General features: G+C 51.6%; 4 protein-coding genes and 1 pseudogene across 6 annotated transcripts; all 5 read right to left on the bottom strand.

Annotated features, from left to right (window-relative positions):
* Positions 1-867: 867 nt before the first annotated feature.
* Smim17 (small integral membrane protein 17) lies at positions 868-51,841 on the bottom strand. 2 transcript variants are annotated; one of them, XM_077792880.1, is made up of 9 exons: positions 51,755-51,841; positions 31,389-31,583; positions 30,836-31,001; positions 29,799-29,863; positions 28,978-29,129; positions 23,167-23,307; positions 5,657-5,879; positions 4,357-4,433; positions 868-1,895 (listed from the first exon to the last, which is right to left on the bottom strand). In XM_077792880.1, the coding sequence occupies exons 7-9, from the start codon at positions 5,805-5,807 to the stop codon at positions 1,785-1,787; spliced, it is 339 nt and encodes a 112-aa protein (XP_077649006.1). In that variant the 5' UTR covers positions 5,808-5,879; positions 23,167-23,307; positions 28,978-29,129; positions 29,799-29,863; positions 30,836-31,001; positions 31,389-31,583; positions 51,755-51,841; the 3' UTR covers positions 868-1,784. The 2 variants fall into 2 exon arrangements, with proteins under 2 accessions (XP_077649006.1, XP_077649005.1); XM_077792879.1 differs by lacking the exons at positions 23,167-23,307; positions 28,978-29,129; positions 29,799-29,863; positions 30,836-31,001; positions 31,389-31,583 and having other exon boundaries at positions 51,755-51,823.
* On the bottom strand, positions 36,530-51,842 carry Znf71 (zinc finger protein 71). 2 transcript variants are annotated; one of them, XM_026381311.2, is made up of 4 exons: positions 51,755-51,842; positions 44,387-44,643; positions 42,409-42,530; positions 36,530-39,275 (listed from the first exon to the last, which is right to left on the bottom strand). In XM_026381311.2, exon 4 carries the CDS (start codon positions 39,135-39,137, stop codon positions 37,842-37,844), a length of 1,296 nt encoding a protein of 431 aa, XP_026237096.1. In that variant the 5' UTR covers positions 39,138-39,275; positions 42,409-42,530; positions 44,387-44,643; positions 51,755-51,842; the 3' UTR covers positions 36,530-37,841. The 2 variants fall into 2 exon arrangements, with proteins under 2 accessions (XP_026237096.1, XP_026237099.1); XM_026381314.2 differs by lacking the exons at positions 42,409-42,530; positions 44,387-44,643 and having other exon boundaries at positions 51,755-51,828.
* An 8,859-nt stretch (positions 51,843-60,701) lies between these two features.
* On the bottom strand, positions 60,702-74,901 carry Znf470 (zinc finger protein 470). Its single transcript, XM_077792859.1, is given in 6 exon segments — positions 60,702-60,988; positions 60,990-62,361; positions 64,495-64,590; positions 64,744-64,870; positions 72,755-72,844; positions 74,642-74,901. Coding segments are annotated over 5 exon segments (1,857 nt in total). The 5' UTR covers positions 72,764-72,844; positions 74,642-74,901; the 3' UTR covers positions 60,702-60,735.
* A 6,442-nt stretch (positions 74,902-81,343) lies between these two features.
* On the bottom strand, positions 81,344-103,215 carry Zfp28 (ZFP28 zinc finger protein). Its single transcript, XM_026381303.2, has 7 exons — positions 103,134-103,215; positions 96,512-96,638; positions 96,179-96,259; positions 94,189-94,358; positions 93,728-93,842; positions 93,367-93,462; positions 81,344-84,632 (listed from the first exon to the last, which is right to left on the bottom strand). Exons 1-7 carry the CDS (start codon positions 103,140-103,142, stop codon positions 82,945-82,947), a joined length of 2,286 nt encoding a protein of 761 aa, XP_026237088.2. The 5' UTR covers positions 103,143-103,215; the 3' UTR covers positions 81,344-82,944.
* Positions 103,216-110,353: 7,138 nt separating this feature from the next.
* LOC144250440 (uncharacterized) lies at positions 110,354-120,957 on the bottom strand (annotated as a pseudogene).
* Positions 120,958-142,480: the final 21,523 nt, after the last annotated feature.

The following is a 142,480-nucleotide window of genomic DNA, read 5'->3' on the forward strand; positions in this document are numbered from 1 at the left end:
ACACACACACACACTTTTAAAAAGAGCAGAATGAAAATATCAACCAGCATTAGACAAGGAAAATTTTAAGGCAAAGGCTGAGTTGAAGGCAATCATTTCATATTTGATAGAAGATTCGGGGTCAGGTTTTAACTGACATTTATTGAGTGCCTACTGTATGCCTGGAACTGTGCTTGGTGTATTACATATATTGCCTATTGGACTAAGACAGCAGTGCTGGACTTATCGGCATTGATTTACACAGCTATTGAATACATAAAGCCAATATTATAAAAATATATTGGTAAACCAGTTGTGCTAACAGATTTTCACACAGTCTGATTAGTTTCTGATAGATGCAGTGGGCCACATTAAATCACATGAAATATGAGCAGTATAACTGACCGTGCCTGGCCAGTGAGCAGACGCAAAAGCAGTTAACGACTACAGACGATGAGCACACGCTCATCTTAAATGTCCATGAGACTAGGAAACCAGGGATGTCCTAGGCTGTAGTAAGAGCTTCTCACAATGTCTTGAAAGAACATCTACCCTAGGCCACACTCTCTGTTCACAGTGCAGTGAAACCAGAAACCAGAAATGAATTGTAAGCAAAACTTAGCCAAATCACTGAGATTCAAAGCACTCTCTAGGAACACCACAAAAACAAAACAAAACAAAAAAACTATATAAACAAGAACATGTGGCCAAGGCTGTATCCAGAAGTACATTTATATTTTTAAATAGGCTATTATTGCAAATATAAAGAGAGTATAGATTAAGTATTCAACTTAAAAGTTGAGATAAGGAATAAAAACAAGTAAAAATATAACACAATATATATTAAAGAAAAATGAATCACAAATGAAAAATAATGGATATAAGTCAATCCTAATGCTGACTCTTTGAAAAAACAGTAATAAGCCAGTTAAAAACTTTCAAATCAAATTATGAAACAAACCGCAGGCAGAAGTTAAAAGGAGACTATGGCTAGAACACAACAAAGAGAGAGTCTGTGTTTAATTGTAAAATAGGACGCGTAATTAAAGTAGCTATCTGGAAAAGTCTACGGAATGAAGAGTCCTTTAGGGGATGAAAGGCCACTGTAAACCATCAAAAGGAACAAGATGTAGAAGGTATGGATAGACTGCCGTCGTGGGGGCATGGAGAAGGTGCCCAAGGGCTCCCCTGACCCTCCCCTCCGAGGCTCTGGGACCTGGCTGCCTTTCTGGTGGACTCTTCTCAACTGGCAAGGCCGTGGGCCCTCTCACATTACAGAAAGTATCCCAAAGCAGAGAAAGGGCGAAGGTACTCAGGTCTTCCTGGGATGCCAGCTAGCCATGATGCCGAACTTCACAAAGATAGCACCAGTCTCACTTGTGAAGAGAGGCAAGAGTCCCCCGTAAACATGGAATAAAAGAACTCAGCGTAGGAAGACTGGCACACCCCAGCCCCAAGAATGGGAAGACCGGGGTGCCAGGAAGCCGCCAGATTCCACAGCCACTAAGCTGTCTTCCCCACCTCTCAAGTTAAGAGGAGTCTTCTGACTTTGACATCTTGCAATTGATTCCCATTTTTTCTCAGTGATATATAAAATAAAATGTGTTTTACAATCAATGAGGCTTAATTTTAATGAAATACAGTAATGCAAAACCTCACACTAAAAAGTTTTTTTTTTTTAAATCATCTCAGTGGATGTTTGAAAGGCATTTGATAATATTTCATACTCATTCCTGATTTTTAGGCCAAACATTTCCTTAAGATGACACAGGGTATCTCTCTGAAAACAACAGCCATTCTTATAGCTAAATGTGAAACATCATGGGCATCCCCGTCAACACCAGGAACAGAAACAGCACGCACACCACCAGGACTATAGTCGTATGCTGTGGAGCTTTCGACCACTCCACAAAGCCCTGAAACAGAAGAGAGGTCAGTGTGAACACCACAGGAAGGGGCCACCACCTTCACTTGTAGGAAAATAGGATTATCTGGCCAGAAAAGAAACAGCATATCAACAGAAAAGCTTTTTGAAATGAAAACAGTACAACAAAGTGACTAGATATAAGATAAATACACAAAAAACAGCATGCCTATGCTCCATTGGAGAAAATTTCAGAATAATGGATGAGAATTTCAAAATGTCATTGGTTTAGAAAGTCTTACAGATTTAAAACACCACTTAAACTCTGGTTAGTTATTGCTGTTCATCTCTTCCTCTAATTTATAAACTGTACTGTATCATAGGTATGCACATACAGGGAAAAACAGGACCTACAGGATGTGGTACCCTCGTGGGTTTCAGGCATCCACTGGGGTCTTAAGACATGCCATCGTGGGGAGGTCTCTGAACAATCTTCAGAGGTGAATACTGCCCGAAGTGGCTCCCAGAACAGGGAGCAGATCATCACCAGCACCCCAAGTCCCCAGGTTCCCTCCCACTCTCACGAGCCCACCTTGGTCCTACCTCTGGAGTTGTGGAAGAGCTCACCTGTTACAGCCACCTTCACCAGGGAACTTTTCTGGGCACTGGTATTTCTTTTTTCCTTTAAACTCATACACTCGGAGAGGATTTGCAAGTGTTGCACCTGCTTGTGTTTATAGAATGGTAGTGACAGGACCCTTTTCTCCTCCAGAGTGGGAACTTCTTTACTCTTGGAATACAGCTCCAAGGAAGGAGGACCTGACCATGCAGGAAGTAAGGCTGGGCTGACCAGGTGAGTGGATTGATGGATGAATGGGTGGATGGATGGACCTGAATGGGGGAATGGATCAGCCAAGGATCTCACAGAGGCCTCTTCAAGCAGCCTGTCTAAATTGACCTTGGGTTCCTTCCGGAGCACGTGTGGATGAAGTTACATACATATCACGTGGAGACCCTTCACTTGTGTCCGACCACCATAAGAATGTGTCCTCTTTCCCACATCCTACCCCTTGATCTCTGCAGTGCTTTGACTGTGTCCCCCAAAGGATTGCAGTGGTCTACAAGACCCTGCGTGGTCTACCCCATCATTCCATGGCCTCACCTCCTGCTGCCCTCCACTCCTCTCCATCCTTATGACCCTGTGCTACTGCTCAAGTGTGTAGGGGCAGGTGGGCTGGATAGAAGAATTGCTGGCATGTGGTTAAAAGGGTATATGAGAAGGCATGCAGATAACTAGATAGATGGGCGATGAGATGGGAACGTAAGTGAACAGGGCTAAGGACTGGGCAGATGAACAAGTGGACACATGAATGACTGGTGGGTGTTCCATGGGAGATGGAGGAGTGGATGGGTGGTGGAGAGACTGATGACTAGAGACAGAAGGGTAAGTAGAGGGGAGAGTAAATGGACAGATAAGTGAACAGATAGGTGAGGTGGGTGGATGGACAGATGGATGTCACAGGGATATGGATGAGTGGGTGAATAATAGTTTGGGTGGATATAACAGTGAACATATGGATGAAATGTTGGTGGATGTTTGAAAGGATGGGTAGATGGGTAGATGGATGGGTGGGTGGGTGGGTGGATGGATGGATGGATGGGTGGATGGATGGATGGATGGGTGCAGAGATGGGTAGATGGGTGGGTGGGTGGATGAGTAGATAGATGGGTGGATGGATGGATGGATGGATGGATGGATGGGGTAGATGAGTGGATGGATGGCTGGGTGGGTGGGTGAGTGGATGGATGGGTGGGTAGATGGATGGATGGATGAAGAGATGGATAGATGGATGGGTGGGTGGGTGGATGGATGGGGTAGATGGGTAGATGGATGGATGGATGGGTGGGTGGGTGGGTGGATGAGTAGATAGATGGGTGGATGGATGGATGGATGGATGGATGGGGTAGATGAGTGGATGGATGGCTGGGTGGGTGGGTGAGTGGATGGATGGGTGGGTAGATGGATGGATGGATGAAGAGATGGATAGATGGATGGGTGGGTGGGTGGATGGATGGGGTAGATGGGTAGATGGATGGATGGATGGGTGGGTGGGTGGGTGGATGAGTAGATAGATGGGTGGATGGATGGATGGATGGGGTAGATGAGTGGATGGATGGATGGGTGGGTGGGTGAGTGGATGGATGGGTGGGTAGATGGATGGATGGATGAAGAGATGGATAGATGGATGGGTGGGTGGGTGGGTGGGTGGGTGAAGAGATGGGTGGGTTTATGAGTGCAGGGATGGAGAGCATGTGTGGATTAAGTTACAGACCTATCACATAGTGTCTCTGTGTCTGATCACCATAAGAATGTGTCCTCTTTCCCACAAGACAACTCTTGGAAATTCCATGGGGCATGGAAATCCCAGGCTAAAGAGGAAAGCATGGCAGCCCACTGAGATCCTCAGGGTGAGACACTGATGGAAAAGGAGAGAAGCCCGCCTGCCACATACCTGGGAGTCCTCTGACTCGTCATCTTCCTCCACTGAGCACCACTCCTGGGGAGGTCCAGTCTCCTGAGAAGACAGGTCTGACGGGGGCAGGAGCAGAGAGGAAAGGAGCCATGAGTGAGTGACCAGGCCACTGAGGCCGCCCCTCTCACTCTTCCTACTGGCGTCCTACCCTTCTCTGCCGACTCCTGCCAGCTGTGCTGGCCAGGATAGCTCAGGTGGGCAGGAGAGGACGTGAGCATCCGGACCCTACGGCCTCCTGGCCTCACACTGGCTCACCTGATGTGCCCTTCTCCCTAGGCCTCTGTCCCCTCACCTGTCCACTGGCAGGAGCTCTTCTCCATGGGCCTCCAGCAAAACTGACTGCGGGAGCAGCAGCAGCGCCAGGGGGTGACATCAGGGTGACGGGGTCCGTGATTTCCCACGGTGGCCCCTCAGTGTCCTCAGCCAGAAGCTGAAGACCCTGGGCAGAGACTGGCATTTCCCTCCTCCTCTGTCACAGCCCCCAGGGCCCAAGCCTCCTCCTCCCTCCCCCACCTCAGCTCCATCCCGTCCCTGGAGGACGGTCAGCCCCTCTGCAGTGGGCGGTGGCCAGATGCCCCGTCTCAGCAGACAGCCAGCTGTCCCACTGTCTTGGTCAGAACCCCAAGAGCCAGGTTTCTCTCACTTCCCATGTCCCCAGCAAGAACCAATTCTCCCTCTCAGATGTGGCCCGCGTCTGTCCACTCTCTCACCTCTCTCTCTTGGACAGCTGCCACCCACGACCTGGGACCCCGCAACCTCTCGGGCTCAGAGGTGGGACTTCTCACCCTGGGCACTGCCACATTTGGGCAGCATGATTCCCCGAGGCCAGAGTCCCACAGATTTACAAAACGGCCTAGACTTCCACCCCTAGATGGCAGCAGATGATCCCGTCCCACTGCCCAAAGCTGGAATCCGAGCCCTGCCGGGCCCTCTCACTATATCCCCAGCCCCCACCACGGTGCCTGGCGTACAGCAGTGTCCACGCTTGTCACCGAGTGTCTGTGTCCGCCCCCGGTAGCCCCCTTCTTTGCTGATTCTGGGCTTGATCCTGCGGCTCATCCTGGCCAATGGCCGAGGAATAACTGGGCACTCAGCAGAGACCTGCCGCCTCCCCTGCTGCTCCCGAGAAGGCCGCAGGCCTCCGGAAGAGTCCTGGCCAGCCTGCTGAGACCCACGGCCCACGGCCACCAGCTGGCCGGCCAACACCAGCCAGGAACGAGGGCCCCGTCTCCCGGAGCCCAGATAAGACCCTCCCGCCTCCCCTGGGACCCTCCCTCACCTCTCTCGCTCCCGCAGCCAGAGGCCCCGACGTCCACGGCCTCCCAGTCCCTGGCGAAGCTCGGGTGCGTGGGCTTCTCCCAGGGCAGCAGCGCCGTGGCCCTCTCGGGCTCCAGCAGCCCCCGCGTCTGCTCAGGCCTGAGGCTCTGCATGTCCCCAGGAGGACGTGGGGTTCAGGGACGGCCTCTCCTCTGGTCCCAGGAACAGGATTCAGAATCTGAGGACTGACAGACATCCGGCCACTCAACGCGTCCTTAAAAAGTGCAGGGCGCCAGGCTCCGTCCCAGGTGCCAGAGGCACCCAGCGATCGCAACAAAGCCACACTGTGGGATTCGCGCTCCAGCGGGAAGAGAGAGAGGGGACGGCAAGGACACCGTGTGTCAACGGCGGTGAGTGCCCGGAGGCCAACGAAGCAGGGGAGGGGAAGCTGGGCTGAGTGTGTGCCCACACGCACACACCCCCGATCCACACCCGAAGCACAGTCGCGGGTCTTCAGAAGACAGAGTCACCCTCAGGTCCCTGCCTGGCTCGTGGTTTGTCCCCAAGCGTCCATATGTTGGCGACACCACCAGCATGGTGATGGTCGGAGGTGGCGGGCCCTTTCAGAGGTGGGCCTACAGGGAGGTCATGGGTCACCCAGGTCTGTCCTGGAGAGGCAGCAAGGAGGTGTCCAGGGACCCTGGTTTGTCTCTGACACCAGCCCCGCCTTGGAATCTCTGGCTACCTGCCTGACGATGTAGAGGCCCTGTGTGTCACCCGGCAAGGCCACCCTCCCCAGGGCAAACCAATCGTGGGCTTTTGATTTTCCTCAACTGTGGGCTAAATAAACCTCTTTTCTTTATAAAGTACTCAGTCTCAGGTGTTTTTCTATGGCAATGGAAAATGGATAAATCCAATCTTCGTCAGCAAGAGAAGGACCTGGCCTTCCCAGAGGGCCTGAGGTCCCAGCCTCTCTTTTTGTCATAAAAATGATCAATTTGCCATGCAGGGGTTTAAAGTCTGTGATCAAATCCACCAGGCCACCAGCACACTGGTTTCATTAAAGAGGTTCCTGGCATAAAAGTTAACTAGTGAGATCCAATGAAGGTCGAGGGGGGCAGCACTCCAAGGTCAGGGGCAGTGATTGGCCTCAGGGTCAGTGGTCAGTCACACCCCCACACGGACAGGCTCTCGCACCTGGAGAGGGTGGGGATGAGCTCCGACACAGTTTGGCCAGAGCACCTCACACCCAATCCGGGAGGTGCCCAATCACGTGCGAGAATGGCTCCCCACCATCAAAGAGACATTTTTCAACATTCTCATTCTGTATCGGACTAACCTGCAACCAGGAAGTTGTTGGCAAGACGCCATCTGAACTGTAATGACGTACAGTGATGCTGACCCCCCACCTGGACCTGCTGCAGGAAGGTGCATGCATCCCTGAAATCACATGGATGACCACGGACTGTCCTAACCACCGACTGCCCTTACAAACAGTCACTGTTTTAAAAATGCACACTGTTAGAGTGGGAATCTTCTTAAAGATTTTTCTTCTTTGCTGGGGTTGTGCGATACAGATGGTTCTGTCGGATTTTTAAACCTGTAGATTCAAAGAGAACTTGGAAACCCCACAGTCTCTAAAGTGGAGGATTCCATGTTGGGATGCAGACTGTAAAAACCGCTAAAAAGACTTAAGAAGAGCATGTAGATTCATGAAGAACTGGGGATTTGATGAGACCAAGGGACTGTCCCTGATTTTGCTGAATGGGGGACAGCATGGCCGAGGCGTGAGAAACGGTCCATCTTCTTTCTTCAGAGGTGCCCTCGCAGGGTGGAGGGGTGGACTGATGTGACGGCCGAGAGAGGAAGACCATCTCCAGGAATCTCACCTGTGCCGGGGGCAGAGGAGGCTTCCAGAGCCGGGGCGGGGCGGGGAGGCGGGGAGGAGAGAGGAGGGCTGGGGCTGGGGCTGCAGCGGGACCGTGGAGGGGCCCCGAGGTTCCCCCTCAGGAAGAAGAAGTGACAAATGTCTGAGGCGACAGACACATGCCCGTCGCCCCCTCTGTCGTCACACATGGCTCACACGTCCTGCCACGCCACACTCTACCCCTTAAATACGCCAACTATCATGTGCCCACTAAAAAGAGCTCTGCAAAGAAATATCAGAAATACAGACAGACAATGAAGGCGGCCGGCCTGGGAGGGCAGGGGGTGGCTTGTCGTGGGCGTGTGCCAGGTGATGCACACTGAATGACGTTCATCAGAGCAGGTCAACGACAAGCTGACAGTCGCGTCTCGAGCACCTAAGGGTGGGCAGAATGTGCCCTTTACTTCTGCGTCACAGATCATCATCCCCAGCTCCCTGGTGGGGACGGTGTCTCCAGGCCCTAGAACCCAGATCCAGACCCGTCCCTGGCCCTGACACCTCTGCCCACTGTCTCCCCAGGCAGGCTCCTCCTGGGTCCTCCGCCATCTCCACAGGCATCAGCCACCACTGTCCCTCCTCATGCCCACATCAGGTCAGTGGCTGAGCCCACTGCGCTGCCTCCTGACGGGGCCTCAGCTCTCCCGCTTGCCTGTGTTTCTGTCCCCAGGACGCGGCAGCGTGACGCTGGTCTCCCTGGTACCAACCCTCTCCCAGACCACTCCTCCACCAGCTCGCCCCTCAGTCCCCTGTGGGCCAGCTGCAGGCAGAAGACAGACCCTGGCCCTGCCCTCTGTGCTCAGGGGCAGTGGGCAGAGATCTCAGGCCTGCCCAAGACCTCAGGAGAGAGGAGCCGGGGGGAAAAGGCTGCCCTCCTTGGCACCGGGATCCCTGGGTCCTCGGGAAGGTTGCAGCTCCCGTTGGAGCACCTGACGTCCCCACCAGCCCGTCTGAAGAGTGTCCGGCTCAGCTTCCACTGTTGGCTTTCACGGTCACCCTCGATCACTGTTAACAAGTAAGACCAGTGGCGCTGGCCCTCTTTATATCTGGGACATACATTGCCCTCAGAAACTCCGGAGGTGGATTTAGGGGGCGGGCTGCTTCATGGGAGCTGATGGGAGCACCTGACGACCCATCCACTCCCGGGCCGCGTAGCACCATCTGCCAGGGCTGAACACACACTCGCCCCAGGACACGGCAGTTCCACTCCTAGGCACTGACCCAAGAGAGGTGGAAGCCTGCATCAAGCACTAGTTCATGGATGTCGATACCCTCTGCTCATGGACACCGAGCTGCTCAAGCTCATAGCAAACCACTCAAGTGCATCATGAAAGGCCAACCACCAGGCAGATGGGGACACGTACGTTGCATCCATTCATACAACAGACCCTGCACGAATATGCCATGTCTGCACTGAAATGTATGCAGATAGGTAGGTAGGTAGATAGCTAGGGATAGAGATGGATGGATGGGTGGACAGACAGATGGGTACACAGAGAGACAGAGATAGATGGATGGATGATAGGTAGGTAGGTAGATAGCTAGGGATAGAGATGGATGGATGGGTGGACAGACAGATGGGTAGACAGAGAGATAGAGATAGATGGATGGATGGAGAATAGGTAGGTAGGTAGGTAGATAGCTAGGGATAGAGATGGATGGATGGGTGGACAGACAGATGGGTAGACAGAGAGATAGAGATAGATGGATGGATGGAGAATAGGTAGGTAGGTAGGTAGATGGCTAGGGATAGAGATGGATGGATGGGTGGACAGACAGATGGGTACACAGAGAGACAGAGATAGATGGATGGATGGATGATAGGTAGGTAGATGGCTAGGGATAGAGATGGATGGATGGGTGGACAGACAGATAGGTAGACAGAGAGATAGAGATAGATGGATGGATGGATGATAGGTAGGTAGGTAGCTAGGGATAGAGATGGATGGATGGGTGGACAGACAGATGGGTACACAGAGAGACAGAGATAGATGGATGGATGAATGATAGGTAGGTAGATGGCTAGGGATAGAGATGGATGGATGGGTGGACAGACAGATGGGTAGACAGAGAGATAGAGATAGATGGATGGATGATAGGTAGGTAGGTAGATAGCTAGGGATAGAGATGGATGGATGGGTGGACAGACAGATGGGTAGACAGAGAGATAGAGATAGATGGATGGATGGAGAATAGGTAGGTAGGTAGGTAGATAGCTAGGGATAGAGATGGATGGATGGGTGGACAGACAGATGGGTACACAGAGAGACAGAGATAGATGGATGGATGGATGATAGGTAGGTAGATGGCTAGGGATAGAGATGGATGGATGGGTGGACAGACAGATGGGTAGACAGAGAGATAGAGATAGATGGATGGATGGATGATAGGTAGGTAGGTAGGTAGCTAGGGATAGAGATGGATGGATGGGTGGACAGACAGATGGGTACACAGAGAGACAGAGATAGATGGATGGATGAATGATAGGTAGGTAGATGGCTAGGGATAGAGATGGATGGATGGGTGGACAGACAGATGGGTAGACAGAGAGAGATAGATGGATGGATGGATGATAGGTAGGTTGGTAGGTAGGTAGGGATAGAGATGGATGGATGGGTGGACAGACAGATGGGTAGACAGAGAGAGATAGATGGATGGATGGATGATAGGTAGGTAGGTAGGTAGGGATAGAGATGGATGGATGGGTGGACAGACAGATGGGTAGTCAGAGAGATAGATGGATGGATGGATGATAGGTAGGTAGGTAGGTAGGTAGGGACAGAGATGAATGGATGGGTGGACAGACAGATGGGTAGACAGAGAGACAGAGATAGATGGATGGATGGATGGATGGATGGATGATAGGTAGGTAGGTAGGTAGATAGCTAGGGATAGAGATGGATGGATGGGTGGACAGACAGATGGGTAGACAGAGAGACAGAGATAGATGGATGGATGGAGGATAGGTAGGTAGGTAGGTAGGTAGGTAGATAGTTAGGGATAGAGATGGATGGATGGGTGGACAGACAGATGGGTAGACAGAGAGAGAGATAGATGGATGGACGGATGATAGGTAGGTAGGTAGGTAGATAGCTAGGGATAGAGATGGATGGATGGGTGGACAGACAGATGAGTAGACAGAGAGAGAGATAGATGGATGGATGGATGATAGGTAGGTAGGTAGGTAGGTAGGTAGACAGACATGGATGGATGGGTGGACAGACAGATGGGTAGACAGAGAGACAGAGATAGATGGATGGATGATAGGTAGGTAGGTAGGTAACTAGGGATAGAGAAGGAGGGATGGGTGGACAGACAGATGGGTAGACAGAGAGACAGAGACAGATGGATATATGGATGATAGGTAGGTAGATAGCTAGGGATAGAGATGGATGGATGGGTGGACAGACAGATGAGAGAGACAGAGATAAATGGATGGATAGATGATAGGTAGGTAGATAGGTAGGCAGGTAGGTAGGTAGGTAGGGATAGAGATGGATGGATGGGTGGACAGACAGATGGGTAGACAGAGAGATAGAGATAGGTGGATGGATGGATGATAGGTAGGTAGGTAGGCAGGGATAGAGATGGATGGGTGGGTGGACAGACAGATGGGTAGACAGAGAAACAGAGATAGATGGATGAATGGATGATAGGTAGGTAAATAGGTAGGTAGGTAGGTAGGTAGGTAGGTAGGTAGCTAGGGATAGAGATGGATGGATGGGTGGACAGACAGATAGGTAGACAGAGAGAGAGATAGATGGATGGACGGATGATAGGTAGGTAGGTAGGTAGGGATAGAGATGGATGGATGGGTGGACAGATAGATAGGTAGTCAGAGAGATAGAGATAGATGGATGGATGGATGATAGGTAGGTAGGTAGGTAGGTAGGTAGGTAGGGACAGAGATGAATGGATGGATGGATGGATGATAGGTAGATAGGTAGGTAGATAGCTAGGGATAGAGATGGATGGATGGGTGGACAGATAGATGGATAGACAGAGAGCCAGAGATAGAAAGATGGATGGATGATAGGTAGGTAGGTAGGTAGGGATAGAGATGGATGGATGGGTGGACAGACAGATGGGAAGACAGAGAGACAGAGACAGATGGATGGATGGAGGATAGGTAGGTAGATAGCTAGGGATAGAGATGGATGGATGGGTGGACAGATAGATGGGTAGACAGAGAGATAGAGATAGGTGGATGGATGGATGATAGGTAGGTAGGTAGGCAGGGATAGAGATGGATGGGTGGGTGGACAGATAGAAGGGTAGATAGAGAGACAGAGATAGATGGATGGATGGATGATGGGTAGGTAGGTAGGTTGATAGCTGGGGATAGAGATGGATGGATGGATGGATGAACAGACAGATGAGAGAGACAGAGATAGATGGATGGATAGATGATAGGTAGGTAGGTAGGTAGGTAGCTAGGGATAGAGATGGATGGATGGGTGGACAGACAGATGGGTAGATAGAGAGATAGAGATAGATGGATAGATGGATGGACAGATAGATGGGTAGACAGAGAGATAGAGATAGACAGATGGATGGATGATAGGTAGGTAGATAGGTAGGTAGATAGATAGCTAGGGATAGAGATGGATGGATGGATGAATGGACAGATAGACGGATAGACAGAGAGGTAGAGATAGATGGATGGATGTTTGATAGGTAGATATGTAGGTAGGTAGGTAGATAGCTAGAGATTGATGGATGGATGGATGGACAGATGGATGGGTAGATAGAAAGGATAGAGATAGATAAATGGATGGATGATAGGTAGGTAGATAGGTAGGTAGGTAGGTAGGTAGGTACCTAGGGATAGAGATGGATGGATGGATGGACAGATAGATGGATAGACAGAGAGACAGAGAGAGATGGATGGATGGATGATAGTTAGGTAAGTAGGTAGGTAGATAGCTAGGGATAGAGATGGATGGATTGGTGGACAGACAGATGGGTAGATAGAGAGATAGTGATAGATGGATAGATGGATGGACAGATGGATGGGTAGATAGATAGAGATAGATAGATGGATGGATGATAGGTAGGTAGATAGGTAGGTAGGTAGGTAGCTTGGGATAGATTTGGTTGGATGGATGGACAGATAGATGGGTAGATAGAGAGATAGAGATAGATGGATGGATGGATGATAGGTAGATAGGTAGGTAGGTAGCTAGAGATAGAGATTGATGGATGGATGGATGGACAGATAGATGGGTAGACAAAGAGAGAGAGATGGATGGATGGATGATAGGTAGGTAGGTAGGTAGGGACAGAGATGAATGGATGGGTGGAAAGACGGATGGGTAGACAGAGAGACAGAGATAGATGGATGGATGGATGGATGGATGATAGGTAGATAGGTAGGTAGATAGCTAGGGATAGAGATGGATGGATGGGTGGACAGATAGATGGATAGACAGAGAGCCAGAGATAGAAAGATGGATAGATGATAGGTAGGTAGGTAGATAGGCATGGATAGATGGATGGACAGACAGATGGGTAGACAGAGAAACAGAGATAGATGGATGGATGGATGATAGGTAGGTAGGTAGCGATGGATGGATGGGTGAACAGATGAGTAGACAGAGACATAGATGGATGGATGGATGATAGGTAGTTAGGTAGGTAGGTAGGTAGACAGACATGGATGGATGGGTGGACAGACAGATGGGTAGACAGAGAGACAGAGATAGATGGATGGATGATAGGTAGGTAGGTAGGTAACTAGGGATAGAGAAGGATGGATGGGTGGACAGACAGATGGGTAGACAGAGAGCCAGAGATAGAAAGATGGATGGATGATAGGTAGGTAGGTAGGTAGGGATAGAGATGGATGGATGGGTGGACAGACAGATGGGTAGACAGAGAAACAGAGATAGATGGATGGATGGATGATAGGTAGGTAGGTAGCGATGGATGGATGGGTGAACAGATGAGTAGACAGAGAGATAGATGGATGGATGGATGATAGGTAGTTAGGTAGGTAGGTAGGTAGACAGACATGGATGGATGGGTGGACAGACAGATGGGTAGACAGAGAGACAGAGATAGATGGATGGATGATAGGTAGGTAGGTAGGTAACTAGGGATAGAGAAGGATGGATGGGTGGACAGACAGATGGGTAGACAGAGAGACAGAGATAGATGGATGAATGGATGATAGGTAGGTAGGTAGGTAGGGATAGAGATGGATGGATGGGTGGACAGATAGATAGGTAGTCAGAGAGATAGAGATAGATGGATGGATGGATGATAGGTAGGTAGGTAGGTAGGGATAGAGATGGATGGATGGGTGGACAGACAGATGGGTAGACAGAGACATAGACATAGGTGGATGGATGGATGATAGGTAGGTAGGCAGGCAGGGATAGAGATGGATGGGTGGGTGGACAGATAGATGGGTAGATAGAGAGACAGAGATAGATGGATGGATGGATGATGGGTAGGTAAGTAGGTTGATAGCTGAGGATAGAGATGGATGGATGGATGGATGGACAGACAGATGAGAGAGACAGAGATAGATGGATGGATAGGTTATAGGTAGGTAGGTAGGTAGGTAGGTAGGTAGATAGCTAGGGATAGAGATGGATGGATGGATGGACAGATAGATGGGTAGATAGAGAGATGGAGATAGATGGATAGATGGATGGACAGATAGATGGGTAGACCGATAGAGAGATAGAGATAGATGGATGGATGGATGATAGGTAGATAGGTTGGTAGGTAGGTAGCTACAGATAGAGATTGATGGATGGATGAATGGACAGATAGATGGGTAGACGGAGAGACAGAGATAGATAGATGGATGGATGATAGGTAGGTAGATAGGTAGGTAGGTAGATAGCTAGGGATAGAGATGGATGGATGGACAGATAGATGGATAAACAGAGAGATAGAGATAGATGGATGGATGGTTGATAGGTAGATATGTAGGTAGGTAGGTAGATAGCTAGAGATAGAGATTGATGGATGGATGGATGGATGGATGGATGGACAGATGGATGGGTAGATAGAGACATCGAGATAGATAGATTGATGGATGATATGTAAGTAGATAGGTAGGTAGGTAGGTAGGTAGGTACATAGCTAGGGATAGAGATGGATGGATGGACAGATAGATGGGTAGACAGAGATAGATATGGATAGATGGATGATGATAGGTAGATAGGTAGGTAGATAGGTAGGTAGGTACGTACGTGGATGGATGGATAGCAAGATAGATGGATGATGAAGAGGTAGAGAGAGAGATAAGCAGGTAGTAGGTAGAAAGTTAGAGATAGAGATGGATGAATGGACAGATGGATGGGTAGACAGATAGACGATAGGTACATAGGTAGGAAGGTAGGCAGGTAGGTTGGTATGTAGATGGATGGATAGCAAGATAGATGGATGGATGAATAGATAGAGATAGGTAGGTAAAGAGCTAGAGATAGAGAGCATGGATGGCTGGATAAATGGACGGACAGATGGATGGATGGATAGATAGATACGTGGATGGATAGAAAGCAAGATAGATGGATGAATAAATAGATAGACACAGAGAGAGGCAGGAGGGTAGGTAGGTAGATATGTATGTAGGTAGCTAGGTAAGCAAGTGGGTAGATAGATGAATGCATGGATAGACAGATACATAGACGGACAGACAAAGCAGAGAATGGGAGGGCCATTCTTGCCATCTCTGCAGATTGGTACCATGCACTTTCCTGCACACACCAAGACCTTTGGCAGCTCCAGTTCCTTGTGTAAACTGGTGCACTGTTTGCACACCCTACAGTGGTCTTTGACTTCTGTCTAGGTGACTGATAACACTCTGCAACCACGGCTCAGTGTGTCAGGCATAGAACAACCACCGAGACCAGTCCCTGTGTGCATGCGGAGGCCACTGATCTCTGACGTATCCATCCCTGGCTGAAAGATGGGGAACTCATGGGCATGGCGAGCCTCCTATGTGTGTGTGCATGTGTGTGTCTGTGAGTGTGTGTGTCTGTGTGAGTGAAGGGCCTATCTATTGTGTGTAGGTGTGTGAAGGATCAGCGCTGTGTGTATGTGAAGGGCCTACTCTGTGTGTGTGTGTGTGAAGGGTCTGCTCTGTGTGTGTGTGTGAAGGGCCTACTCTGTGTGTCTGGGTGAAGGCCTACTCTGTGTGTGTGGGTGAAGGGTCTACTCTGTGTGTGTGGGTGAAGGACCTACTCTGTGTGTGTGTGAAGGGCCTACTCTGTGTGTGTATGTGAATGGCCTACTCTGTAGTGCGTATGAAGGGCCTACTCTGTGTGTATGAAGAGCCTACTCTGTGTGTGTGTGTGAAGGGCCTACTCTGTATGTGTGTGTGAAGGGCCTACTCTGTGTGTGTAAAGGGCCTACTCTGTGTGTGTGGGTGAAGGGCCTACACTGTGTGTGTGTGTGTTAAGGGCCTACTCTGTATGTGTGTGAAGGGCCTACTCTGTGTGTGTGAGTGAAGGGCCTACTCTGCTTGTGTGGGTGAAGAGTCTACTCTGTGTGTGTGTGTGAAGGGCCTACTCTGTGTGTGTGTAAGGGGCCTACTCTGTGTGTGTGTGTGAAGGGCCTATTCTGTGTGTGTGTGTGTGTGTGTGAAGGGTCTACTCTGTGTGTGTGGGTGAAGGGCCTACTCTGTGTGTGTGTGTGAAGGGCCTACTCTGTGTGTGTGTGTGAAGGGCCTACTCTGTGTGTGTGGGTGAAGGGCCTACTCTGTGTATGTGTGTGAAGGGCCTACTCTGTGTGTGTGTGAGTGAAGGGCCTACTCTGCTTGTGTGGGTGAAGAGTCTACTCTGTGTGTGTGTGTGAAGGGCCTACTCTGTGTGTGTGTAAGGGGCCTACTCTGTGTGTGTGTGTGAAGGGCCTATTCTGTGTGTGTGTGTGTGTGTGTGTGAAGGGTCTACTCTGTGTGTGTGGGTGAAGGGCCTACTCTGTGTGTGTGTGTGAAGGGCCTACTCTGTGTGTGTGTGTGAAGGGCCTACTCTGTGTGTGTGGGTGAAGGGCCTACTCTGTGTATGTGTGTGAAGGGTCTACTCTGTGTGTGTGGGAAGGGCCTACTCTGTGTGTGTGTGTGTGTGAAGGGCCTACTCTGTGTGTGTGTGAAGGGTCTACACTGTGTGTGTGGGTGAAGGGCCTAAACTGTGTGTGTGTGTGTGTTAAGGGCCTACTCTGTGTGTGTGTGTGAAGGGCCTACTCTCTGTGTGTGTGAAGGACCAACTCTGTGTGTGTGTGAAGGGCCTACTCTGTGTGTGTGTGTGTGAAGGGCCACTCTGCGTGTGTGGGTGAAGGGTCTACTCTGTGTGTGTGTGAAGGGCCTACTCTGTGTGTGTGTGTGAAGGGCCTACTCTGTGTGTGGGTGAAGGGCCTACTCTGCTTGTGTGGGTGAAGGGTCTACTCTGTGTGTGTGTGTGAAGGGCCTACTCTGTGTGTGTGTGTGAAGGGCCTACTCTGTGTGTGTGTGTGAAGGGCCTACTCTGTGTGTGTGTGTGTGAAGGGCCTACTCTGTGTGTGGGTGAAGGGCCTACTCTGCTTGTGTGGGTGAAGGGCCTACTCTGTGTGTGTGGGTGAAGGGCCTATTCTGTGTGTGTGTGTGAAGGGTCTACTCTGTGTGTGGGTGAAGGGCCTACTCTGTGTGTGTGTGTGAAGGGCCTACTCTGTGTGTGTGGGTGAAGAGCCTACTCTGTGTGTGTTTGTAAAGGGTCTTCTCTGTGTGTGTGTGAAGGGCCTACTCTGTGTGTGTTTGTGAAGGGCCTCCTCTGTGTGTGTGAGTGAAGGGCCTACTCTGTGTGTGTGTGTGAAGGGCCTACTCTGTGTGTATGGGTTAAGAGCCTACTCTATGTGTGTGTGTGTGAAGGGCCTACTCTGTGTGTGTGTGTGTGTGAAGGGCCTACTCTGTGTGTGTGGGTGAAGGGCCTACTCTGTGTGTGGGTGAAGGGCCTACTCTGTGTGTGTGTGTGAAGGGCCTACTCTGTGTGTGTGTGTGTGAAGGGCCTACTCTGTGTGTGTGTGTGTGTGTGTGAAGGGCATACTCTGTGTGTGGGTGAAGGGCCTACTCTGTGTGTGTGTGTGAAGGGCCTACTCTGTGTGTGTGTGTGTGAAGGGCCTACTCTGTGTGTGTGTGTGTGTGTGTGAAGGGCATACTCTGTGTGTTTGAAGGGCCTACTCTGTGTGTGTGTGTGGAGGGCCTACTCTGTGTGTGTGTGTGTGAAGGGCCTACTCTGTGTGTGTGTGTGTGTGTGTGAAGGGCCTACTCTGTGTGTGGGTGAAGGGCCTACTCTGTGTGTGTGGGTGAAGGGTCTACTCTGTGTGTGTGTGTAAGGGGCCTACTCTGTGTGTGTGTGTGTGAAGGGCCTATTCTGCGTGTGTGGGTGAAGGGCCTACTCTGCGTGTGTGGGTGAAGGGTCTACTCTGTGTGTGTGTGAAGGGCCTACTCTGTGTGTGTGTGTGTGAAGGGCCTACTCTGTGTGTGTGTGTGAAGGGCCTACTCTGTGTGTGTGTGTGTGAAGGGCCTACTCTGTGTGTGTGTGTGAAGGGCCTACTCTGTGTGTGTGTGTAAGGGGCCTAGTCTGTGTGTGTGTGTGAAGGGCCTACTCTGTGTGTGTGTGTCTGAAGGGCCTACTCTGTGTGTGTGTGTGAAGGGCCTACTCTGTGTGTGTGGGAGAAGGGCCTACTCTGCTTGTGTGGGTGAAGGGTCTACTCTGTGTGTGTGAAGGGCCTACTCTGTGTGTGTGTGTGTGAAGGGCCTACTCTGTGTGTGTAAAGGGCCTACTCTGTGTGTGTGTGTGAAGGGCCTACTCTGTGTGTGGGGGTGAAGGGCCTACTCTGTGTGTGTGTGTGAAGGGCCTCCTCTGTGTGTGTGTGTGAAGGGCCTCCTCTGTTTGTGTGGGTGAAGGGGCTACTCTGTCTGTTTGGGTGAAGGGCCTACTCTGTGTGTGTGTGTGAAGGGCCTACTCTGTGTGTGTGTGTGAAGGGCCTACTCTGTGTGTGTGGGTGAAGGGCCTACTCTGTGTGTGTGGGTGAAGGGCCTACTGTGTGTGTGTGTGTGTGTGTGTGTGAAGGGTCTACTCTGTGAGAGTGTGTGTGTGTGTGTGTGTGTGAAGGGCCTAGTCTGTGTGTGTGGGTGAAGGGCCTACTGTGTGTGTGGGTGAAGGGCCTACTCTGTGTGTGTGTCTGAGGGGCCTACTCTGTGTGTGTGGGTGAACGGCCTACTCTGTGTGTGTGTGTGTGAAGGGCCTCCTCTGTGTGGATGAAGGGCCTACTCTGTGTGTGTGGGTGAACGGCCTACTCTGTGTGTGGTGGGGAAGGGCCTACTCTGTGTGTGTGTGTGTTTAGGGCCTCCTCTGCGTGTGTGTGTGAAGGGCCTACTCTGTGTGTGTGTGTGTGTGTGTGAAGGGCCTCCTCTGTGTGGGTGAAGGGCCTACTCTGTGTGTGTGGGTGAAGGGCCTACTCTGTGTGTGGTGGGGAAGGGCCTACTCTGTGTGTGTGTGTGTTTAGGGCCTCCTCTGTGTGTGTGTGTGAAGGGCCTCCTCTGTGTGTGTGTGTGAAGGGCCTACTCTGTGTGTGTGTGTGTGAAGGGCCTATTCTGTATGTGTGGGTGAAGGGCCTACTCTGTGTGTGTGTGTGAAGGGCCTACTCTGTGTGTGTGTGTGAAGGGCCTACTCTGTGTGTGTGGGTGAAGGGCCTCCTCTGTGTGTGTGTGTGAAGGGCCTACTCTGTGTGTGTGTGTGTGAAGGGCCTATTCTGTATGTGTGGGTGAAGGGCCTACTCTGTGTGTGTGTGTGAAGGGCCTACTCTGTGTGTGTGGGTGAAGGGCCTACTCTGTGTGTGTGTGTGAAGGGCCTACTCTGTGTGTGTGTGTGAAGGGCCTACTCTGTGTGTGTGTATGTGAAGGGCCTCCTCTGTGTGTGGGGGTGAAGGGCCTACTCTGTGTGTGTGTTAAGGGCCTACTCTGTGTGTGTGTGAAGGGCCTCCTCTGTGTGTGTGTGTGAAGGGCCTACTCTGTGTGTGTGTGTGTGAAGGGCCTATTCTGTGTGTGTGGGTGAAGGACCTACTCTGTGTGTGGGTGAAGGGCCTACTCTGTGTGTGTGTGTGTGAAGGGCCTCCTCTGTGTGGGTGAAGGGCCTACTCTGTGTGTGTGTATGTGAAGGGCCTCCTCTGTGTGTGGGGGTGAAGGGCCTACTCTGTGTGTGTGTTAAGGGCCTACTCTGTGTGTGTGTGTGTGAAGGGCCTCCTCTGTGTGGGTGAAGGGCCTACTCTGTGTGTGTGTATGTGAAGGGCCTCCTCTGTGTGTGGGGGTGAAGGGCCTACTCTGTGTGTGTGTATGTGAAGGGCCTCCTCTGTGTGTGGGGGTGAATTGCCTACTCTGTGTGTGTGTTAAGGGCCTACTCTGTGTGTGTGTGTGTGAAGGGCCTCCTCTGTTTGGGTGAAGGGCCTACTCTGTGTGTGTGGGTGAAGTGCCTACTCTGTGTGTGTGTGTGAAGGGCCTACTCTGTGTGTGTGGGTGAAGGGCCTACTCTGTGTGTGTGGGTGAAGGGCCTACTCTGTGTGTGTGTATGTGAAGGGCCTCCTCTGTGTGTGGGGGTGAAGGGCCTACTCTGTGTGTGTGTATGTGAAGGGCCTCCTCTGTGTGTGGGGGTGAATTGCCTACTCTGTGTGTGTGTTAAGGGCCTACTCTGTGTGTGTGTGTGTGTGAAGGGCCTCCTCTGTGTGGGTGAAGGGCCTACTCTGTGTGTGTGTATGTGAAGGGCCTCCTCTGTGTGTGGGGGTGAAGGGCCTACTCTGTGTGTGTGTGTGAAGGGCCTCCTCTGTGTGTGTGTGTGAAGGGCCTCCTCTGTGTGTGTATGTGAAGGGCCTCCTCTGTGTGTGGGGGTGAAGGGCCTACTCTGTGTGTGTGTTAAGGGCCTACTCTGTGTGTGTGTGTGTGAAGGGCCTCCTCTGTGTGGGTGAAGGGCCTACTCTGTGTGTGTGTATGTGAAGGGCCTCCTCTGTGTGTGGGGGTGAAGGGCCTACTCTGTGTGTGTGTTAAGGGCCTACTCTGTGTGTGTTTGTGTGAAGGGCCTCCTCTGTGTGGGTGAAGGGCCTACTCTGTGTGTGTGTATGTGAAGGGCCTCCTCTGTGTGTGTGTTAAGGGCCTCCTCTGTGTGTGGGGGTGAAGGGCCTACTCTGTGTGTGTGGGTGAAGGGCCTACTCTGCGTGTGTGGGTGAAGGGCCTACTCTGTGTTTGTGTGTGTGTGTGAAGGGCCTCCTCTGTGTGGGTGAAGGTCCTACTCTGTGTGTGTGTGTGTGTGAAGGGCCTACTCTGTGTGTGGGGGTGAAGGGCCCACTCTGTGTTTTTGTGTGTGTGTGAAGGGCCTACTCTGTGTGTGTGGGTGAAGTGCCTACTCTGTGTGTGTGGGTGAAGGGCCTACTCTGTGTGTGTGGGTGAAGGGCCTACTCTGTGTGTGTGGGTGAAGGGCCTACTCTGTGTGTGTGTGTGTTAAGGGCCTACTCTGTGTGTGTGTGTGAAGGACCTACTCTGTGTGGGTGAAGGGTCTACTCTGTGTGTGTGAAGGGCCTACTCTGTTTGTGTGGGTGAAGGGCCTACTCTGTCTGTTTGGGTGAAGGGCCTACTCTGTGTGTGTGTGTGAAGGGCCTACTCTGTGTGTGTGGGTGAAGGGCCTACTCTGTGTGTGTGTGTGAAGGGCCTACTCTGTGTGTGTGGGTGAAGGGCCTACTCTGTGTGTGTGGGTGAAGGGCCTAGTCTGTGTGTGTGTGTGAAGGGCCTACTCTGTGTGTGTGTGTGAAGGGCCTCCTCTGTGTGGGTGAAGGGCCTCCTCTGTGTGGGTGAAGGGCCTACTCTGTCTGTTTGGGTGAAGGGCCTACTCTGTGTGTGTGTGTGAAGGGCCTACTCTGTGTGTGGGTGAAGGGCCTACTCTGTGTATGTGAAGGGCCTACTCTGTGTGTGTGTGTGAAGGGCCTACTCTGTGTGTGTGGGTGAAGGGCCTACTCTGTGTGTGTGTGTGTGTGTGTGTGTGAAGGGCCTACTCTGTGTGTGTGTTTGTGAAGGGCCTACTCTGTGTGTGTGGGTGAAGGTCCTACTGTGTGTGCGTGTGTGTGTGTGTGGGTGAAGGGCCTACTCTGCGTGTGTGTGTGAAGGGTCTACTCTGTGTGTGTGAAGGGTCTGCTCTGTGAGTGTGTGTGTGTGTGTGTGAAGGGTCTACTCTGTGAGTGTGTGTGTGTGTGTGTGTGTGTGTGTGAAGGGCCTACTCTGTGTGTGTGTTTTTGTGTGTTAAGGGCTACCTCTATGTCTATGTGTCTGTGTGTGTGTGTTTGAGTATGAAGGGCCAGCTCTGTGTGTGTGTCAAGGGCCTTCTGTGGGGGGCTGGGGATGTGGCTCAAGTGGTAGTGCGCTCTCCTGGCATGCGTGCGACCCGGGTTCGATCCTCAGCACCACATACCGACAAAGATGTTGTGTCCACCGAGAACTAAAAATAAATATTAAAAATTCTCTCTCTCTCTCTCTCTCTAAAAAAAAAAAAAAAAAAAAAAAAAGGGCCTTCTGTGTGTGTGGGTGAAGGGCCTACTGTGTGTGTGTGTGTGAAGGGTCTACTCTGTGTGTGTGAAGGGTCTACTCTGTGAGTGTTGTGTGTGTGTGTGTGTGTGAAGGGTCTACTCTGCGTGTGTGTGTGAAGGGTCTACTCTGTGTGTGTGAAGGGTCTGCTCTGTGAGTGTGTGTGTGTGTGTGTGTGTGTGTGAAGGGCCTACTCTGTGTGTGTGTTTTTGTGTGTTAAGGGCTACCTCTATGTCTATGTGTCTGTGTGTGTGTGTTTGAGTATGAAGGGCCAGCTCTGTGTGTGTGTCAAGGGCCTTCTGTGTATGTGTGTGAAGGGCCTACTCTGTTTGTGTGTGAAGAGCCTACTCTGTGAGTGAGTGTGTGTGTGTGTGTGTGTGTGTGTGTGTGTGTGTGTGAGGAGGGCCAGCTCTGTATGTGGAGCAGGTAGGATGCACTGGCGTTGAGGGCAGTTGGAGCCCGACTCATGCTGGGCTGGCCAGTGGGCTGGCCAGTGGACCGGCCAGCGGCTCCGTCTCGTCTGAGTGACCGGGTGTCTGAACACTGTGTTCATGGAGCTGTGTTTTCACTGGAATTCGCACCACGTTTGATTTACATTTTGTGATTTTTATACTTCACTAAAGAAGGACACCAGGTACCGTTGTTCAAGTGCCTGTGGGCGCCTCCGTGTCTGCCACGTACCTGCTGCAGTATGTGAGAGGCTCTGGCTTGGGAGTGACCTCTTGGTGTGCTCTGCTGTCCAGAATGGCCCTGCTGCACCACCTGCACTGTGACATCGGGAAGTCTGACTTAGGGACCCCGTTAGGGGCGGCATGAGTTGGATGCTGTAACACGTTACCACAGATTTGGTGTCTCACTATTCTACATGTCAGAAGTCTGAGAGGGGTGTCACTGGGATCACACGTGCTCCCTCCGGAGGCTTCGGGGGACCATCAGACCCCCTTTTCCAGCCCCTCCTCCACCTCCAGAGCCAGCAGTGACCACTCGACTCTCACACTGACCCTCCCGTCTCCCTCTCCCATGCTTGAGGACACTTCCAATCCCACGGGCTGACCTGGTCACCCAGCTCCTCTGCTCCTTTCCAGCTGATGAGTCCCCACATCTCATCTGCAACCTCAGTGCTCCTCAGCAGGCCACCAGAAGTCGTCACGTGTGCTGAGGACTTGGACCCGCGCATCTTCTGGAGGTCAGCATTCTGCCCATCACAGGTGTTAAAACACAACCATTGAAAGAGAAACAGAGGATCGGTTCACAGGGGACATGGAGAGCACGTGAGCACGGGCATGGCCGGAGTGAGAGCTGGTCATGCTGCTGCTGAGGCAGAGGGCTCAGGCAAGGCGTGGGGTGCCCACTCACCATGCACTCGTGGCTGCCTGGCCCGGGGCACCCCCACCCCCCAGGCCTGATGTTCACTGCTGGCTCAGAGGCACTGAGCCTCCTGCCCAGACAGGAGGTGATCTAGGTATGGTCTCTGCAGAAGGCAGCAAACCCTGCCCGTCTTCAAGGCTGGGTGTGAACACCACCTCCGTGGGACCCTGCAAATATCTGCCACCCCTGGATGGTCCAGCGTCACCTCCTTCTCCAGAGCCCTGCTGAGTGTTGGGCACGGAGTCTGAATCTGAGACCTCAACAGCCCACGTCCTCCCGGAGGACAGGCAGCAGACAGGGCCAACAGCAGCAGCTGCCGAGCGCCTGCAGTCAGAACCTGCCAGTCAGAGTCCGACCCAAACGCACCCCGAGGTTCGGCAGTAACACAAATGGAACAGGGTAGAGCAACGACAAAGAGCCCCTCTGGCTTTACTTCACTCTCTGACAGTGAAATGGCACGCAGACCCAGGGGGACACTGACCACGGCCGGGGTGCGGAAGGGGAGGGGAAGGGTGGCACCAGGAGAGCACCGAGGCCCTGGTAACCAGCAGCTTTCGGGTGGGCTCTCCCCAGACTTCCAGCTTGTCCAGAGGAGAGGGAAGTCTCCTTTTCTCAGAAGATGTCTTGTGCATTTCATTTTATTTTTGTGGCACAGGGGACGGAACCCAGAGGCACTCTACCACGAAGCCGCATCCTGTCCCTTCTTATTTTTTATTTTGAGAAAATCTCTCTAAGTTGCTGAGGCTGGCCTTGGACCTGCCATCCCCCTGCCTCAGCTGCGCTAGCTGTTGGGATTACAGGTGGGCACCACCGTGTCCGCCTCCTCTGCATCTCGGAGTGTCCACGACTGTGTCCGATGTTTAAGAGGAAGACACTGGATGAGCCCAGCAGCACAGGTCATGAAGCTGAGCTGCCCGGAGGTTGCCATTCGCAGCCTCAGTGACGGCTGAGGGCAAGCGCCCGGCCAGGAGAGGTGAGGGTTCAGCATGGACTGTTCTCAAGAAAAGAAACGGGTTAACAGGGGCTGGGGAGGGGGGCAGACGAGGAAGGAGGGACGCATCTCACAGCCCGGCGGGGGGTGAAATAGCGCCCGGGCCTCAGCCGAGGAGAGAGGGCGGAGAGGCCAGAGAAGGAGCACCCCGACTACAAGGCAATGCCAACACCTGCGGGGACCAGCACCCCGGGGCGGCCCTCCAGGTGCGGGTGTGGCCCTCCGTGGAGCCCGGCGCCCTGCACGGTGCGGCTTCACAGCCTGCGCTCCCGGCCCCCGCGCTCCGGGCCCACGCGGGGCACACACACGCGCAGGTGCGCACGCGGCCCCGGAGGCAGAGGGCTGCACACGGACCGGGACCCCAGACCCGTGCGCACGTGCGCGCACCGAGCGGTGCCAGGGCCGGAATGCGCGCTCCTCGGTGCGGGGTCCCAGCTCCCGCCTCCCGCGGAGCTGAAATCCACGCAATCCTCAGCGGTGGGCAGACCCGGTCGGCGCAGAAAGGGACCCACCTGGACCGAACCCCCAGCCCCTCCCACTGAAGGCCCGAGAAGCCCTCCCTCTCCAGACCCCTCCCCGGGAGCCTCGGCGCCTCGCCCGTACACAAACACCCTCTCGAGTCACACCCGCGCACGCCTCCGGTCCCTGCCCACGCCCCCAGCCCCTCTCCCCTCCCCTTCCCGCCGCGGGGTCCCTCTGAGGACTCACCCTCCCCAACCAGACCCTGTCGGGGCACTGCGGAGCCGGCGCTGCGGACTGCGGCTGCGCAGACGCGGAGGCTGCGGTGGGAGGTGAGAGGTGGGAGGTGGGAGGTGGGGAGAGGGGAGCGGAGGCAGCCTCCTCCCTCAGCCTCCTCCTCCCCAGCCCTGGGAGCCTGCACCTGGAAGGAGCGGAGGAGGAAGGACAACAGAACTCTGTGCCCGCTGCGTGGCTGTGGGACAGGGAGGTTCTGGGCAGGCCCTGAGGGTCCAGCCAGAGTGGGATGACCGTCCATCCCCCGCTGAGGGGCACGTAGGTCACCTCGCGCTCCGGCTGCAGTCGCACTCAGGACAAAAGCTTTGCACACGCCCCTGCAGGCTTTTCTGTTTTACGCACGGCCCCCGGGAACCTGAGACCCGCCTGCTGGAGGTCAGGAGCGGACTTTGCCACCTGGCCTGGAATGTCGTGGGGATAAGGACACTTCCGTGCCTCGGTTTCCCGTTCTGTAGAGAGGAGCTGCTCACGGTCACCCTCCCCCAGGACTCCCGCGGAGGGTGAAAATGAGGAGCGCACAGTTCCTAGAGCAGCGCATTTCTCAACTTTCTGCCCTGGGTGTGGTGCGGGACGGTTTTGCTTGGAAATCTTATTTTCATTTCCTGGATTACTAACGAAGTGAGCCAGATTAGCTTGTGAGTTACCTGTCGGTCTCCCTATATTAGTGGCTCTTATATCGTGGTTTATAGTGGATCTTTCTATATTCCAGATATGAATCCTGTGCCCGTCAGTCTGTCTGTGGTGAATATTTACTCACCCTGTTCCTTTTCATTTTATTTACACATTGCTGGAAGTTTTGAATTTTGAAAAGAATCCAATTTGTTTTTTGCTTTTATGTATTATTTAAAATGTCCTTCTTCCCCCTGACCTCACAGACACACCTTCCTACATTACTGCCTTGTATATAGTTACTTGAATCTTCTGGATATCTGTTAAATGCTGTGAAGTAAGGATTTGCTTTTCTTTTCCAAATGGGTAGACAGTTGAATTGCACTGGTATTCTAGAAAGGCATCCAAACCACATCATTCTTCCGGCAGATACTGTCAGCAAAGGCCCCTTTCCTACATTATGTCGACAATAATGCTTATTGTCCCCATTTTACAGAGAAGGGACAGGGCACAGAGGAGTTGAGTCATTTGTTCAGAGTGTGAAGAGGAGAGATGAGTTAAAGAGTAAGGCACTTCATGAACCCTGGGTGCTTCCTCTGCTGACAAGTCATGGCGGGCCAGGACCAGGGCACTGCCCAGCTTGGGAGCCACAAGGGTCCAGCTGGACCTCCAGACAGCTCCAAGTGCACACTGTCATGTTAACTGGGTCTTGGCTTCCTCACCTGCAAAGTGCAGACAGTGGTGGCTCCTGCCTGCGGGGGGTCTGAGCATCCTGAGTTAGTGCTCAACAAAAGCCCCTGGCATTATCACTGCAATCACTGAACACCGGCTTCTCAGCATGGGGGATCCTGGCTGGATCCTTACATTACTTACAATAAAGTCCCAGAGGAAAGAATGTGACTGAAGGGCTCCTTGGGAGATCATTGCTTTCCATAGGAAAGAAGAAAGGGAAGGTGCACTGGGGAATCCCACTGCTTGACTACCGAGCGCTCAGACTGGCTTCACGCACCCTCCTTGGCTTCTGCTTCCTGCATCAGTGGACACCTCCTTCAAGACTGCCCCCTCCCACATCTGTAGTACTACTGACCTTGCACTTCTATTTCACTTGAACTCATTTCCCGAGACCTTTTTAGACGGCCTTTAAAAGGAAACTGTGCCGCTGCCCTCTGCATGGAAAGGCCATGGAAGTGAAATCCAGACTGATCGGCTGTGGCTGGAAGCTCTGCTGGTCATGGGGCCTGGTTCTCCTGCCCCTGCACAGCCTCGGGCAGTGGAGGGGTGGAGGGGAACCAGCATGCCCGAGGGCCTGGCCGTTCTGGTTGTGTTCCTGACTTGTGAAGCCTGCCAGGGAGCCACCCAGCCCCGGTGGTCTCGGGGAGCTGGATGCGACCCTCAGGCCCTGGATGTGGCTCTACAGAATGTGAGGGCTGCTGGCACCTCCACGATTAGTGGAGACAGGTGACTGTGGGCGGGGACTTGGGCACTCACCCACCCACCTGTTCACTCTACAGCTATTAAACCATGGGCAGCTGCAGCTCTGGGTGACCTGGGCCCGCATTCCAGCCACGGAAGCAGACACCAGGGAGGGCAGGCCAGGAATGTAAAATGGAATGCAGTCTGTGCTAACCTCCACCAGTGCCTGACGGCTGGGTGTGCAGTAAGTGCCAGGCCCTTTTAGAAGAGAGGACATTTTGCCCACAGACCTGAGGGCAGGCAGGAGCCAGTTAGGAGAGAATCCATGACAGAGAACACGAGGTTCAAAGGGACAAGGAGGAAGGCAAGGGAGCCATGGGATGTGGGTTCGGAGGGGCGGAGGGGCGTCCAGGTCCTGGGAGCCCAGGGAGGCCCTTGGTCTGGCTGCGGGTGCGCTGGGACTTGGGCTCTGAGAAGCCTACTGGACCTGCTGGGGGGTGGCTGGGAAGGGGCAGAGGGAGGTCATGAGGAGACTCTTGCCATGGAAGAGGTGACCCAGGAGTTGGCTTGGAGGCAGGAGGCAGGGGGGGACAAGAGCTGCTCGGTCCTGGGTGGAGCTGCAGGTGGAGCCGAGGGGACACCATGGCTCCTGTGCTCGCTGACTAGGATCAAGGGTCCTTTGAGGGAAAATTGAGTTTCCTTCTGGGCGTGTTGAGTGTTGGGACACCCGAGCCTCTAGGCTGGCCCAGGAAGGACTGCATGACGCGAGCTCGCCTCCCTGAGACTCTAGGGGTGGCTTTGGGGAGTGGGTCCAAGCAGCTCCCTGCTGGAGGACGGCCTCAGAGCTGTCCGCAGTGCCGATCCTGCACACTCCCGCCAAGGGGACGCCCGCCCCCGCACCCATCCACGGGGTGGGTGGGGGGAGCCCAGCTGTGGCCGGGAAACTAAGCTCCCTGGGGACCTTGCCAGGAGTGGGATGGAGGCAAACGAGGAAAAAGGCTGCAGAGTGCTTTCCTAGAGTCGGCTCTGGCACTAGACAGCAGGGCCTGCCGCAAGTTCACTGCCATCATTTACACCGAGTTTCCACAACAGCCGTGGGCGCGGGCGAGCCGGGAGAAGACGTGGCCAGGAGTCAGCAGAAGCAGGAAGTGGGGCGCAGGGGGCTGTGCACACACGGGACTGGCAAGGCACACGCAGGTGGGGTCACAGAGGAGTAGGATTGCCACTTTGCAGAAATGCAGCATGACTAGATTTTATGAGAAAATTCTTAAACCATTAGCTTGGGTGGCAGCTTTTGAAATGATGAGAAGATGTGCGATTTTTAAATTCCTCAAAAGTCCACATTTTTAAATAGAGCCAAACATGCACATTGTAAGCTGTGCTTGTTATTTTGGTATCACTTTAGCTGGTGAACAGACATTCCCACCACCACCCCTTGCTATGATTAGTCTTGAATTCTGTGGGTTCCAAATTGTGCCTGCTCTTCAGAATGAGTTCCTGGCATAACACCCACCCACACTCAAAACGGTGGCATGAATGAATGAACAAGTCTGTTCTTTACAAAAATATCATCACTCGGAAGGCCACAACTTCCCACATCACTCAAAAGACAGGAATTCACAAACGCCACTATGTGCTGGTGAATTAAGGGAGAACCCAGATCTGGCTCCAAGCCCACTTTAATGCCTTCTCATGCCGAGTCCCCGGCTCTCGGAAGATATTGGAGCTCACCACATTCTATACTTTTTCTTGCTGATTGCCTGTCTTGCCCTCTGGAATTTGAGGTCCTGGTGTAGGAGCTGTTTTTAATTCACCCTGAGTGTCCAGCACCTGCAGCCCTTCTTAGCACATCCCTGATGCTCCATGGGTGCTGTTTTGAAGGGCTAAAAAATGAAAGGTGACCTTCGTGAATCTTAATCTTGGCAAATCACTAAATTAAAAAGAAAATGGGTAACCTCGACCGAGCTCAGCAGTTGGCTGGACACAGCTCATGATCTGGCCAGGTGAGACACCCACGATCGTGGAACCCCTGGTGACTGAGCCCCAGCCCTGAGATGGCTTCCCGGGCAAGACCTCTGGTCCCCTCCTCTGTGCATCTGCCGTGGCTCAGAAGGCAGTGTCCTGGAGCCCCTATCAGGAACCCTGTCGTGTGTCATCCCACCCAGAGGAGAGGGGCCGAACTGCCCCTTGTGGATGCACCTCCTTCATGGACTGGCATTCGGGTTATTTCCAAAGAGCAGTCATTTGGGGCCCTTGGCCTCTCTGGAAGGGGGAAAAATTCATATTGCAAATAGTTTGGCCAGGATTTAACCAGGGCAGTCTGTCCCCACAGGCTTTCGTGTTCCACTAATACTGCAGGGGGAGAAGGGTGACCAACAGGGAAACTTGCCCGAGGTGACGCCTCCAGCCACCCAGGAGCCAGGCCCCAAGCCACAGGGCAGTGAGCCGACAACGGCTTGGAGAGACACGCACCCCCCAGTCCATCCCTGACCACAGGACTCCCCTGAAGACCCCCTCAGAAAAGATGAGCTGCCAGGGGTGGTGGTGCTTACCTGTGATCCCAGCAATTCAGGAGGCCGAGGCACGTTCCAGGTCAGCAGGCATTTAGCAAGACTCCCTTTCAAGGTAAAAATATAACCAGGGGCTGGGATGAGGCTGATGGGAGGCTGCCTAGCATGCCACCTGCCAAGTCCTGGGTTCATCCCAGCAGCGGGGTGGTGGGGTTAACGTCCCCAAGAGAACCACTACGACCAAGTCACACAGCACCAAGATCCCATCAACCCAGTGATGTTGTTATCCTACTTCCACGAGTCTTTGCAGACTGTAGATCTGAAAAGGTCTCAAGACACACCTGTGGGGGAAGCAAGTTACAGAACTGCAGGTGTAACCTGACGTCACTGGTAAGGAAACCCCTCAGCACATAAAACCTGGTCAGATATCTTCTATGGGTGCACAGAAATGCATGTGAAGACTCGCCAAATTAAAAACACAAAAACCCATGAGATCTCCACGCTCACCAATGTCATGTGTGTTCTTACACAATTTAAAAATGGTGATTTCATCGAACGTTCAGCGTGTCCAGGGGGCTTGTGACACCTTCAGATCTCAGCCTGAAAGGCTCCAGGGTTCACCCGCCTCACCGAGAGTCCAGCCTTCAGGAAGCGCTCCTGCTCTGTTGTTTGGAGACCAGACTAGACAGGGTGGCTCTGTTATTTCAGGCTAATCTCAGGATGCAACCTGGATTTTCTTCCTGACTACGGCCTGCCTTCAATGAGACAGCTCTGTTTCCACATGTATTGCTTATACAGTAAGGTGTTTAATTTTTTTTTAAATTTTTTATAGTTGTAGATAGACAGCATGCCTTTGTTTTTTATGTGGTGCTAAAGATCAAAACCAGTGCCTCACACATGCTGGGAAAGCATTCTGTGACTGAGCTACATCCCCAGCCCAAGTTGTTTAAATCTTAAAAAAAGAGAATCCAAGTAGATGGATAACTGTCAGACATATTTCAATGTGAGAAATGCTAAAATTAAAAAAAGAAAGCCACAGTAGCATTAAGGAAATGTGGCATTTAATCATCACTACTCACCGACATCAGCTGACACATCTGGCACTGTCACACGAGATGGGCGACGTTCCCCAGGCCCACTAGGGCAGGAAGGCCGAGACGCCTCGTTCCCACACTGTACACACCACACTCTTCCTCGGGCAAGGAACGGCGTCAAGAACAGTCGTCAAACCCAGTCACTCCCCACCTGCAGCCAACCCCAGCAGCACCCTCACCTGGACAGCAGGCGGCTGCTGAAGGGTGGGCGGCAGCAGATCCCACCCGCTGATGCCCTTGACCTTCGACAAGGAAACTGTGTTTACTTAACTCTCGAGAAGTAAAATCGTGATTTTGAAAAGATTGGAAGAAATGAAGCCCCTGAGCCCCCGGAAGCGGGAAGGAAAGGCCTTCTCAGCCTAACTGCCAATGCTCGGCACACACCACGCAGCCCGCTGGTGTCCACGGAGCCACATTACGTGGAAGGCAGGGTGGCAGCCTGACTCAAGCCAGAGACGGGGAGCTCTGGCACCTGCCCTAGTCCTACCCACGGGGCACATGCCTCATGAGGCACACCTCCTCCCCTCCCCAGACTCACCCCAGGACCTGTGAGCTCCCCAGGGAACAGGACTTGGAGATGGCAGTACACGGAGTCCCTGCAGAAGCCCTCTTCTCCCAGGCAGGATCCCGGCTCCATCGTGGGCTGCCCAGCTGCATTTGCTCTGCCTCTTCCAGAGAAGCTTCCAGAGTGGCTGTGGAAATCTGGATCATGCCTTCAGCGCAGCTGGACGACCTGCCAATGATTACTGACCCCCTCATTTGCTGGCCCTGCTAGGATCAGGTGAGATGTGTGTGTGTGTGTGTGTGTTGTGTGTGTATGTGTGTGTGTTGTGTGTGTGTGTTGTGTGTGTGTTGTGTGTATGTGTGTTGTGTGTTGTGTATATGTGTGTGTTGTGTGTTGTGTGCGTGCGCATATCCAACATCTTGTGGAGGTTTCAAAAGCAACTAATCCCCTGACTGGCGCAGTGGCACATGCCTATGATCCCAGAAACTCAGGAGGCTGAGGCAGGATTCCAAGTTCAAAGCCAGCCTCAGCAACTTGGTGAGACTCTTGTCTCAAAATAAAAACAGAACGAGTTTGGGATGCAGCTCAGTTCTACAGCACCCCTGGGTTCAGCCCCCAGGACCACAGGGGGGCAGGGGGGAGGCCAAGGAGGAAAGAGGCTGATCCTCATAGTTCTCAGGGGTATTGAAAGAGAAGATGGGACCAACCTTGCTTTTTTGTCATTTTATTTGATCCTTTTGAGTTTGGTATCAAACAAGCTCTTGAATGAATGATAATTCATATAATTAAGTACATTTTTAAAAGATTGAGACAAAATGAACCAACTCCCTGCTGCCAGGAAACCCGGGCAGAGGGCAGTGGACGTGTTGCAAGCCTCATATGGTGACCTAGAGCTTCCTGTTACAATCAGATATGTACCCACAGGCCCTAAAAATCTAAGTCATTCCGAGTGGTAAACACACGGGAAGTGAGTTATTCTCTATGCTGTCCTGAAGTCTTGAAATCTCTTTTCAACTTTTTATGATGGAAAAACACACAACATAAAATTTACCATATCAATCATGTTTCAATGATTGTACTTCAACAGTACTTCTGTTTCTTACCCTCCAAAACCATTATTTTTCCTGACTTAAAAAAGAATGCTAGACGTTTAAGCCAAACACAGCTTCAGACTTTATTTGGGATCCATGTTTAACAAACTAACCATTAAAATGCATCACTTAGAAAACCAGGGGAAACTGACCTGGCCCATTAGGGGGTATTTTGAATGACTGCTCATTTTGTTGGGTGTGATACTCATATAGCGGTTAAGTTTTTTTTTTTTTTTTTTTTTTAAGTTCTCTTCTGCTGGAGACTCACACTGAAATATTGATGAAGAAAATGATGAGGTAGCTGGGATGGGTTTAAATAAACCAGCAGAGAAGGGACATGTTTAAATGCAACCAGACGGCTACAGTGGTAACTGGGAGATGGACACGGGGGTTCTCAGTGCTAGAGTGTGTGCTTGAAGACTTCCGTGCCGAGATATTTTAAAACGCAACGTTTATTGCAAAACACTTGAACAATTCTGAATTTAAAGTGTAAAAGGTGAAAGTCCCTGTAACGTCATGTCTTCTGTTTATCAGATATTTCATACTCTTCCTGACTTTTTATGCTTAACCTGATGGAGCAGACTGCCAAGGTGACCCTCACTGGATGCATGCCTCCTTGCAATGTGGATTTTCCAACTCTTCCAGGTGCTCGTGGGACTTGTCAGTGAAATGCGATGTGAATGCTGGGGTGTCTGAAGCCTCCTCCTGCAGCCCCCTTCCACTCTGTCTCCTCTGTGAGTGGTCAGGGGACCCCAACTCCCTCCCTGCTCAGCCTGCACTGGCTCCAGCTCGCTGGCTGGAGGACCAGCCATGGGGGAGAGGCAAGTCACTCAGCCCGGGCTAGTCAAGACCAGCCTGCCCACAGCTGACCAGCAGCAACCACAACTGCACGAGTGAGGATGGCGGGGGGTGCCCTGTGCAACATCGTCCGGGAGGCCACAATGAAGGAGCGTCTCACTAACTTTTGGAGCAGTTGCCACACGGCCAAAGCTGAATGCAACACCTCACACCCAGAGTGATGGTGAGCAGAGAAACACTACTAGTCTCACACACATCATTCATTTATCAAAATGCTCCAGGACATTGGTAAGCAGCTGCTGGGTGAAGGCCCCTGAAGCCCCCTCACTTTCAAAACAGGCGAGTGAGCGTGCCCAGGGCTGTGGCTGAGTGTTTCCATCTCACCCTCTACCCCTTTCCCCGCACTCTTCCAGGGAACCCCAAGCTACTAGGCCAGTCTTTTGAGGTGATGCTGGTGTGGCCCCTTTTGCTCTCTTCCAAGCACGGCTTCGGGCACAGGTGGACGAGTGCCGTGCTGTTCTTCCAGCTGTGTGAGTGGTCTTCCCTCTGCCAACAGTCTCTGCTGCAGCGTCACCCTCTCAGGCCCACCCTCCCTGGCTGCAGCCACCCACTTCATCTCTTCTCTCATCCTCCGACGGTGCTCAGAAATCAGGGGCGGGTTGGTCGTGCTCAGAAATCAGGGGAGGGTTGGTCGTGCTCAGAAATCAGGGGCGGGTTGGTCGTGCTCAGAAATCAGGGGAGGGTTGGTCGTGCTCAGAAATCAGGGGTGGGTTGGTCGTGCTCAGAAATCAGGGGTGGGTTGGTCGCCGCTGGATTCCCCACCTCTGCAACAGTGCCCGGGCACAGCTCGGATCTGGTGACCGAAGGACTCACTGCCCACCCAGAGCTTCGTCCACTAGGCACCCACGTTCTAGGCACAGCCTCTGCCCCACCGCCAACAGAGAGGGGAAAAGCAGCTCAGGCCCTTCCTGACCCAGACCTCTCCTCCCGTTTACACACCGTTGACACACCGCCTCCTGTTCCCAGCGGCTTCTCACCTGCCCCACCGGCTCCACCTCTGCACCTCTCCACCCTTCTGCAACACAGGGGATCGCTGCAAACACCCGCCCCCTTTCCCAGCAGAGGCGAAACCCGACCACGCGCCCCATCTTGCTGAGGCCTTCTGAGGCCTTTCCCAGATTTATCAGCCAAAGCCACCTCTGGCTGCAGGTGAATGCCATGCTCTGTGGGCCCCGCATGGCGTAGTGCTCAATAAGTGACACTAGTATTAGGAGTCACGTGCAGTGAGAGGGCCCAGACTATTAGCCCGCTCCCCACCTGAGCGTAAGCGGGCCTCGTGTAATGGGTGGGGCCGGGAGGGCGGGGCTAGAGCAGGGTGGGCAGTCGTGGGTGGGTCTCACGGGAGTGGGCGGGGCTGACGGGGCGGGTGCGGGGCTCGCTGGGCAGGAGCTGCGGGTGCCCCCACGGTCAGCAGCCCCAAGCGCAGTATGGATGACGGCGGTGAGTCGGGCTGGAGAGGCCGCAGCACCCAGGCTGGGTGTCAGTGGCCGCCGGCCGTGCCGTGGTTCCCTCTGGGGACCTCAGCGCCACACTCCCAGCTGGCAGGCCTTGCGGGCCTTAGTTTCTCTCCCGCTGCTGCGTCTGGCCCCGGGCATCTGGGAACCCAAGTCCTCGCCGCGGCTTGGAGCCAGCAGAGCCAGCAGCCAGGCCCCTGGAGGCGCAGTCACCGTGCCTCCGTGCGGGGTCCAGGGCTGGGACTGTCGCCCAGCTGCAGGCGCTGTCACTTACCCCTTTGCAGGTGAGGAAGCTGAAGCACACACAGAAAAGCGCCACGCGGTGGGTGAGAAGCCCAGGCGGCGCCCTTGGGCACCAGCACCCCTGACGGAGGGAGGAGGGCAGAGGGGTGAGGGATGCAGGCGAGCCTCAAACGGGTCCTGCCACCCAGTCGGCCACGGGGTGTGGGCGGGTGTGTGGAGATTGCCAAGACTGTGCCCCGTCCTGGCGCGGGCAGCCAGGCCGTTCACCATCCAACTGAACTCCAGATCTCACGGCTACACACGTGAATGTCTCCAAGATCAGGGTGCACTCAGCACTAAGGACCCGCCTCCTGCAGTCGGTGGATTTTTTCCTTCAATGACATGATCACGCGGCAGCATGATGGCTGGACCCTGGGTATAGCAGCAGCTCAGCTCCCACAGGAACCTAGACCCATGACGTCCCTGGGGGATAGTCACATCAGTAGGACGGGAAGAACCTGTGTCCTGAATGGCCCCTGGAGCAGAGCTGCCACTGCCCTGCGCCTTCAGCCTCCCAGGAGGTGTGTGACAGACACAGGAGAGCCAATCAGGGGAGGCGAGAGCCCCAAGCCGGAGGGTATAGTGAGTGGTGCTCTGTGACCTGGGGAGTGCCACTATGTTCTCATTTTCAAGCTGAGGAATCCAAAGCCCAGGAGTTACACGGGACGTGGTGGAGTTATGAGGCTGGCGAGGAGCCACTTCCTCTGGGCTCTATCCCACCACACTTTGCCTTTTGGCCCCACAATGTCTTGGGCACGTGCCACTGTGGGACAGCAACATGTCAATATTCCCATTCTCTCCCACCTCTGTGAAGGGCTGGGGCGTCCTGTTCTGCAGCAGAAGTGTGGGTGCAATGTCAGCCACCAGGACACGCAGGTGGGACCTCCTGGCCCGTGGCCCCTGCCCCACCTACTGGTTAACACACAGGGAACAGACATGGCGATGGCCTCCAAGAGACATGTGCAGTGAGAACCACGCTCATGACGCAATCAGCGGGAGGAGTCCTCCTTAACTCTTGCTGACCCAGGCAGGTGGCCAGGGCATATTCTCCACTGCCACTCGCCTCCCCTACTGTGGTGTGGAGGGACTGGCCCGGACACCCACATCAAGGGCAGACAGTGGCATTGATTCCATCCTTCACCAGAGCCATTTGGGAGTGTGGAAAGGGCCCAGATCTGCGCTGACCAGCACAGGCCACCTCTGTGCAGAGGTCAGTTCATGGTGAACCCAACAGAAGGAAGCTTAGGATTTCTTCCCCCAAAGACTGGAAGAAGTCTTCTCTCCATCAGGATGCGGCCGAGGGGCTGCTGCGAACAGCAAGGTCCCACGGGAAGTCATGGGGGACGCCAACTCATGAAGGAGAGCCAGAGACTCAGACAGCAAGGGCTCCAACACCGAGTGCTGGACCAAGCCCACCCGACACTCGACCAGCTTCCAGCTGGAAAACTGTCAGCTTGCATATACGTGCCAGGAGGGCACTTCCCCCACTTGCCTTACAAAGTGTACTTGTGATACCAAAGTGACCTTTAAATGACTTGTTTATTCTTCATATACACCAGTATCAAAAAGTGGGAACCATCAGAAACTCCAGGGCGTTCAGAACCAGTTCTATTAATGTCAGTATTAAAAGGTGGCCTAAAGGCCCCAGAGAAAGCCTGTGGGGTGGCGGGCCCCCCAGGTGCAGGCAGAGCTTCCAGTCAGCCGGGAGGTGCAGTACAAGGTCTGGCAAACCTGCGAGTCGGTGTCCCTCACATTCATGGTGGACCACATGAAGAGGTGACCTCTGGGAGGAGGGGTCCTAGGGGCAGAGCCCCTGTAAGAGGCCCAAGGAGCACAGGGAAGGCACACAGAGGCAGTCTATAAAGAATGGGCCTCTTCAGGCACCAAGCCTGCGGGCACCTTGGCCCTCCCAGCTCCAAGACAGTTGTGAGCAGTGCTGTGCCACTGCACATGGCTACCCAGCGGAGGGCTCTTCCTGTGACAGCAGGAATGGGCTCGGCAGTTACCTTCAAGCCTAGCTGCTAAAATAACTGCAGGAACAGTCTGCCGGAGTGCATGCCTCACTGAACCCCACAGGGACCTGAACCTGGCGCAGCCTGGGTTCCCTCCCTCCCACTCTCCCCTCCGTCTCCGAAGTCGACTTTGACACAGGACTGGCATCCTATCTCTTACACTTAAAAGATCACTTAAAATGACCTAGTCTCCCTTAATCAAAAGCTTTATTTTTGAAAATCCTAACAGACGACTCTAACTTTGGCACTCAAAGCAGGCATTGTTATTTGCTAACTGTGGCATGGGGCCCTTTCCTCCCTTACCAACAACTGGGATCCAGCAGGACAGGACGGACTGCCAGTGGGAAGGACAAACGCCCCCATCTCCCTTTAACCATGGAGAAAACTGAGATGGGACAAACTGAGATCTGGGTTCAGGGCGCACAGGACAAAGGGAGTAAGAGCCCAGTCTTCACCCTCCTCCCACCTGCCCCTTAGTCCTGCTGACATGCAGCCCCAGACACTGCCATTTGCCAAGCTCCTGTGGTATTCACACATAGGGCTGGGCCCCAGCCTAAGTTCCATTACTAACTGGACCTCAGAAACCTTACAACGTCCCCCAATACACCAGGTATCCAGGGACTTGCTTACCTTCCTAGGAGGGCACGTTTGAGCAAAAAGCCCTCCAAGGATGCCCACATTCCTGGGCCTCCTGGCGTCAGTCATCATGTGCTCCAAAGACAGGACTGCCCCACTGACCTGCACGGCGCAGCCCACCACCTGGTGTCCACCTGGTGTCCACCGCTGAGCTCAGGTGTGGATTCGCAGGTGCCGGGTCAGGTTCGTGTTGCGGCTGAAGGTCTTCCCACACTCGGCGCAGCGGAAGGGCTTCTCGCCGGTGTGGATGCGCAGGTGCACCGTCAGCGAGGAGTTCTTGATGAAGGACTTCCCGCACTGCGCGCAGCGGTACGGCTTCTCGCCCGTGTGGATGCGCTGGTGCTCTATCAGGTACGCGCTCTGGCTGAAGGCCTTGCCGCAGTCACTGCACTTGTAGGGACGCTCGCCGGTGTGCACGATCTGGTGCACGACCAGCGACGAGCGCCCGGTGAAGTGCTTCTTGCAGACGTAGCACTCGTAGGGCTTCTCGCCCGTGTGGATGCGCTGGTGCTGCGCGAGCGCCGAGTTCTTGCTGAAGGCCTTCCCGCACTGCGCGCACTCGAAGGGCTTCACTCCGATGTGGAACCTCTGGTGCTGGATGAGGTAGGAGCTCTGGCTGAAGGCCTTGCCACACTCGTTGCACACGTACGGCTTCTCGCCAGTGTGGTTCCTCTGGTGCAAGGTAAGCGAGGAGCTCTTGTTGAAGGCCTTGCCACAATCTTTGCACGCGTACGGCTTCTCTCCCGTGTGCGTGCGCCGGTGCTCTGTCAGATGCATATTCTGGCTGAAGGCCTTGCCACACAAGGGACACACGTAGGGCTTCTCGCCCGTGTGCGTGCGCTGGTGCACAATGAGGTGCATGTTCTGGCTGAAGGCCTTGCCGCAGTCCCCGCACGCGTAGGGCTTCTCGCCCGTGTGGATGCGCTCATGCTGTGTGAGGGACGAGGTCTTGCGGAAGGCCTTGCCGCACACACGGCACGCATAGGGCTTCTCGCCCGTGTGCGTGCGCTGGTGCACTACGAGGTTCATGCGCTGGCTGAAGGCCTTGCCGCAGTCCCCGCACGTGTAGGGCTTCTCCCCCGTGTGCACGCGCCGGTGGATGGTGAGGGACGAGCGCTCCATGAAGGGCTTTCCGCACACGTCACAGCGGAAGGGCTTCTCGCCCGTGTGGATGCGCAGGTGCTTTACGAGGGACGAACTCCGACCGAAGGCCTTGCCGCACTCCCGGCAGTCGTAGGATGCCAGGCGCTGGCGAGGGTCTGAACCGCTGGGGCGCTCCCCACGCACCCCAAACAGGCAGGCCCCCTGCTCCGCGGGCACCTCCAGCGGTAGCGGGTCAGGGGTGCCACTCTGCGTGGTAGAGGCCTTCAACTCATGGCCCTCAGAGACAAAGCCCTCTGCCAGGCTGCTGCCCTGGTCAGTGGGCCGCCGCTCCCCGCGAGACCCCATACCCCAGCCGCCCGCGTGCACGCTCCTGCCCAGGCGCAGGTCCTCTCGGGCCCTCCCAAGGCTGCCCTGGCGGGTGCCTGGCCCTCTACAGTGTCGTCCTTAGATCCAACTCCTTCATTCCAGGTCTAGTCCCCCAGTCTGGAAAAACAAAACAAAACGACAAAAACAGAAGCAGTCAGCGATGCCGGGAGTGAGGAACATCCACAGCGGGACTGCGCAACGGAGCCCCAAGATGCCGGCAAGGCAGGGCCGGGCGAGAAATCGCGCTGGGATCTGGGAGAGCGGGTGAGTGGGGAAGCAGGGTGCGGGTGCGTGTGGCAAAAACGCCCCTTCGGGGAGGGAGAAGGGCGGCGTGAGCTCCGGAGTCGCAGAGAGCCGGCTTGGACGCGCCCAGTGCACCGGAGGCCCCGCACTCGCTCGTACTAAAGTGTCCACAGGTGACACGCGCGCGCTGGTGACTCTGCTCCTTCACCTGCCTCCTGTCTGCCCCAGCCTTCCCCCCGCGAGGCTGACCTGCCACCAGAGGCTTCTGGGTGTCAGGCAAAGGGAGAAATTGGTAGCGCTGGCGGCGAAGTGGGGTGCTCGGGGTGCCACCCTCACCCTGCAGGGTGCAGGCCCACTCCTGTGCTCCACCCGTGGTCTCCGCACGCCCTGGGGCGCCCCCACCCCCACCTCCCCTCTGAGCGTCCTCACGCTCCTTCTCTCCCGTGAGCCTACTAAGAAAACGCCCCTGCGGGAGCCTCAGTCAGACGTGGGGCACGGAAGGCAGCGGCTGCAGGTCGCCCGCAGGAGGCGCCGGGCAGGAGGCTGGCCGCAGCGGCGCGGGGGCGCGGGGGCGGGAGCAGCTGTGGGTATTAGGTCCCAAGACCAGACAGTTCTCCAGGTGGAGGTGGCGATGTCTGCAGTACAGAGTGAAGGAACCTAATGATATTAAGCCACACTTAAAAACGATCAAAACTGTAAGTTTTATGTATATTTTATCACAATTTTAAAGTATATTTTTAGACTTAGCAGTCGTCCTTGCTGCTCCCCTTTCCTCCACCACCGGTGTGAGTGCCACTGCATGCACAACTGCAGCCACCACAGGTTCTCACCCAAAGAACGGCCCACAGGCTCCCCACCCTCCCAACTCGGCTCTTCTTCACCACCTCCATCCTGGGGACACGAGATCAGACCAACGCACTGGCAATGGAGTCGGGGCTGCCGCTGGCCCTGGACTCCCCAGGCCTGCCCCCCCCAATGAACTGCCCATCCTTCCTGTGTGTGTGTGTGTGTGTGTGGGTGGGTGCTGGGGATTGAACCCAGGGGTGCTCTACCACGGAGCCACATCCCCAGTCCCTTGTATGTTTTATGATGAGATGGGTTCACTGTGATGCCCAGGCCAGCCTGGAACTTGTGGTTCTCCTGCCCCCGCTGCCCAAGGAGCAGGGCTGCCCTTGGGTCCCCAGGGGTACAGGTGGGCCCCACCACACCCATTTCTCGTCCCTTTCTATCGCCTGCCCATGCTCTACAAATTACAAAAGAAACTCAGAATGAAGCCTTCGGGGCCTTGGGAAAAGATATCTTAGATTTGACACCAAAAATACTATCCATAGAAGAAAAAAGTTGAGACACTGGAGTTCACCAAGTTAAAGACCTCTCGGCTCTCCAACAAACGCTGGGCACCAGGTGCCCACACAAAGGAACAATTTGGACCCTTTCCTACACCACTCATAAAAATGAATCCCCAGCGAATCCCAGACCTAAGGAAGAGCTAAAACAGAACTTGAGAAGAATATAGGAGTTGACCCCTGCAACACTCTGCCACCAAAAGCACAAATACAACAAAACAGATAAACGGGACTAGAAATTATGGAAATCAGAAATTAGATGGTAGGCCAGTCTACCCCAAAACCATCATGGAAATGAGAAACTGTGTTTCAAATGACACCATCAAGAAAGGGAAAAGAGCCCCAGAAGGGGGGAGATGTTTGCCCAGCAACCTGCTCAAAGACTCGCACCAGGAACGGGAACGCTCAAAACTCCACCATGACCTAACTGATGTGAAAGGGAGCATGCCCCAGGCTTGAGGCCTGACAGAGATAACACACAAGGCACGGGACACAGAAGGCCAGGGCCATGAGGCCACCCATCTGTGTGGAAAGCCAGGCCGGAAAAGGGCAAGGCTGGTGGACCTGGGCCTGAGCCCAGGCCCTGGACACGCATGCTCTCTGGGGCTTTGTGCGTGACAGAGTGAAGTGGAAACAGTCCGAATACTCAACAAGTGGCTGGGAAGACAAACGCAGGTGCCCACACGGTGGCATGACGCACGGCGAGGAGGAGAGACGGACTGCCGAGACACACGGCCACTTGGGAGCATCATGAGCAACACCACCTGGTCAGGGAACTGGACACGAAGGTGCACGCCCTGTGGCTGTGTGTGTACAGAATCAAGGACATGCAGAGACACTACAGGGACCGAACCCTGGCCACAGGAGAGGGCCGGGAGGCAGGAGTGATCTCCAAGGGCAACGAGGGTGGTGGTGGACACGCTGTCCTGTCATGGCCCTGGTGGCACTGTGCACTGCACGTACGTGCTGTGAATCACAGGCCAGTGGTAGCCCAAAACCATCCACGAAGGAGACAGGACCACGCCAGGTGCGGGTGGGGCTCCCTCCACAGGGCAGTGCCCGACTGTGCCATGTGGCCGACGACTAGTCTTGCCCTTTGGTTTTCTTCCCACACACTTCCCCCACTTATGGAAGGGGCCTAAGGACAGACCCTTAAAAGTGACTGTTAAAACTGTGACTTAGGATACCAAACTGACTCCAAGAGGCTTGCCCGACTGCACTCCTGAAGTGGGTCTCTGGCCCTAAACCCTTTCTCATTAATCTTAGTGTATTCCAAAAGGATGATCTCTCAATTTGTAAACTTCTATCAGGAAAGCGTTTTGAAACCTCAGGCTGTGACCTGTGTGTCACCCTGTGTGTCTGTGAACTGCCAGCTCCTGTCAGTGTGGTCTGATCACCTACCGCTCACTTAGTCCTGCTGCCCTTTGTTCCCAGGGGTGGTTTATGGATCACGACCCCTGGTTATACCTGTGAAGAAATCATCCTCATGTCACCTACCGACCTTACTTTGAGCCTCAAGCCGTGACAGGACCAGGAACGTACCCTCTGCGCCAGCTCCTCAGCTGCACCTTCCAGCGGCCCCACACCCTTCCTGGCAGGACCCTTTTCCTGTGACTGTGTCCTGTTATGGGCTGCTGGTGACGCCGCAGTACCACCCTTACCCAGAGACCAGGTCCTGGAGTTCTCCAGCGTGACATCCTGTGCAGGTCCTTCTGGGCAGGCTCAGCTGCTGCCACTCCTCCTGGGTCAAGTCCACAGTCAGGTCCCTGGGTGTCACTGACTCCTGCAGACAGACCCGCACCTCTCACCGCCAGGCCCTCCTCAGAGCTCTGGAGGTGTGGCCGGAAACACGGGCAGGATTTAGGGATGTCTGTGAAGTCAGGAGCAGACGGGGAGGAGGGACTAGAGCCTCCTGGGCAGGCGGGTCACCAGGGTCTGGAGATGCGGCCACAGGGGGCTGAGCAGAGCTCTGAAGCCCTCATGAGGGTGGCTTAGAGTGAGGCTGCGCACAGTCAGGAGAGCTGGGGGGCTTCTGGAAGAGGGTCCATGGAGCCAGAGCTGGGCCCTAGCAGGTGGTCAGGCGGCTGGGGTGGGAGCAGTCCTTGAGGCACAGGCTTGAACCCTGAAACCACACCACGGCGCAGCAGCAGACGGTGGCAGAAGGGTCACCGAGCAGTGGCCCTCACTTCCTCCCAGCTGCTCAGTGCCAGCCCTTCTGGGCGGTGTCATGGGTCAGATCAAGTGCTGTGCCCCAAACATTTGTAAGTGCACGTCCTGCCTCCCCAGGGCCCTGACCGGACTGAGACACAGGGTGGCTGGGGAAGTGATCAGTCACGACGAGGTCATCCTGCAGCAGCAGCCCTGGCCGGTCATGACCATGTCCTTGTAAGAGGCGAGAAGGCAGGCAGGCAGAACCCAGCCAAGATGGCAGCCACAGGGACAGTGCCAGGGCAGACCACTCCCCCACCTTCAGAAGGGTGGAGTCCTGTGGGCAACTTGCCAGGGCGTCAGTCTCCGGGTGGGAGGACAGCTCCTGATGGCCCTGTACAGCCACCCGTAGATGGACACAGCACTTCCCCTGCTGACCCACTCACTAATTCAGAGCAGGCCACAAGACAGCCACGGCGGCCTGTCACTCTCAGTGACCTCTCCCCGCCCCTTCCCGCCTGCCCCAGCACTCCTGGTTCCCACACGGCCCGCTGGGCCCTGCCAGGAGCAGGCGCTGCAGGGAGCGGGCAGGTGCAGAGGGCAGCCGGCACAGAGGGGCAGACCCTGCGTGGTTAGATGTGAGGCACGCCTGCGGGCAGTGTGGGGGGAAAGGCTGGGTCGTGAGCTGCCCACCTGACCGGGCATCAGTCCCCTGGCGGGGTTAGCTGTGTAACTGGAGGTGGCCGGGCTGTGGCTGGAGGAGGTGGTCCTGGGGGCTGTGCCTTGTCATGGAGAGGAGAGCTCTCTCTGCTTCCTGGTGCCCTGTCCTCAGATGCCTCCCGCACACACACTCTGCCCTGATGTTCTGCCTCACCTCAGGCCCAGGGAACACAGGTGGCCATCTATGCACTAAAAGACTCTGAAATTGTGGGCCCCCAAATAAACTCTTCCTCCTCTGATTGTTTTTCTCAGGTCTTTTGGTCCCAGCAGCAAAAAAGCTGACTAAAACAGCCCCTCCTCTGGTCACACGGCAGCTAGTGGACACCAGGCATGGAAATCCAGGGCTGGATCCAGAGCCTGGATCCTAATGCCTCTCGTGAACCAGCGAGAGGGCGGATGGGAAAACTCGGAAGTGTCCAGGCACAACGTCCCCATCCTGACAGGACCCCAACCCTGCCCCGCCTGCTCCTTCATCTCACCTGCCGCCCTGAGCCTGCTGCTCCTCTGCCTCGGCGGGCGCTCTCCCCTCCTCAGCCCAGTCAGCCCCTTCCCCTCCTTCCCGGAAGGTCTCGGCAGGAGGGTGGCAGGACCTGACTCTGGACCTCAGGGGACACCCTGTGCCTGCAACTGTGCTCTCACAGCTCTGCTGGCAAGCCCACGGGTAAGCATCCTGTGGAGCACAGCCAGATCCGTCCCGGGGGAACCCGAGGCGGCTTTACAGAGGAAGACCTGAGCCCTGCTATAGCACGGTGGGCCCCGGGGACAAGGTACCACGTCAGATCTGCTGCCACAAAGCACCAGAACTGCAGAATTCCACTGCGAGGGAGGACCGAGGGCAGCCGGTCTCGGGCAGGGGTGGGGGCCGGAAGGTAGTGTCCAGTGCTGGAGTTTCAGTTCTGGGTCAACTGGTCCATAAAGCCAACAGGTGGAGACAGGCCGCGTGGGCGGACATGGGTGTGCACTGGAGTAGCACAGCTGCGCTGAAGGGAGCACACATGTCCTCAGGGACACACCCCGTCAGTATTTTGCTAAGTGAAAAAAAAAAAAAGTCACAGAAGAGCTCCTATTGCATGACTTCACGGATCTGAGACGCAGTCTATCGAGACAAAGGGCAGACCGTGGTCGCCACGGGCCGGGTTCACAGGCAGAATAGGAGCGAGGGCTAAAGACCACATGGTCTTTTGAAGGTGATAAATGATCTAAAATCGATAGTGGCGATGGTGCCACAACAGTGAGTTTACCAGAACCGGTGAAGGATGCACTTGGCGGCAGGTGAGGGCAAGCCCTAGGTGAAGACGCAGCCAGCCGGGCTCAGGAGTGAGTCCACGCACACGTTCCTACAGCAGAACGAGCTGCGGCCAGAGCCAGCAGCCACTCGGAGTGCTCAGGGGACAAGCAGCAGGCAGGACAAGATGCCGCTGCTGCTGACCTGTGGGCGGCGAGGCCTTGCACAGGCTGAGCACCACGGAGGCCCTGCAGGCCAGGATGGACTCGACCTCCGACACAAAATGCTTTTGCAACCAGAAATAAAGTGAAACGAACAAATTAAGTGAATGAGAAAAAGCGAACCTGGAGGAGCAGCCGCCACGGTGTCTATGCACTACGCGCTCTTGTGAGCACACACACACTTCTCCTGTCTAGGCGGCCAGGGAGCACAAGACCCCACCCACCGCCTACAGGAAGGGCCAAATAGACAGCGGTTTTTTAAATTTTAAAATACAAAGTACTTAAAAGTTGGATTTTTAAAAATTAAAAGTAAACAAATAATAAAAAAATGGCTAATAAACATTTTCTAAGAATTAAGCCCAGCAATAATTCAAACACTGCCACTTGGAAAGAGGTCCGGTGTTACCGTATGTCACCTATCATGCTCCAGGGGCACTACTATCTCTTAAATCCATCTATCCCTTTGTCCACGTGTCTTCTGCATCCAGCACCGGTCACACACGGACATTGGCCAGCCAGCAGAAGTCCTCTGGTACTCACCCGTGGGGACTCACCTGCCCCAACACACCTGGACAGCTACACCGACAGGCCTGCTCGGCCATGGCTCCTCCTCAGGAGACGCTCCGGAAGACATCATCTAAGACCCGGGAAGAGTGCACCCGCCTGTGTCCATCGACCACAGCGGTGACCAGAACGCGGGAGACCAGCACGTGTTCAACAAGGGAACCATGAGGAACCAGGGGCACCACGCAGAGACCCATGTCTTCACCCACAGATGTCACAGAGGAGTTTTAAACAACGTGGAGAAACACCAGGATGGAGTCTTTGATTAAAAAGCAGAATACAAGACTGCTTAGCCAGGGTCGTCGTTATTTTTGCAAAACAACGTGAGTGTCCAGGGAGAAAGAGACAGGCCTGAACACTGCGGAGCGCTCCTCTGCGGGAGGTCTCCCGGGTGAATCTCATCTCCTACGCGTTTTCTTATGGGTTTTCTACCATACGATCATGTATTTACTAATGATCATGTGTCTCCTTACCTCTGGCAACTTCCTTCCATGGTCTGTTCGTGTGCGTGACTGGGAGACAGCCAGAGGACGTGGAGGGCGGCTGCAGGAGGGCAGCACTCCCAGCCGCTCCCTGGCTCAGGATCCTGTGCAGTGCTGCTTCTCAACAGGGAGCTCAGAGAGGGAGTCCCCGACACTCAGCACAGAGAGCCTCCCAGGGACTCGGAAATTCAGGTGCACCAAACAAAGAGCAGGAAAGAAGGGCGGGGGCCAAGTGGCTGCTGCAGGGGCAGCGGCCATCACCACGGAGGGTGGCCTCCGGAAAAGCAGCCTGAACTTGTTGAGGCAGAGGCCAAGCGTGAAAATTGCAGCGTGTTTCCTGACCGGCTGCAGAGGGCTGCTGTGGAGCCGAGGTCACGGCAAACTCCACCATGCCGGCCCCACAGGCGTGCCGTGGGGCCAGGTTACGGCTACCAGGATGTGCATGAAACAGGCACAGAGAAGACGGCACCCAGGGGACCCACGTCAGAGATACTCGGCCAGCCCACCCGCTTCTCCTCTGAGTCTGGCTGCTCAGGTGACCAGCCGAAGCGGGTCAGGGATATGAACGGCCAGCAGGGACACACTCGGGGCGGAGCCTGGGGAGGCTGGGCAGCACGTGGGTGGGGGAGTGGCCCTCTGCCTCATGATCCCAGGGGGACTCCTGAGACCCAGACTCCCAGCAGAGGGGGCAATGCCAGGCCCTAGGGTGCCCTGACCTCGTCTCTCTAGAGCAGTCACCACCCAGCAAGCCCTGAGGCCTGACCAGCCCTAAGCCCACCCACCAGAGGGGCACCCACAGAACGCTGCAGCCACCCCACCCTGGGAGTCGCCCGTCTGGCAAATGAGAAATGGGACGAAATGAAACACTGGAAATAAAACAGAATAGCAACAATTAGTTAAAAAAAAAAAAACCCTCTCTATAATAATATTAAGTGCAAATGGTCTCAACTACCCAATCCAAAGACACAGGCTGGCAGAATGGTTTGAAAACCAGACCCACTCTGCGCGGACTGAAGAGACGCACCTTCCAGGCACAGGCACTCACAGGCTGAAGACGAAAGGACACAAGTTACATCCCATGCAAAGCAGCCCCCAGGTAGGCAGGAGCAGCTGCTCTCGTATCTCACAAACCAGACTTCACACCAAAACCAGACACACAGAAGGTCACTTGACAGTGGTAAAGGGAACAATACCACCAGAAGATACGACAATAGTAGACATCTATGCCCCAAACACTGGTGCACCTAAGTATATAAAATAGACAATATTCAAATTAAAGACTCAGACAGACCCAACGTACAATAATACTGGGTGATTTCAACACACCTCTCTCACCCAGACCTATCTAAACTCAGTTAAGACTCATCGGAGTCTCAAATGGCGATAACAGACTCTATAGAATATTTCATCCAACAAAAGCTAATATACTTTCTTCTCATCAGCTCATGGAACATTCTCCAAAATAAACCATATTTTAGTCCATAAAGCAACTCTTAGCAAACACACAAAAAACTGATACAATTTCTTGCATCTGATTATAAATCAACACCAAAACCCTATAGAAACTATGTAAGCATATGGAGACTGGACAATACTCTTCTGAATCATTAACGGGTGATAGAAGAAATCACAGGAGAAATGTGAAAATTCTTAGAATGAAATGAGAACAGCGACACGACTCTGTGTCACTATGAGTATGAGGACAGCTCTAAGAGCAAAGTCTACAGCCACGAGAAACAGCCTTCCTGGGAAACTCAGAGAGACCCGAAATCAACAATCTGACGATGCCTCTCAAGGCCCTTGAAAAACAAGAGAAAAACCAATTCCAAGACCAGTATAAGGAAGAAAATAGATCAGAGCTGAAATCAATGAAATTGAGAATTAAAAAATACAAAGAATCAATGAAACAAAAAGTTAATTATTTTAAAAGATAAAATTGAGAAGCCCTTAGCCACACTGCACAAAAGACCCCAAACTAAGGAAATTAGAGGTGAAAAAGGAGAAATCACCGCAGACATCATAGGATGATTAAGAACTATTTTTAAAGTGTATACTTCAGTAAATTGGAAAACCTAGAAAAAACACTTCTAGACACATAGGACCTGCCAAAATTGAATCAAGAGAACATGGAAACCATATAGACCGATAGCTAGAAACGAGATAGAAGCAATAATAAAAAGTCTTCTGACAAAGAAAAGCCCAGGAGCAGATGGATTCTCCGCTGAATTCCAACAGTCCTTTAAAGAAGAGATAAGCGCGAATGCTCCTCAAATTATTCCATGAAATAGAAAGGGAAGGAACACTTAGAATTCATTCTACGAAGCCAAATACCAAACCAGATAGGACCTATCAGATCAAAAATCCCTGATGAAATTAGATCAAAGATCCTTAATAAAACTTGGCAAACTGTGTTCAACAACTTATGAAGAAGACGTGCATCATGACCAAGGTGGACTTTTCCCAGGGGTACAGGGTGGCTGACTATGCAGATCAAGGGCTGGGGCCGGGGCTCAGTGTCAAACACTCGCCTGGCACATGTGAGGCCTTGGGTTCCATTCTCAACACCACATAAAAATAAATAAAATAAAGATAGTGTGTCCATCTACAACTAAAAACACATTTCAAAAAAACATGCAAGTAAGTAAATGTGATTCATCACATAAATAGCAGGATAAAAATCACTTAATCATCTCAACAGATGCAGTGAAAGCCTCTGACAAAATTCAGTACTCATTCGTGATAAAAAAAACCTAAAAAACGAGGCATAAAAGGAACCTACCTCAACATCATAAAGGCCAACATAATAGTGAATGGGTAAAAACTTAAAAGTATCCCCTTTAGAACCTGGAACAAGACAAGCTGTCCACTCACCATTCCTGTTCCACATAGCATTAGAAATGCTAGCCAGAGCAATTAGGCAAGAGAAGGAAACAAAAAGGGTAAAAATAGGGAAGGAATAAGTCAAACTATCCCTGCAGACAAGATGATCCTATACTCAGAAGATCTAAAAAAAAAACTCTACCAGAAGACTGCTGGAGCTAATAAACAAATTCAGCCAAGTAGCTGGTTGCAAAATCAATAGAATCACCAATGATGAATACACTAATAATGAGTCTGCTGATAAAGAAATCAGGAAAACAATTCCATTCACAATAGTCTCAAAAAAAAAAATAGCTAGGAATCAATCTACCTAAGGAGGTGGAAGACCTCGACAATGAAAATTATAGAAGACTGAAGAATGAAATAGAAGACTTTGAAGATGGAGAAAGCCCTCCCATGTTCATGGACAGGCGGGATTAATATTGTTAAAATGGCCATACTGCCAAGAGCAACACACAGATCAACTCAATCCCATCAAAGTACCAACAACATTCTTCAGAGAACTAGAAAAATTAATTTGGAAGAACGAAAGATCCAGAATAAAGCAATTATAAACAAACAAACAAAAACCCAGTAATACTAGAGTCATCACGACAGAGCTACAATAACAAAGCCTGCATCACAGTGGTATAAAACAGATGCACACACCAGAGGAACAGACAGACACAGCCATCTGATCCTTGATGAAGGTGCCAGAAACACACATTGGAGAAGAGAGACCCTTTTTAACAAATGGTGCTGGGAAAAGTGGCTATCCATAGGTAAAAGAATGAGATAAAAGTCTTATCACTCAGCCTGCACAAAAATCAACCCAAAATGGATTGAAGACCTAGAAATTAGACCAGAAAACATGAAATTTTTGGAAAAAAAAAATAGGGTCAGAACTCCAACAGGCAATGACTTTCTCCATAGGACTTAAAGCTCAGGAAATAATGCCAAGAGTTAATAAATGGAATGGCATCAAATTTAAAAACTTCTGCACAACAAAGGAAACAATTAAGAATTCGAAGAAAGACCTACATATCAAAAGAAGAAATACAAATGGCCAAGAAATATATATATATATAAAGTTCAACATCATTATCAATTAAGAAAACACAAATCAAAACCACAATGAAATTCCATCTGACTCCAGGTAGAATGGCAGTCATCAAGAACAGAAGCAGTGGTAAATGCTGGAGAGGGTGTGGAAGAAAGGAACACTTTTACAAAGCTGGGTTATAAATTAGCACGACGACTATGGAAATAGTATGGAGGCTCCTCAAAAGACTAGACGTGGAGCCACCATATGACCAGCTACACCACTCTTACTACAGCAAACACGCACACCATGTTTATGCAGCACAATCCACAGCAGCCAAAATAGGGAACCAGCCTAGGTGTCCGTCAACAGGTGAATGGATAAAGAAAATGAGGAATTTATACACAATGGAGTTTTCTTCTTTTTTAGTTGTAGAGAGACACAATATGTTTATTTTTATTTATTTATTCTTATGTGTTGCTGAGGATCGAACCCAGGGCCTCACGCATGCGAGACAAGCGCTCTACCACTGAGCCACAACCCCAGCCCCGACACACAATGGAGTTTTACTCAGCCATAAAGAAGAATGAAATTATGTCATTTGCAGGAAAAATGGATGAAACTAGAGACCATCATGTTGAGTGAAATAAACTCAGGTCAAAGGTCACATGTTTTCTCTCATACATGTCAGCTAGAGAGGAAAACAGAAAGTGGGGAGGATCTTACGAAAAATGAAGGGTGATCAGCAGAGCAGAGAAAAGGAGCTGGGGGAGGGAGGAGGGTGGACGGGGAAACCCTGGGGATGCTGCTGGCAGATTCCACGTCACACTGTGTGCGTGTGTGAGTTTTATGCAACAACAAGCCCCACTGCTGCACACAACCAGAGCACACGCATGCACGATGGGAAAGAGGAGGGCCAGGCGCACCGGTGCGCACGGGTGCTGCGGCAAACAAGACACGTCAGCACAGGTTCAAAGGCCAGGGAATCCTCGCGGTATAAAATTGGATCAAAAAAGCCCTCGAGATTGAAGCAGCAGAGCCAACCCTCGCTCGCCCTTTACGACGCTCCTCCAGGAAGGAAGATCTCCAGCGCCCACGGGCTCCTCCCGGACAGAGGCCTGTGGTGGACCGTGTGGCCTCAGCACCCGCGTCCTGAGGCCCAGTGCTCTGGGCCGAGTACTTACATGCCATCTACTTTTATTACAAACTATTTCTGGTCTAAAAGTAAGTTTATGGGACAAAAATCCAACAGCCACACCCCCCCCCACCCAGCTAAAGATAAAGCATCGTGGCTGGGACTGAAGGCCCCACGTGGCCCCCCATATCCTCCTCCCTCTCACTGGAGGTCCCCCACCGCCTAGATGGGGTGTGCCTGCTTCCACAGGTGTGTGTCCTGTCACAGCACAGGTGGACACCCACAATGGACATTTAGTGCTGCGTGTCCACTTCTAAGGGCCACACGCCCAGCAGCACCTCACCAGGCCCGGGTTACCAGCATAACGTGTTTAAGCCACCCCTCACCAGGGGCCCACTTCGGCACTGCCCTGTCCTGCAGGGCTGGCCCCCAGCCCTGGAGGGTGCCGGACAAGGGCATGCCCTCCTCACCAAGGCACACACAGCCCCCAGGAGACAGCTGGGCACGAGGGCCCTGGAGGGGTCTGTGTGGGTGGAGGCTCATGGGGAAGCAAGAGCCCCGTGCCCTGGGCCCGAGTCTTCTGAGAGGAGGGCAGGGGTGACGTGACTCACCAGCGGTACGTCGGTCGGCAGCTGAGCAGCCATCTCTCCACCGGGACACGATCATCAGGGGAAGAGGACCGTCCTGCGGGACCAACAGAGCTGTGGATGTGGGGGACAGACCAGGTGAGAGGTCAGGCCTGGCCCTCGCAAGGACACACAGGAGGACACACACAGGGCCCGTGTGGAGGGGGCTTACTGCACGCAAGGCACTCCACACATGATCTCATGGAAGCCCTGTCTGCCCAGAAGTGGGCACTACTACCCACCCACTTCACATGGGGGGAACTGAGCCAAGAGAGCCAAGCCACTGCCCCAGATGGGAGCCAGGACTGGAGTGGGCGGAGTACGTCGGGGTCCACGGGCTTCGCAGTAGCCCATGGCCTCCCAGATGCGCGTCACAGGGCTGCTCTACCACAGGCAGCCTTCTCCCACTGCCTCCGGCTGCCCTGCCCAGCCCAGCCCCTCGGGTGCGCCCAGACCTTATGCTGCTGTCCTTACTATGGGCGTGAGCCATGTTTGTTCCCAGGTGGCTGTCCAGGCCCTCACAGGCGGGTTCCACATGCTCAGAAAGGGCCAGTGGCCACAGCCTGGGTCATCACCTCCCCTTCCCTGAACTCCCTTAGGACAAAAGGAAAGCAGGGCCCAGGCCCCAGCCCCAACCCTGACCCCGACCCCGACCCAGGCAGGACATTCCACCTAGACAGTCACCTGGCCGGCCATTTGGTCTGCGCCTCCCTGTTCACAGCACACAGCTTCTGCTCACACCAGTCCAGGGGGCCACTGAAAACTGTTGATGGAGGAAGAAGAATCAGGGACTGATTTAAAGGAAGCTGAAGAAATAGGACAGCTGGCACAGGTCAGGGCAAGATCTGCAGGCCCAGGACAGCTGGCACAGGTCAGGGTAACACCAACAGGCCCAGGACAGCTGGCACAGGTCAGGGTAACACCCGCAGGCCCAGGACAGCTGGCACAGGTCAGGGTAACACCCGCAGGCCCAGGACAGCTGGCACAGGACAGGGCAACACCCAGGTCCCAGGACAGCTGGCACAGGTCAGGGCAACACCCGCAGGCCCAGGACAGCTGGCACAGGTCAGGGTAACACCCGCAGGCCCAGGACAGCTGGCACAGGACAGGGCAACACCCAGGTCCCAGGACAGCTGGCACAGGTCAGGGCAACACCCGCAGGCCCAGGACAGCTGGCACAGGTCAGGGTAACACCCGCAGGCCCAGGACAGCTGGCACAGGTCACGGTAACACCAACAGGCCCAGGACAGCTGGCACAGGTCAGGGCAACACCCAGGTCCCAGGACAGCTGGCACAGGTCAGGGTAACACCCAGGTCCCAGGACAGCTGGCACAGGTCAGGGCAACACCCAGGTCCCAGGACAGCTGGCACAGGTCAGGGTAACACCTGCAGGCCCAGGACAGCTGGCACAGGTCAGGGCAACACCTGCAGGTCCCAGGACAGCTGGCACAGGTCAGGGTAACACCTGCAGGCCCAGGACAGCTGGCACAGGTCAGGGCAACACCTGCAGGCCCAGGACAGCTGGCACAGGTCAGGGTAACACCAACAGGCCCAGGACAGCTGGCACAGGTCAGGGTAACACCCGCAGGCCCAGGACAGCTGGCACAGGTCAGGGTAACACCCAGGTCCCAGGACAGCTGGCACAGGTCAGGGTAACACCAACAGTCCCAGGACAGCTGGCACAGTTCAGGGCAACACCCGGAGGCCAGACAGTCCTCCACACTCGCCTGCCAGGACCAGTGGCCTCTGGAGATGGGGCACTCAGCACCTGTGTCACCTCTGACAGAATCGGTGCTCCGTGTGCCCTGGCTGAGCCGGGCTGCCCTGAACACCTACAACCTGGAGATCACCTGGGAAAGCCCAGTCCCCCTCCAGGATGCACCTTCAGCAACTGCCATGTCCCAAACACCAAAATCACTGGGAGCTTATCAAGATGTCATCACTCAGCATGGACTCCTGGCCAGCCTGGAGCTGAATGCTGCCACTTGGGGGGTAGAAGCAGCATTTACCCTGTCGGGGGTACTGCGCTTGGACCAGGGCCTCACTCATGCCAGGCAAGTGCTCTGCTCAGACGAGCCTCCCACCAGCTTCCAGGGCAAGAACCCCTGAGACAAGAGGAGCCACAGCACCACGCCAGGCCTGGGAGTGCGGGAATGGCCTCTGCCTCTGCGGGGTTCTCGTCCCACCCAGCGCCTCGGGTCAGCTCAGAGGTCACCTGGAGAAGCCGCTCCAGGCCCTAAGCCCTTCAGCCACAGCCACTCGGGTCTTCTGCCAGCACACTTCATCACACCATCAGTGCCACCTTTAGGGGGTCACCTGTCTTCCCCCCCAGACACAAGTCCCCGGGGGAGCAGAGGATTAGCAGTTTTGGATGGCATCTCAGAAATCTAGGTCATCTGTCACATAGGAGATGCCCAGATACAGCGCTGACTCAAGAACAGAGCCACCTCTTACGGGGCAAGGGACCAGGAAGTGGGACTCCCCACAGGCTGCTGAAGGGGTGGGGGTCCTCACCCTCCTTCTGGAAGGTGATGGGCAGGACACAACCCTGGGATCTGCCACAGCTATGAGAAGTCACACACGGAATACACCAAGTTCACTGCAGCACTGCTCCCAGAGCCAGGAACAAAACAAAACGTAAAACCACCTCAACCAACAGAAACCCTGGACGTGCTGGGCCAGTGGCACAGCCTTAACCTCAGGTCCTTAGGAGGTGCCGCAGGAAGAGAGCAAGTGTGAGGACAGCCTCAGAAACTTAGTGAGACCCTGTCTCAAAAAATTAAAAAGGAGGGGCTGGGGTTATAGCTCAGCGGCAAAGCGCTTGCCTCACACACGTGAGGCACTGGCTCCATCCTCAGCACCACATAAAGATGAATGAAGAAAAGATACTGTGTCCATCTTTAAAAAAATATTAAAAAGGGCTGGGGTGTGCCTCAGAGGTAAAGCGCAGAGAGAGAGAGAGAGAGAGCGAGCACGCGAGCCTGATGAGTGACTAGGGGGACAGGTAGTGTGCCTAGAAGAGCGCTATCCTGAAAGCCAAGCTGGAAGCAGAAAGTAGCTGCGCAGTCCGAGGCACAGGCCTGTGATCCCAGCTTCCTAGAAGGCTGAGGCAGGAGGATCTCAAGCTCCAGCCAGTCTGGGCAACTAGAGACTGGAAATAAGGTCGGGGGGGGGGGGGGGGAGCCCTGCCTATCATGTGAAGCCCTGGGCTCCATCCTGCACTGGGGCAGGTGGGGGACTGGAAACCAATGAACCCCGTGACCAAAGGAACAGGTCACATAAATGGAGGGGCCTCTGACAAGGAGAACAGGTCACTTTAGGTCACTTCTGGAGAGCAGAAGTCAGTCTTGCTCCTATCCATGTGTTCATGGTTTTACTAAGTGGTGCCCAGTTTTCCAGAAGTGCTGGGCAAGGCCAGGCTGGTACCTCGAGGTGTGGAATGGAAGTGGGGGAGGGGGGCTGCTAATTATTTTTTTCTTTCTATTCCTCTGAGTTGTGCCCCTGGGTGCAGCAAGCTTAGAGTCCCATCGTGAATTTTTTAACAGAATTTAATTTTTAACCTGTATCTCTTCTGGGTCAATGATCTCTAGCACTCACCCTGGCACTGAGGTCACACTGGTTCTTTTGGCTGGACTATGGTAGTGACCACAGTCTACTTAACCTGTCCACACACAGCAGGGCCCCATAATACCTGCAGGGCCTGCCAAAGTCTGATTTATTTTAAAATCATAAGAAAAAAAGGTTAATCTACGGCAACCTGAACTGTATATTCATGAAATCACAAATATAACTTGATTTTTTTTTTTAATGGCGCAAGCTGCCCATGAACAGAAAAGAGTCCCAGAAGTCATAAAGTAGCCCTAGAAGCAACGTGGCCAGGAGCGCAGCGGGTGAGGTGGCACTCAGTGTGGCTTCCACGAGCTGCAAACTCAGCGGCTTCTCATTCCCCTTCTTCCCCTGAGCTTCCGGGTATTTCCTTCCTTTCTTTCACGTCCAGTTTCAAAGGGAGCCTCCCTGTAACCTGTCTCAGCTGAGCAGAAAGGGAAAGGGGGCCCTGGAACCTGGATGCCTGGGCGCAGCCTTGGGTGGCCCCTTAAGGTCGGAGCCTCGGTTTCCGTGTGTAAGACAATCTCAGGAGCCCTGGAAAAGTGCCCAGACCGGAGAGAGGACCCCTGTGGGAAAAGAGCAAGTGGCCCTTCATGCATGCCCCTGGGAGGCAGAGGGAGAAGCTGCAGCCCGCGCGCGCGGTCCTTCACACACTCCCTGCATGCCCAGGACCCGCCCCTCCAGCCCCTCCTCGCCAGGCCAGGGACAGTAGGGGGAGGCCGGGAGGCGGACTAGGAGAAGTGTGGGCCGGAGGCAGTGGCTCTCTAGGCCCCCGGCTCAGGCGCCCACACACCGTGGAAGGAGCACACGCACCTGCCCGTGTGCACCCACCCAGACAGGCACTCATACCCAGAAACACTCAGGCGACACTCCCGCTCCCCCAGACACAGAAGGAAAAGTTAGACACAGGTGGACACCCAGAGGGCAGCGCAGAGGCACCATGGACAGAGATCACACCAGAGACTCGGGCCCAGGGTACCAGCGGAAACGTCCTCACACAGAGAGGACTCTGATGAAGTGTCTGTGTAAGAAGGACCTTGGCGCACACACAAAGGCAGAGCCACCCAGTCCCCTAAGCAGGCCTGCACTGAGACACTGCAGAACCTTGAACAAACACGCTCTCACCTGTTTCTACTCCCTCCCTAGTCCCTACACCCGCCCCCGGCCGCGTGCACGCCCCCTCGCCGCAAGTAGCCGCTGGCCATGTACACGCCCCCTCGCCGCGTGCACGCCCTCTCCCCGCAAGCAGCTCCTCGCCGCGTGCACGCCCTCTCGCCCTCTCCTGAATATTCGTCCCTCTCCCCGCATGCACGCCCTCTCCTGCATACTCGTCCCTCTCCCCGGGTGCACGCCCTCTCCTGCATACTCGTCCCTCTCCCTGCAGGTCTGTCCCCTCCGGGGCCGGATCGCTTCGGCCGCGTAGAGGGTGGACTCACCTGCGAAACGTGCCAGGACAATGACCCACCCGCTAGGCCCTCCAGGCCGCGGTGCGCCTGCGCGGACAAGGCCGGACTACACCTCCCAGAAGCCCGCGCGCGGCCAGGCGAACCGGAGCGGAGCCGAGGCCGCAGGGCGCTCCCCCGTCTCCCAGAGGCCTCCGCGGTCCCGTGACAAGCGGGCGGGGCGCGGTGGGCGCAGGGACCGGGACGTGAGGGGCAGGAATGGGGGGGGCAGGGCCGGCGGGAGGGAGCTGGGGAAGGAGGGCGGGCCGGCTGCGGTGCCGGCGGGCTGGGCTGGAGGACGGCTTCTTGATAGGACCGGTGTGAACCACCGAGGAGCAGAGGAGCCCGGAGCCCAGCTGCTGAAGACCTCTCCCGGAGGCCGCCGCCGGGGCCGGGCCGGGCCGTCCGCGCTCCCCGGACGCCAGGAGCGAGCGGGAGGGCCAGGTGCAGACACAGGCCGGGCTGGCAGTCCTGGGACGTGCCCTGAGCTTTGCCCTTCACGGAGAAAGTGACCGGACCCCTGGCCCACTGGGGTCTGCTGTCCCCGCCCTTTCCTCGTGTAAGCCCGACCCACTCCTCGCCTCAGCTCTCCACGACGCTGCCCCATTCTCAAATAGAAAATGAAAACAGATCAGCTCTTTAATCAACTTGGTGCAGTTTTGCCTTCCTGAGATACCAAAAGAGAGCCACGTACGGTGACACCTCAGGAGGCTGAGGCCAGAGGATCTCAAATTCCAGGCCGGCCTCAGCAACTTAGGCACTGCCCCCAAATAAAAGAAAGCGCCGCTCAGTGGTGCAGCACCCCTGGATTCAAAATTCCCAGTACCAAAGATTGAAAAGGAGAGAGCAGTGCCAACTGCCTTTCCAACTCCAGCAAGAATGTGATTGGCCAGGTCCTTGGGAACCACGCGGTAGAGCATGGCCAGTTACTCAGCTGAAAAGATGCCGACGGAGGCCAGGGACACTGCATGGAGAAGGCGCCTTCAGAGCCGCATCGTGTTTCCGATGCCGAGTTTGTACTGTACCGCGCAATGTCCCCTCCGTGTCGTTTTCACGTAGCTCTCTTTCATGTCTATATGTGCATTTACATCTATTTTCCCAACAGCTGCACAGATTCTACTGAATGAATACACCATGAAATTTCATACTCTAAGTGATGGGCACTCAGGTGTTCTAATAGTTTACCATTGATTTTTTGGCCATTGTATGTTTTCCTCTGCTTGTACACTTTTGTTTCTGAGAAATACGGATTCGAGTAGTATGTACGCATAACAAACAGTGGACTTCCTACTTCCCATGCACTCACCTATCCCGGAATTATCATTCTTCTATTATTTAAAATTGGTCTGTTGGGGGAAAGCACATACATTACTTGAATTAGCTTCTCATGGTCCTAAGTTGCAGATGTTGCCATTACCAATTTGTACCGGTGCTTTGAGTCAGGGAATGACCCTTTGTTACATACATGGCAAACATTAGTTCTCTCACCTCCTAAATTTTGTACAGCCTAATGTCAGCTTCTGGGTTATGTGTAATGCTTAAGATCTGACTCAAACCAAGGGTATAGAAATATTATTCTACATCTTTCTTGTACTTGACATATTACACTCAAAACCTTAATCTTTTAGGTTTCCATTAGTGTACAAAGTACAGGTCAAGTTTTTCCAGTGAGCTAGGGTACCAATACCATTTAATCAATCCATCTCTTCTACACTGCAATGAACAATCATTTTTCATATCCACAGGAAATCTGAAGGCTATATATGCTCTGCATGAGGCTGCTCATCCTGTAGCCTGTCCCCTGGATCAGATGTGAAGAGGAGCTTGAGCCAGGAACAGTGGCACACACCTGTCACCCCAGCAGCTCAGGAGATTGGCAGGAGGATCCCAAGTACAAGGGCCAGCCTCAGCAGCTCAGGGAGGCACTAAGCAACTGTGAGGCCCTGTCTCAAAACATTAAAAAGGGGCTGGGGATGTGGCTCAGTGGTAGAGCATCCCTGGGTTCAGTCCCAAGCACTAAATAAAGACAGGGGGAAAAAAAAAAAAAGGAGGAGGAAGAGAGCGCTGGAAATCTCCATTTCTCTAGCAGCCAGGTGCTCTGGTTAAGAGCTTCCTTCACAGCATCCAAGAGAAGACCCAAGAGCTTTGGGGCTCCAGAAAAAAATACCCCTACAGGGATAGGTTAACTGCTAGAGCGCACAGGACTTCACTTGGGAGTGACAAGATTCTAAAATTGTGGTGACAGTGACACAACTCTTAATACACTGAGAGCCACGCATTGTTAGTTTCAGTGATGCCTGGAGGCTTCCTCTTTACTTCTGCTGATGGCGGCACGGAGGTCTTATCCAAAATTGCATGGCATGTGAATAATTTCTCAACAGGGCTACTACCAAGAGGAAATTCCCCCACAGCCTCTCCATCACTGTGTCCCAGTTCTCCCTTCAACACGAGGGACCCTGACACCTCTCACTCCACAGCCCCTGTGTCTGAGGAGCAGGCACCCACACCCAGCACTCCCTAGCGCCTTCTTAGATGGTGGCTCTCTGTGGCACTTGTGTTTGTCAAATAGTATTTAAGCTTTTGTTCTCTCCCACCAGTCTGTGAGGTACAGTTTTTGTCTATCTCCTACCCCAGAACATCTCCACTACCTAAAACTGTGCCTGGCACATTAGTAAGTGCTCAGTTAACATCAACTGAATGATGGCTAATTTCTAACCCAAACTACATTCCTCTCTATAACCACAAATCTACGCAGATTTGTTGGACTCAAGAATGACACCTTAAAAAATGTTGGGATTTATATTGTAATACCAATGAATCTACATATTTAACTGGAGGAGAAATAGCTTTACCTGAGTATTTCTATATAGAAGCATGACTAGCCTTCCCAACTTTTTTTTTTTTTTTTTTTTGGTGATACTGGAGAGTGAGCCCAGAGGAGCTTTACCATTGAGCTACATCCCCACCCTTTTGAGGATCTCAATCTTGAGATCCTCCTGCCTCAGTGTCCCAAGCCACTGGGATTATTATACTTGTGCACCACTGCACCTGGAAACGTTTTACTATCTTAAAAATTTAAGATCTATATTCAGAATTAATTGCAGTATTTCTGTTTGGCTATGTCTTGTCAATCTCAGGAACAAGATAGGAAATTTTAATGCAGGTTTTTTCTTTCCCCTGGAGGGGGGATTTGGTGTTGTCTTGGTACTGGGGACTGAACCCAGGGGTGCTTAGCCACTGAGCCACATCCCCAGCCCTTTTTAGTTTTTGAGACAGGGTCTTGCTAAGTTTCTTGGGGCCTCACTAAGTTGCTGAGATTGGCCTAAAACTTGCAATCCTCCTTCCTCAGCATCCTAATCCGCTGGGATTAAAGGCATACACCTTGGTATTATTATAGTATTTCAATTTCTACAGCCATAAAAATACTCCAGAACTTGTCTGTGCTACTGTGTGTGTGTGTGTGTTTTCTTTCATGGCTACTAACCTATTGAAGCTTCCTTCTCAGTTTTGCTAACACTACCCACTGGCTAGTCCAGTGTGTTTCCAGAAGCTTCTGTTCTAACTGGCTTATTCTAAGTCGCAGGTGAGGAAAGAACACCTGGGCTGCTGCCTGCACTTACATGCTTACAGAAGAGGGGAGCCACGTGTTACCTTATGCATGGGAACCTTTCATTCTGAGAGTACTCATGACTCGGGGAGAGTGGAGGTTCCAGTCTGCTCTAAAGCCGCAAGTTTCTTACCTTGACCTATGGTTCTCTTTTTTGAAAATAGTTGTAAGAAAACTTTTACCTAAATGACTAGCATTTATGTAGTGCCAATTGTATGTCAGGACTGTGTGACCTCCTGTTTTTTAAAGTGTTTTAAATGGAAAAGAAACAGGAACATGTATTTTTATTTTAAGATTGAGCTGGAATCGTGTCACACTGTAGAAGTCCAAATGAAATTGGGTAACCGCAGTCTAGAGGCACGAGGTCCTGGTGGCCAAGCCAGGGAGCGGGGAAGGGTTGGGGAGGCGGCTGCGGAGCGCGCGCGCTGATGGTGGGCAGGATGCGCACTCTGCCTGAAGGCCTTCCCACAGGGCCTTTCCCCAGTGTGGGTCCTCTGACGCCGCGTTAGAGGGGCCACCTGGCTGAAGGCCTTGCTGCGGTCCTTCCACTCATGCGGCCTCTCTCGCATGGACTCTCTGATGCAGAGCCAGGGACTTAGGATGGCTAAAGGCTTTCCCACAAATGCCACACTCGAAAGGCTGCTGGCCGGTGTGACGGCATCCATGACAGACCAGGGATGCCCTCTGACCGAAGGTCTTCCCACACTCAGGACCCTCGTGGGGCCTTCTGCCAGTGTGCACCCGCTGGTGCTGCACGAGGTGTGTCACCTGGCTGAAGGCCTTGCCGCAGGCCCGGCATGCGAACGGCCTCTCCCCGGTGTGCACCTTCCGATGCTGCGCCAGGTGTGAGTTCTGGCTGAAGGCCTTGCTGCAGTCCTGGCACGCGAACGGCTTCTCGCCCGTGTGCGCCCTCCGGTGGTGGGCAAGGTGGGTGCTCTGGCAGAAGGCCTTCCCGCAGTCCTGGCACGCATAGGGCTTCTCCCCCGTGTGGACCCGCTGGTGCACGGTCAGGGACGAGCTGTGGCTGAAGGCCCTCCCACAGTGGCCGCACCTGTAGGGCCTCTCCCCGGTGTGGACCCTCCTGTGCTGGAGGAGCCCTGCGTGGTCCGTGAAGGCCTTCCCGCAGTTCGCGTAGTGGAAGGGCTTCTCCCCATTGTGGTAGTACCGCTGGTGCCGCACCAGGGAGGCCTTCTGCCTGAAGGTCTTCCCGCAGTCCGTGCACCCGAAGGGCCTCTTCCCAGAGTGGACCCTGCGGTGGTGGGCCAGCAAGGAGCGGTCGCCGAAGGCCTTCCCGCACTGCACACACTGGAAGGGCCTCTCCCCCATGTGCACCCTCCGGTGCTGCGCCAGGTGTGCGGGCTGGCCGAAGGCCTTGGCGCACTGTGGGCAGCGGAACGGCCTCTCCCCCGTGTGGACCCGCCGGTGCTGCGCGAGGTGAGCGTTCTGGCTGAAGGCCTTCCCACACTCGGCACACTCGAAGGGTCTCTCTCCAGTGTGAATTCTCTGATGAAGAGTAAGGGTCGAAACTTTGCTGAACATTTTCTCACAGTGGTTACATTTCAAAAGTTTCTTTTCTCCATAGACTTGCTTGGGTTTTTGGGGAACTGAATGTGTTTTCTTATCTGTATCAAAATCACACCTTCTCTGCCCCATGGGAACAATCTGTGTTATATCAGACACTGTATTCTGATGACAATGGGTTCCAGATTTGGTAGAACGGTCTCTTTTCTCAACATGGGTATCTACATGAGTGACTGTCTCCTGACCTACCAGCTCCCTGTCCAGCAAGGGTCCACACTTCCAGTCTTCCCCAGAATGTGCACAACACTCAGGGTCACGGCTTGTCAGTCTTTCCATTACTGCAGCCTGGGATAATTTTTCCTCCTCCATGTCCCAGTTTGGAGATGATTCCTTGGTCACCCCCACACACTCCAGGTCTGAAAGGTAGTAAGAAAACAAATGTGTCCTTTATGCAGTGCTAGAAGAATGGAAACCTTCAAAATGGAAGCATGTGAGTCAACCCTGATGCCCACAGGAAGCACCTGCGTCTGCTGTCTGTGAAGCCAGCTGAGATGACACAGCCACCCCAGCACTCCGGGACAGACCCTGTGTGGCCGGGGTACTTACTGCGGCACCTTCTAGTCAAGATTTCACACCAACACTCACAATCGGAATTTGTCTGTGGTTTCCTTTTTCTGGTGCTTTTGGTAGATTTCGGCATCAAACATTATGCTGTGTTCATCAATCATTTTTCAAGCTCTTCTTTTTATTTTGTAAACTAATGTTTCAGATGATGGTTATATTTTCTTTAAGGGTCTCTTAGATAGACTCACAAAACTGTTTCAGGCTGCGACCTCTTTTCTTGGGAGAGGCATCCACAGACGATTTCTTGCATTTTGCTGGCAGAAATGGTCTGTTCAGATGCTCTCTCTCATGGTGTCAGCTGTGCCACTTTAGATTCTCCTTCATCCAGGTTTTCAAATTAATTAGAGGGTTGAGGAAAGCAGATGCATATGATTGTTTTTTTCCTTATATATTTGTGGGGTTTTATGTTTTCAATCATTTGTCCTGACGATTTTTATATTTTACTGGTTTTCTAAAGAGGCACATATTTGATTTATTTGCATCAGATCTGTTTTATAATCATTTATTCCCACTTTTATCTTTAGAAGCAGAAGTCACTATATGTGAGTTATTTTGGTTTTCATTAAATTCACTTTGTTCTTGTTCTACTACCTTGATCTTATTTAATTACTTGTCAATTAATGTGCATAGTTATGGCCACACGTGACTTACCAACAATCCTCTTCTTGAAACTCTGAGAACTGAAAGCAGGAAGAGGTCACACAACAGGCCACAGAATAAACTTTGACTCTCTCAGATGAGGCTCATTCCCCTCCAATAGTTCTTTTGTTTTTGTTTCTTTGTTTTTGTTCCAGGGATTGAACCCTGGGGCATTTAACCACTGAGCCACATCCCCAGCCCTTTATTATTTTTATTTTGAGACAGGGTCTCACTAAGTTACTTAGGGCCTTGCTAAGTTGCTGAGGGTAGTTTGGAATTGCAATCCTCCTGCCTCCTGCCTCAGCCTCCCAAGTTGCTGGGGTTATGGGCAAACACCACTTCATTCATATATATATACATATATTTTAGTTGTTGACATACCTTTATTTGCTTTATTTATACGCAGTGCTGAGAACTGAACCCAGTGCCTCACACATGCCAGGCAAGTGTACTACCGCTGAGCCCCATGTCTTTGTGTCTTTTATCTAAGTTTCTAAACCAGAAAAACCGCTCTAACACAAAGTGAGGAAATAAAAATTTTTCTGAAGAAAACAGCCCCAAATGCCAGTCAGTACAAGGGGGAAAGGATGGGACACATGGAAAGAGTTAACACTCGTGAACTAATTTCTCCATCTTCCTTAGGAGTACCAAGGGAAATATTCTGAATTTCAGGTGGATAAAGTTTAAAATACAGATTAAAAAATATATAGACAAAGAGGTAACAACTTATAGAACTAAAAATATTTCCAATCAAGAGGTAGCGTGGGATGAAGCCAAATAAGAAAAAAAAAAAAACATAATAAACAAAATAAGAATAATAAAAGAAACATCAAAGAGAAAAATAATTACAGGCAGAAGAAAGACTATAGCTATTATACATGTTAACATAATAAATCATCTTTTAAAGAAAAGAAAATATTTTAAAAATTTAAAAAAAAACATGAATTTGTCAAAGAATTCAGAAATATTTAAGGGCAGGGGTGAGTATAACAACATGAGCACAACTAGGAAATCATCAAGTCCGGAAAGAGACCCTGTCGCATACAGAGCATCAGTGGGGAAGAGAAGAGCTCTTAAAACAAGGGATCAGAGGCTGGGGATGTGGCTCAGTTGGTAGGGTGCCCGCCTCGCATGCACAAGGCCCTGGGTTCAATTCCTAGCAAAACACACACACACACACACACGGCACTAGAAGTGTCAACTTGAGAGGGAGTGAGGGGATTTTCCAACACACACCAGCGAAGACACTCGAGGACAGACTCAGCCTCTCACCACCCAGCACTCACCTGGGCACAGGCCCCTGACTGCTTCTCCTGGCATCGTCCAGGGCTCCTGCTCCTGCTCCAGTAAGTGGACCACATCTGGTTTAGAAATGCAGAGACCTGCATATGAGACATGAAATCGGCTACACTGTGGAGAGTCGAGAGTAGGACCCTGGGCCAATGGCCCTGAAGAAGAGGGACACTGAGGCAAAGGCGACAGGCGACAGAGGCAGGCCCAGCTGCTGGGCAGGGGTGGAAGAGCACGGTACTCACCCACAAAGACCAGGCTCTGGTAGGTCTCCAGCATCACCTTCCTGTACAGCCTCCTCTGAGCAGGGCTCAGCCACTCCCACTCCTCCTGGGAGAAGTCTATGGCCACGTCTGAGAAAGTCACTAAGCTCTAAAATGACACAAACATGGTCCTGCTCAGTCAGTGCTCACCACACCATGTGTTCTCTGGGAAACGGGCGTCCTGTTCCCACGGGGGGTAAGTCACTGTGCCCAGATTCTAAATGACCCCGTCAGGAAGTTACTGGACGATTCTTCCGCCTACTCATATTGTACCTGCTGGGGAAGGACGAGCTGTTCTCCATTCTTCACTTACAACTCTATGAGTCCATTCTCCCATAACAGCGTTGATCACACTCACAACAGGAGACAACCAAGTGCTAAAGAATGTCACCCACGTTAGGAGCAGGTTGAATCTCCACAGGGAGAAACTAAAGAGCTCTGGGACTGTGAGGGAGTTCCAAGAAAGGGGACTGACTGCCGAACATGGTTTCCATCTCCACAATGTTTCCAAGAAATCTTAGTGATCTTGAGATGTTAAGAGGTGTGCCTAAATAATGAAAGGAAAAACCGCCTAGCAAGATTCTTGAGATAAGAATATACTTGCATTAGGAGAGAGGAACATATCTGGAAAGTTGTCTTTCTATACTCTGCTGAAAGGCATCAGGAGACCAGGTGGCTAAGCCATGCTGGGCAGCCTGTTTGGTCACAGACTGCACTGGCCACTACAGGCATCCACCACGTGGTTGCCCACGGTTTGCCCTTTCTTCTATGATTTTGCTTGTATCAACATATAAGTAAGAGTTTTAAATAAATACCACTTTTGAGTGCAACCAGAATTCGACTCCAAAGAATTCAGACTCTGGCACCGACTAGCTGGGTGATCTTGGCCGAGTACATTAACTCCCCTGAGCCTCCATTTTCCCATCTGAAAAAAATGACAATTATTTTAGTACTTACCTCATGGCAGCCTTGTGAAAATTAAATGGAGGAACAGGTATAAAGTGCCTGGCACAAGATAATCATTCAAACATTGTTACCTATGATCATGGTGAAAAGAGGAGGGAGGGGGAAAGGAGGCCAAGAAGAACAGGCACAGTTTCTGGCTTGACACTCAGTAAATAGTTCTGAAACTCTGGGACTTTATCCAGCTGCATGAAGCAACAGTCAAGACGGCCCCGAGTCCAGGCCACCCAGGTCCAGGATGGAGAGACAGCAAGACGGCCCCGAGTCCAGGCCACCCAGGTCCAGGATGGAGCGACACAAGACAGCCCCAAGTCCAGGCCACCCAGGTCCAGGATGGAGAGACAGCAAGACGGCCCCGAGTCCAGGCCACCCAGGTCCAGGATGGAGAGACACAGACAGCCCCGAGTCCAGGCCACCCAGGTCCAGGATGGAGAGACAGCAAGACGGCCCCGAGGCCAAGCCACCCAGGTCCAGGATGGAGCGACACAGACAGCCCCGAGTCCAGGCCACCCAGGTCCAGGATGGAGCGACACAGACAGCCCCGAGTCCAGGCCACCCAGGTCCAGGATGGAGCGACACAAGACAGCCCCGAGTCCAGGCCACCCAGGTCCAGGATGGAGAGACAGCAAGTCAACCCCGAGTCCACGCTACCCAGGTCCAGGATGGAGAGACAGCAAGACAGCCCCGAGTCCAGGCCACCCAGGTCCAGGATGGAGCGACAGCAAGACAGCCCCAAGTCCAGGCCACCCATGTCCAGGATGGAGAGACAGCAAGACAGCCCCGAGTCCAGGCCACCCAGGTCCAGGATGGAGAGACACAAGACAGCCCCGAGTCCAGGCCACCCAGGTCCAGGATGGAGAGACAGCAAGTCAGCCCCGAGTCCAGGCCACCCAGGTCCAGGATGGAGAGACAGCAAGACAGCCCCGAGTCCAGGCCACCCAGGTCCAGGATGGAGCGACAGCAAGTCGGCCCCGAGTCCAGGCCACCCAGGTCCAGGATGGAGAGACAGCAAGACAGCCCCGAGTCCAGGCCACCCAGGTCCAGGATGGAGAGACAGCAAGACAGGCCCAAGTCCAGGCCACCCAGGTCCAGGATGGAGAGACACAAGACAGCCCCAAGTCCAGGCCACCCAGGTCCAGGATGGAGAGACAGCAAGACAGGCCCAAGTCCAGGCCACCCAGTTCCAGGATGGAGAGACAGCAAGTCAGCCCCGAGTCCAGGCCACCCAGGTCCAGGATGGAGAGACACAAGACAGCCCCGAGTCCAGGCCACCCAGGTCCAGGATGGAGCAACACAAGACAGCCCCGAGTCCAGGCCACCCAGGTCCAGGATGGAGCGACACAGACAGCCCCGAGTCCAGGCCACCCAGGTCCAGGATGGAGCGACACAAGACAGCCCCAAGTCCAGGCCACCCAGGTCCAGGATGGACAGACACAGACAGCCCCGAGTCCAGGCCACCCAGGTCCAGGATGGAGCGACACAAGACAACCCCAAGTCCAGGCCACCCAGGTCCAGGATGGAGCGACACAAGACAACCCCAAGTCCAAGCCACCCAGGTCCAGGATGGAGCGACACAAGACAGCCCCAAGTCCAGGCCACCCAGGTCCAGGATGGAGAGACAGCAAGACGGCCCCGAGGCCAAGCCACCCAGGTCCAGGATGGAGCGACACAAGACAGCCCCAAGTCCAGGCCACCCAGGTCCAGGATGGAGAGACAGCAAGACGGCCCCGAAGCCAAGCCACCCAGGTCCAGGATGGAGCGACACAAGACAGCCCCGAGTCCAAGCCACCCAGGTCCAGGATAGAGCGACACAAGACAGCCCCGAGTCCAGGCCACCCAGGTCCAGGATGGAGCGACACAGACAGCCCCGAGGCCAAGTCACCCAGGTCCAGGATGGAGCGACACAAGACAGCCCCGAGTCCTGTGGAGGAAGCCTCGCCAGGGCTCAGGAGAACAGATGACTGGTTTCCGCTTAGACCCCTTCCACCGCATATCCTCACTCCTCAGGTTCCAAAGTCCCTCTGGTAGAGGATCTGTCTGAACAATTCTTTTAGAATTCTAACAATAGATTCTCTTAGATTTCCTTCATATGAGAAAGTATTCCATGCTCAGTCCTGGAGGCTACTCTCAGGACCTGAGATTCTGGGTTCACAGTCACGTGGCTTCTATGCTTCTGAGAAGTCAGAGTCACTCCAATCACTTCTGACCTGCATGTCACGCACTGTGCTTCTCTAGCAGTTTTCTGAGATTTCTTTTTGTCTTTAGTTTTCAGCAGTTTTTTCTGAAGCTCCCAGGTAGGGATTTCTTTGAGTTTACCATGTGGGGGTTTGTTGACTTCAGTGGTCCACAGGTTTATAAGTTTCACCAAAGTGAGACATTTTCAGCCACTGTTTCTTCAAATATTTGTTCCTCCACTCCACTTGCTTCATCCTTTTGGGATCCCAATGGTACCATCCCACAGGGCTCTGAGGCTCCGTGCCCCTTCTTCCTCTGTTGTTCACATGAGACAATTCCTGTTCATCTTCAAGGTCACCAACTCTCTTCTCTGTCACCTCCATCCTCCCTTTAAGCCCACCCAGTAGGTTTAATTTTGATTAGTATATTTTTCATTTCTTATTTACATTTTCCATTTCTCTCCTGAGATGTTTTATCTTTCCATTTTATAATAGGTGCTTTAGAGTATTTAAAACAGATCACACTGATGTATCTGCTGTCTCTTCCTTTGTGAATTAGATGGGATTACCCCTGTCTTTTGGTAAGCTGAATAATTTTAGATGGGAGGCTAGACATTTTGGATATTATGTTTTTTTATAACTTTATTTATTTACTTATTCATTCATTCATTCATTTGTGGTGCAAACCCAGAACCTCATAGGCGCAAGGCAAGGGCTCTGGAACTGAGCCACAACCCCAGCCTTTGGAGACTTTTTTTTTTTAAATACTGTGAAGAATGTTGACATTTTGTATTTTGTTTTGGCTACAAGTTCCAACCAACCTTCTCTAGGTTTGTGTTTCAACATAAGTTCAACTTACACATACATGTACATGTGTCATATACACAAAGAACTTAGTTCTTCAACAATAATCAAATGATGCCTTATTTAGGTAATGTTCATAGTATTTACCATATACCAAGTACTTTTATAAGCACTTGAAACATATTAACTCGTTAATCCTCACAACAATCCTATAATTAGATACAATTACTATTTCCATTTTTGTGGGGACAAGTGCATGGAGTACTGCATACATGGCATATTAAGGGTGTCTGAGTGGCAGGCCACTCCCCTCCTGCTAGGTGCCTGAGCAGCAAACCGCTTACCTTGTAGGCACAGCCCTGGGTGTGAGGCCCTGGGTGTGAGGCCCCGTGCTGCACTCCCTGTGCTTGCTCCATGGCCCACTCCTCAATTGGTCACTGCAAGGACAGTTGGCAGAAATTGCATTGGTGGCTGCCTGTACTCTGCCTAGCTACTGCCTGAATATATGTGCATGGTAACTGTGCAATAAAATCAGACCTGCTTCCTGCTTGGTCTCCAGAGGTCGTGATTAGTGACTTTGCAACCACACTCTCCTCTACCCTGTTCTGTGGACCTTCTCACTGGACAAGAGAGAGCCCACGCACATTGCACACTTGAGAAGACTGAAATTAAACAACTGAAATTAATGCGACATACTTAGCATTTAGTGGAGTTAGAATTCATACCCAGGCAGTCTGGTTCCAGAGTCCACATTACAAACCTTTATGCCACTCTTAAAATGTTTTCCCTGGGTCAGGGACGTGGCTCAGTTGATAGGGTGCTTGCCTTGCATGCATAAGGCTCTGGGTTCAATCCCCAGCACCACAAAAAAAAATTTATTTTTCCCTGATAATGAACAACAATGTTGTTTAAAATATTTAGCTGGGCACATTGGCACACCCCTATAATCCCTGTGATTTGGGAGGCTGAGGCAAGAGAATCACAAATTTGAAGCCAGCCTCAGAAATTTAGCAAGACTCTGACTCAGAATAAAAACTAAAAAATGGCTGGGATATGGCTCACTGGTAAGAGTGTCCCTGGGTTCAATCCCTAGTACTGCTAAGTAAATAAATAAAGGAAGGAAGAAAGGAATTAAAGAAAGAAATATGGATGTATTTAAATGATCCAAGGAACAAGTCCCAATGGCAGTGTACCTTTTGGGGCATTGTACCTAAGAAAAACTGTCATGCTATTACCATGAATCACTCTTTATGTCTTTGCTATAAAAAAAAAAATAATGGAGGGCTGGGGATATAGCTCAGTTGGTAGAGTGCTTGCCTTCTATGCACAAGGTCCTGGGTTCAATCCTCAGCACCACACACACACACACACACACACACAAATAAATAAATAAAATAAAATAAAAATAATTGAACAATTCCAAATTATTTTTATTTGATTGATTTTCTAAGTTTATATATTAAATTTGATGATTTCTTATAATAATAAATTTGCTTAAAATTAAACCAGAGAAACCAAAAGGAAAAGACAGTGAGAAAGATCAAGATGCAAGAACACTTTTGGCCCAAAATCTCCCTTACAAAGTCACTCAGATTGAATTAAAAGAAGTGTCTGAAGAGGCCATGAGGATAGGATCAGTCAGCAAGGATGGGGAAAGGAGAGGGACTGCTCACATGGAATTTAAGACAGAAGGTGATGCAGAAAAAACCTTGAAAGCCAAGCAGGGGACAGCGATGGACGGGCAATTTGCTTCCCTCTACTAGACTGGAAGAGAAAGGTCAAAATTAAGACTACAGAGGTGGAAAGAACACCACTTGGAGTGGTGATCAAAACTCTGGTTTTAAGCAACCTCTTTTACCCTGCAACAGAAGAAACTCTTCAGGAAGTATTTGAGAAGGCAACTTTTATCAAAGTACCCCAGAACCAAAATGGCAAATCTAAAGTGTATGCATTTGTAGAGTTTGCTTCTTTGAAGATGCAACAGAAGCTTTAAATTCTTGTAATAAAAGGGAAATGGAGGGTACTGTAATTAGGCTGGAGTTGCAAGGACCCAGGGAATGGCCTAATGCAGGAAGCCAGACATTGAAAACGCTGTCAAAGGTCGCCCTGAGGATACCACCCAAGAAGCCTTAAAGGAATCATCTGACTGCTCTGTTCCTGCAAGGATAGTCAATGACCAGGAAACTGGGTCCTCCAAAGAGTTTGGTTTTATAGACTTCAACAGTGAAGAGGATGCCAAAGCCGCCAACGAGGCTGTGGAAGACGGGAAACTGATGGACACAAAGTTACCTTGGACTGGGCCATGCCTAGAGGGAAAGGTGGCCTTGCGGGTCGTGGTAGAAGCAGAAGAGGCTTCTGAGGCAGGGTTGGTGGCCAAGGAGACAGGGGGAGGAGGAGACCAAAGCCACAAGGAAAGAAGACAGGGTTTGAACAGTTTCTTCTGTCCCTCTTCCATTTGAAAGAAAGGACTCCGGGGTTTTTAACTCTGAATGACAGAGCCCTCTGAGGACCTTCTAAGACAGTGCACAGTCCTATGGTCTACTTGGAAATCCACACAGATGACATTTCAAAAGGAGGTACCCTGTTGGATATGACAGGATGGTCACATGAACTTTTTAAAGAGATGACTGATACAGCTTACCCTTATCTGTAAGTTTTGAATTTATATTGTTTCATCTCACACACAAAACTGTTTTTTTCTGTACAAATAGTTTTTTGTTTTATTTTTGTATTAGGAGGTTGTAAAGGAAAGCAAAATGTTTTATGATTTTTGCTCCAGTGACATTAGAACAAATTGAAAGTCCTAATCTCTGGTGCCAGACTTGTAAAAAAAATAATAATAATAATCATTTTGCTGACGGAACTATCAGTTTATTCAGAATATAAATTAAGTTTAATTTATATTAAACTTAAGTTTAAGCTTCTACTACTGGTCATAAAAATGTTAACAATAAAAATAATATTAAAGTAAAGTAAGTTTGAGAACTCTAATCTACAAACAATAAAAAACTAGAAATTTAGTCAAAGAAAATAATCAGAAATGACAGCAAAAATTCAACCACAAGAGTAATCACTGTAACACAATTAAACAGCAAAACGCTGACCATAATTTACCAATGGAACAACAACTGGCAGATTAAATATTGTGGTGTTTACCCTGGAGAGAAAAGAGGATGTAGAGTTTCCCTGGCATTTTAAGATGACCCAGGCTGCACAGTCAGGTGGGAGGGGGACCTGCATCCCACCTGTGACTGTAGACCTCTGCTGCCTTCAAGATGAGACTCAGGAACCCTTCCTCTGCCGCATCCTCCCAACCCTTCCCCTCTGGGCATGAGCAGGTCTACAAGTCACATCCCACACAAGGATCCCTCTGCAGAGGTGAGAGCTAGAGGGAGAAGAGCCCTCTTGACAGATGTGTGGTCCTCGCCAGTCCAGGAAGGGGTCCCTTTCCTCCCATTCCCCCTGGAAGCACTGTGGGGGATCAGCGGCCCTCCCACCACTCCACAACATTATCACATCATATGTGTCTACTGCCTTTCCATTTCTCTAAGAAACTACAAGTTCTTGGGGAGCCACAACAGAGACTTAGGGGCCAGACACAGTGGTTATTAAAAATTTCCTTAGAACTGTTCTTCTGCTTCGTCAGATGCCTAAAGAAAGACTAAGTACAAAGAAAGGGCTTACACTTGGTCATTTCTTGAATGGAAAACATAAACACCAAGGAGGAAGAAGAGGAAGAACCTCTGAGAGTCCACTGGACCCTTTGAGTCTATCCCTGAAGTCTCAGCGTTCACCAGAAATGCAAGAAATGGGAAACAGGCTCCAAGGTGGAACTGTTTTTGTTTTGTTTTTTGAGACAGGGCCTCACTAAGTTGCTCAAGCTGCTCTTGAACTTGCATTCCTCCTGCCTCAGCCTCCTAGTTGCTGGGATTATAGGTATGCACCACCATGCCTGCCTGGAACTCTTAAATAGACAAGTTTCAGAAAAAAACAAACTGAACAAAATCAGGAAAAGTGAGACTTTAGTGGGGAGAAAGGGATCACTAACTCACCGGGCACATGGCTTTAACAAGTTCAGTTCTTGTCACCTCCACTTCTTGCTGGCTCTTTATTTGGAAAAGGGCCTTGCCTCAAGCACAGAGCTGAAAGAGGAGAGAGTTGTGAGAGACCAGGCAGCACTAGGAATCACAGCTTAGAAACCCTCCCTGACCTTCAGCCGCATTTGCTTTTGCCCCCATCCCCACTCCATCTCCACAGACCAGATACCCACAGGAGAATTTGTAGCCTACAACTAGGGTTCCCCTCTGCTCTGGGTTTTCAGGTTGAACACAGCCAGTCCCTCTTCGTGCCTCTCTCTCTCAGCCACCTATTCACTAACAGAGATTTATGAGGTATGCTACATATATTAATCATCTCTTTAAATCTCCACAATCATCAAAGTAGAGGATATTGTCACCATTTTACAAAGGAAGTCTCTGGGCAAGTGAGAGCTTTTATGTAGTTACACAGCTCATAATAGTAAGAATCAGTCAACAACCTAAGTCTTCCTGACTCTACCACACAAATTAATTGCTTGACACCAGAAAATATGCCCTCTTGCAAGAAACCAGGATTTGTCCAGATTCTACATGATGAATCTGTTGGAGAATGCCACTGTTCCCAGAGAGAGGCCTTACCTTTGATGTGACAAAACATCCTTGAGTGCAGAAAACTGTTCCAACAAAACTGTCATGAGACCTAAGTTCTCGTTTTGCTTTTGAGGCAAACTGCAGCTTTGATGAAGTTCCTCGATAACCTTAGCCATTCTTTTAATCAGGAAGAGGACAGTATCTAAATGAATTCTGGCTTCTTTCCCAAAATTCCATTGCCTTCTAAAAGGATACTATAATGATGATAATAAGAATGAACTCTTACTTAGAACCATAAAGTTTAACAAATCTCCAAACTCACTAAGTGGAAGTTTGAAGATCTGAACTCTTAAAAATTACTTCCAGTTCTCAGGTGTTTCTGCAATTGTCAAAAGTGGCTGGGAATACCTACTGCAGACAGTTACTGAGGGACAGTACAGAAGGGGCTCTGGAGGGCTGGGGGTGGAGCTCAGTGGAGGAGCCTGTGCTAGCATATGCAAGGCCCTGGGTTCAAACCCCAGCACCGGGAGGAAAGAAAAAAAAATCCTAGAAGGGGCTCTGGAGTCAGCCTGTCCTGGATCTGAATCCTGGTTCTTCAACTTATTAGTGATCACTTATCTTCTCCCTGCTTTGGCATCCTCATCTGTAAGGACAGGTGGTCCCCACTTTATAAAGTCGTGTCTTTGCTGTTAACACTCCCAGAGGTCTTCAACAAGGTCTGGCACAGAGGCACTCATCAAAGGTTAGCCATTCTAACCCCACGGCGGAGAGCAAGCAAAGAACAAGGGCTAGGTGGCTAGGAGCAGCAATTTGTCCCCCTCTCTTTAATGACCTGGAGACAGTGACAGAGGAAGTCTGAAGGATGGGAATGGTCTCTGGCACTGACTCGCAGGTGACTACGCCAGGGACGAGACGGAATCGCTCCGCATTTCGAGGTGAAGTGCGAACCCTGCGTCCCTCCGCAGACCAATTCCCTGGTGGATGGGACAAGGACCCCAGAAGGAAAATCCTCAACGCTGACAGGGTCGTGCTAGAGCAGCCGAGGACCCGGAGGACGCCGTAACGGGGAGCATTCTCGTGTTGGCGCCCTGGGCCCACCACCTGAACTGGGGGGCACACCTGGTGAGGTGACGCTGCGAGTCACGGTCCCCTTGTGAACTCGCTCCACGCTCTGGACCAAGGTGAGCCACCAACCCCGCGGACTCCGGCATCCACCAGCCCTGGAGGCCAGGGACAGCCTCCTCCAGTACTCGGACCCCAAGGACAGCGCCCAGGCCTCCATTTCCACTCTTTGGGGCGCACCCAACCCACCGTCTCTCAGCTCCGGCGAGTTCCCAGGTCTCCGCGGCGTGGGGACGCGTCCTGCGCCGCCCCTCCGTCAGGCGGGTGAGCCCGAAAAGCCGGAAAGGCCGCGGCCGCCACCCCTCGCGACGCCTTCCAGGGCCCCAGGCTCCGGCCCACAGGGACGACGCAGGGCACCCGGGGCGACCCCTCCCGGAGCCCCGCCGACAGCTCCCACCTCCCGCTCGGCCCCTCCCCATGGCCCGGACCGGCCACGGCGCCAGACTCGCTCAGCCCCCGGACCCGAGACTTCCAGTGGCGGCCGGAAGTGCGTGTGTCCTGCCGCTCGGTGCCCTGGGAAGTGTGGTCTCGGAGGCGGCGGCCGGAAGTGGGGAAGCCGGGCGCCTGTGTGCTCCGCTCCGGGCGGGCCGGATGGAGGGGCTGCGCTTCTCGGGCCGGGGCCAGGACACAGGCGCTCGCGGGACACGCGAGGCCCCGGGCGGCGGGCTCTCCTCCCGACGGGGCGGGGAGCTGGACGCCTGGGCTGCGCGCCTGACTTCCGGGCGCCCGCTAGCACTGAGATTTCCCCGTGGGCCTTTGATTTCCTGCCCGCCAGCACTGTGCTCGGACGCGGTCCGCGGGCGGAGGGCGACCCGGCACTGCCCGGCCTCCCAGCGAGCGCCCCCGAGGCGCGGGCTGCCTTCCCCGGCCGGCCCGCGGCGCCGCAGGACGGGTGTTGAGCGCCCTGCGGCGGAGGCCTGGGAGCCGCACCGCCGGCCGAGACCCCGCAGGCGTCCCCGACCTCCGCCTGGCCACGGCTCGGCCGAGCTGGCCGAGAGGTCGACCCGCGGACACCGCCCTCAGCCTGACCTGAGGCCGCGCGAGGGTAGCTCCGGCCCGCAGGACGCGTCGGGCTGCGCGCCCTGGGTTCCCAACCATCGCTGCCCCCGATGGTCACACCGGTCACACCGCTGGGCAGCCCTCCCCGAGAGTGGGCCGCACTGGGCATTCCTTTCCATCCAGTCAGGCAGATGCAGAGGTGAGGGGTTGCCCCTCTGATCCAGAGTACAGAAAGACCCCAGCTTACATCGGGGCCCCTCCTCCTGCCCATCTCTCCTCCTGCCCATCTCGTGCAAGGACACCATGTACCATGTTAGGAGCGGCCCTGTAAAGGGTCGCACATGGAAAGGAACCGTCCAACCCCAAGCCAGAGGGAACTGAGGCCCGCCAACAGTTAGGGAGGTTGGATTCTCCTCTAATGAAGCCTTCAGATAACTGCGTCCCTGGCGGACAGCATGACCACGGCTTTGGAAAAGACCCTGGACTAGAGGTTCCTCGCTCAGCTCTGCCTGGATTCCCTAGGGGCAGAACTGGGATGGTCAACAGCTGTCTCTCTGAGCCACTCAGGGGTCATCTCTTTTAGGAACAGTAGATAACACCGTCACAGCTCTTCTTCTATGACTTGGTGAATTAAAATAGAAAGTCAGTTGTCAAACACCATATTGATTAGAATTACAGTGACTGCTATTACAATTGAAGCCCAAATATCAATACCTTACCAAAATATAAGTTTTTTTTCTCATAATAATCCATTGCTGGTGGTCTTAGGTGAGCAACTGCTCTCCTCCAAATTTTGGTTTAGAGACACGGAGGTCTCCCATCTTTCAGCTTTGTCATTGTATAAGATAGACTGTTCTCCCAGTGGGACAGAACATCCTGTTTTCAGTAACCAGGTCCCAACTAACATGTCACTTCTATTCCCAGGAAAGAAAGTTTATAGCCACAACTAGAAGCAAGTGTGGGCAGGGAACAGGATATGCCAGGCAGTCACAACCCGGAGCCAACTCCGGACAACAGAAAAGGAAGCACAGACTTGTGATCCTCTAGTCACATCATAGATACCCTTAGCCAAACCCACCTGTGACCTGGGGACCTCCATGCATCTGGTGTAAAGTACCCTCCAGTAAGGACTCCTCCACAAGCCCTCCCCAAGTGCCAAGCCCCCCGGCCAGTGACTCCTGAGCACAGGTGAGACCGAGTGCCCTGCGGTGGAGTAGTCGGTGTTCTGCTGGGTTGGAACCCAGTGCCTCACACATGCTCAATGCAGGGCAAATACCAGAAATCAGAACCTTTTGGAGTTCAAGATTGATCATGACCACTCCACCATCTTCTTGCAGTTACCTGCCACCCTGTAATCCAGCTGCTGACACAAAAGAAGGAAGGGAAGGCTCCATGTCCGGAGGAGACCGGGCCTCAGCCTCACATGCTGGTGCTCCTCAGCCCCAGGATGAACAGGGAGGCTGCTGGCCTCACTGCAACTGACATTCAGGACTGACATGGCCCCTCCAGGCTGGTAAAGCCTTCAAGGCCCTCAGGTTCTTGATATTGTGCAGAGTAATTTATAACTTTAAATACACTTTGAGAAATGATCATACATTTCTGATGGCATGACTGGTAAAGGATAGTAAGGATAGTAAATATATCTGAATATTAATTTTTTTCTGTATTCCACATTACAGGTCATGTTGAATTCTGGTTTTGGGCTACCATCCCAGCAATATTGTTGAGGGACAATTAAGTTTTCAGTCAAAACGGGAGAAGGTAAGAATTAACTAGTAGGTTTCTTAAGGATGGGGAGGGTCAAAGTTTTCTAAGATCCTTGTGTCATTTTTGTTAATACCTTTTAGTTGTAGATGGACATAATACCTTTACTTACCTATCTTTGTGTGGTGCTGAGGATGGAACCCAGGGCCCCACACATGCTAGGTGAGCACTCTGCCACTAAGCTACATCCCAACCCCTTAAGTCCTTCTTGATAGCCTTATTGCATGACATAATGGAGATGGCACTGGGAATCCATCATCATAGCTCAGCAGCCAAAGGCACCTGCTGACAGGTCTGGTTTTCAGAGGGAAGCCATGGTTGGAAACAGAGACGTTTCCCAGCATAGACATAAAGGTCTGGCTTCAGTTTCTTATGGTCATAATTTCAATCAGCCTTGAGCTGTGACTTTTCATTATATGATTTCATTATAAAACAAGTTATCACAACGATTTTGGAAGTAGCATCCCTCACATCACTTTCAGTTTTGGGTAGGTGCCTTTCAGTCCCTAATGCACAATGAACTTATGATCCTGCTATGTAAGAAATATCCTTTCCCACTCATGCATGGTAGCACATGCATGAATCCCGGGGACTAAGGAGACAGAGACTGAAGGATCGCAAGTTCAAGACCAGCTGGGCAACTTAGTGAGACCCTCAGTGACTTAGCAAGACCCTGTCTCAAAACACAAAGGCCTGGGGATGCAGCTGGGCACAATGGCACGCACCTGTATTCCTAGCTACTCAGGGCTGAGGCAGGAGGATCACAAGTTCAGGACCAATTTCTGTCTCTTGATCTACACTCTGCTTCTTTATAGCCTGATAATCATTTTCTATTATAGCTTCTGTATTAGCTAGCTTTCTTTGAGAACAATAGAACCTGAATTTAATGTAAAGTTAGAAATTAAATATTAGAAGAATACAAATGGCTTAAAGATTTAAAGAAGTAAAAAACCAGGGTGTGAGAAGGCAGGGCCCCAGTGACAAATGCAGGGACCTTCAGGTGCTGCCAAGGGGTGCCTGAGTCCAAGCCCTTGAAGCCCAGGAGTGACACCTACGCAGTAAGAGCTGGCACAGTGGGCGTCCGAGCCCGTGGCCGTGACTCCTGGCTGATGGCAGTTCATGAGGAGTCATGCTGGCTCCGCTCCGTCCCTTCTCCAGTGAAACAGTGAGACGTCTGGTTGGCTTGGCCGCAGGTGTGTGTGACTGCTGCTCACCAGAACAGGGACACTGAAGAGGAGGAGGGCTCGGAGAAGCCTGGCGTGGAGGCTGAGGACCCAAGTTCCAGGCCAGCCTCAACAACTTAGGGAGACCTTGTCTCAAAACAAAAGGGCTAGAAACATCATAGTTCAGTGCGAAAGCTTCCATGGATTAAATTTCCAGTACCAAAAAGGAAAAAAGCTAGGAAAAAATGTGTTGAAGAAAAAACAGACCAGCATGTAACTGAACGTGGGTATGTGCACACATACACGCTCACATGTATCTATGTGCTCGATATCCCTGTAGGCTCTGACTATAAGATCAGTACATATGTGAGGTTCTGCAAATGACATTTCATGTAGTAACTGGGGACAGGTCTTTACAGAAGTATACGTGGAGCTTAAATCCTTCCTACCAACTGTAAACTTCAGTATTACATTAAATATCAACTTAATCAATATGTCCCCCCAGGACACAGAAATCCTATTGTCATGATTTCTAAGATTCTGCAATAAACATTACATGTATTCCAATGAGACCAAGTTCCTAGACCTGGAATGACTCTCAAAAGAAGCACACACTTACAATGTGGATAGGTCATGCCACGTTGCCGTCTAAAAGGCAGGATACAGATTTACACTGCTAGTGACAAACAGGACCTGTTTTCACACACAGACACCAGGATGGGATGTCATTCAAACTTTAGATTTTAATCCAAGAGTCAAGAAAAATTATTTTCATTAGTTCTTGTCTGTTCAATGAGGTAAGAGCATCACAAAGTTTCTTAATTCACTTGAATGTAGCAGCTGTGACATACATTCTGGTATGTGCCATAAAGATCCCCAGTGACTTTTCATATTTAATGGTATTTTTCCAAAGTGGCATATTTTTAAATGAATTGTGTACATTTTCTGCCATTTGTTTTTTACATGTTTCTGGTGACTTTCTCCTTGATGGAGTTCTAAATCATTGCACAAGTCAACTATTCTTTTCCTTTACAGCTTCTAGGATGACCTGTGAAGATATCCTCTTCCTGCATCTTCCAGGACTGTCCTACATGGTGAAGGCGTTCTCTTCCTGTGTCTTCCAGGACTGCGTGTCCTACATGGTAAAGGGTCCTCTTCCTGTGTCTTACAGGACTGCGTGTCCTACATGGTAAAGGGTCCTCTTCCTGTGTCTTCCAGGACTGCGTGTCCTACTTGGTAAAGGGTCCTCTTCCTGTGTCTTACAGGACTGCGTGTCCTACATGGTAAAGGGTCCTCTTCCTGTGTCTTCCAGGACTGCGTGTCCTACTTGGTAAAGGGTCCTCTTCCTGTGTCTTACAGGACTGCGTGTCCTACATGGTAAAGGGTCCTCTTCCTGTGTCTTACAGGACTGCGTGTCCTACTTGGTAAAGGGTCCTCTTCCTGTGTCTTCCAGGACTGTTGTTCTACATGGTGAAGGGTCCTCTTCCTGTGTCTTACAGGACTGCGTGTCCTACATGGTAAAGGGTCCTCTTCCTGTGCCTTCCAGGACTGTTGTTCTACATGGTGAAGGGTTCTCTTCCTGTGTCTTCCAGGACTGTTGTTCTACATGGTGAAGGGTCCTCTTCCTGTGTCTTCCAGGACTGCGTGTCCTACATGGTGAAGGGTCCTCTTCCTGTGTCTTACAGGACTCTTGTTCTACATGGTGAAGGGTCCTCTTCCTGTGTCTTCCAGGACTGCGTGTCCTACATGGTAAAGGGTCCTCTTCCTGTGCCTTCCAGGACTGTGAGTCCTACATGGTAAAGGGTCCTCTTCCTGTGTCTTCCAGGACGGTGTGTCCTACATGGTGAAGGGTCCTCTTCCTGTGTCTTCCAGGACTGTTGTTCTACATGGTGAAGGGTCCTCTTCCTGTGTCTTCCAGGACGGTGTGTCCTACATGGTGAAGGGTTCTCTTCCTGTGTCTTCCAGGACGGTGTGTCCTACATGGTGAAGGGTCCTCTTCCTGTGTCTTCCAGGACTGAGTCCTACATGGTAAAGGGTCCTCTTCCTGTGTCTTCCAGGACTGCGTGTCCTACATGGTGAAGGGTCCTCTTCCTGTGTCTTCCAGGACGGTGTGTCCTACATGGTGAAGGGTCCTCTTCCTGTGTCTTCCAGGACTGTTGTTCTACATGGTGAAGGGTCCTCTTCCTGTGTCTTCCAGGACGGTGTGTCCTACATGGTGAAGGGTTCTCTTCCTGTGTCTTACAGGACTGTTGTTCTACATGGTGAAGGGTCCTCTTCCTGTGTGTCTTCCAGGACGGTGTTCTACATAGTGAAGGGTCCTCTTCCTGTGTGCCTTCTAGATCTATATGCCCTACTTGGTGAAGGTGTGCATTTCTTTTTGGTTCCTCCTACATGTGATTTCATATGAGAGATGTTAAATGCCTCACATTTATCTTAAGGAGTACGCCTTCTTGGGGAAGGCATCTTCTGTGTCCCTGTGACAATGATCTTACAGAGATCTGACTATAACTCTTTCACGTTTATCTTAAAGACTGTACGTCCTACATACTGAAAGTACCCTTTCATGTATGCCTCTGGCACAGCGTTTTATGGCAGCATCACCTACCAAATCTCATATGGAAAGACAACTATTTCAGCCAATATCAACATACCAGTATCACATACTAAATTGCATTCACAAAGGAAACTCTTTCAAGTATATCTTGGTTTTTCTTGCCTAGTTGTACTTCCTTGTGTTTTTTCCGGACAACCATCAACAATCATTATAGTAAACATATCTACTGGAATTCCATTTGGGATATATAATTTACAATCATTTAAATAGAATCAAATATTTCATCTATTTTTCCTTTTTATTGACATGTTCTATTTTTCATTATCATTTAGTAATTCATCTCTTCATAAATTGTTTTATAGTCAGTCTTTAAATTTCGGATGTAAGAGTTATATTACCTTAGAAAATTTGATAGTTTTGTAAATTTTCCTCCACTCCACAGCAGTGGTCAGTAAACGTTCTATAAAAGAATGGTCAATGTGGTGGGCATGGTGCTGCATGTCTGTGATCCCAGCAACTTGGGAGGCTATGACAGAAGGATCACAGGTTTGAGGCCAGCCTGGGCAACTTATCAAGGCCCTGTCTCAAAAAGACTGGGGAGGCAGCTCATTGCTAAAGTGCCCTGGGTTCAATCCCCCCGACCAAAACAACAACAACAACAACAAAAACCCAGTAACTATCATCAGTGTTGCAGCTACTCAACGTCTGCCTCTGTTGTAAAAGCAGCCAGAGAAAGCAGGTGAACAAATGAGTATGGTCACTGTTCAGTAAGACTATTTACACAGGTTGCAGACAGGATTTTGCCCATGAGCCAAAGATTCCTCAGCAATCTGTACAGCAGGGATCACCAAATTTTTCTGCAAAGGTTCACGCAGCAGATTTCTTAGGGTCTGCAAACCAGATGGTCTTTGTTAGGGCTACTCAACTATGCTGTTGTAACAACGTGTGAATGAACGAGGGTGGCTATGTGCAAACACGACTTTATTTACAGACACTGAAATTTAACATAATGATCATGTTGAAAACATTTTCATTTTTGAACCACTTATGAATATGTTTTAAAATTTTAGATCATGGGCAATATAAAAATCACCAGCGAGACCTTGGGCACAAGTCATGGATTGCTGACTCTTGCTACTAGATTGGTTTATCCAGAGTTAATGGTACCTTAAATGTTTAACAGAGTTCATTCACAAACCAAGTGACTTTAAATAGATGAAATCCTGCCGACTTTCTCATACTTGAGTAACGCATTAATAGTTTTAACTCTGCATATCAATCTTGCATTTTCTATTTAATTCATTTATTCCAAATGGCCTATTCATTCATGTTCTCTACACTATCAAAGACTGTTGTCAAACATAAACTTGGATTTTGTCACCAAAAAGCTCAGATCACCTTACATTTGTGTAGGTCAAAGGGAATGTCACAATACTTCTCAGCATCATGGAATCAAATTTTAAAGGAACACAGGCAAATTCCATTAGCTACCTGCAGAGCTCCACTCCTGACCCAGGATCGGCTTCTCCCTTCATCCCACTGCATCATTTTTACGAGATGACTACCATAACTTCTTCCTATTCTTTTTTCCCTCCCTCTGGTGCTAGGGATCAAACCCAGGGCCTCACGCCTGCTGGGGAAGGACTCGACCACTGAGCCACATCCCCAGCCCCTACAGTCACATTTCAATGTCCAGGGCCACCCTCAATCCTACCAAACACTAAGAGGGGTTGTAGATGCGCTCAGTGGTAAAGCACCCTGGGTTCAATCTTCATTACCACAAGAAAAGGAGCAAGTTTACTGAATGCTTGGTATGGACCAGCACTGTGCGGCACATCTTATGCATTAATCATTGAGAGGATCACAATACAAGCTTTATACAAATGAATTAATTACATTTTCACTTAAAAAAACCAGTCTGACTGTGAAGAATGGACTTATAAGGGACAAAAACAAAGGGCAGACAGATGAGTTTTTAAGTGAAATGATGCAGCTGAAATGGTATCCTGAGACTACGGCGATGGCAGTGAGGACGGACTCCAGAGGAATCTGGGGAAGAGGCCCACAGAACTGGACGTGGAGGAGAGGGCAGGGCGCGTGGAGGACTCTGCAGAGTGGCCCCGCGGAGGGTGGGCACAGTGTGCCGTGGGCCTGAAGCCTCTCCTGCCCTTCCTGCAGCCGTGGGGCCTGTCTCCAGAGTGAACTCTCTTGTGCTGGTTCAGGTGCCCGATCTGGATGAAGGTCTTCCGGCACTCCTTGCACTCGTAGGGTTTCTTCCCAGAGTGAATCCTCTGGTGGACGCTGAGGGACTGCCGGTGGCTGAAAGCCTTGCCGCACGCACTGCACTCGTAAGGCTTCTCCCCGGTGTGGCTTCTGCGGTGACAGATGAGGGAGGACTTGGTCTTGAAGGCCTTGCCACACTCCAGGCACTCGTAAGGCCTCTGGCCAGTGTGGAGCCTCTGGTGCTGGGTGCAGGAGGAGTTGTCCCCAAAGGCCTTGCCGCACTCCACGCACTTGTAGGGCTTCTCCCCTGTGTGCACGCGCTGGTGCTGCGCCAGGTGGGTGGTCTGGCTGAAGGCCTTGCCGCACTCCTGGCACTCGTAGGGCCGCTCCCCCGTGTGGGTCTTCTGGTGCTGCGCCAGGTGGGCCTTCTGGGTGAAGGCCTTGCCGCACACCTGGCACTCGTAGGGCTTCTCCCCCGTGTGGATCCTCTGGTGGGTGGCGAGCTGGGAGCTGATGCTGAAGGCCTTCCCGCACTCGCCACACTCGAAGGGCTTCTCTCCAGTGTGGATCCGCAGGTGACTGGCCAGGTGGATGTTCTGCCTGAAGGCTTTCCCACATTCCTTGCACTTGAAAGGCTTCTCCCCAGAATGCACTCTCTGGTGCTGTGTGAGGGACGCGTGGTGGCTGAAGGCTTTTCTGCAGACGTCACACTCGTACGGCTTCTCTCCAGTGTGGATCCTCTGGTGCACAGTGAGGGAGGAGCCGTACCTGAAGGACTTGTGACACACGTCACACGTGTAGGGCTTCTCTCCGGTGTGGATCCTCCTGTGCTGGTTCAGCCCTATGTGGTCACTGAAGGCCTTCCCGCAGTCGGCGCAGTCGAAGGGCTTCTCCCCGGTGTGGTAGTACCTCCAATGGCGGACGAGGGACGTGTTCTGTATGAAGGCCTTCCCACACTCGGTGCACTCATAGGGCCTCCTGCCCGTGTGACACCGCTGGTGCCGTGCAAAGGAGGAACCGTCACTGAAGGCCTTCCCACACTCGCCACACTTATAGGGCTTCTCTCCAGTATGAATTCTCTGATGAACAGTGAGGGATGAGCTCTGAGTAAAAGTTTTCTTACATTCATTACATTTGAACAGTTTTTTTCCTGCATAGATTCCTGCTTGTTTTATTACCACCGAAGTTTTCTGAAAACCTTTACCTGAATCACAACTATGGACTCTCTCTTCTGAACTATTCAAGTGGAACCATCTTCTAGGTTTGTTATACAAATGCTCTCTCTCCTTTGGGGGGGCTTGGTCATGAGTGACTGTCTCGTGATGTGCCAGCTTCCCTTCACACACACACTCAGAAGCCCAATTTTCTCTGAAAGTGGAACCCTCAAGTTTGGCACTCGAAGTTCTGTCTATTACTCCATCAGCACATAAGTCCTGTTTTGGAAATAATTCTTGGGTCTCATGAACAGATTGCTGGCCTGAAATAAATCAAGAAAACAATTATTCTTTCTCAAGTGCAAGAAAAGAGAACTCAGGTAAAAGGAAACTTGGTGAACTAATTCACTAATTGGCGAATGAAACACAAATTCTGCAGCTCTAAAGCCATTACATTTAGACATGCAGTCTGCAAACACGTGACACTCCAGACTGAAGTCACACAGGACCGGAGGAAGTTCAGAACAGTTAAGTACGCCTGAGCTAGTCGCACGGCAGAGAAGAGGCCGTGAGAGGCTGTGCTGTTCCTGCCTTGATCTCCCTCTCAGTCGCAACTGTCTACCTGCTTTGGACGCCACGTGGTGGTCATTCAGCGTCACACTACCACATCACTAATGTGTCCAAGGGAGCATGCAAAAGCACACAAAAGACCCTTATTCTACGGCGATCATTAGGATTATTTGGAAGTCCAGTTACTTCTCTATAAGTAGAAAATGTGTCTTATTTTATTCCGTGTATTTGGACACAGACACATTTGCAATGGATTGCTCAAACTCCGCCGTCACTGCACACTTGTGTGCTGTCTACAAGCCAGGAGTCCCTGGTCGTTTCTTAATGGTGCTTGCAATGCCACTTTTTTATAAGAAACTTTTTTCCAGATTCGTTGAGGTGTCGTGACAAATGTGCATACTTAAGACATGTGGTGTGTTCTGACACACCCGTACACTGCGGCATGACGGCCACAGCAGTCAAAGAGCACGCGTCACCTCACGCACTGTGTGTGTGCGCGAAGGCTCCAGACCGTCTTCCTGGTGACTCTCCCGCGTCCGTCATCACTCATCAGTCACCACCAGCACGTCCGCCGGGCCTCGGGGATGGCTCCCAGTGCACTGCAGTCTGCACACCCGGATGGACACCTCCCGCTTCCCCGGCCCCGTCCCTGGCAGTCGGTCACTCTCAGCTCCTCTCCCGAGTCTGAACCCTCCTCCCATTTTGAACACGGTCCTTCCTCTTGGTTCCTCGCTTCTTTCTGTGCTGCAGTGTCAGTCTCACGAGACCCCACTTATTCCTGCTTCTGTCACCTGCACTTCAGTGTCACCTCCAGAGAGTCATGCCAAGACCGATGTCAGGTGCCTTTTGCCTGTTCTAGCTGGCGCGTGGGTCTCATGTTGGAACTGATCTCTACACCTGGTGTCAGGACCTGATCGCTTTCTCCTCCTCTCAGTACTGCTTGAACCAAAGGACATTCGACCAGGAGGCGCCGTCTCCAGCCCCTTGTTGTATTCATGACTTCTGGACACTGGTGACTGGACCCAGGGGTGTGACCAGTGAGCTACATCCCCAGCCCTTTTTATCTGGAGACAGGGTCTTGCTAAGTTGACGAGACTGGCCTCAAAACTGAAACCCCTCAGGCTCCTGGGTCACTGGGATCACGGGCATGCCCTGCACCTGACTCTTTTATCTATTTCTCTTCTTGCATGTGACATTCAGTTTTCCAAAAACTACATATTGGAATCATTATACTTCGGCTTCTGTATATTCTTGGCCTCTGTCAAAGGCTGGTCAACCTTATAGGCATGGGTCTATTTCTGGGGTCTCTCTTTGCTCCTTTGGTCTATGTGCCTTGTATGGTTTAATTCCAAAACTATGCCATTTTGACTATCATAGCTTTGTAACAGAATTTAAAATCAGGAAATAGGAGGCCTTCAGCCTTATCTTTTAGCCACTTGGGGTCTTTGGGGGTTCCACATGAATTTTCGGTTGCTTTTCCTATTTTAGTAAAATGCCTTTGGAGTTTGGATTAGGCCACACTTGAGTCTAAGAGCACCGTGAACACGGGACCTGACTGGTGGCTCGGTTTTCAGCCCACACACCTTTCACCTCTTGGCCTGACTTTGTCCCCAAGTGCTCCACTCCCTTTTTTGGTCACTTTTGTAAGTGGTGTTCTCTCCACTTCTTCAGAGTGTTCACTGTCTGTCTATGGGACTGTCACTATTTTCCACGTCGGCTGTATATCCTGCTTCTTTTGCTCAGCTCGGGTCTGGCCGGCTTGTCGTGTGCAGGGACCTTAGAGTTTCTACGTACAGGGGCATGTCATCTGCGACGGAGACAGGGACTTCTTTAAACTCACAGCCACGTACTCCTTTTCTTGACTAACAGTCTGGCTAGGACGTCCAGTGCCGTGTGAAGTGAGAGTGGGCAGCCTAGTCTGGCTCCTGGCCTTCAGGGACAAGTGTCCCACTCCTGCACTGACGACAGTGTAAGCTGTGGGTTGTCACAACAGCTTTGATTTTGTTGAGGTAGAACTCATTTGTTGAGAGTTTTTATGAAAGAATATTGATTTTTTCAAATGCTTTTCTTGCTTCTATTGAGATGTTAATTTCTTTTTTGAAAAGACTGTTTTATAGTAATACCAAATACTAATATTATATTTAATTACACTCATATACACTATTGAGCAAGCCCATTCTGACTCACAGGGAAGAGAGAGTGTGCCTGACATCTTTTCACTAAGTCACCCAGCATGTACAAGAATTTTGGGAAAGCATAATTACCCCCCCCCCCCAATATAGATGAAATTGTCTTGAGGGAACTGATGCAGAGCACCAGATGTTTGGAAAAAGACTTCTTCCTCGTGTTGAATGACTGCAGGTTCTGCCTCAGATCAGGACAGAACAGATGCTGTCCTCCCCACTCCACTGAGCACTGCCCTGGGCGCTGCAGTCAGATGGGCTTTGAGAAAAAGAAGGCATCGAGTGAGAAAGGAAGAAGTGGAACACTTCTGTCCCCAGCCCCATGTGTACAGGATCCTAAGGAATCCATGAAGAAGCATTCAGCTAATGAATCTGGGGAAACTGCAGAAGAGTGAATTCAGAAAAAAAGATAAATACACAAAAATCGGTTCTATTTCTATATACTCAAGAATTCAAAAAGGAAATTATAAAAACAATTTCATGAAAAATACCATTTAAAAACTCAAATACTGAGAAGTGAATTTAGCTAAGGAAGTGTAAAATTATGTGTTGAAAACTACAAAATGTTGCTGGATGAAATCAAAGAAAACCTAAATAGATATCACACAATCATGGTAAGAAGATCAACAAAGGTAAAATGTAACAGTCCCTAAAGTAATCGAAAGATCCAGTGCAATCCCTAGCAAAATGCCAGTCCTCTTTGTGCACATGTGGGAAAGCTAACCCTAAAATTCAAGTAGAGTTGCAAGGGCCCTTAGTAGCCAAAATCAACCTTGGAAGAGAACAGAGTGAAGGAGTACAATTCCTGACCTCAGAGCCTACTACAGGGTGGGTTGTGACTCAGTGGTACAGGGGGTCCCTTGCATGCGTGGGGCACTGGGTTCAACCCTTCGCACCATGTAAATACGTAAAGGTACTGAGTCCACCTACAGCCTTGACAACCACCACCACCAGCACCTGATGCAGAGCGAGGTATCCAAGCCAGTGAGGTACTGGCCCAACGACAGACACAGATCCACGGAACAGAACTGAGACCTCAGAAGTACACCCATACAACCAAGCCAACTGGTTTCCTAATAGAATTATGATTATTATTCTAACTATTTTTCTTTATTCCATTTTATCATGGAAAGAACACTTAAAATTGACCTTCTGAGAAAAATTTCAAGTGTGCAGGATACTCGTGGTCACTGTAAGTGAAATGCTGAATGAAGCAGATCTCTAGTACCTATATTCATCTTGCTTCTTTATGCTCCAATTGAATCCTGACGCCCATTCATTCTAACTCCTCATTTCTGCCTGCCCCCAGCCACCGCCAATTACCATTCCACTCTCGGATTTTGTTCACTGGACTATTTAAATGCCATGCCTCTGAGCAAGCACTCCCAGCCGTGTTGTCACTACTGCAGGGTTTCCTTTCTGTGGAAACAGAGTGTGTCTCATTGTGGGCATTCACCACATTTCCTTGTTCCTCTCCGGATGGACACGTGCGTGTTTTCCACATGTTGGTGTATGAATGGTGGTGCAGTGTGAATGCATGTAAGAGGACTACTATCTCTTTGAGATCCTGACTTCAGTCCTTTTGGACCGACACCCATAAGTCAGCTGGCTGGGTCCGACGTACTCCTGTTTTTGATATCACGAGGAATCTCCCTACAGTTCCCCACTACACCATCCTGCAGCCCCACCAGAGCGTTCAGGGTCCCACCATCTCTCTACCTAACAGCCCAACATCCGTGTCTTGATACGGCCTGGTCCTGGTCAGCATCTCCCTGAGGGACTCTGAGCACTTTTCATGTACTTGCCGTACACTTCACGCTTTCTCTGGAGTCAACTGATTTTCAAGGGTCCTGAGACCCACCACTGGGGAAGAACGAGTTGAGGGCTGGGCTGTGGCTCAGCGGTACAGCACTTGCCCGGAGTTCAGGCTCCAGCATGGAAGAAAGGGAGGGAGGGAGGGAAATGGAGAAGAGGAGTGGGAACAGGACCAAAGATCTTTACCTCACACCAAATACAAATACTGACGCAACTCGGGCCAAATCCTACTCTAATGGTCAAACCACACAGATCGTACAAGATCTCTAGGACCCATGATTGGCGATGGTTTCTTATGTAGCATCAAAATAAGCAACAAAAGAATGAGTAAACTGGACCTTAACAGTATTAGAAACTTCTGTCCATCAAACATACTACCAAGGGCTGGGGATGTGGCTCAGTGGTAGAGTGTCTGCCTGGCATGAACGAGGCCCCGGGCTCAATCCCCAGCACCACCGCCCGCACACACACAAAAACAAACAAACAAAGTATAAGATGCTGGTGCAGTGGCACACACCTGTAATTCCTACACACTGGGAGGCTGAGACAGGAGGACTACAAGTTCAAATCCAGTCTCAGCAACTAAAGTGAAACTCTGTCTCAAAATAAAAATTTGAAAAGTGAGGGAGGTGACTGGGATGTAGCTCACTGGTAGAGCACCTCTGGGTTCAATCTCTACTAACAACAACAACAACAACACTATCAAGAGTGAAAGACAGCCATATATAATGGTGCATGCCTATAATCCCAGCAGCTCAGGAGGCTGAGGCAGGAGGATCACAAGTTCAAAGTCACCCTAAGCAACTTAGCAAGACCCGTCTCAAAACACAAAAAGGGCTAGGAATGTGGCTCAGTGGTTAAGCACCTCTGGGTTCAATGTCCAGTACCGAGAGAGAGAAAGAGAGAGAGAGAGAGAGAGAGAGAGAGAGAGAGAGAGAGAGAGAGAGAGAGAAAAGAAGTACAAAAAATATTCCACAAAATAGGAAAAAATATTTTTAACTCATAGGTATCATAAAGGTCTAGTTGGGCATGGCAGCACATGCCTATAATCCCAGAGATTCAGGAGGCTGAGGCAGGAGGATTGCAAGTTCAAGGCCAGCCTTAGTAATGTAGTGAGACTTTAAATGATTTAGAAAGACCCTGTCTTAAAACAAAAACATGAAAAGGGCTCGGGTTGCAAGGACCAAGGCACACACCTGTAATCCCAGCAGCTCAGGAGGCTGAAGCAGGAGGAGCACAAGTTCAAAGCCAGCCTCAGCAACTTAGTGAGGCCCTAAGCAACTCATGGAGACCCTGTCTCCAAATAAATTAAAAAAAAAAAAAAAAGGTGGGGATGTGGCTCAGTGATCAAGTGTGATCAAGTGTCCCTGCATTCAATCCTAAGTAAAACAAAAAAAGGCTGGGGCCATAGCTCAGTAACAGAGCATCATGGGTTAAATAACCAACATTTAAAACAAAAAAGAATTGAAAGCAGGTGCTTAAATAGAAACATAATGTCCAAATCACCACTAGTCGTAGCAGCCAAAAGGTAGACACAGCCCCAGTGCCCAGCAGTGAGCTGACCGACAGATGTGGCAGAGCCACAAGGTGCAGTGTTGTTCAGCCGTAAACGAATGCTGCTTGGCACATGCTGCACCCCAGGAAAGCCCCCCGATACAGAGGCTCATGGTAGAGGCTCATGGTAGAGGTTCCTGTATGTGAAGTACTCAGAACAGAGAACCCCTGGACAGACAGACAGTGGTCACCACGGACTGGGGAAGGAGGAATGGTAATGGCCACCTAGTGAACAGGAGGTTTTCTTCTAGAGCAATCTTTAAAACCTCTGGAATCAGACAGTGGTTTTGTTATAAAATACTGTGAATGCACATAAGGCCACCCATCGTGTGCGCTAGGATAGCTACATAGTCATGTGTACTTTTCCGTGATAAAAACAGGTAAATAAAACAGAACAGCAGCCCACACGGCAAAAGAGAGGACAAAGAGAAAGGTCCGCAGGGAGAAGGAGGGGCAGGAAGCAGAGGGTGGGCAGGCGTCCCAGCAGGGAAGCCTGATGGTGGGGACAGGCCACAGACGCGACCACCAGACCACACAGCCTGCCTGCCGGAGTGCCGGCGTCCCCGCACTGTGTACAGAGAAGAGCTCTAAGGGCAGGAAATGCAGACAGAAACAGCCTGCAACAGACAGACCCTGCCTGTGATGATCTCCAGAAAGGGGCACTCTCCCGTGTCCAGCAGTGTCTGTGAGGCCTGTGGACCTTAAAGAGGTATTCTGACATATAAGCAAAGAGAATGTGCAAACTGAGCCTCTTCACTACAGGTAGAAAGTGGAACAGACCTAAACGGTCAGACGTCTTCCGCAGTAAGCACAAGGGTAGTGGATGTCCATGGGCTGTACTACTGGACAACCATTATCTCATATATATATGTATATACATTTAGCTGTCAACGGACCCTTATTTTACTGATTTATATGTGGTGCTGAGAACTGGACCCAGGCCTCGCACAGGCCAGGCAAGGGCTCTACACTGAGCCAGCCTAGCCTTTGTCTTACTTCTTATCTTTGATGGGGTTCTTTTTTGTTGTCTTTTCTCTTTGGAACTGAAGCTCAACCCAGGGCTTTGCAAATGCAAGGCTTTGCTGATGAGTTCCATCTCGGCCCAAAGGTTGCTTGTTTTTTAACCTTATTTTTTTTTTTTCTAAACAACCATTGAAAAATGAAGCACAACTGTGTATAAGTTTATAAAGACAGAAACAGAGAAATCATAATAGAAAACAAATAAAAATTCAGGGCTATGGTTGGGGCTCAGTGGTAGAGCACTTGCTTAGCATGTGTGAGGCACTGGTTTGATCCTCAGCACCACATAAAATAAATAAATAAATAAAGGTATTGTGTCCATCTATAGCTAAAAAAAAATTTAAATTAAAAAAATGCATATGAAAATTCAAATATTTTATATGTTCTAAATGAAAAAGATCTATTAAAATTAAGACTTTTTTTAAGAATTTTTTTTGCAGTTGTAGATGGACAGCATGTATTTTTTTATTAATTTCATTTTTATGTGGTGCTAAGGATAGAACCCAGTGCTTCTTAGGTGCTAGGCAAACGCTCTGCCACTGAACTACAGCCTCAGCCCAAAATTAAAATTCTTATTACCATTTGTCAAAAATAGTTTGAGACAATATGTCCATGAATTTGCATGTTTATACATAAAAAATACCAGGACTGTGAAGAAAACATCTCAGGCAAACAGCAAAGCGCAGGTAAACATGGAAAAGAAAACAGAGGAAGAGGGAAACAAAACTTAGGGGCAGCACCAAATCTTTCACGATAAGATGATAATTTTAAGCTATATAATCTTTCACCAAATAATAAGCAAGAGTTGGCAAATAAATAGCCAAGATTTTGAGGATGCTTCTTTTTTTCCTGAACTGGGGACTGAGCCCAGGGGAGCTCTAACACTGAGCTACATTACAGACTTTTTTATTTTTTATTTTGAGACTGGCCTTGAACTTGTGACCCTCCTGCCCCAGCCTTGAGTTGCTGGGATGACAGGTGTGTGCAAGATTGCCACATCTGGCTTCAGGATGCAGTTAAATCCACACTCCCAGTCCCTGCCAACCTCACCAAAACAAAACACTGAGCGCCTAGCAGGCAGTCCTGTCCAGGGGTACAGCAATCGCCGGCTGTGCATAAAGAAACCGTTGTAGCATCCCTTTTATAACTGAGAAACCTAACGTGAGCAGTGGGCGTCCACGTCCACGGTGAACCTAGGGTACCCACCACTGTGTGAAAAGGAGCGCTACCACCATGTGAGAGGTCTGGGGTCACGGGTGCCACTCCTTCTCCAGTAGGCAACATGGTCACGTGTTCTATAAACCGTCAGCTTGACAGGGATTTCTTGCGCTTCACCCGCTGCCCCTGCCTTCTGGCACACGACTTCTGCCCGCCGTCCTGAGACACAGGGGCCTCTCAGGCCCAGGCAGGCTCTGCCGGCTCTGCTCCTGCGGTTCTCCGGGGCTGTGGTGTCGTCCTGCTGAAGTGACCCTATCCTCAGCCTACACACTCACACAGGCCTCAGCCTGAGCGTCCACCTGCCTCCCTCCAGTCGCCTGCCTGCGCTGGGCAGAGGGGCCCACTGGCACACCCCAGATGGTGCTTCTCACAGGAAGGGGTGTGTGATGGACAAACGGGCCCTTCGGCCATAGAAGAGTGAACCTGAAAGACGCTCAAGAGCACATACAGGTCAGGAAAAGTCACTCAAAGCTGAGAGGCCGACACAGGTGCCACTGGCCGAGAGGAAGAGGGCACTGTGGGAGATGAGCTGTTAGGAGGAGCAAAGGTGGCGGCCACCCTTCTGGTCCAGGACTGACTCCCTCCCGGATCTGGAGGGCTTGGTAAAGCTTCTAAGGCCTCCTGCTGAGGACCCATGCTCTGTGGTGACAGCTCACTCTACCTGCAGGGACTTCCCCACACCAATGCCCACACTCACCTGAGAACAGGCCTGCAGCCAGCTCTCTGGGCACCATCCAGGGCTCCTCCTCTTGCTCCAGGAAAGAGACCACGTCTGGCTTAGAAACGCCCCGTCCTGCGTGAGGGGCAAGAGACGGGGTGGTCACACTGTGGCCCTCTAAACTCAGGCTCTCGTTCCCTGGTGAGGATGGGAGTGGTCAGGAGGAGGCGCCATCAAGACCACCCCTGGAGCACAAGGACCGCGCCAATCTTCCCCTGCATGGAGGCCAGAGGCGCACGGCGCAGCCAGGGCCGGACCCGGGCGGCACTTCAGAAGATCCTCCCCTGTGCGTGCAGTGGGGCTCTGCAGACAGACCTGGTCTGGAGAGGGAGGTCCTCACCTACAGACTCCCGGTCACTCTGCTCCTCCCACAGCACGTCCTTACAGAAGGTCCTCTGAGCTGGGTCTGGCTGCCGGGAGAAGTCCACGGCCATGCTGGTGACGGTCACCAAGCCCTGGAAAGGTGTGAACACGCTCCTGATCAGGTCACGCCTGCAAGCTTGCGTGGCCCCAGTGGGGTGGCCATGGTCACTCAGCGTGGGGCTGAGTCGGCTCAGTCGCACCGTGATGGCCTTGTTAAGCCGAGGTGCTGGGTGAGAGCAGGAGAGAGGCTGAGGGCTGCTCCCAGAGTGCTCGCGTCCTCTCCAGCCACCCCCAGCCTGCTGGCTTTACCTCGTCCCAGCCACCCCCTTTTCTGAAGTGCAGCGAGGGGACGCGTGTCCACAGGAATACTGCCCTCAGATGGAAGCCTCTCCCAGCGCTGCTCATAAAAGGCCGCCTGAAGTTCACCTCCTGACTTACCGGCTGTGTCTCAAGTAGAGCATCAGAACCCCAGTTCTCCCCTAAAATAGAGTCCTCCAGGCAACAGCCCGCGGGCCCCGCTGCTGCTGCTGCTGCTGCCGCCGGGGCTCGTCCTTCCTCACGTGGGCGATCGGGAAGGGACTCCTGGGTCTTCTGTACAGCCTCCGCTTCTGAAAGATGGACAACCAATCTCTCCTCCATTACATGTTAGCATGAAGAAAGCGCCCAAGCCCAACAGCTGAATTAAGACCCTCAAAAGAGCCTGTCATGGGCTGGGCTGGGCTCAGTGGCACAGTGCTGGCCTTGCACGTGTGAGGCACTGGGTCGATCCTCAGCACCACATAAAAATAAACAATAAAGACATTGTGTCCATCTATGACTGAAAACATTTTTTAAAAAGCATGCTGGGCTGGGGATGTGGCTCAGTTGGCGGAGTGCTTGCCCTGAATGCACAAGGCCCTGAGTTCAATCCCCAGCACCACACACACAAAAAAAAGGCATGTCATTTTGGAAGCTTTTAAAAATGACTATGAACGTGCTTAGCTTTGTGAGGTCACAGTACAAAAGGGTGCAATATGAGCCTTCCCACCCACAGGCTGAAGACGTAGTGCTCGCTGCGTCTTTCATAGAAGACTGGAAACGGAGCTGAGAACGGAGAGCTGCGAGTCCTCAGCAGGGCACGGCTCAGCAGGGCACTGGCCCAACAAGCCTGAGGCCGGTTCCACCCAGTGGCACAACTGAGAGAGGAGGTTCCAGTCTGAACGTGGCTCACCCAGACAACCAGGAGGCAGACGCCATGAAAGGAGACTGCCGTGCGACTGCTCTGGCTTCCTCCAGTCTGACAGAAGCCCACCTCTAGGTCCCCATGCCTCCCTTTGGTCCCAAGGCTGGTTCCTAAGAGCAGCTCCAGCCTCAGGACCAGAGGGTCTCCACCAGGAGAGGCGCCTGCCAGGAAGACCAGCTGTCTCCTGCACAGTCCACCCAGGGGACTTGGTGAGACTGCAGGACGGAGAACTCACAGGCATGTCCCTCTGGCTCTCGGGGGCAGCAGCCCGCTGGGGCCTCGCCGGGTACAGGGCCAGCGGCCTGTGCCTTCCTTCAACACAACTCCGCCTTAGAAGTCAGATTTGAGCAGAGATCTACGAGAGTCTCACTGCCTTCAAGACTGTTGCCATTTCCTATTATAGTAGAGCCTCCGAAAGAAATCTACGTCCCAAGCTGTGTCCACTTGACCAACTGCTGCTGCAGGAAGGACGCGGTGGTGGCCCTCCTAGTCCCAACAGCCTGATGTCACCACAACGAGCGGGACGGCTGTCCAGCCACTCAGGCGTCTTCTGAGAGCCAGCTACCTAGCTGCGCACTGCCCATCTGCACTGAAAGCCCCTGGACCCCAGGCCCATCCCCACGACCCTCTCTCCTGCCCGACACTGTCGAGCTCCAGTGTGACTCTAGCCGCCCCGGCTCAGCCCTGGGCTCTCTTACTCCCTAGTTCTGCCGTCCTTGCCACCTGTGGACCCCAGCTGCTGCTCCCTTCAGGGGTGTACAGAGGCACCTCCCCCGGGAGCGGGTCACTCTTCCACGTCTGCCCTCCTCGTGCCACCCAGCATCTGAGAGCACCAGCTGACCAAACCCTAACCAACACCAAGTCCAACAACAGACCACGCGAGCATCAGCCAGCGCTGGGCTGGGGCTCCGTGGTGAGCTGCCTGGCACCAGAGGCCCTGGCCCGGTCCTCAGCAGCACACAAAAATAAACACAACCAAGCCATGCTGTCCACCTGTAACTACAAAACGGGTTTTAAAAAGGATCAGCAAAAGATTTTTCTCAAAACCACAGGTGATTCCACGCGTCTGGAAGACTAGGAGAGGAGGCCCTGGAGCGGGTGGCTGTGATGGAGAAGGGAGGCGGGACCGATGCGCGGGCGCGGGGCTGCCCGAGGGACCGTGTGCAGGCAGCCAGCCAGGCCGCAGCCCGCCCGCCCCACACTCACCTGGGCACCTTCTCCTCATCGTCCAGGGGGCTCTTCCTTGTTCCAGGGAGGAGATCACGTCGGGCTTAGAAGCACAGAGTCCTGGAGGGGTAGGAACAGGCATGTCACACCCACCGTGGGCCTGTCCAGCCAGGGGCGCAGCTCCCGGCTCCGAGGCCAGGACTGGGCGCTCCTCAGTCGCAACACTGGGCGGGGTGGGAGGGAGGACGAAGGGGGCGGTGGAGTGGGGGATGGGGGGAGGGAGGACATAGGGGGCGGGAGGGAGGACATAGGGGGTGGGAGGGAGGCGGAGGGGGCAGGAGGGGCGCGGGAGGCAGGCGGGCAGCCCCTTACCCAGCGACGCCAGGCTCCGGTAGTTCTCCAGCATCACCCTCCTGTACAGGCTCCTCTGCGTGGGGCTCAGCCACTCCCACTCCTCTGGGGAAAAAGCTACAGCCACGTCCCCAAAGGTCACCAAGCCCTGAAAGGACACAACCCCAGTCGTGCTCACCGGGTGGTTCCCAGATGTGTCCCGGGCTCTGTGCAGCGGGAGAGCAGCTTGTGCAGACACGACTTACGGAGGAAGTCACGGAGGCCTGCTCCGGGAGCCCCTCAGAAAACGAGGAAAAGACACAGGGACAGCGCGGGGAGAGGGACAGACAGCGCCAGGGCTCGGGAAGGCACCGTCTGATAGCCAGCGCCCGCAGCCTGAGCTTGCAGAGTGAGGAAGGAGACTTCTGGGATTTACACTCCCCCACCACCCCGTGTGTCCAGGCCGTCCGCCTGTCCTTGTTGTAGTGGCTGGTGGACCTTGACTTTATTCATTTATTTATATGCGGTGCTGAGATCGAGCCCAGTGCCTCGCACATGCCAGGGAGGCCCCAGCACTGAGCGCAGCCCCAGCCCAGCTGCCTCTCCTTTCAACACACTTTGTGCCGTCTTCTAATCACCTAGAAAGACTGGATGCTTCAAGGAAGGACTGAAGTCTGTCCTCCACCTACACAGTAGTGTGGAGCCTTTTTTTTTTTAATAAAAGACCAATGCTTGGTGATCTGAGGGCTGGTGGTTGTTGGACAGCGGCCTCCTTGCTTGCTTTCTCTCCTGGTGCAGGGGTGGGAAGCCTGGAGCTCAGGTAAGCCCATGCTCCCTTGCAGAGCCACATCCGGGCCTGGACAGCCGGCTTCCCACCTCAGCCTCCACAGACAAAAAGAAACATGGAGCTGCCCCTGCCTTGGAGTCTGCAGCTTTGTGGGGTGGCAGGAGGCGCACCCACATTTGCCATCAGTTCCAAACAGTACATAATAGGGCTAACTTGTTCCTATACAACAGATAGGAGGGCGTTTCTCACACTGGGGACATGCACGTGGCCTGGGGTAGCACAAGCATGGGGAAAGACAGAGTCGACTGACAGGAAAAAAAGAACAGGGAGAGAGACCTGGAGACAGACCTCGGAGATCAGCATGGCTACGGCCCAAACGGAGCTCTGAGGATTTCTACTCTACTTTGTTACTAGATGTTCGTTAAGACAAAATCTAACACTATTTTTTTCTAAAATAAAAATGAGCATATAAGGATGAAAACCTCTGGGCCTGGGTGTGGCTCAGTGGTAGGGCACTCACCTAGCCTGTGTGAGGCCTGGGTTCAGTCCCCAGCAACGCAAAATAGATAAATAAAGGTAAAGCCTGCTCTGACCCACACCCTCCTGCTCTGACCCACACCCTCCTGGATTCACCTACAGCCGGCAAACACGCCGCCAGATTCTGACGTGTGCCCTCAAACTCTGACCCCTGGAGTCTGGCGAGCATCCGAGCATCCGTGTGACCCACAGGGCAGGCGGCCGCACCTCACCTGCACAGACGCCTCACCTGCACAGACGTCCCGGGCTGCCTTGGCCCAGCCCCGCCAGCCCCTCAGTGTGCAGGATGTGCGAGGCCAGGCAGAGGCCAGGCAGCGAGGCCAGGCGAGTGCCAGTGAGCGCAGCTCACCGCCTGCTGCTGCCTCGCACCCCATGATGTCCCCAGCCTGCCACCTGCATTCGCCAGGGCAGTCCCCACTGGCTCCCGTGGTGCTCTAGGTCAATAAGGCCCCACTCCAAGCTGTCTGACCTGTCTCCGGCCGGCCACCCCAGTCCCCATCCAGCTTTGCCCTCCCTTCAGATGAGCCAAACCACCGGGGCCGGGAAGCCCACCCAGGTTACACCTGGACCCCAGAGGGGGCTGCGCCCACAGGCCCTGCCTGCCTCTCCCCCCTGCTGGCTGAGCATGCGTGCTGGGTGCTGTCTACCCCGCTCCCTGTTGGCACTACCCTCTGGGACCTGAGTAACCCCCGATTTGGGGTCCCTCACTGTGCACACTTGCCCAGCTCGGACCACACCTAAGCACACAGAGATCCCAACACTGTACACCTGAACCTAAAGGTCGCACAGTGCTACCAGGAACCAAAGTCCTTAGAGGCTTGGCATCTGATGAACAAGACCCAACCATGACTTCAGAGCCTGCCACCAAGCTGCGGGGGCACTTTACTGAAGAGTGCAGAGGTGAGTGGGGGACCCTGTGGGGAAATCTCCCAGGGTCCTACCAGGACAGAGTGCCCGGCAACACCTAGAGAGGGCCAAGGATGCACCAACACGCCTGCCTGAGCCATCGAAGCTACACACCTGCTGCTCGGCCCTCAGCAACAACTGTGCCGGCTGCAGGATCTGGGCACGAAAGCACACCAACTGATTTTTGGGAGGATGGATTTTTTTGCGGGGGGAGCAGGTACCAGGGATTGAAGTCAGGGGTACTTCACCACTGAGCCTCAATCCCAACCCTATTTTGTATTTTATTTAGAGACAGGTCTCACTGAGTTGCTTAGGGCCTCGCCCTTGAGGAGGCTGGCTTGGATCCTCCTGCCTCAGCCTCCCAAGCTGCAGGGATTACAGACATGCACACTACGCCTGGCAAGAGGTTTATCTGGATGGGAAGAAGCACAGCTGATTTCCTGTTGACCGTGTCCTCTATCACGACCTGCACTTTGCACCAGTAGATGTCACATGCCACCACTCAGGCAGTGGGAACCCACAGGCATGCTGAAGCACCTCAGTATCCCAGACGTCCCAGTGCACATGTGGCACTGGAGCTGTGTTCCAGGACAGACACAATTAGGCCTCAAACAGTGCTGCGCCTGGGCAGGGAGACGGGCTCCCACGATCCAGCCCAAGACTCCAGCTGTACACTCCTGCCTGCTCTGTCTCACACAGACTGTCTTCATATTTTCAAATATGAAAATATTTTTCAAGTACACCTCTGTATATAGAGCAAGTTATTTTATGATATCTTTTAAAAATCTTTACATTTTTATAAATTTGTTAATACCAAAGTAAAATGTTGCCCACTCTTCTATCATTTTTAACTACCTTGTCACTGTCAAGAAACCCAGAGTCTAGTGACTCCTAAAGAGAAGTAAACAAGTTCAAGTACTTTCTTAAACTGGGAACAATCTTTTTGGTTTTGATGTTTCTTAACAAGAACTGTCTCCTGCCAGGGAAAGTGGTACACTTCTATAAGCCCAGCACCTTGGGAGGCTGAGGCAGGAGGATCCCAAGTTTGAGGCCAGCCTCAGAAACTTAGGGGGGCCCTATCTCAAAATAAAAAATAAAAAAGGGCTGGGGATGTAGCTAGTGGTTAAGCGCCCCCTGGGTTCAATTCCTGGAACAAAACAACAACAACAACAAAAAAAAAAAAAAAAAAAAGAAGAAAAGAAAAAGTCCCCTTCTCCATCTCTCTGGCCTGTGTTTTGAGGGACCCACATTGATCATGTGCACATCCTTCTAAGACATTTTCTCAGTCAAGGACTTTTGTTAGCAAATGCCTGTGGCTATCACTAACAGCTGAGGACCCTCCTAACATTCCAGAAACAATTCTGCACCCTCATATATTGGCTTATTTTATCCCACAACTGCTTTCCTCACACAAGAGAAAATAAGGAGCTGAAACTCGCCCTGGATCCGTGTCCCTGGCTGCAGAGCTGGGATGCAGCTCGGCAGTCTGACGCCATCACCCATGCTGGACATCAGAGGCCAGCAGAGTTTCTCTGCAAAGACCCAGAGCAACAGAATTAGGCTTTCTGAGCCACTGGGCCTCTGCCACGACCACTCGGCTCCGCCTCGGCAGCACAGGTGGCCCAGGCAGCAGGACGTGAACAGGAATGCCCTGCTCCAGGAGACCTTGCTCAGGGACACCAAATCCAGCTGCATGTGACCTCCACATGTCCTCAAATACTGTTCTCCCTTTCACTTCTTTCAATAATTGAAATATGTAAAAACTATTTGCAGCTCATGAGCCACATAAAAAGAGGTGACAGGCCAGATTTAGCCAGAGGCCATAGTTCCCAATGTTCTTTGTACACTGTGTACATTTTTAAAAAGCATGCCACCTACAAGGCTTACCTGCAAACTTCTAAAACTGCCATGATGTCATGAGGCTGCTGCCAGCTGACACAGCAAGTTCGTCCAATGTGCTCGGCACTAATGAGGCAACAGAGGCAGTCCTTACGAGAACCACGGAAGCAGCCTTTCATCTTCCTCACCGACAGAGGAAGAAAATGGGACCCAGTGATTGAATGTCAGCCCTGACGCTTGACCCAGGCAGCCTGGCTCCATAATCCACGCCTTAAGGGCCATGCTTCTCTGCCTCCATTAAAATGCTTAACTCCTGCCAGGCGCTGTGGCGCACACCTGTAGTCACAGCAACTTGGGAGGCTGAGGCAGGAGGATCGTGAGTTCAATGCCAGCCTCAGCAATTTAGCAAGGCCCTAGCAACTTAACGAGACCCTGTCTCAAAATATAAAAGTAAAAAGGGCTGGAGATGTGGTGGCTCAGTGACTAAATGGCCCTGGGTTCAATCCCTGGTACAACAACAACAAAAACACCTCAACTCTGACAGCAACAGAAATAGTGAACACACACTGCTCCTCTCCTGACCAAGAAACAAGATGCACTAGAAGGCAGCATGTCCTCCCACAGAGGAAGACAGACTTTCTCTGATAGCTAGATTAACCTGCTTAATTCCAGGTACAAACACCTGCTGAAAGGTCCAAGTCCTGTTCTATTCCTGTGCTGCGGCATACACAGGCAGACCTCCATCCAAACAGGCTTCGCGATCCACACCACACCACCGAGGACACGTTAGCTGAACCTGGTGCAGCCTCAAATTTAGTTATTTAACTTTTCCTTAGTACACATGTGAAAACATGAATTTAGCCCCCCAAACAGCAACTCTATCCTTACAGAAAAAATGCTTTCTGTTGAAATTTTACAGAGAAAAGTGAATTAAAAATGTTATAGGAAAAAAGTATCAAAAAGTGTTGTTGTTTTGCTCAATTAAATGCAGTTAAATTTTAAAAGCATGTAGAAATAAATATTTGGTGATTATTTTTCTGGGTGGTTACTTTTTTGGAGCATCAATTCTAGTTTTTGACATTCTACTGCTGTTGTCTCCACATAAAATTTTCAAAGTACCATGTTTTCACCTAAGTTTGGGAAACCTTAGTCCATAGAGAAAGGAAAACTTCTGGGAATGTTCCCAATAAAATAATAAGAGATGACACAATTATCAAGTGTAAGAATAATTATTCTAGCCAGGTAAGGTGGCACACGCCTGTAATCCCAGCAACTTGGGAGGCTGAAGCAGGTGGATTACAAGCTCAAGGTCAGCCTCTAAACACTATACTAAATAGCAAAACATTGGTCACAAGAGAAATGAATATATTTACACATCTATCTAACAAATATTTTCTGTATCAGGCACTAGGGCAAAACTGCTCTGAATCTCTGCTTATGAAGTATGGCAATGAGGTAGGAGAAAATAAGATATTAAGTTAAATAGTGTGTTGAAAGTGCTGAATTTTGGGCTGGGGATGTGGCTCAAGCGGTAGCGCGCTTGCCTGCCATGCGTGCGACCCGGGTTCGATCCTCAGCACCACATACCAACAAAGATGTTGTGTCCGCCGAGAACTAAAAAATAAATATTAAAAAAAAATTCTAAAAAAAAAGTGCTGAATTTTAAAATAAATAAATAAAGCAAGGAAGAGGAATTTGAAGAATTGTGGTGGGAGGCTCTTAGATGTTAGAAGGTATGATATGGAAAACAAGAAGGTGATTTTTAGAAAGAGTGGTGGTGAGGCAAAGCAGCAGGTATCAGAGATAACAAGAAGCCAGTTGGGGTCCTGTCATTCATAGTAGGGATTTTGGCCCTTCTTCAGGGAAACCATTGGAGGATTTCAAGCAAAGAATGATAAGAGCTATGTTTGAGCAGGGCTACCAGCTGCTGCATTGGGGAGGGGCTGTGGGAACATGGGCGGAAACAGGAGGTCATAGGGGCCAAGAAAAAACCTGAAAGCGGGGGTTAGAATCTGGTGTCCAGACCCTTGCTTGCCTCCCTGACGTCCTGTCAACAGGCTGTGAGCCCCTTGAGAGGAAGGAATGGGGCTTAGCCAGCTGGACAAGGTGGCACAGGCCTGTAATTCCAGTGACTCGGGAGGCTGAGGCAGGAGGTGTGCCAAGTTCAAGGCCAGCCCCAATTTAACCAAGTCCTAGGTGAAACCCTGTCTCAAAATTTAAAAAAAAGGGGGGCTGAGGATATCGCTCAGTGGTAAATCGCCTGAGTTCACGCCTCCAGAAAAATCAAAGAAAGAAAAAAGAAATGGCATTTAGGGGACTGGCATTGAATGGGCACAAACAAACCAGGCACAGCACAAGGGGCCACCTGTTTCCCCAAGGAGCACACTTCCACTGCTGGAGACCACCTGTACAAAAACGGCACAGGGGAGAGGGGTCGGAGCCCCTCATCGACCAAGACTGAACACTGGCCGGGGTGCAGAGGAAGCAGGCGGGAGGCGCTGGGCAGCGGTCAGCAGCACCCAGGACAGATCTCCCAACCAGGAACTTCACGGAAAAGAAACCTAGGGAGTAGGAGGCGGAGGACCGCCAACTCACCTGCGCCATGGCTCTCAGTCCAGCTCCGCGCCCCGCCACCTCCCGCTGGCGGTTCCTCTCCCGGAGCGGCGCAGTGTCCCCGGAGAGCAGAGCTGCAGAGGAGAAAGAGAAGAGACGCGCCTGCAGCACCTCCCGGGGCGCCCCTTCCGCAGAAGCGGGGAGGCGCTCTGGAAGGCGCAGGGGGACCCGCAGGGCACGGCCGGGGAGCGCGGGCCGGCCACCTCCGGCCCAAACCCCAGCGCCGCCGGCCCCACCCTACCCTGGCCCCCGAGGACGCGCTGTCACCGTGCGCCCGCCGCCGCGCTCACCTCCCCGCACGGGCGCCCAGGACACCGCTCCTCGCCGGGCCTCGGGGACGAGGCGGCCCCGCGATAGCGGCCTTCTCCGCGCGGCGCAGGCCGGGGCCGCTGGCGCCGCCGCTGTCCGGCCCCGGCCCGCCCGGGGCTTGGTGCGCGGACCGCCTCGCCTCGGGAGGGCACGGGCGCCCGCGGCCCCACGCATGTCACCGGACGCGCGCACCCGCGCCCTCGGGCGGCCCCGCGACACGCCCCCGGCCACACCCGCGCCCCCGCCCCGGCCCTGCCCCGCGGCCCGACGCTGGCGCGCACTCAGCCGGAAGTGGGCGTGGCCACGCAGCGCCCGCCGGGAGGCGTAGTCCCAGCTCAGGCCGCCGGGCTCGGGTCCCCCCGGGCCTACTTCGCGCGTCGTTCAGCGCGACTCGCCCGCAGCCAGGGAAAGCCCACGCCGGCGGGCAGCGCGCAGACGTCGCGGGGGCGGGGCTTCCTCGGGGCGGGGCCTCCCGGAGGGGCGTGGCTTCCCCAGGCCGCCTCCACCCTACACGTGCTGCCCTAGACGTGCGGACGGGACCCGCGCTGGCCTTGACCACCGAAAGATGCGGGCGCGGGGGCGTGGGGATAGTGCTCCCGGCCTCCCTTCGGGCTCCTCCTGGTCTTCCACGTGCCCCCCGAGGCTGCCCGCGTCCTGGATCCCTTCGGGGCCCTGGCCCGGTGGAGGTGCGTGGCCTAGGACAGCCCCGCGGTCCGCCCAGCGCGGGCAGAGGTGGACGCCCTTCGCACGTGCAGCTGCGGACCTGCAGTTCCCGTCCCTAGTGGGGCTGCGCTCGCCCGGCCGCCCCAGGCCCGACCGGTTGGACACGGGAACCAGTAGCGGACAGAGTGGCCACAGCCCCTGGTGCCAGCGGCTTTCCTACTCCCACTCCGCGAGGGCAGTGTGCCCCTGCCAGCCCTGCTCACCGTGGACGGGTGTCGGGCCTGCGCAGAGACAGGCGCCTTCCCCAGGACCCAACTCAAAGGCCGCGGCGGCCGAGCAGTCGGCTGGGCTCGCCTTCCCGCCTGCCCGCCTGCCCGCCTGCCCGCCTGCCCGCCTGCCCGCCTGCCCGCCTGCCCGCCTGCCCGTGGGCAGTTCCGAGCCTTCGAGCTGTCCCTCACCTGGAGGCGGAGCCGTCCTCCCGCTGGTCCTCCAGCTTGAAGCTTTGCCTGCACCTTCGTGCTTACTTTAAGTTCGTTTTAATTGACACGGGTCCCAATCTCCTCAGCCTGTGGCCTCAGTGATGGACTCAAAGCGACCTACATCTCAACCTGGTGGGGCGGTAGGGGGTCTGTCCGCGTCCTCGGGAAGACACGCTCTACGGCCTCCCGGAGAGCGCTGACCCCGCCCTCCTCTGCGTGGGCGTCGCCGATGTCCCCCCCCAAGCCTGCTCTGCCCTACCTCCCGCCAGCGCAGCGCCCAGCGGAACCCAGGGGGCCTTTCCACTGGGCGGCCTGCGGACAACCCCGGGCCCGCTGCGGGCCGAGCCTCTCATTTGGGATGTACTTTTTAGTCCAATGAATTTCGCTATCAAGTCAGCCTAATGAAAATAGGAATTTTGTACAACTTCCCAGGTTGGGATCTTCTTTGTGAGGGGATTTTGTTTTATGTCCACGGACTTTAACCACATCGTGAGATGTCAGTCCTTCCTTGGCCCACTCTGCCAACATGGCACAACCCCACCTGGGCCAGTACCAGTGTTCAAAATATGACTAAGCCCATGACAGTCTCCTGTCGCTGCGAATGAGGTGGGGGGTAAAGAGATCCCCAGGACAAGGTGAGCTTTGTTAGGAAAGAGCAAGGGGTGAGTGGAGACCAGGCGGACAACCAGGAGAATGTACTAAGGGATGCCAGGGGAAAGTCGGACTGGGATTACAGCGCCACGGGCAGTTCTGCAGGTGGGCAGCAGAACACAGACTTTGTCTTCTACTAGAAAAAGCATTTTGGGGCTGGGGTTGTAGCTCAGTGGTTGAGCACTTGCCTTGCATGGGTGAGGAACTGGGTTCCAGCCTCAGCACCACATAAAATAAATAAAACGAAGATAAACACATATGAAAAAAACAAAGATATACATGGCACCTACTATAATTGGAGAATGGAAAAAGGCAATACAGTGACAAATTGTACTTCATCAAAAGAACGTGTTTAAACTGGAATATACAGCATGTTAGAATTTCGCTGGGCTTGCCCACACGCTGGGGCACACCTCTAATCCCACTGACTCCGGAAGCTGAGGCAGGAGGATCACAGGTACAAGGTCCTGCCTCAGATTAAAAAGCACTGGGGGTGTGGCTCAGCGGTTAAGCACCCTTGGGTTCAATCCTCAGTGCAAGTGTGTGTGTGTGTGTGTGTGTGTGTGTGTGTGTGAATTCACATGGCCTAAAAGCAGGATGGACATAAAAGGAGATTCTGGGGGGGCTGGGGCTGGAGCTCAGTGGTAAAGCGCTTGCCTTGCATGTGTGAGGCACTGGGTTCGAGCCTCAGCACCACACAAAAATAAAGTTACTGTGTTTTCATCTACAAGTAAATAAATATTTTTTTAAAAGATTTTGGGAATTTAAAGAGAGATCAGTTGAAATTATCCAATCTGAACCACATGAAAAAAGACTGGGAAAAGGAAGTGCTTCAAGGAATGAACACTCAGAAACCAAAATAAAAAATACAATACCAGGTCCAACTGTAAGCAAAAAATAGACACCGGAATCACCTAAGTGTAAATCAAACAAAACGTGTATGCTAAGGACTAAAATGCTGATATGTCAAATAGATGGAAATACTTTGTAAATTGTCAGATTCAACATACTGACAAATATTTGCCCCCCAAAAATTCAGATTTAATGAAATTCCTTCCAGTAGGCAGGAAATAAGCAAGGACAACACGAAACTGAAACAGCCAAGTTCCACCTTCCCAACAGCAGCCCACACATTCTAGACTTGGGCTGAAAGTGCACACAACCTTGGGTTGCTGCATCAGAAGTCTACACCCCGTTCCCTTCCTTCAGTATGCACTTAACTTGGCTGCAATTCTTTGGGGGATCTGGTTAGAAAGGTCGGTGGTGTTAAGGAAGGTATTCCTCAGGGGTACCCAGGTGCTGGTCCCACACCCAGGTCTGAGAGCAGGGTGACAGGCAGTCTGGAGCCATCAGAGGTACCTGGTCTGAGGCCTCCTACCTGACGTGCTTTTAAACAAGGTGAAATCCCAGCAGCAGCTACCGACTTCCTTGCCAGACAGTTACTAGTAATCACAGCAAGTCACCTCTTCTACTAGCAGTCCAGACAAGCCAGTGAAGGTTTCCCGCGGCTCCCCGAGGGGAAGGCTGTGCATGCCTGTCTCAGGTGCATCACCAGCACCCGCAGCTCTTCCTCCGTGGTGAGTACAGCTTTGCTGTCCTTAAATCTTTGCTTATGTCTTATTTCCAACACTTGCTGCAATTTTTTCAGTGGCATAAGTCACAAACATACCCAGGGCTAAGTTGAGGTCCCATTGCTTCCTTGGACCCGTCCTCTGATAGGCTGATACAAAACCTTAGGGAAGGAGCCGGCCCCATGGAACAGGCCTGCACTCCCAGCGACTTGGAGGCTGACACAGAATTGCAGGTTTGAGGCCAGCTTGGCCACCTACGCAAGACTGTCGAAATAAAACTAAAAGGGGTAGGTAAGTGCTCAGAGGTAGAGTAATCCTGGGTTGAATCTCCAGTAGCAAAGAGGCTGGGGGGATGCTGGTAAGGGAAGATCAGAGCTCAGTGGCTCAGCGTTCCTGGGGCTAGTCTCTATTTAGTACCAAAACAAAACAGGAAGGAAGGGATAAGACTCCAAAGGTCCGGCAACACTTACATCAGAATGCAGGACATAGTCTCCAAAAAGTTTTTTATTTTGGGGGTGGGGTACTGGGGATTGAACCCAGGGACACTCAACCACTGACCACATCCCCAGCCCTATTTTATATTTTATTTAGAGACAGGGTCTCTCTGAGTTGCTCAGTGCCTCACTGTGGCTGAGACTGGCTTTGAACTAAAAGTCCTCCTGTCTCAGCCTCTGGAGCCACAGGGATTACGTTCGTGTACCTTGGTGCCTGGCTCCCAGCTCCAAGTAGGTTCAACAGCACTTGACCTCATAGGTTGGAACAGCTTTTAACTGGGCTCAGGAGGTGCACATGTGATCTGCTTATTGGTGCAGATGAATGTCTCTCTGTGGAGGCCCAGCCTATCCTAAGTGAAGTCCAGCGCTTGACCTTCCTGTACTCAGGAAGGGTCCGGAGAGCTTGGCATGCTGACCTTGCTCCTTTCTGCCAGGGTTCCTCTCGCTCTGTGGCCTTGCCCAGAGCCCACAGCCAAGCCCCTTTCTGTGAACCCTGGAGGTGGGGAATACCACCACCTTTACAAAGTACAGAGCACTGGGAATGCTGGGGACAGGCATCACGTTGGGAAAAGGATTTCTAGTCTCTAATGCAAATGCAGCCCAGGGAGTGGAACACCAGGTGGTCACCAGAGTGGGTGTTTGGGCAGCTCGCCTTGGCTGTTTCCAGGCTGTTAAGCTGTGTGTGTACATATGTGTCTGTGTCGCGTATCCTGTTACACACGTCCCATGATGCAAAGCAGGAAGGCTCAGAGGCGGGCCTTTCACGCACTGACTAGACCATGAGGACCCGGACACTGATCTGATGGCACAGTTGACCCAGAGCTGAATGGATACCTTGAGGTGGGGCCTGGCTGGACTGTGCCCTGGACAGCTCTCCCCTCCCTCCAGCCCCTCCCTCTCTGCCTCCCAGCTGCCCACCCTGGGGTTTCTGCCTTGGAGCCCGAGGACCATGGACTGAGTCCTCCAGTTGTTAGTGTCAGGTGTTCTGGCCACAGTGACAAAAAGTTAACATGAAATTCATCTGATATTTCATTTTTTCCCTTGGTTTGGTAACAGGATTTGGCTTAGCCTCATGAAAGAAGTGGAACCTTTTCAATCTTTTTTCTATATTCTAAACAGCTTAGTGGTTCCCTAGAAGTTAGAATGTTGAACTCTGGTCTCAAAATAGGGCTGGACTACTCAGGTTCTGTGTTTCTCCAGTCAAACATTAGTAATGTTTGATTTTTGCCCTGACTACGTATACTCATGCGTAAGTTCCTCCCTCAGAATGCTGATTCTCTTGTTCTAGCCTACCCAGAGCTCTAGCCACTTACTAACACGAGTTCTGTGTGCGCTGGCACTTGTTCATCAGTAAGGGAACGTGGCCTGAGAGGAGCCACGAAGCCCGTGTTGTCGTGGTGAATGTCAGAGCTGATCCACATGCCAATCATCATCATCTGGAGACATCTAGACTTTCAAAATCGTGCCTACCCTCAGACCAGCCCAACGCACCTGATCTCATCTGACCTCTCGAGTTTCAAAATTGTCATGGTCACCTAGTGCTGACATTGCTTTCCAGAGTTTCCTGTTTGAAAATATTTTCCTGAAGAACGCTGGTCAGCACGTGCAGCGTGGTGCATCTCTGTAACTTTGTCACCTTGGCATTGTCAATAAAGGTGACCGTAGGTCACCTCCAGCACAGCCTGCTTCTGCAACACACGCAAACGGCTCAAGCTGATGCCCCAGCAGGAACTCAGAGCAGTTCTGTCCAGCAGACACTTCCCTCAACTGGACCGTCCAAGCATCTGCCGGAAAATGTGAAGCTCTCCTCCGGGATGACTGTGCAGGCCTGACCACTCACACAACTGGACCTAGGGGAACTCATGCCTGCCTGCTTTAACCCTCACAACCAGGACTCCCACAGGATCCCTGTGGGGATAACCCTGTGCCCAGCAGGGCACTGGCCCATGGGTCTGAAAGACCCTAGCCCAGTTAGCCCAGTTACCTAAGGCCAAGATATGAAATCAAGATACCGGGCTTGTCATAAACAGGCTCAGGCACCGGATGTGCTTTCCATATAACCGGTTGAGAAAGGACAGAGCACCCACATCCTGAGGAACAGATAAGCAGGAACAGAAAGAATAGAATGCAGACCTGTGGTGTTTGGAATGCAGACCTGTACCCCCTAGGTGGCCTATATGCTAGATTTAAACAAACCAATAAGAAACCTGTTGCTTCCCGCGCGCGAAGCCTGTCCCAAACCCTATAAAAATCTCTGTATCCCCAAGCCCGGTGTGCCAGTTCACCAAAGCTCCGGCTGAGGTTCTGCTGGACACCCGCAGGCGCCTGTGTCTCAAAAAACCACCTCGTGCTTTTGCAGCCAGTGTTTCGTGTGATTCTCCTTGCACAGGGAAACGGGGGTCTTTCATAAACGGGGTGCCTTTTCAGGTCCTTGTCTCCTCAAGTTCTGTGACCCCAGGGCTGTGGCCTCCACGTGTGCTGTGTACAAATACGTCTCCTAATCACGGGAAGGGTGTTCTCCATCTTAAAGATACTAATTAAAAGCCAGTCGTGATGCCAAGCACTTCATGTGCCACAACTTAGAATGCCACAGCAATGGGTTTTAAGAGAGCAACATGGTGACATTTACATTTACCTACAGCCTGGAGAATGGCCCGAGGGGACAACAGCAGCTGCAGATCCGTCCAGGCGACACCACTGGACTTCACCTAGGCCAGGCCAATGGGAACCAGACGTGGATGATCCCAGATGCTCAGCAGATGGGTCTGCGGGCCTCGGTGCCATGGGGAACATGGAGGAGCCGAATGCCCCAGAGGACAGCACAGCACCGCTCCGTGGGAGACGGCTCCCATTCCTTGGGTTCACCAGTGCCCCAGGGTGGGTTCTTCCACGCAGATGGAGGTGTCCAGTCTGGCTGAAGGCGCCCTCGCTTCCTGCACTGCTTTCCCTCCAGGCTGAATTCTCTGAAGAACAGCTGAGGGCTTTGCCACAGGCACACCTTCAACGTTTCTTTCCAACATGACATCTGGTGACGGTCATCGGATGGCTTTGTTCTGAACGCCTTCCCACATTGAACACAGACACAGGGCCTTGGCTGGTGTGAGGCCAGTGTACCTCTGGTGCTTGGTAGGGGCTGGGCCATCACCAAAGGCCTCTCCACAATCAGTACATCTATAGGGCTTCTCTCCAGTGTGAACCCCCTTATGTCTGATCAGGTGGGCAGTGCAGCTGAGGCTTTGCCACATTCCTGATCTTCATAGGGCTTTTCTCCAGCATGAATTCTCAAATGAACAGAGAGATGTATGCTCTGCCTAAAGGCTTTCCCACATTTCTTTTTTTAAAAAAATATTTATTTTTTAGTCTTAGGTGGACACAATATCTTTATTTTTTTTAATGTGGTGCTGAGGATAGAACACAGTGCCTCATGCATGCCAAGCAAGCGCTCTACCACTTAAGCTATAGCCCAAGCCCACATTTCTTATATTCATGAGGTTTCTCTCCACAATGAACTCTCTGATGTCCAGTGAGTGACATGCGATGGCTGAAGGCTTTCCCACAAACATCACGTGCATAAGGCTTCTCTCCTGTGTGAATTCTCTGATATACAGTCAGTGATGAACCACTGCGAAAGGGTTTCCCACACACATTACATTTGTAGGGTTTCTCTCCAGTATGGATTCTCCTGTGCAGAGTAAGTCCTAGGTGAACACTGAAGGCTTTCCCACAGTCAATGCAATCAAAAGGCTTCTCTCCAGTATGGTAATGCCTAAAGTGTGGAGTAAGGGACATGCTCTACCTGAAGGTTTTCCCACACTCCATACAGTTGTAGGGCTGTTTGCCAGTGTGACATCTCTGATGTTGAGCAAAAGATGAGCTATCTCTGAAGGCTTTTCCACATTCCTTACATGCGTAGAGCTTCTCTCCAGTATGGATCCTCAGGTGCTGAGCCAGGTGTGGCGGCTGCCTGGAGGCTTTCCTACATTCCTTAGCCTTGTACGTTTTTCTCCAGTGTGAATCCTTTGATGTATAATAAGGTGAGCTTTCTGGCTGAAGGCCTTCCTACATTCCTTACATTCAAACAGTTTCTCCTGGGTGTGTGTTCTGTGATGCTGAGCAAGGTGGGGACTCTGCTTGAAGGCCTTTCCACATTCTGCACACTCACAGGGTTTTCCACCAGTGTGAATTCTCTGACGAACAGTCACAGATGAACTATGGGTGAAAGTTTTCTCACATGATTACATTTAAAAATTTTCTTTCCTGCATGAGCATTCTTGTGTTTTCGTACCATGGAATGATTGGAGGAGCTTTCTGTATCAGACTTATGATTATAAATGCTTTCTTCTCCATTGTGCAGGTGGCCACGATCCCCAGATCTGGTGAATCTGTAGCCTGGTTCTGCAGTGCGGGCTTCTTTATGAGGAGCTGATCCTTTCCTGCTAAATGTCTCTTGACTCTGCCTCTCAACGAGGTCTTCACTTTTCAAAGTGCAGAGTGTGAAGTTATCTCCACTAACACATCATCACACAAAGACTGTGTCAGAGACAGTCACTGTGTCTCACATTCCACCTCTGAAAGATGGGGAAAACAAAGGTGTCCTTTATCACGGGCTATTAGCAACGGAAACACAGCGAGAAAGGTAATTCAAAATTATTTCATGAACACCCCCGCCCCCAAATCTATTAAATACCAGCCTCTCAAGTGGAAAATATGCAAGGAGGTTCCAGAGAACAAGAGTAAATAAAAGGATACGGAAAAAAATGACTAAGACTTGAGACCTGCAATCCTGGAGGAGGAGTCTGCAGTGGCCCTGATGACACTCTATGCCTACGTTGACCCAGGGGACTACAGAAAGCTCGCTCTCTTCCACTTGCAATTGATTTTCATATATGCAGTAGGTTTCTCTGTTGAAATACCAATATTGTCTTATTACTACTGCTGCTCAAGAGTCTCTAGAGAGGGGCTGGGGCTGGGGCTCGGTAGGGTAGCACCTGCCTGGCATGTGTGAGGCACTGGGTTCGATTCTCAGCACCACATATAAATAAACAAACAAAATAAAGGTCCATCAACAACTAAAAACATCATTTAAAAAAAATCTGTGGAGATCCCTCACAACCACACACATGGTGCTCTGTGACCTTCTCTGGGATGTAGAGGTGATCCTGTGGCCATCTTCTCCTAACCAGATCATGGATTTTTCCAGTTGTTTTCTTACTTCAGTAACCTAGGTGTGCCACTTCTCAGGCCAGTTCTTAATAGGTTTTATTGTTTTTGTTTTGTGCAAAATGAGTTATAAGAAGAAAATGAAGTGCCAGCGGCTGTGTTGGGGTACCTGACAGCAGCAGGCTTCCCTCTCCCCCAGACATGTGGGGTGTGAGAAGCAATTCTGAGAAGCCCCAGTGAGGAGGTCCCACCTCTGCAGATGGCTGAGCCACTTTCTGAAGGGATTTCCCTACCTGGTGCTCCCACACTCACCTGGGAAGGGGCTTCCCATCATCTTGCTCTTCACCTCCCAAGGCCGTTTCCCTAGCTCCAATACAGAAATTACATATGGCTTAGAAATGCAAAGTCCTGAATACACAGGAAGACATGAAAATCGGTCATGTTCTGGGTTATTCCACAACTATAATCCAGTTCCTTACTTTGATACAATGACAACACAGGAGTGGCTAGATACAGAGACAAAGCACATTCACAAGATAGACCACGTAACATTGGAACAGTCCCATAGGACTGCCAACAGTAGATTTAGAAAAATAAAACTCTGGGGGTTAGGGAGCAGAAATCTAGCCCAGAACCTATGGACCATCAGATACTATGGACCATCAGATACTATGGACCATCAGACACTATGGACCATCAGACACTAGAAAATGTTGTGCTTTTATAAAGGATCCCTAGAGACAGAATTTGGAGTGTAACTCCAGTTAGTTTAACAAAACAATCAATAACCTTCAGAAGAATAGAACAGAATTCATTCTCTACAATGTTTTATTTATAGCGTCTATAATATAAACCCAAATTATTAAACAAAGGAAAGAGGAAAAAGGTAATTATACAAAGAATAAAATGTAATCAATGCAGATCAATCCTGTAATAACACAGATGTGGGACTTAGCCAAAAAGAGTTTTGTTTTTGCAGTGCTGGGGATAGAACCCAGGACCTGCTAGACAAATGCTTCACCACCGAGCCACATTGCCAACAAGTAGACAGAATTTTAAAAGAGCTGTTGCATCTCTGTGTGCTCAATAATGTAAAGGAAGTGAGCTGAAGGCTGGGTGAGAGCAAAGGGTGTGAAGATTCTACAATAAGTTTATCTGCAGTGACTTACATGAAGTTTTCACAAGAGGATTAAAAAAAGAAACCTTCCATGTGGAAAAAAAAAAGGAATGTAAAGGAAAACATGACTGTAATGTAATGATAATGCCAAACAGGAAATCTCAGCAGAGAACAGAAATTTTTAAAAAAGCCAAATGGAAATTATAGATTTGAAAATACAAATGGAGGCCAGGCATGGTGATACACACCTATAACCCCATTTCCCCACAGGCTGAGGCAGGAGGAGGATGTCAAGTTTGAGACCACTTTCAGTAACAGCAAAATTCTGTCTCAAAAAAAACAACAACAACAACAACAAAAAAAAAAAATCTAAAGGGCTGGGGAGCTGGACACAGCACCTGCCTATAATCCCAGAGACTCAGGAGGCTGAGACAGGAGGATAAAGTTTGAGGCCAGCCTCAGCAACATAGGGAGTCCAGGTTCCTCTAGTTCTCCAGCATCACACCATTGTAGCTGTGGTATGAGACAGCCTCACCCAGTGACACCAGGTACCTGTAGTTTTCCACCATCACACCCCTGTAGCTATGGGAGGAAACAGCCTCACCAGTGACACCAGGTTGCTGTAGTTCTCCATCACACTCCTGTATCTGTGGGAGGGGACAGCCTCACCAAGGGACACCAGGTTGCTGTAGTTCTCCACCAAGACACTCCTGTACCTGTAGGAATGGACAGACTCACCAAGTGACACCAGGTACCTGTAGTTCTCCACCATCACACCCCTATATCTGTAGAAATAGACAGCCTCACCCATGACACCAGGTTCCTGTAGTTCTTCACTATCACACTCTGAAGCTGTGAAGGAACAGCCTCACCCAGAAACACCAGGTTCCTGTAGTTCACCACCATCATACTCCTGTATCTGGGGGATAGTACAGCCTAACCCAGTGACACCTAGTTCCTGTAGTTCTACACCATTACAGCCCTGTAGCTATAAGAGGGGACAGCCTCAACAAGTGACACCAGGTTCCTATAGTTCTAAGCATCACACTCCCGTAGCTGTGGGAGGAATCAGCCTCACCCACAGACACCAGGGTCCTGTAGTTCTCCAGCATCACACTCCTGTAGCTTTGGGAGAGGACACCTCGACCAGTGACACCAGGTTAATATAGTTCTCCTACATCACACTCCTGTAGCTATAAATGGAAACAGCCTCACCGAGTGACACCATGTTATGCTAGTTCTGCACCATTATAATCTGTAGCTGTGGGAGGGGACAGCTTCACTCTTGATACCAGTTTCCTCTGTTTCTCCAACATCACACTCCTGTAGCTGTGGGAAGAAAGAGCCACACCCAGTGACATGAGAATCTTGTACTTCTCCACCGTCACACTCTTGTGACTGTGGGATGGGACAGGCTCACCCACTGACACCAGGTTACTATAGTTCTCCAGCATCACAATCCTGTGCCTGTGGGAGTGGAGAGCCTCATCCAGTGACACCAGGTTCCTCTAGTTCTCCAGCGTCACACTCCTTTAGCTGTGGGAGGGGACAGCATCACACAGTGACACCAGGATTCTATGCGTCTCCAGCATCACACTCCTGTTGCCAGGGGAGGAAACAGCTTCACACAGTGACACCAGGTTCCTGTATTTCTCCAGTATCACACTCCTGTAGTTGTGGGAGGGGACTGACTTACCAAGTGACACCAGTTCCTCTAGTTCTCCAGCCTCACACTCCTGTAGCTGCGGTAGGGGACAGCCTCACCTTGTGACACCAGGTTCCTATGGTTCTCCAGCATCACACCTCTGCAGCTGTAAGAGAAGACAGCCTCACCCAGTGACACCAGGTTCCTATGGTTCTCCAGCATCACACTCCTGTAGCTGCAGTAGGGAACAGCCTCACCCTGTGACATCAGGATCCTGTAATTCTCCACAATAGCACTCCTGTTAACTGTGGAGGAGTAAGCCTCACCAAGTGACACAAGGTTCCTGTAGTTCTTCAGCATGATACTCCTGTAGCTGTGAGAGAAAAGGCCCTCACCCAGTGACACAATGTTCCTGTAGATCTCCAGAAAGACACTCCAATAGCTGTGGAGGGCACAGCATCACACAGTGACACCAGGTTCCTAAACTCCAGGATTACACTCCTGTACCTATGGGGGTGAACAGGCTCACACAGTGACACCAGGTTCCTGTACTTCTCCAACATCACCCTCCTGTACCTGTGGGAGGGGACAGCCTCACCCAGTGACCCCAAGTTCCAATAGCTCTCCACCATCACACTCTTGTAGCTCTGGGAATGGACAGCCTCATCCATGTCACGAGGTTCCTGTAGTTCTATAGCATCACACTCCTGTAGCTGTGGGAGGGGCAGCCTCACCCAGTGACACAGGTTCCTCTAGTTCTCCAACATAACACTCATATAGTGGTGGGAGGGGACAGCCTCACTAAGTGACATCAGGTTCCTGTAGTTCTCCACCATCACTCCTGTAGCTCTAGAAGTGGACAGACTCACTCTGACACTAGGTTCCTGTAGTTCTCCAGCATCATATTCTTGTAGCTATGGGAGGGGACAGCCTCACCCAGTGACTCCAGGATTCTCTAGTTCTCCAGAATCGCACTCCTGTAGCTGTTGTGGGGGACAGCCTCACTCAGTGACATCACATTTCTGTTACTGTGCACCATCACACTCCTGTAGCTTTGGGAAGAGATAGCTGCACCCAGTGACACCAGGTTCTTGTAGTTCTTCAGCATCACACTCCTGTGAATGTGGGAGGGGACAGCCTCACCCATTGATATCAAGTTCCTGTAGTTCTCCACCATCAAACTCCTGTAGCTGTGGGAGAGGACAGCCTCACCCAGTGACACCAGGTTCATACACTTCTCCAGCATCACACTCTTGTATAAGTGAGAGGGGACAGCTTCACCCATGACACCGGTTCCTGTAGTTCTCCACCATCAAACTGCTATAGCTATGGGAGTGGACAGCCTCAATAAGTGACACCAGGGTCCTGTAGTTCTTCAGCATCAAACTCCTGTACCTATGGGAGTGGTCAGTCTCACCGAGTACCACCAGGTGCCTCTAGTTCTTTAGCATCACTGTCCTGTACTGTGTGAGAGGACAGCCTCACCCAGGGACACTAGGTTCATTTAGTTCTCCAGCAGCACACTTCTGTAGCTGTGGAAGGGGACAGCCTCACCCAGTAACTTCAGGTTCCTGTTTTCTCCAGCATAACACACCTGCAGATTTGGGAGGAAACAGACTCACCAGTGACATCAGGTTCATATAGTTCTCCACCATCACACACCTGTAGATTTGGGAGGAGACAGCCTCATCAGGTGACACCAGGGTCCTATAGATCTCCAGCATTAGACTCCTGTAGCTGTGGGAAGACATAGCCTCATGCAGTAACACCACATTACTCTAGTACTCCAGCATCACACTCCAGTAGCTGTGAAAGTGAACAGCCTCACCAAGTGACACCAGGTTCCTATCATTCTGTAGCATCACACTCCTGTAGCTGTAGGAGGGGACAGCCCAAACAGTGACATTTGGTTCCTATACATCTCCACCATCACACTCCTGGAGCTGTGGGAGGGAACAGCCCCATCCAGTGACACCAGATTCCTGTAGTTCTCCATCATCACACTTCTGTAATGCTGGGAGGGGACAGCCTCACCCAGTGACAGCAGGATCCTGGAATTCTCCACCATCACACTCCAGTACCTGTGGGAGGGGAGAGCCTTACTCAGTGACACCAGGTTCCTATAGTTCTCCACCATCACACTCCTGTAGCTGTGGGAGGGGAAAGCCTCATCAGTGACACTAGGATCCTGTAGTTCTCCACAATCACACTCCTGTTAGGTGTGGGTGTGTACAGACTCACCCAGTGACACCCGGTTCATATAGTTCTCCAGCATCATACTGCTGTATGTGTTGGAGGGGACAGCCTCACCCAGTGACAGCAGGATCCTGGAATTCTCCACCATCACACTCCGGTACCTGTGGGAGGGGAGAGCCTCACTCAGTGACACCAGGTTCCTATAGTTCTCCACCATCACACTCCTGTAGCTGTAGGAGGGGAGAGCCTCACTCACTCAAACCAGGTTTCAATAGTCTCCAACATCCATCTCCTGTAGCTTTGGGAGGGGACAGCCTCACCCACTCAAACCAGGTTCCTATGGTTCTCCATTATCACAACTCCTGTAGCTGTGGGAGGGGACAGCCTCACCCAGTGACACCAGGTTTGTGTAATTCTTCATTCTCACACTCCTGAAACTGTGATAGGAAACAGCTTCAGCCAGTGACACCCGGTTCATGTAGTTCTCCACTATCACACTGCAGTAGCTGTTAAAGGGGACAGCCTCAACCAGTGATACCTGGTTTGTATAGTTCTCAAGTATCACACACCTGTAGCTGTGGGAAGGGAGAGCCTCACCCAGTGACACCAGGTTCCTATGGTTTTCCAGCATCACACTCCTGCAGCTGGAAGAAGAGACAGCTTCACCAACTAACACCAGGTTCCTATACTTCTCCAGCTTCACACTCCTGTAGCTGCAGTAGGGAACAGCTTCACCCTGTGACACCAGGATCCTATAGTTCTCCACAATCATACTCCTGTTAACTGGAAGAGACAGCCTAACCCAGTACACAAGGTTCCTGTAGTTCTCCAGCATCATACTCCTGTAGCTATGAGAGAAAAGACCCTCACTTAGTGACACCGAGTTCCTGTAGATCTCTGCAATACACTCCAGTAGCTGTGAAGGGGACAGGCTCACACGGTGACACCAGGTTCCTATAGTTCTCCAGCATCACACTCCTGTAGCTTGGGAGAGGACAGCCTCACCCACTGACACCAGGTTCCTGTAGTTCTCCACTATCACACAGCTGTATATATGGGTGGGGACAGCCTCACACAGTGATACAGGTTACTATAATTCTCCACCATCACACTCCTACCTGTGGGATGGGACAGCCTCACCAAGTGACACAAGATTACTGTAGTTCTCCACCATCACACTCCTGTACTGGTGGGAGGGGACAGTCTCACCCAGTGACACCAGGTTTTTATAGTTCTCCACCATCACACACCTGTAGTTGTGAAAAGGGACAGCCTCACCCAGTGTCAAGAGGTTCCTAAGCACTCTAGCATCAAACTTCTGTAGCTGTGAGATAAGAAAACCTCAACCACTGACACCAGTTTGCTATAGTCTCCACCATCAAACTCCTTTAGCTGTGGGAGTGAAGAGCCTCACAAACTGACACCAGGTTCCTATAGTTCTACACCTTCACACCCTGTAGCTGTGAAAGGGGACATCCTCACCTAGTGACATTAGTTTCCTATAGTTCTCCAGCATCAACTTCTGTAGCTGTGAAAGGCAACAGCCTCTCTCAGTGATATCAAGTTCTTGTAGTTCTCCAGAATCACACTCTTGTAGCTCTGGGATGGGACAGCCTCACCCAGTGACATCATGTTCTTCTAGTTCTTCAGCATCACATTCCTTTACCTGTGGGAGGGAACAGCCTCACCCAATAACACGAGGTTTCTGTGATTCTCCACCATTACACTCCTATAACTGTGGGAGGGGACAGCCTAACCAAGTGATACCATGTTCCTATAGTTCTCCAGAATCACACTCCTGTACTGTGTGAGGTGACAGTATCACCCAGTGACACCTGGTTCCTGTAGTTCCTTAGCATCACACTCCTGTAGCTGTGGGAGTGGACAGCCTCACCCAGTGACACCAGGTTTCTGTACTTATTCATCATCACACTCCTGTAGCTGTTGGAGAAGACAGTCTCACCCAGTGCCACCAGGTTCCTGTACTTCTACACCATCACAGTCCTGTTAGCTGTGGGAGGGTATAGCCTCACCCAATACCACCAGGTTCCTGTAGTTTTCCAGCATCACACTCCTGTTGCTGTGGGAGGGGACAGTCTTACCCAGTGACATCTGGTTCCTGTAGTTCTCCAGAATGACACTCCTGTAGCTGGGGGAGAAGAAAGACTCCCCCAGTGATTTCAGGTATCTCTAATTTTCCAGGATTACACTCCTGTACCTGTGAGAGGGGACAGCCTCACCAAGGGACACCAGCTTCTTGTAGTTCTCCACAATCACACTCCTGTAGCACTTGGAGGGGACAGCTTCCCCAATGATACCAGGTTCCTATTATTCTCCACCATCAAACTCCTACACCTGTGAAGGTGGACAGCCTCACACAGTGAGACCAGGTTTCTCTAGTTCTCCAGAATCACACTCCCATAGCTATGAGTGGGGACAGTCTCACCCAGTGACATTAGGTTCCTGTAGTTCTCCAGAATCACAATCCAGTAGCTCTGGAAGGGAAGAGCTTCACCCAGTGACAACAGGTTCCTGTAGTTCTCCATCATCACACTCCTCTAGCTGTAGAACAGAACAGCCCCACCCAGTGATATCAGGTTACTATAGTTCTTCACCATCACACTCCTGTATCTGTGGGAGGGATTAGCCTCACCCAGTGACACCAGGTCCCTATAGTTCTCCAGCATCAGGCTCCTTCAGTATGGGAAGAGACAGCCTCACCCAGTGACACCAGGTTCCTCTAGTTCTCCAGCATCACACTCCTGTTGCTGTGGAAGTAAAGAGCCTCACCCAGTGACACCAAGTTCCTATAGTTATCAGCATCACACTCTTGTTTCTCTGAGAGGGGACAGCCTCACCCAGTGACATCAGGTTCCTACAGTTCACCACCATCACACTCCTGTAGTTGTGGGAGGAGACAGACTCACCCAGTGAAACCAGGCTTCTATAGTTCTCCAGCATCACACTCATGTAGCTACCAGAGGGGACACCCTCAACAAGTGACACCAGGTTCTTATGGTTCTCCAGCATAACTTACCTGTAGATGTGGAAAAGGACAGCCTAACCAAGTGATACCAGGTTCCTGTAGTTCTCCACAATTACACTCTGTTAGCTGTAGGTGGGGACAACCTCACCCACTGATACCAGGTTTCTGTAGTTCTCCAGCATCACACACCTGTAGCTGCGGTGGGACATACTCACCATGTGACACCAGGTTCCTGTAGTTTTCCACCATCACACCCCTGTAGCTGTAAGAGGGGACAGCCTCATTGACTGACACCAGGTCCCTATGGTTCTCCACCCTCTCACTCCCATAATGGTGGGAGAGGACAGCCTGACTCAGAGAAGCCAGGATCCTCTAGTTCTCCAGAATTACACTCCTGTAGTTGTGGGAGAAAAAAGCCTCACCCAGCGACACCAGGTTCCTGTAGTTCTATACCATCACACTCTGGTACCTGTGGGAGAGGACAGCCTCACCCATTGACACCAGATTCCTGTAGTTCTCCACCATCACACTCCATAGCTGTGGGAGGGGTCAGCCTCACCCAGTGATACCAAGTTCCTCTAGTTCTCTAGAATCCCACCCCTGTAGCTGTGAGAGGAAACAGCCTCACAGAGTGACACCAGGTTCCTCTAGTTCTCCACCATCATACTCTTGTAGCTGTGGGAGAAGAAAGCCTCACACAGTGACACCAGGCTTCTATAGTTCTCGTGCATCAATTCCTGTACCTGTGGGAGGAGACAGACTCACCCAGTGACACCAGGTTCCTGTAGTTCTCAGCATCATACTACTATAGCTGTGGGAGGGAACAGCCTCACCCAGTGACACCAGGTTCCTATAGTTCTACAGCATCACACTCCTGTAGCTGTGGGAGGGTACAGCCTCACCCAGTGACACGAAGTTCCTAGTTCTTCACAATCACATTTCTGTTAGGTGTGCGAGGGCATAGCCTCACCTAGTGACATCAGGTCCTGTAGTTCTTCAGCATCATACTCCTGTAGCTCTGGAAGGAAAGAGCCTCACCCAGTGACACCATATTCCTGTAGTTCTCCAGCATCACACACCTGTAGCTGTGGAGGGGACAGCCTCATCCAGTGACACCAGGTTCATATAGTTTTCCACCACCAAACCCCTATAGCTCTGGGAGTGGACAGCCTCACCCATGACACCAGGTTCCTGTAGTTCTCTAGCATCACACTCCCATAGCTGTGGGAGTGGACAGCCTCACCCAGTGACACCAGGTTTCTCTAGATCTCCAGCATCACACCTGTGTATCCGTGAAAGGTGACAGCCTCACCCAGTAACACCAGGTTTCTGTGGTTCCCCAGCATCATACTACTGTAGCTGTGGGGGTGGACAGACTCAACCAGTGACACCAGGTTTCTCTAGTTTTCCAGCATCACACTATTCTAGCTGTGAAAGGTGACAGCCTCACCTAGTGACACCAGGTTCCTATAGTTCTACAGCATCACACTCCTGTTATTGTGGGAGAGTACAGCCTCACCCAGTGACATCAGGTCCTGTAGTTCCCCAGCATCATACTCCTGTAGCTCTGCAAAAAAGAGCCTCACCCAGTGACACAGATTCCTGTAGTTCTCCAGCATCACACACCTGTAGCTGTGGAGGGGACAGCCTCATCCAGTGACACCAGGTTCATATAGTTGTCCACCATCAAACTCCTTAGCTCTGGGAGTGAACAACCTCACCCATGACACCAGGTTCCTGTAGTTCTCCAGCATCACACACCTGTAGCTGTGGAGGGGACAGCCTCATCCAGTGACACCAGGTTCATATAGTTCTCCACAATCAAAATCCTGTAGCTCTGGAAGTAGACAGCCTCACCCATGACACCAGGTTCCTGTAGTTCTCTAGCATCACACTCCTGTAGCTGTGGGAGTGGACAGCCTCACCCAGTGACACCAGGTTTCTCTAGATCTCCAGCATCACACCCATGTAGCTGTGAAAGGGGACAGCCTCACCCAGTAACACCAGGTTCCTGTAGTTCTCCAGCATCACACTCCGGTAGCTGTGGGAGTTCACAGCCTCACCCACTGACACCATGTTCCTATAGTTTCAACTATACAACTCCTGTAGCTGCGGAAGGGGATAGTCTCACCAATGACACCAGGTTAATATAGTTTTCCAACATCACACTCCTGTAGCTCTGAAAAGAAACAGCCTCACCCTGTGACATCAGGTTCCTATAGTTCTCCAGCATCACACCCATGTAGCTGTGAAAGGGGACAGCCTCACCCAGTAACACCAGGTTTCTGTAGTTCTCCAGCATCACACTCCTGTAGATGTGGGAGTTGACAGCCTCACCCAATGACACCATGTTCCTATAGTTTCAACTATAAAACTCCTGTAGCTGTGGGAGGGGGCAGTCTCACCAATGAAACCAGGTTAATATAGTTTTCCAACATCACACTCCTGTAGCTCTGAAAAGAAACAGCCTCACCCAGTGACATCAGATTCCTATAGTTTTCCAGCATCATGCTTTTGTAATGTGGGAGGGGACAGCCTCATTTATTGACACCAGGTTCCTATAGTTCTCCAGCATCATACTCCTGTGCCCTTGGGAGCGAACAGCCTCACCAAGTGAGACCAGGTTCCTATGGTCTCCACCATCATACTCCAGTAGCTCTGGGAGGGGAAAGCCTCACCCATTGGCACCAGGTTCCTATAGTCCTTCACCATTACACTCTGGTAGCTGTGGGAGTGAACAGCCTCACCCAATGACATCAGGTTCCTCTAGTTCTCCGCCATCACACTCCTGTAGCTGTGGGACAAAACAGACTCACCCAGTGACACCACATTCGTGTAGTTCTCCATCACACTCCTGTAACTGAGGGAGGGTCTACCTCACCCAGTGTCTCCAGGTTTCTAAAGTTCTCTGTATCACACTCCTGTAGCTGTGGGAGAAAAGAGCCTCTCCCAATGTCACCAGTTTCCTGTAGTTGTCCAGCATCAGACTTCTGTAGTTTTGGGAGGAAAGAGCCTCACCAAGTGACACCAGAATCCTGTAGTTCTCCACCATCACACTCCTGTAGCTGTGGGAGGGGAAAGCCTCACCCAGTGACACCAGGTTTCTAAAGTTCTCCAGTGTTATGCTCCTGTACCTGTGAGAGGGGACAACCTCACCTAGTGACACCAGGTTTCTGTAGTTCTTTAGCATCACACTCCTGTAGTTGATGGAGGGTACAGCCTCACAACATGACTTCAGGTTCCTATAGTTCTTCAGCATCACATTTTTGTTCCTGTGGGACAGGACAGCCTTACCCAGTGACATCAGGTTCCTGTAGTTCCTCAGAATCACACTCCTATATCTGTGGAAGGGGAGAGCCTCACCCAGTGATACCAGGTTCCTATGATCCTCGACCATCACTCTTCTGTACCTGTGAGGGGGGACAGCCTCAACCAATGACACCAGGTTCCTCTAGTTCTCCAGCATCACACCCCTGTAGCTGTCAGAGAGGAAAGCACACCAAGTGACACCAGGTTCCTATGGTTTTCCACTATTACACTCCTATAGCTGTGAGAGCAGACAGCCTCACCCAGAGACACCAGGTTACTATGGTTTTCCACCATCACACTCCTGTAGCTGTGGGAGAAAACAGCACCGCCCACTGACACCAGGTTTATATAGTTGTTCACCATTACACCTCCTTACCTGTGGAAGAGGACAACCTCACTCAGTGACATCAGTTTCTTCTAGTTCTTTAGCATCATACTCCTATAGCTGAGGGAGGGGACAGCCTCACTCAGTGACATCAGGCTCCTATAGTTCTCCAGCATCACACTTTTGTACCTGTGGTAGGGGAAAGCCTCACCCAGTGACATTACGTTCCTGTAGATCTCCAGCATCACACTCCTGCAGCTATGGGAGGGGACAGCCTCACCCAGTAACTCCAGGTTCCTCTAGTTCTCCAGCATCACACTCCAGTAGCTGTGGGAGTAAAAAGCCTCACCCTGTGACACCAGTTTCTTCTTATTTTTCACCATCACACTTTTGTAGCTATGAGAGGGAACATTCTCTCCCAGTGACACCAAATCCTTGTAGTTCTCCAGCATCACAGTTCTGTAGCTGTGGGAGAGGAGAGCCTCACCCAGTGACATCAGGTTCCTGTAGTTCTCCAACATCACAATCCTATAGCTGTGAGAGGGGACAGCCCCACCCAGTGAGATCAGGTTCCTCTAGATCTCCAGCATCACATTCTTTAGGCTATGGGAGGGGTCAGCCTTACCCAGTGACCCAGGTTGCTTTAGTTCTTTAGCATCACATTCCTGTAGATTTTTAGGGAACAGACTCACCCAGAGACACAAGGTTCCTATGGTTCTCCAGCATCACAATCCTGTAGCTGTGAGAGGGGACACCCTCACACAGTGACACGGGACACCCTTACACAGTGACACAAGGTTCATATGGTTCTCCCTGATAACAATCCTATAGCTGTGGGAGAGGACAACCTTATCCAGTGACACCAGGTTCCTATAGTTCTCCAGGATCACACTTCTGTACTTGTATGCAGGGACACTCTCACCCAGTGACCCCAGGTTCCTGTAGTTCTTTAGCACAACAGTCCTGTAGCTGTGGAAGTGGAAAGCCTCACCCAGTGACACCTGGTTCCTATAGTTCTTCACTATCACACTCCTGTAGCTGTGGGAGGGGATAGCTTCACCCAGTGACACCAGGTTCCTATAGTTCTCTAGCATTACACTCCTGCAGCTGTTGGAGGAGACAGCCTCACCTATTGCCACCAGGTTTCTAGAGTTCTCAATCTTCATGCTCCTGTAGCTGTGAGAATGGACAGCCTCACCTATTGACCCCAGGTTCCTGTAGTTCTCCAGCTTCACACTACTGTGGCTGTGGGAGGGGACAGTTTCAACCTGTCATATCAGGTTACTCTAGTTCTCCACCATCACACTCTTGTAGCTGTGGGAGAAGGCAGCCTCACCCAGTAACACCAAGTTTCTTAGTACTCCAGCATCACACTCCCGTAGCTGTGGCAGGGGACAACCTAACCAGTGACACCAGGTTCCTATTGATTTCCACCATCACACTCCTATAGATGTGAGAGGGGACAATCTCACCCAGTGAAACCAGGTTCCTGTACTTCTTCATTATCACACTCCTGTTGCTGTGGGAGGGTATAGCTTCACCTAGTGACACCAGGTTCCCGTAGTTCTCCAGTATCACACTCCTGAGAGGGGATAGTCTCATCTAAGTGCCACAAAGTTCCTCCAGTTCTTTAGCATCACACTGTTGTAGTTGTGAAAGGAAACAGCCTCGCCCAGTGACACTAAGTCCCTATAGGTCTCCACCATCACGCTCCTGTAGCTGTGGGAGGGGGCAGGCTCACCCAGTGATACCCAGTTCCTATATTTCACCAGCATCACACTCTTGTACCTGTGTGTGGGGACAGTCTCACCCAGTGACACCATAATCCTGTAGTTCTTTAGCATCACACTCCTGTAGCTGTGGAAAAGCACAGCCTCAGCCAGTGACTCCAGGTTCCTGTAGTTCTCCAGCATCTCACTCCTATAGCTGTGGGAGGGGACAGCCTCACCCATGACAACAGGTTAATATAATTCTCCAATATCGCACTCCTGTAGCTCTGAAAAAAAAAGCCTCACCCAGTGACACCAGGTTCCTATAGTTCTCCAGCATCGCACCCTTGTATATGTGAGAGGAAAGAGCCTCACTAGGTTATACCAGGTTCCTGTAGTTCTCCATTATCAAACTCCTGTACCTGTGTAAGTGGACAGTCTCATGCAGTGAAACCAGGTTTCTCTAGTTCTCCAGCATCACACTCCTGTAGCTGTGAGAGGAGACAGTCTCACCCAGTGACATCATGTTCCTGTAGTTCTCCAGAATCACACTCTGATAGCTCTGGGAATGAAGAGCCTCACCCAGTGACAACAAGTTCCTGTAGTGCTCCATCATCACACTCCTCTAGATGTAGGACAGGACAGCCTCACCCAGTGACATCAGGTTACTATAGTTCTTCACCATTACACTCCTGTATCTGTGGGAGGGGACAGCGTCACCCAGTGACACCAGGTTGTTATAGTGCTGCAGCATCACACTCCTGTAGCTATGGGAAGGGACAGCCTAACCAAGTGACACCAGGTTCTTGTGTTTCTCCATAATCACATTCTATTAACTGTGGGTGGGGACAGCCTCACCCAGTGACACCAGGTTCATCTAGTTCTCAAGCATCACACTCATATCGCTTTGGAAGGAAAAAGTTTTACTCAGTGACACCAGGTTCTTGTAGTTCTCAGCATCACACTCCTGTTGATGTGGAAGGACAGCCTCACCCAGTGACTCCAGGTTCCTATGGTTCTCCAGCATTATACTCCTGTGGCTGTTGGAGGGGACAGCCTCACTCAGGTACACCAGGTTTCTATACTTCTCAACTATCATATTTTTGTAGCCGTGGGAGGGGAAAGCCTCACCCAGTGATTTCAGGTTTCTATTGTTCTCCACCATTGTACTCCTGTAGCTGTGGGAGGGGATAGACTTACCCAATGACTCCAGGTTTCTGTGGTTCTTAACCATCACACTCCCATACCTGTAGGAGGGGACGGCCTCATCCATTGACATCAAGATCCTGTAGTTCTCCAGCATCACATTCCTTTAGCTATGGGAGGAAACAGCCTCACTCTGGTTTACCAGGACACTATAGTTCTTCACCATCACACTCCTGTAGCTGAGAAAGGGGACAGCCTCTCCCAGTGAAACCAGGTTCCTGTCGTTCTCCAGCATCACACTCCTGTGGCTGTGGGAGAGGATAGCCTCACCCAGTGACACCAGGTTCCGATGGTTCTCCAGCATCACACACCTGTAGCTGTGGGAGTTGACAGCCTCACCCAGTGACACAGGGTTTCTGTAGTTCTCCACCATAAAACTTCTGTAGCTGTGGGAGGGGACAGCCTTACCCAGTGACTCCAGGTTCCTGTAGTTCTCCAGAAACATACTCCTGTGGCTGTTGGAGGAAAGAACCTAACCTAGTGACACTAGATTCATGTAATTCTCCACCATCACACTTCTGTAGCTGTGGAAGGGGAGATCCTGACCCAGGGACTCTGGGTTCCTATAGTTCTCCAGCATCACATTCCTGTATCTGTGGGAGAAAAGAGCCTCAAACAGTGACACCAGGTTTCTGTAATTCTCCACCATCACACTCCTGTAGCTGTGGGAGTGGACTTCTTTGGCTATGGGAGGAAACAGCTTCACCCAGGTACACTAAGACACTATAGTTTTCCACCATCACACTCCTGTAGCTGAGAAAGGGGACACCCTAGACCACTGACACCAGGTTTCTCTATTTGTTCAGCATCACACTCCTGTAGGTGTGGGAGGAAAAAGCCTCACCAAGTGATATGAGGTTCCTGTTGTTCTCCAGCATCACACTCTATAGCTGTGTGAGTAGACAGCCTCATCCAGTTACTCCAGGTTCTTATAGTTCTCCACCATCACACTCTGTGGCTGTTGGAGGGGACAGCCTTACCCAGTGAGACCAGGTTCCTGTAGTTCAGCATCACACTCCTGTGGCTGTGGAAGGGGACAACCTCACCCAGTGACACCAGATTCCTGTAGTTTCCCACCATCACCCTACTGTGGCTGTTGAAGGGGACAGCATCACCCACTGACACCAGGTTCCTATAAATATCCACATTACACTCCTGTAGCTGTGGGAGGAAACAGCCTCATCCAGTGACACCATGTTACTCTAGTTATCCAACATCACACTCTGTGCCTGGGGGGGGGAAGCTTCACCCACTGACATGAGGTTCCTATAGTTCTCCACAATCACACTCCTGTATTTCTGGTAGAAAAGAGCCACACCCAGTTACACTAGGTTCCTGTAGTTCTCCACCATCACACACTTCTAGTTGGGAAAGGGGACACCCTCACCCAGTGACGCCGGGTTTCTGTAGTTCTCCAGTATGACATTCATGTAGCTGTGGAAGGAAACAGCCTCAACGAGTGACTCCAGGTTCCTATAGTTCTCCACCATCACACTCTTGAACATGTGGGAGGGGACAGCCTCACCCACTGATATCTAGTTCCTCTAGTTCTTCACCATCACACTCCTGTGGATGTGGGAGGAGTTAGACACACTCACTGACACCAGCTTCTTGTACTTTTCCAGCATCACACTCCTGTAGCTGTGGGAGAAGACAGCCGCACCCACTAAAACCAGGTTCCTGTAGTTTTCTACCATCACACTCCTGTGGCTTTGGAAGGGACACCTCACCCAGTGACTCCAGGTTCTTATATTTCTCCACCATCACACTCCTGTAGCTGTGGGAAAAACAGCCTCACCCAGTGACACCAGGTTTCTGTAGTTCTTCACCATCACACTTCTTTGGCTGTGGGAGGGGACACCTTCACCCAGTGACACCAGGTTCCTATTGTTCTCCATAATCATACTCCTGTAGCTGTGGGAGGGGACAGCCTCACCCAGTAACTCCAGGTTCCTATAGTTCTCCATCATCACATGCATGTAGCTGTAGAGATGTCAACCTCACCCAGTGACACCAGATTCCTGAAGTTCTCCATATCACTCTCCTGTACATGTGGGAGGGGACAGCCTCAACCAGTGACACCAGGTGTCTGTAGTTCTCCAGCATCACACTCCTGAAGCTGTGGGAAGGGAGAGCCTCACCCAGTGACAAGAGGATCCAGTAGTTCTCCACCGTCACACTCCTGTGGCTGTGGAAGGGGACAGGCTCACCCAATGACACCAGATTTCTATAGTTCTCCAGCATCACACTCCTGTAGCTGTGGGAGGAGGAGCCTCACCTAGTGACTCCAGGTTCCTATAGTTCTCCAGCATCACACTCCTGTAGCTGTGGGAAGGAACAGCCTCAACCAGTGACATCAAGTTACTATAGTTCTCTAGGATCACACTTTTGTAGCGATAAAAGGGACAGCCTCACCCAGTGACAACAGGTCCCTTTAGTACTCCAGCATCGCACTCCTGTAGCTGTGGGATGATATAGACTCACCCAGTGACACCAGGTTCCTATAGTTCTCCATCATCACACTCCTATAACTGTGGGAAAAGACAGCCTCACCAAGTGACACCAGGCTGCTTAGTTCTCCACATTCAAACTCTGTAAGCTGTGGGTGGAGACAACATCACCCAGTGACACCAGGTTCCTGTAGTTCTCCAGCATCACACTCCTGTAGCTATGTGAGGAAAGAGCCTCACTCAAGTCCACCAGGTTCCTATAGTTCTCCAGCACAATACTTTTGTACCTGTGGAGGAGACAGTCTCACTCAGTGACACCAGATTCCTGGAGTTCTCCAGCATCACACTCCTGTGGCTGTGAGAGGGGACAGCCTCTCCCAATGACTCTAGGATCCTCTAGTTCTCCACCATCACACTCCTTTATCTGTGGGTGGGGATAGCCTCACCCAGTGACACCAGGTTTCTATGGTTCTCCAGCATCACACTCCTGAAGATGTGGGAGGGAACAGCCTCACCCAGTGATACCAGGTTCCCTTAGTTTTCCACTATAAAACTTCTATAGCTGTGGAAGGGGACAACCTCACCCCATGAATCCAGGTTCCTATAGTTCTCCCCATCATACTCCTGTAGCTGTGGGAGGAGACAGATTTACCCAGTGACTCCTCATTCCTGTAGTTCTCCCCCATCACACTCCCATACCTGTGGGAGGGAACAGCCTCACCCAGTGAAACAATGTTCCTGTAGTTCTCCAAGATCACACTCCTGTACCTGTGGGAAGAAAGAGCCTAACCCAGTGATACCACATTCCTATACTTCTCCAGCATCACACTCCTGTAGCTGTGGGAGAAGACAGCCTCACCCAGTGGCACCAGTTTCATGTAGTTCTCCACCATCACACTCCTGTAGCTGTGGAAGGGGAGATCCTGACCCAGGGACTCCAGGTTTTTATAGTTCACTAACATAACACTCGTGTATCTGTGGGAGAGGTAAGCCTCATTCAGTGACACCAGTTTTTTTTTTTAGTACTCCACCATCAAACTTCTGTACCTGTGAAAGGGGACAGCCTCACACAGTGACACCAGGTTTCTCTAGGTCTCCAGCATCACACTCTTGTAGCTGTGAGAGGGACAGTCTCACACAATGACTCCAGGTTCCTGTAGTTCTTCATCATCACACTCCTCTAGCTGTAGGAAGGACAGTCTCACCCTGTGACATCAGGTTACTATAGTTCTCCACCATCACACACCAGGTTTCTCTAGTTCTCCAGCATCACACTCTTGTAGCTGTGGGAAAGGACAGCCTAACCAAGTGACACCATGTTCCTGAAGTTCTCCACAATCACACTCTGTTAGCTGTGCATGGGGTCAGCCACACCCAGGGATACCAGGTTTCCATGGTTTTCCAGTATCATACTCTTGTATCTGTGTGAGGGGATAGCCTCACCAGTGACACCAGGTTCTATAGTTCATTACCATCATACTCCTCAACCAGTGACAGCAGGTTCCTGTAGTTCTCCAGCATCACACTCCTGTAGTTGTGGAATAAAAGAACCTCAACCAGTGACACCAGGTTCCTGTAGTTCTCAGCATTGCTCTCCTGTTGCTCTGGGAAAGGACAGCCTCACCCAGTGACATCATGTTCCTATAGTCCTCCACTATCACACTCCTGTGGCTGTGGGAGGAGATAGACTCACCCAATTACACCAGGTTTCTATAGTTGTCCAGCATCACATTACTGTACCTGGGGGAGGGGACAGCCTTAACCAGTGACATCAGGTTCTTGTAGATCTCCACCATCACACTCCTTTAGCTTTGGGAGGGGACAGACTCCCCAGTGACACCAGATTCTTATAGTCATACAGCATCACACTCCTGTAGATGTGGAGAGGACAGCCTCACCCAGTGACATCATGTTCCTATAGTTCTCACCATCACATGCCTGTAGCTGAGGGAGGATACAGACTCACCCAGTGACACCAGATTCCTATAGTCCTCCATCATCACACTCCTGTAGATGTGGGAAAAGACAGCCTAACCAAATGACACCAAGTTCCTTAGTTCTCCACATTCACACTCTGTTAGCTGTGGGTGGGGACAACCTCACCAAGTAACACCAAGATTCTGTAGTTCTCTAGCATCACATTCCTGTAGCTGTGGAAGGAGGCAGCCTCACCCAGTTATTCCAGGTTCTCTAGTTCTCCACCATCACATTCCTGGAGCTTTGGGAGGTGACAGACTCACCCAGTGACTCCAGGTTCCTCTAGTTCTCCTCCATCACACACCTTTAGCTGTTGAAGGGGACAGCCTCACCCAGTGACACCAGATCCTATGGTTCTCCAGCATCAAACTTTGAAGCTGTAGGAGGGGACAGCCTCACCCAGTGACTCCAGGTTCCTATAGTTCTCCAGCACCACACTCTTGTATCTATGGGAGGGGACAGCCTCACCCAGTGATGCCAGTTCTCCACCATCACATTCCTGTGGCTGTGAAAGGGGACAGTCTCATCCAGGTACACCAGGTCCCGATAGCTCTCCACCATCACACTCCTGTAACTGTGGGAGGGGACAGCCTCACCCCGTGACTCCAGGTCCCTATAATTCTCCACCATCACACTCCTGTAGCTTTAGGAGGAAACAGCCTCACCCAGTGAGATCAAGTTCCAGTAGTTCTTCAGCATTACACTCCTGAGGCCGTGGGAGGGGGCAGCCTCATATAGTGACTCCAGGTTTCCTCTAGTTCTCTAGCATCACAATCCTCTAGCTGTGGGAGTGGTCAGCCTTACCCAGTGGTACCAGGATCCTATGGTTCCCCAGCCTCACATTCCTGTAGCTGTGGGAGGAAACACACTCACACAGGTAGACCAGGGCCCTATAGTTCTTCACAATCAAACTCCTGTAGTTGTGGGCAGGGATAGTCACCCAGTGACACCAGGCTCCTGTAGTTCTCCAGCATCACACTCCTGTACCTATGGGAGAAAACAGCCTCACCCAGTCACACCAGGTCCCTATAGTTCTCCACCATAACACTGCTGTGGCTGTGGGATGGGACAGTCTCACCCAGTGACTCCAGATTCCTTTAGTTCTCCACTATCACAGTCCTGTAGCTATGGGAGGGGACAGAGGCACCCATGGATACCAGATTCCTATATTACTTCAGCATCACACTCCTGTAGCTATGGGAGAAAACAGCCTCACCCAGGTACACCAGGTAACTAATGTTCTCCACCATCGAACTCCTGTTGCTGTGGGAGAAAACAGCCTCACCAAGTGACTCCAAGTTCCTATAGTTCTCCACCATCACACTCCTGTGTCTGTAGGAGGGGTCAGCCTTACCTACTGACACCAAGTTCCTATAATTCTCCAGCACACACTTCTGTAACTATGAGAGGAAAGAGACTCACCCAGGTACACCCAGTCCCTATAGATCTCCACCATAACACTCCTGTAGCTGTGGGAGGGGACAGCCTCACCCAGTGATACCAGGTTCCTATAATTCTCCAGCATCACACTCCTGTAGCTATGGGAGGAAAGAATCACCCAGGTACACCAGTTCCCTATAGATCTCCACTATCACACTCTTGTAGCTGAGAAAGGGGACAGCCTCACCCAGTGACACCAGGTTTCTTTAGTACTCTAGCATCACACTTCTGTGGCTATGGAAGGGATCAGCCTCACTCAATGACTCCAGATTCCTGTAGTGCTCCAGCATCACACTCCTGTAGCTGTGGGAGGGGACAGCCTCACCCCGTGATACCAGGTTACCATGGTTCTTCAACAGCACACTGCTGCTGTTGGAGGAGACAACATCACCCAGTGACACTAGGTTCCTGTAGTTCTCCACCATAAAACTTCTGTAGCTGTGAAAGGGGATAGCCCCACCCAGTGCCACAAGGTTCCAGTAGTTCTCCAAAATCACACTCCTGTAGCTGTGGGAGGAAAAAGCCTAACATAGTGACATCATGTCCCTGTAGTTCTCCACTATCACACTCCTGTAGCTGTGGGAGGGGTCAGCCTCACCCAATGACTCCAGGTCCCTGTAGTTCTCCACCATCATTCTCCTGTAGCTGTGGAAGAGGAAGTCCTTTCCCAGGGATTCCAGATACCTATAGTTATCCAGCATCACACTCCTGTATCTGTGGGAGATTACAGCCTCACCCCATGACACCAGGTTCCCTTAGTTCTCCAACATCACACTCCTTTATCTGTAGGAGGGAATAGCCTCACCCACTGACACCAGGTTTCTATAATTCTCCACCATCACACTCCTGTAGCTATGGAAGGGGACAGTCTCAACCAGTGACAAGAGGTTTTTTAGTTCTCCACCATCACATTCCTATAGCTGTGGGAGGAAATAATCTCACCCAGTGACATTATGCTTCTGTATTTTTCCACCATCACCCTTCTGTAGTTGTGGGAACAGTCAGCCTCACCCAGTGACACCAGGTTCCTATAGTTCTCCACCATCACACTCGTGTAACTGTTGGAGGAGAGAGCATCACCCACTGACATTAGGTTCCTCTAGTTCTCCAGGATCACACTGCTGTAGCTGTGGGAGGGGACAGCCTCACCTTTTGCCACTATGTTCCTATAGTTCTCCATCATCACACTCCTGTAGCTGTGGGAGGAGACAGCCTCCTCCAGTTATATCAGGTTCCTGTTCTTTAGTATCACACTCCAGTAGCTGTGGAAGGGGACAGACTCACCCAGTGACACCAGGTTTCTGTAGTTCTCCAGCATCATACTCCTGTAGCTGTGGGAGAAGACAGCCTCACCCAGTGACACCAGGTTCCTGTAGTTCTTCAGCATCACATTCCTGCAATGTGGGAGGGAACAGCCCCAGCCAGTGACACCAGGTTTCTTTAGTTCTTTAGCATTATTTTCCTGTAGCTTGTTAGGGAAAAGACTCACCCAGGGACATGAGGTTCCTATAGTTCTCCAGCATCACACTCCTGTACCTTTGTGAGGGGACAGTCTCATCCAGTGACACCAGGTTCCTGTAGTTCTTTAGAATAACACTCCTGTAGCAGTGAAAGTGAACAGCGTCACGCAGTGACACCACGTTCCTTAGTTCTCCACCATCACACTCCTGTAGCTCTGGGAGTAAAAAGCCTCACCCATGACACCAGGTTCCTGTCATTCTCCAGCACCTTATAGCTTTGGGAGGGGACAAGATAACTAAGTGATTCCAAGTTCTTTGGTTCTCCAGCATCACACTCCTGTAGTTGTGGAAAGAAACAGACTATCCCAGTGACACAAGGTTCCTATGGTTCTAGGCATCACACTCCTGTAGCTGTTAAAGGGGAAAGCCTCATCCAGAGACATTAGGTTCCTGTCGTACTGCACCATCACACTCCTGTAGCTATGGGAGGGGACAGCCTCACTCAGTGACACTAGTTCCTGTAGTTCTCAACCATCACAATTCTGTAGCTGTGGAAGTGGACAGGCTCACCCAGTGACTCCAGGTTCCTATAGTTCTCCAGCATCACACTCCTGTGGGAGTGGACAGCCTCACTTAGTGACACCAGGTTCTTTATAGTTCTATACCATCAACTTCTGTAGCTGTGGGAGAGGACAGACTCACACAGTGACTCCAGGTCCCTATATTTCTCCCAGCATCACACTCCTGTAATTGTGGGAAGAAACAGCCTCTCTCAGTGACAACAGGTTCCTATGGTTCTCCACCATCACACTCCTATAGCTGTTGGAGGGGACAGCCTCACCCAGTGAAATCAGGTTGCTGTCATTCTGCACCATCCCACTCCAGTAGCTGTGGGGGCAGACAGCCTCACCCTGTGACACCAGGTTGCTGTCATTCTGCCATCCCACTCCTGTAGCTCTGGGAGTGGAAAGCCTCACTTTGTGACACCAGGTCCCTTTAGTTCTCCTACATCACCTACCTGAGGCTGTGAAAGGGCACAGCCTCACCAACTGATACCAGGTTCCCTTAGTTTTCCAGCATCACACTCCTGTAGCTGTGGGAGGGGACAGCCTCACTCAGTGACATCAGTTTTCTATACTTCTACACCATCACACTCCTGTGGCTGTGGTAGGGGACAGCCTCATCCAGTGACACCAGGTTCCTGTAGTTCTCCAGCATCACACCCTTGTACCTGTGAGAGGGCACAGCCTCACCCAGTGACATCATGTTCCTGTAGTTCTTTAGCATCACACTCCTGTGGCTGAGGGAGGGGACAGACTCACCTATGAAATCAGGTTCCTATAGTTCTCCAGCATCACACTTTTGTACCTCTTGGAGGGGACAGCCTCACCCAGTGACATCAAGTTCCCATAATTCTCCAGCATCACACTCCTGTAGCTTTGGGAGGGGACACCCTCAACTCGTGACTCCAGGTTCCTATTGTTGTCAAGCATTACACTCCAGTAGCCTGTGAACAGGATAGCCTCACACAGTGACAACAGGGTCCTGTAGTTCTTTATCATCACACTCCTGTAGATGTGGGAGGGAACAGCCTCACCCAGTGACACCAGGTTCCTGTAGTTCTCCAGCATCACATTCTTATACCTGTGGGAGGGGACAGCCTCAAAAGTGAATACAGGTTCCTATAGTTTTCCATCATCACACTCCTGTAGCTGTTGCAGGGGCAGCCTCCCCCGTGACATCACCTTCCTGTCGATCTGCACCATAACACTCCTATAGCTGTGGGAGGGGACAGCCTCACCCAGAGATGCCAGGTTCCTGTAGTTCTCCACCATCACTCTCTTGTAGCTGTGGGAGGGGACAGCCTCACTCAGTGACACCAGGTTCCTGTAGTTCTCCACTATCACATCGATGTAGCGGTGGGAAGGGACAGTCTCACCCATGGATACCAGGTTCCTGTAGTTCTTCAGCAACATACTCCTGTTCCTGTGAGAGGGGACAGTCTCACTGAGTGCCACCAGGTCCTCTAGTTCTTTAGCATCACACTCCTGTACTGTGTGAGGGGACAGCCTCACCCAGTGACACTAGGTTCTTTAGTGCTCCACCATCACATTCTTGTAGCTGTGAGAGGGCACAGCCTCACCAAGTAACACCAGGTTCCTATAGTTCTCTAGCATCACACTCCTGTATCTGGGTGAGGGGACAGTCTCACCCATTGAGACCAGGTTCCTGTACTTCTTTAGCATCACACTCTTGTAGCTGTGGGAGTGAACAGCCTCATCCAGTGACACCAGGTTTCTGTAGTTCTCAAATGTCACACTCCTGTACCATGGGAGGGGACAGCCTCACCCAGTGAAATCAGGTTTCTATAGTTCTCCAGCATAACACTTTTGTACCTGTCCCTGGGAGGGGACACCCTCACCCAGGGACACCAGGTTCCTCTCGTTTTCCACCATCACACTCCTGTTGCTCTGAAAAATGAGAGCCTCACCCATTGACACCAGGTTCCTCTAGTTCTCCAGCATCACACCCTGTAGATGTAGGAGGGGACAGACTCACACAGTGACACCAGGTTCCTATAGTTATGTAGCATCACACTCCTGTAGGTGTGGGAGGACAGCCTCACCCAGTGACATCAGGTACCTATAATTCTCCAGCATCACACTTTTGTATTTGTGGAAAGAGACAGACTCACCTAGTGACATCAGGTCCCTGTAGTTCTATAGCATCACACTCCTGTAGCGGTGGGAGAGGACACTCTCACCCAGTGTCTCCAGGTTCCCATAGTTCTCCATTATCACACACCTATAGCTCTGGGAGTGGACAGTCTCACCCAGTGAAAACAGTTTTTTCTAGCCCTCCACCATCACACTCCTGTACCTGTGAAAAGGGACAGTCACTTTATGTAACTCTAGGTTCCTCTAGTTCTCCAGAATCACATTCCTGTAGCTGTGGGAGATGATAGCCTCACCCAGTGACCCCAGGTTCCTATAGTTTTCAACCATCACACACCTATAGCTCTGGGAGTGGACAGCTTCACAAATGACATGAGTTTCCTGTAGTTCTCCACCATCACACTCCTGTAGCTGCGGGAGAAGACAGCCTCATCCAGTGACACCAGGTTCCTCTAGTTCTCAAGCATCCCACCCATACAGCTGTGGGAGAGGACAGCCTCACACAGTGACACCAGATTCCTGTAGTTCTCCAAAATCACATTCCTGTAGCTGTGGGAAGAGAGAGACTCACTCAGTGACAAAAGGTTCTGTAGGTTTCCACCATCAAACTACTGTAGCTGTGGGAAGAAACAGCCTCACCCAATGACACCAGGTCCCTGTAGTTCTCCTGCACAGCCTCCTGTAGCTGTGGGATGAGAAAGACTGACAAATTGACACCAGGTTCCTGTGGATCTAAGCATCATATTCCTGTATCTGTGGGTGGTAAGAGCATCACCCAGTGACAACAGGTTCCTGTCGTTTTCCACCATCACACCCCTGTACTTTGGGAGGGGACAGCCTCACTCAGTGACAACAGGTTTCTATATTTCCCTGCAATCACACTCATGTAGCAACAAAGAAGACAACCTCACCCAGTGATACCAGGTTAAGGTAGATCTCAATTGTGACACAGCATCTGCTCTGAATGGGGACAGCCTCACAGTGACACCAGTGTCCTCTATTTCTTCATAATCACACTCCTTTACCTGTGTGTGGGGACAGTATCTCCAATTGCCACCAGGTACTTCTAGTTCTTTAGCATCACACTCCTATAGCTGTGAGAGGAGAGAGCCTCAGCCAGTGACACCAGGTTCCTCTAGTTCTCCACCATCACACTCCTGTAGCTAGAAAGGGGACAGCGACACTCAGTGATACCATGTTCCTGTAGTTTTCCAGCATCATACTCCTGTAGTTATGGGAGAATACAGCCTCACCCAGTGACACCAGGTTCCTCTGCTTCTCCAGAATGTCATTCCTGTAGCTGAGGGAGGGAATAGCCTCACCCAGTGACACCAGTTTCCTATAGTTCTCCACCATCAAACTCCTGTAACTCTGGGACTTGGGAGTCTCACTCATGACACTAGGTACGTTTAGTCTCTGGCATCACACTGCTGTAGCTGTGGGGAGGGACAGACACACCCAGTGACACCAAGTTCCTCAAGTTCTCCAGCAAGACACCCGTGGAGTTGTGGGAGGGGACGGCCACACCTAGTGACATCAGGTTAGTCTAGTTCTCCAGAATCATATTTCTTTAGCTGTGGGAGAGAATAGCCTCATCCAGTGACACCAGGTTCCAATAGTTCTCCACCATCACACTCCTGTAGCTCAGAAAGGGGACAGCGACACTCAGTGATACCATGTTCCTGTAGTTCTCCAGCATCATACTCCTGTAGTTATGGGAGAATACAGCCTCACCCAGAGACACCAGGTTCCTCTGCTTCTCCAGAATGTCATTCCTGTAGCTGAGGGAGGGAATAGCCTCACCCAGTGGCACCAGTTTCCTATAGTTCTCCACCATCACACTCCTGTAACTCTGGGAGTTGGCTGTCTCACTCATGACACTAGGTACATTTAGTTCTCTGGCATCACACTGCTGTAGCTGTGGGAGGGGACAGACACACCCAGTGACACCAAGTTCCTCAAGATCTCCAGGAAGACACCCATGTATCTGTGGGAGGGGACGGCCTCACGAAGTGACATCAGGTTAGTCTAGTTCTCCAGAATCATATTTCTTTAGCTGTGGGAGAGAATAGCCTCATCCAGTGACACCAGGTTCCAATAGTTCTCCACCATCATACTCCTGTAGCTCAGAAAGGGGACAGCAACACTCAGTGATACCATGTTCCTGTAGTTCTCCAGCATCATACTCCTGTAGTTATGGGAGAATACAGCCTCACCCAGTGACACCAGGTTCCTCTGCTTCTCCAGAATGTCACTCCTGTAGCTGAGGGAGGGAATAGCCTCACCCAGTGGCACCAGTTTCCTATAGTTCTCCACCATCACACTCCTGTAACTCTGGGAGTTGGCCGTCTCACTCATGACACTAGGTACATTTAGTTCTCTGGCATCACACTGCTGTAGCTGTGGGAGGGGACAGACACACCCAGTGACACCAAGTTCCTCAAGATCTCCAGGAAGACACCCATGTATCTGTGGGAGGGGACGGCCTCACAAAGTGACATCAGGTTAGTCTAGTTCTCCAGAATCATATTTCTTTAGCTGTGGGAGAGTACAGTCTCACCCAGTGACATCAGGTTCCAATAATTCTCCACCACCAAACTCCTGTAGCTCTGGGAGTGGACAGCTTCACCCATGACATAAGGTTCCTGTAGTTCTCCAGCATCATACTCCTGTAGCTGTGGGAGGGACAGCCTCATCCAGTGACACAGGTTCCTCTAGTTCTCCAGCTTCACACCCATATAGTTGTGGGAGAAGACAGTCTCACCAAGTGACATCAGGTTCCTATAGTTCTCCATCACTCCTGTAGCTCTAGAAGTGGACAGCCTCACTCATGACACCAGGTTCCTGTAGTTCTCCAGCATCAAATTCTTGTAGCTATGGGAGGAACAGCCTCACCCAAGGACTACAGGTTTCTCTGGATCTCCAGAATCACACTCCTGTAGCTGTTGTGGGGGACAGCCTCACACAGAGACATCATGTTTCTGTCATTGTACAACATCACACTCCTCTAGTTTTGGGAGGAGTCATCCACAGCCAGTGACACCAGGTACTTGTAGTTCTTCAGCATCACACTCCTGTGGATATGGGAGGGGACAGGCTCACCCATTGATATCAACTTCCTATAGTTATCCACCATCACACTCTTGTAGCTGTGGGACAGGACAGCCTCACCCAGTGACACTAGGTTCCTATAGTTCTCCAGCATCACATTGTTGTATATGTGAGAGGGGATAGCCTCACCCATGACACCATTTTTGTAGTTCTCCACCATCACACTTCTGTAGCTGTGGCAGTGGACAACCTCACCAAGTGACACGAGGGTCATGTAGTTCTTCAGCATCAAACTCCTGTACCTGTGGGAGGGGACAGTCTCACCGAGTACTACCAGATGCCTCTAGTTCTTTAGCATCACTGTCCTGTATTGTGTGAGAGGACAGCCTCACCCAGGGACACTAGGTTCATTTAGTTCTCCAGCATCACACTTCTGTAGCTGTGGAAGGGGACAGTCTCACCCAGTAACACGAGGTTCCTGTTTTCTCCAGCATAACACACCTGCAGATTTAGGAGGAAACAGATTCACTAGTGACATCAGGTTCCTATAGTTCTCCATCATCACACACCTGTAGTTTTCGGAGGAGACAGCCTTACCCGGTGACACCAGGGTCCTATAGATCTCCAGCATTAGACTCCTGTAGCTGTGGGAAGGCACAGCCTCAACCAGTGAGACCAGGTTAATATATTTCACCAACATCACACTCCTGTAGCTATAAATGGAAACATCCTCACCCAGTGACACCAAGTTATTCTAATTCTCCACCATTATACTCTGAAGCTGTGGGAGGGGACAGCTTCATTCTTGGCACCAGTTTCCTCTAGTTCTCCACCATCACACTCCTGTAGCTATTGGAGGAAACAGCCCCACCCAGTGGCACCAGGTTCCTGTAGTTCTCCAATATCACACTCCTGTAGCTATGGGAGGAAACAGACTCACCCAGTGACTCCAGTTACTATATTTCTCCACCATCACACTCCTGTAGTTGTGGGAGGGAACAGCCTCACCCAGTGACCCCAGGTTCCTGTAGTTCTCCAGCATTACACTTCTGTAGCTGTGGGAGGGAACAGCCTCACCCAGTGACCCCAGGTTCCAGTAGTTCTCCAGCATTACACTTCTGTAGCTGTGGGAGGGAACAGCTTCACCCATTGACACCAGGTTCCTATAGTTCTCCATCAGACTCCTGTAGCTGTGGGTGGGGACAGTCTCACATAGTGATACCAGGTTCCCATAGTTTCCCAGCAACACACTCCTGTAGCTGTGGAAAGAAAGAGCCACATCCAGTGACGTGAGAATCCTGTAGTTCTCTGCCTTCACACTCCTGTGATTCTGGGAGGGGACAGGCTCACCCCCTGACACCAGGTTCCTATGGATCTCAACCATCACACTCCTATAGCTGTGAGAGGGGACACATTCACAAAGTGACACCAGGTTCCTGTACTTCTTTAGCATCACACTCCTACTGCTGTTGGAATGGACAGCCTCATTCAGTGACATCAGATTCCTCTACTTCTCCAGCATGACAATCCTGTCCCTATGGGAGGGAACAGCCTAAACAGTGACATCAGGTTTCTGTAGTTCTTTTGCATCAAACTCCTATATCTGTTGGACAGGAAATGCTCACCAGTGACCAGGTTCCCATAGTTCTCCAGTATAACACATTTATACCTGTGGAAAAAGAGAGCCTCACCCAGTGACATCAGATTACTCTAGTTCTCTACAATCACTCTCCTTTAACTGTGGGAGCGACACCCTCACCCATTGACTCCACATTCCTATAGTTCTCTGGGATCACACCCCAGTAGCTTTAGGAGAGGACAGCCTCACCAAGTGACACCAGGTTCCTCTAGTTCTGCACCATCACACTCCTTTAGCTTGAAAAGGGGACAGCCTCACTCAGTGATAACTTGTTCCTGTAGTTCTCCAGCATCACACTCCTGTAGTTATGGGAGAATACAGCCTCACCCAGTGACACCAGGTTCCTATAATTCTCCAACATCACACTCCTGTATCTGTGGGAGGGGCAGCCTAACCCAGTAACACAGGTTCCTCTAGTTCTCCAACATCACACACGTATAGCTGTGGGAGAAGATAGCCTCATCAAGTGACAACAGATTCCTGTATTTCTCCACCATCATTCCTGTACCTCTAGAAGTGGATAGCCTCACTCATGACACCAGGTTTCTATAGTTCTCCAGCATCATATTCTTGTAGCAATGGGAGGGAACAGCCTCACCCAGGGACTACAGGTTTCTCTGGTTCTCCAGAATCACACTCCTGTTGCTGTTGTGGGGGACACCCTCACACAGAGACATCACAGTTCTGTCGTTGTGCACCATCACACTCCTCCAGTTTTGGGAGGAGACAGTCACAGCCAGTGACACCAGGTACTTGTAGTTCTTCAGCATCACACTCCTGTGGATGTGGGAGGGGACAGCCTCACCCATTGATATCA

The sequence above is a fragment of the Urocitellus parryii genome, chromosome 15 (assembly GCF_045843805.1).
Source record: "Urocitellus parryii isolate mUroPar1 chromosome 15, mUroPar1.hap1, whole genome shotgun sequence".
NCBI lineage: Eukaryota > Metazoa > Chordata > Mammalia > Rodentia > Sciuridae > Urocitellus > Urocitellus parryii.

Bases quoted from the DNA above. Each gene is read 5' to 3' on its own strand.
- Zfp28 (XM_026381303.2), bottom strand. The intron at 94,359-96,178 runs GTGAGTGTGGGG...TCCATCTTTCAG, and splicing joins GATGAGGAGAAGGTGCCCAG to AAGCGGAGGCTGTACAGAAG. The intron at 84,633-93,366 runs GTGAGTGTGGGC...GATTTATTTCAG, and splicing joins GGCTGCAGGCCTGTTCTCAG to GCCAGCAATCTGTTCATGAG.
- Znf71 (XM_026381311.2), bottom strand. From the start codon at position 39,137: ATGGGGTCTCGCGGGGAGCGGCGGCCCACTGACCAGGGCAGCAGCCTG.
- Smim17 (XM_077792880.1), bottom strand. From the start codon at position 5,807: ATGCAGAGCCTCAGGCCTGAGCAGACGCGGGGGCTGCTGGAGCCCGAG. The intron at 4,434-5,656 runs GTGAGGGAGGGT...TGCCCCCGTCAG, and splicing joins TGGCTGCGGGAGCGAGAGAG to ACCTGTCTTCTCAGGAGACT. The intron at 1,896-4,356 runs GTATGTGGCAGG...CTTCTGTTTCAG, and splicing joins ACGAGTCAGAGGACTCCCAG to GGCTTTGTGGAGTGGTCGAA.